At 36.4% G+C, this 144,179-nt stretch overlaps 4 protein-coding genes and 3 long non-coding RNA genes across 11 annotated transcripts; 4 read left to right on the top strand and 3 right to left on the bottom strand.

Annotated features, from left to right (window-relative positions):
- The first annotated feature begins 6,417 nt into the window (after positions 1–6,417).
- LOC129432088 (C-type lectin lectoxin-Phi1-like) lies at positions 6,418–6,753 on the top strand. Its single transcript, XM_073871296.1, has one exon. It carries the CDS (start codon positions 6,418–6,420, stop codon positions 6,751–6,753), a length of 336 nt encoding a protein of 111 aa, XP_073727397.1.
- A 50,972-nt stretch (positions 6,754–57,725) lies between these two features.
- On the bottom strand, positions 57,726–66,957 carry LOC129432630 (uncharacterized). 3 transcript variants are annotated; one of them, XR_012369319.1, is made up of 9 exons: positions 66,833–66,951; positions 66,269–66,425; positions 60,384–60,479; positions 60,101–60,310; positions 59,814–59,904; positions 59,647–59,715; positions 59,213–59,306; positions 58,850–59,006; positions 57,726–58,626 (listed from the first exon to the last, which is right to left on the bottom strand). It is a non-coding gene; the product is annotated as an uncharacterized lncRNA (long non-coding RNA). The 3 variants fall into 3 exon arrangements; XR_012369317.1 differs by having other exon boundaries at positions 59,814–60,310; positions 66,269–66,312; positions 66,833–66,957; XR_012369316.1 differs by having other exon boundaries at positions 59,814–60,310.
- Positions 60,771–62,058, top strand: LOC129432629 (uncharacterized). The gene is made up of 3 exons (XM_055191149.2): positions 60,771–61,259; positions 61,347–61,514; positions 61,647–62,058. Exons 1-3 carry the CDS (start codon positions 61,047–61,049, stop codon positions 61,896–61,898), a joined length of 633 nt encoding a protein of 210 aa, XP_055047124.2. The 5' UTR covers positions 60,771–61,046; the 3' UTR covers positions 61,899–62,058.
- A 12,944-nt stretch (positions 66,958–79,901) lies between the features above and the next one.
- Positions 79,902–83,295, top strand: LOC129414275 (uncharacterized). 2 transcript variants are annotated; one of them, XR_012369305.1, is made up of 4 exons: positions 79,902–80,228; positions 80,909–81,125; positions 82,117–82,333; positions 82,906–83,295. It is a non-coding gene; the product is annotated as an uncharacterized lncRNA (long non-coding RNA). The 2 variants fall into 2 exon arrangements; XR_012369306.1 differs by lacking the exon at positions 79,902–80,228 and adding an exon at positions 80,328–80,580.
- Positions 83,296–84,323: 1,028 nt separating this feature from the next.
- On the top strand, positions 84,324–93,956 carry LOC129432165 (piggyBac transposable element-derived protein 4). 2 transcript variants are annotated; one of them, XM_055190385.2, is made up of 5 exons: positions 84,324–84,571; positions 90,956–91,113; positions 91,664–91,744; positions 92,029–92,106; positions 92,275–93,956. In XM_055190385.2, exons 2-5 carry the CDS (start codon positions 90,965–90,967, stop codon positions 93,860–93,862), a joined length of 1,896 nt encoding a protein of 631 aa, XP_055046360.2. In that variant the 5' UTR covers positions 84,324–84,571; positions 90,956–90,964; the 3' UTR covers positions 93,863–93,956. The 2 variants fall into 2 exon arrangements, with proteins under 2 accessions (XP_055046360.2, XP_073723234.1); XM_073867133.1 differs by lacking the exons at positions 91,664–91,744; positions 92,029–92,106 and having other exon boundaries at positions 84,325–84,571.
- On the bottom strand, positions 92,433–98,570 carry LOC129432168 (uncharacterized). The gene is made up of 3 exons (XR_012369307.1): positions 98,438–98,570; positions 96,313–96,396; positions 92,433–92,571 (listed from the first exon to the last, which is right to left on the bottom strand). It is a non-coding gene; the product is annotated as an uncharacterized lncRNA (long non-coding RNA).
- A 492-nt stretch (positions 98,571–99,062) lies between these two features.
- cpm (carboxypeptidase M) lies at positions 99,063–143,394 on the bottom strand. The gene is made up of 9 exons (XM_073867132.1): positions 143,117–143,394; positions 140,950–141,126; positions 133,713–133,810; positions 120,797–120,966; positions 108,655–108,839; positions 108,041–108,211; positions 105,265–105,417; positions 102,187–102,335; positions 99,063–100,237 (listed from the first exon to the last, which is right to left on the bottom strand). The coding sequence occupies exons 2-9, from the start codon at positions 141,113–141,115 to the stop codon at positions 100,034–100,036; spliced, it is 1,296 nt and encodes a 431-aa protein (XP_073723233.1). The 5' UTR covers positions 141,116–141,126; positions 143,117–143,394; the 3' UTR covers positions 99,063–100,033.
- Between the last annotated feature and the right edge of the window lie 785 nt (positions 143,395–144,179).

Raw genomic sequence — 144,179 nt, 5'->3', positions numbered from 1 at the left:
CCAAAGAGCAGGGTCGTGAGCAGGGTCGTCTGGCACTTTCACTGCTGTATATGAGACTGAGAACTGTTCACAGCAAACATAATGCAAGTGTAGAGTGTTGAATTACATACCAGTTATTTATACCGTATAGTGCACTAAGAAATTAAACTGCTTTTTTAATATAAGTTGTCCCACTGCTTTTACTGCATGGGGCAGCAGGGGCGATTCTAGGATTTTCATTTTAGGGGGGCCCAGCCCCACAATGAGTATAGTATAATAGAATAAATAAATAAAAATAAATAATATACTATATATTTTTAATACAGTGTAAGGTTAGGTCTATATACGAAGAGTGAAATAAACAGGGTTGCCAGGAGTGACCAAGGCTACTTTACGGGGTCCATAGTCCATGCATCAAAGAAAACTATGCATAAAAAAAGCATAAATAAAACTCATGACTGCTGATGTCTTCATATTACCCCATATTAGATCAATATTCCTATAGGCTAGTGCACTGACTGCATGGATTACTGGCATGTAAACGTAACGCAAGGCTGAATTTTAACTTTCTATTTCTCACCTTAAAAGTATTGTCTGTTAATAACAAAAAATCTCATGTTAACTGCAGTAACTTTTGTAAAATCGAACTCCATGATATACCTTAAACTTAACACTTTTGAAAAAAGGTAACTGAGACTGCTACTGAGGATCATATTTCATTTTACAGGTATCGACTCCGATTTCCAATGATGTATTGTTTGTTGTGTTAAGCACAATCTTTTACATATTTTACTAAATAAGTAAACAACAAGAATCAGGCTGCACTCGCGAGGCCGCCCATGATCTTTGATCAGTAAGACATATTAACACAAACCTATTAATGACCTGCATTTATACAGCAAGTTAATATTAATTTCAAACCTTTAAGTAAAGCATTGCCATGAAATCAAATATATAAATTCCATAAAATTTCGAGATGGACATGGTCTCCAAACTAATAACACGATGAGGATTTACAATGGCCTTAGATAAAAAACAAATTGAACGACTTTTTCAGAATGCAGCTGAAATCGAGATTCATTAATTCGTATCGCATAAATCCCATGCTGTCGCCACCTTTACAGTAGCAGCATGTAGGATAAATGGATATTTTCCGTAGCTCACCTGCTGCTCGTGCAGCTAGTTTGAAGACTCGTGGCTAACTGCTGCATAGTGCTGCAAAGGAAACTCCAATTTGCCAAATGCTTTAGCCAAAAATATTTAAAAAATTCTTTTTGTATTATTATTGTTAGTGGCAGTTGTAAAAAAAACACTTTGTTATTTATTATAATAGGTATAATAATATTCATTATCATCATTATTTACTATTACTGGCGAGGGCACATTACATTTTGAGACAAATGGTGTAGAGGCGCACAGACTCTGACTCTTTCGTGCATTTTGTCTCTTGCGCACACAGACTCGGACTCTTTTGTGCATCTTGTCTCTTTCGCGCACACAGACTCTGTCTCGTTCATGCATTTTCTCTCTCTCTCTCGCGGCATTCCCTTCACATTTGTCCACAACCGTGGCTCATATGAGGGCGAGGTAGGGAGGTGTTTGCACTTCACAATCTAATTGGTTGCTTGGAGACTTTTTCACTTGAACGGCTGGTCTCACTGGTGTAACCTCAGATTTCTTTAAGTCGCACCATTGAAAATTGGTTGCACTCTCGAGCCCTGTATTACTGTGATTTAAATCGAATAGGTGTATGAAAATGGTAATTTTACATAATTAATCTGTGAGGCAGACTCCCAAATTTCAGAAATTAGTATCATAAGAGGGCACCAATGTTGCTCTTTTTTATTCAACAGAGGGATGTCCCTGGACAACAAAAATGCATGATAGCAATTCTTAGTGGGTAGCTTACGGTACAAATCTCACCAATTTTATGTATACTAGTCAACATTTGAAGTGGATCAAAAAAGTTAATCAAAGTTGCCTTTAGACAAAAATGGGTATTAGGTATTGGTTTTAACACAACTTTTATGAATGGTTTTAATGGTTGACTAGTGTATAACCCTCCCAAAATTTGGTGAATCCCACGTGAGATTAGTTATTTCTTTACTTTATTATTTTTGGTACCAAACCATTTATACTTGGTGATATCTAGGTAGGAATATTGTCAAGCCTTTAAAGGGGAGGTTTAATGCCATTTCATGCATTCTGACTTATTAACACAGTTTAAGAGTTGTAGTCCTCATGCTAAACATAAGCAAAGTGTCAAAAAAGCAGTTGAGCTTGTAACAGAGTCTTTCTGAGCCAAACTCACCCCTCCTTTTTCCTACAAGTTTCGGAAAGTTTTTTTCAAATGGGGGTATCCGTTACGACTGATTGACCCCATATTCCTTTTATGGGCCTTTTCCCCCATAGAAAAGCACGCCTGCCCTGCACATCAAGTGAGAGCGAGAACGCGCATTAGCATTGCTCCGTCGAGTAGAAGTCACAGGTATCACTGCACGGCACGCGACAACTTTTAGCAAGATAGTTCGACAAAAGAAGTGTGTTTTTGGATGTAAGGAGAAGAAAACCTTATTTAGCTTTCCCTGTCGTAAGGCAACAGTGGATGCAGTTCGTTTTTCCCGGACAGCAACGTAATTGCGAATGAGTTTTTTTTCCCTGGCTGTATTTCGGAGAGGACTGCTTTACAAACAAGGTTCAGTTTGACGCCGGATTTTCCACTTTTTTACAACTATTGGAGCGGTCAAAACTTTAAAAGACCCCGTTTAGGAGTCACAATCACAGGCGTAAGTAATTCAAAATATCACGTGCTTTGTTTGCAATTGCGCATACGTGCATGTATTGTAAACACCAACAACAGCACTTTGTACTGCATTTACAACATTTACACCTTTTAAAATGGGCAAATGCAGTTAAAAACTGGATTATGTTGCATTTTTATTAAAATAGCGGATAAACAAGCAAGGATTAATTACCTGATAGAGACATCCTGCTGTAATCGTTGCTGCTATTGTTCCTGTTTGTCCATTACTGACTAAGTATCCGATTCTGGATCATATTTAAGGCTGGTTATTTAAAAAATACATCCATGTCGGCAGTAAATCCAAAACTAGTATCCGAAGCTGCGCGTACTCGTAACTCTTCAGCTCCGCCTACCGCACGCCTTCAAGTGTTCGACCTTTTACGCCAAAAATCGGCGTTAATCTATCAAGTCAATTCATTGTATGCTAATTACCATGGATAACTAAACAACAAGTGAAGTGAATGCTAATTGCCCAAACTGTACATTTGACTGTCCATGTACTGGTGGTTGAGATACCTTTATAATAGATGCAAACTATATGCAGAAACACACATAAGCAGACATTTACTATATTACACTCTTGAAGGCAGACAATAAACAAATTAATTTACAGCTTGCAGAAAAATGTACAAGGTGCAGGAAGAGAGATCTTAAAAGAAACAGCCTAAAATTGAAAACAAGTGTTTAATACATTGCACTGAAGAGGACCCAGAGAAGAATTGAACACCACCAAAGGACTGGAATTCGTGGACAACATTGGTTAAGGAAGCAGAAATAAGAAATCATAAAGACATATTAGATTTGGCTGAGAGTTGTTCTGAAGCAGAGGTTCCAGAAATATGATATCACAGGAGGTGCCAGAGTCTCTTTACAACAAAAAGGGATTTGGATACACTCAAAAGCAAGCCATTAGACACTACAACAGAAACAATGGCTAGAAGGTCCATACGAACTCAGAGCTCTAGTTCATTGGTGTATAAAAAAATCTGAATCTTTTGCACTCTTCCAAAATGTACCTGTCTAGCTAATGGTCTTAAGTGTACAGACCTATGCAAACTGGATTGTGACAACAGAGAGCAGAATGATGTAATGGAAAGTGACATTGGTGAGGATGAAGATAATGATGACACAGACACTGAATAACTTTAAGTTACCCGTATGTGACTAAGGGGTTATTAAAGCTGCTCATTTGTACACTGTAGGATTTGATACACTGGACTTATGGTTTAGTTTTCTTTAAAAGTTCTTCTTGGGGCTAATATCCAACTACGTGGATGTTTGTGAAAATATTTTCCTAAAAATGTTGGGAGATATACTGAACCATGGATGCATTAATTTTGTGTTAATAAAAGTTCAAAATTGTGTTATATTTTCCTTAGTTTTTTGTATATTGTCCGTCCTAAAGAGCCTATATATGATTTTATTTTATTTCATTTCACAGTGATATTTAATCATAAAAGAGAAGATCTAAAGACAGATATGTCAATATAACACAGTTCATCAAAATTGAGATTTATTTTGCACAATTAATTTTTTCAGCACATTTAAATGTAAAATTTGTCGTTTTCATACCTTAAGCCAGTGTTTCCCAACCCTGGTCCTCGGGCACCCCCTCCCAGAAAGTTTTAGATGTCTCCTTATTTAAAACATCTGATTCAACTCATCAGCCTCCTTCTAAAATGGTAAACATGTCTCCCTAACAAGCTGATGATTTAAATCAGGTGTGTTAAATAAGGAGACATCTAAAACTTTCTGGGAGGGGGTGCCCGAGGACCAGGGTTGGGAAACACTGCCTTAAGCTACATGGCACTGCTATCATGCATTTTTGTGGTCAGGGGGCATGCCCGTTTTAAAAAAAAAAAACATTAGAATTGGTGCCCTTTTTGATACCAATTTTCTACCAGCCTCACGGAGTAAATTGTACAGAGACGAGTTAAAACGTACAATTTGTGAAAAAGACACATACGTAAATGTTATTAATATTTTACTGATGTTTATGCAAACATAGCAACAGAAAACGAAACAGTTTCAGAGTATCAGGACATACATTTGGATACAGTAATGAGATCATTTGAATAAATTGCCCTCTCAGACTCTTTCATCCAGCACACTGTTTAAAAACAGAAGAGTTATCTGCCTAACAGGTAAGGTTTTATGGGTCAACCTTTTAACTTAACAAGCTAACTTTTATTCACTTCCTGTTATTGTTTGCCATTGTTGATGTCATTCTGATGTCAATATTTACAATATATCTCCATATTAACATTTTGTAAACAATTTATTCTCCAATCCTGATTTTGGTAATGTCTTCAGTTAAACAACATCTGATCCAAAACCACACAAAGTAGGACCATTTTGAACTACTGTAATAAACATCTGCAGCAGACTCTTGTTTTAAACATACTGGACATAACTATGGCATTTCTGTCTATCCTACTGCTTCTCTGTGGTGAGTTTTACTTTTTTGTTCTTGTTTAAATCTCCTTGTGCATTTTAGTTCTTAATGTTAAGCGATGATGCTTGCGGAAAAGTCTTAAACGTTCTCAGTCAGTTTAATTTATATCTTATATCTGTGCCAAACGTAAAGATTTTTTAAATACAAACTTTATTGAAATACAAATGACACAGTCTTAATTTAAACATTTCAAGTCATTTTAAGTCAACTTGTTTTTTTTATGTCGACAGTGTGTGGTTAAAAACTGGATGTTTCTTTTCAGCTTTTCCTCTTTCAAATGCTACATACCGACTAAGAAAATTTAATTTAATACAGTGGAATGGCACGACCACACCTCGAAATATTTGCATACTGCAAAACTACACTGACTTGGTCACAATTTATGATGAAGATGACAATATAGAGCTAAATAAATTGATCAGTAACTTAAGTCCAAGAAGTGCCTTGATTGGTGCCCACACATACAACGCAAACTACACCAGCAAGTGGTCAAATGGAGATGAGGTTACATTTACTCCATTATCTGGGACTTGTGCAAAAAGGAGCATATGTGGAGCTGCTATGAGAGCTAATGGATCATGGGAACTTCTTTCATACAACACCCAAATATACTTCATGTGTTATGATGAAGGTAATTATGTACCCTATGTTGTTCATGTCTATAATAAACCAAGTTAACTACATAGTCCTCTATTCGTACAGATGTTGGCCAGGGATCAGACAAACTCATCTTAATTCCTCTAAACAAAAACTGGACTGAAGCTCAGCTGTACTGCAGAAAGAATCACATTGATTTAGTCAGTATCAGGAATGCGACAGAAAATGAGAGAGTAAAGAGTATGGTAAAAGACAGTGAAATTAATTTCTGGATTGGCCTCCTGTATGATAACATTGAATGGTTTGATGGTGAACAATCTGCTTTCAGAAATTGTTTAAAAATAATACCTGAACAGGGAAAGCAGACATTACTCACTATAAATGGTTTAACGACATGTTGGATACAAAGGCCAAAAACTGGTTCCAAAAATGCTCTGTGCTACAGTAAGTCGAGACAATATGTCATGCATTAAAATAAAAAATAAAAAATAGTAATAATGATATGCTGCTCTAAAGTATTTAACTCATTCTAGATTTGTATGTTTCTCTGTCAGAAAACTTAATTCATGCGAGTTCGTATAACATGTCTTGGGAGAAAGCTCTGGATTACTGCAAGAGCAATGGTTTTGGACTTCTGCGCATCGAGTCTAAGAATGATCAGAAAGAAACAGAGAGAGAATTACAAAGACAGAAGATCGTTGGTCCGGTGTGGATCGGGCTTAGACAGAGTCGAGTTTTTGGTTTCTGGATTTGGGTCAATGGGCTTCAGGTGGGACCCTGGACCAACTGGAAAGGAGGACATCAACCACAACATCAGATGTCTCAGTATTGTGGTGCAATGAAGAAGGTGAACAGAACATTCAAGTGGTTTGATAAAGACTGCAGATCTAAATTTAGAGTTTTATGTGAAGGGAAGTAATTCACCAACATCACCAAATTCTGTCATCTAGATTTGTAAAAGTGTTCTTCTGATTAAGCTGTGTTGATATTAAAGATGAACACTCTGTATTTTTAAGGCAGTGTACTAACCTAATAGTGATCTAATACAATACAGATTTATGAAGTAAAACAGAGGTTAGGGATTTTAATAGTTTTGTTAAAACCTTGCGAACTGAAGCCATACAATTACTTCATATGAAGAATTCTGTGATCAAAGCGCACAGTCAGATCTCACTCAAACAAACCAGCATGACGTAGTCGTTCACCAGAGCCAATAGCGCTTCACATTCTTAGCTAACGTAATGATGCAATCGGTCACGAGACACACGAAAGCTAATAGGTGTGTTCAACTTCATGCGGTGCTGCGCAGACCGATCGGCGGCTGACTTGAAGCAGTGCATGCCATTTAGTCATTTTGTCCGACTTGAGCTGGGGCTGAAGGTACGTGACTGTGTCATATGGGTTTAAAGGACCGCAAGAGCATTTCGAGAGTAGCCGGTGCAGCCGCTCTGCGGAGTTGTGATGACGACACAGCTCTTCGTGATTGGTCGCCTCACAACGATCACGTGCGTTTCAAGTTTAATACAACCTTCAGTTCCACTAATAAACATTATACATTCATGTTTTTTTAACAGGAAAAAAAACCACATTTTAATATGCATGAATGTTATATTGTGTCGTGTAAAAAAATGAAAATACCAAACTCTATTGGTATTTTAAAAATGTAGGCTTGTTTCCCGTTATTTTTGGGCATACACTATAAGCAGTAATTAAAATATTTGATATAAAATGTTTCTGATTGCAACTTTCTATTAAAAAGTTTATCAAATTCACCATCTAATTCACATCATTCGCGATAAAAAAAAAAAGGAAATGCAGCACACGCGTCACTACGGCAAGCAGCAGGCTCTGTCTTCAGCACCTCCCTCGACTGCAAGCGGCAAACCTTGCCGATAGGTCTGCGCAGCGCCGGATGATCTCGAACACACCTAATGCCTTTTCACAATCATTGATGACGCAGCATCGCGGCAGTTTTTGAATCAGCGTACATCCGGATCTGATATTTTGTCGCTTTGATCACTTTTGCATCTTTTCTTCAAATAAATTGATCTTTGACCTCGGTACACTTGAAAATTAAGTACATTTTTAAAAAGTTGGGACTGTTTTATATGCTGTGTTTATATAATATAATAAATAAATGGGTACGTTATTTACTTTAAATGGCTGAATAGTGTAATGTGTAATAAAATACAATTAATCCTGGCGGTTTAAATTGAAAATCTTATCCTGGTACATATCATCATAGCAAAATTATACCCCAAAATATAATTTTATACCCTAATATATTAAGTTTCACCTGCTGCTGGTAGAGGTGCTAATTTAGTAAATGCATTGGTCGTATTTGGTGAAATGGACAAACGACTAAAACAATCATATGGGTTGGAGGATGTTGGTTTTAACAGGCAGTCTGCTATAGCAGCAAGCAGCACAAGCAATGTTACCACTGCTATTACCTCAGACAGTGATGTTAACAATAACGTAAACATGAGTGGCCAGTACCAGCTGACCCTAATACCTTCACAAGCCTGTTTCATAAGGTAAATATCTGTGTTATATTTTAGCAGCACAAAATTTAGAATTTTTGTGGTAGAGTATGTTTCAGTGTAATAGATTCTAAGTAAAATAGTTTACCATTAAATGTGATAAATTTATGCCCAAACGGCCAAATAGTCATCTACCACACGCACGCACACGCACAGTACCCCTCAATATCTAATGTGCAAAAGACAGTACCAGAACTTTTTCCCCACTTCAAGCATTGGTATTATATGTATAGATTACAGACATAATGTAGTACAATCACATTTCATTTATGATTTTTATAGCCATACATGCTTTTTATAGCCAAATTTGTTTTTAAACTACTTCACATATTAATTTTATTATACTTTTTCATTTTTTGTTTTATTACAGTTGTTTAATATTTGTCTTTAAAAGCAAATAATGTTTTTTCCAGCTCAATAGTTTTCAATGTCAATAAAGTTTTACTGTCTTCTTGGTAGTATAGCATCTGTTGAATCCGTTTCAAGATTTAGTTAGACTTAGCATTGAGAAAGACAATTAAAATTATTCAATAAACTCATTTTATTTAAGCATTACTTTATCTCTTTTCTCTTTTATTACTTTTCCCATTGTATCATGGGCGATATGAGAGAGAGTCCACATCAAATGTACACTCAAAATCAGAGTGTATTGTGGGTAAAAGTAGTAAATGAATGTAGGGAATGAAGTTGATCATTCAGGTTTCTGACACCACTACAAAATGGCCAACACCCAATATAGTGCACTATACAGTTGATAGGGAGCGGTTTCAGACACAGATCTCGACACAAACGGGACACGATCTAATTATCTGATTGCCAACGTTATTGGCGCACGTTTTGCAAGAAGCAGGACCTACATGCACATGTGTTAATAAATCCAAAAGTTAAACTGTCAATGAATCCAAACATGAATGACCATTCATGTACATGAATTACAGTGTATAGATGTGCTTTTATAGTTACAGAAAATATAATAGAATCAAAAGAGCTAAAGCGCTTTGTTAGTGCTACTTATTTATTTGAAAAGATTCTCAGTATATTCTGCTGTGCACTGTGCTAGTTTGTATTGTGTAGTGTGTGTGTTTTAAAAGATTCAGTATTTAAATAACTGCACACAATAAATTACCAGCAATACAACAGGGATTTGACTATATGCTTGCATTATATAATGCTTTATGTTTCAGTTAATCTTACAAAAACACATGAACTTTTCAATAAACCTTAAGACTTTAAAGGGACACTCCACTTTTTTGAAAATAGGCTCATTTTCCAGCTCCCCTAGAGTTTTTTGGAATCCATTCAGCTGATCTCCAGGTCTGGCGGTACCACTTTTAGCATAGCTTAGCATAATGCATTGAATCTGATTAGACCATTAGCATCACGCCCAAAAATAACCAAAGAGTGCCAATATTTTTCCCATTTAAAACTTGACTCTTCTGTAGTAACATCGTGTACAAAGATACAATAATCTCATTCCGGCGTAATAATCAAGGACTTTGCTCCCATACAATGGCTACAGCAGGCGCAATATTACGCAGTTCCCGAAAATAGTCCCTTTGGTAACATTTTAATAGCAGGGGACCATTTTCGAGAACTGCGTAATATCATTAATAAAATATCGGAACTCTTTGGTCGTTTATGAGCGTGATGCTAATGGTCTAATCGGATTCAATGGATTATGCTAAGACATGCTAAAAGTGGTACTGCTAGACCCGGAGATCGGCTGAATGGATTCCAAAACGGTATAAAACAATTGTTTAATTCAAGGGGAGTAGGAAAATTATCCTATTTTAAAAAAGTGGAGTGTCCCTTTAACAACTAAATTAATACACTGTCAGAAAAAAATGGTCCCAAGCTGTCACTGGGTCAGTACTCATTAAAATGGCCCTAATATGTACCATTTACGTACAGATATGAATGCATTTGGTGCCACCTGTACTAATATGAACTCTTTACCATTTTTTCTGACCATGTATATAAAATGTTGTGTTAGTTATGTACTTTGATCCAGCAGAATATTACAGCGGCTACAATAAGTGATAATCTAACGATTAAATATGGTTTAATTCTAATTTTACCAAAATAAAGGCTTATATTTTGTTATATTTCTTCCAGAGCAGCCATCAAATAACACAAACTGCTCACCATGTAAGACTGACTTCATGCGTTTAAAAACTAGAATACAGAGTAAATTAGATTAGTCTACATTTTGGCTTCTGGATTTGAGCCAATTTGCTTCAAGTGGGACCCTGGACCAACTGGAAAGGAGGACGTCAACCAGAACATATTGCAATGGAGAAGGTGTACAGGGTGTTCAAGTGGTCTGATGAAGACTGCAGATCCACATTTAGAGTTTTATGTGAAAGGAGGTCAATTACAATTCTGTTAACTGCATTACTTTGCTATTTCAGTTTATCCTACTGTATTTTCAGTCCTTGCCCACATGACTACATTGTGTGTTCTGAGCAGAGGTGCGTACTCGTGATGACGCTTTTCCGCACCTAAATAGTGTTCTGTGGCTCTTGAGGACACTTTCTGTGAGTGGAAAGTATCCTACGCTTTTCCAAGAACCAGCCGCTATAAAAATAATCTGGCTGTGGGCCAGATATTATTGCTGGCGGGCGAGCAATTAGGTAGAGATTAGATATTTTATTTCATAAACACTGACTAATTAAAGGTTTTATACTGCAGGGAACATCAGAGAAAGCTGCATTTCAGGGCCCTAGATTTATTAGGAGAACGTTTTCTACATTGGGATTGGAATGGTGCATTAAAACAAACCAATGACCAGTGACATCACATAAGGCTGCTAGGACAACTGCCAGAAACATCTTACAAGACAGCAAGAAAGACTTAAACTATGCAAATAGGTTCCACACAGACAAGAAAAGATGAGCCACACCCTGACAGCCAATCAAAACCCTGAAATGGAAAAGCAGCAAACCACAATCTCATCTGAAAGGTATGAATCTTTTAGACACTCAAAGAGATTACTTCAGCAGATACATCAAACTCTGACAAATGTCACCCTGTCTGTGAAATCCCGGCTAAAGTTTCATAGTTTAACTATGAAATTAGGAACATCAAAATTAGATTTTGATAATTCATTTCACAATGATTTTAAAAGTGAACTGTGTAAATTTTAACAGCATCTAGCAGTAAGGTCGAGAGAAGATAGACAAGTTGTTGTGGTTTAAAAGTGCATATTTTTTATTTTTCGTGTCGTTTCGCTAGATAAGACCCTTACGCCTCATTTGGGATCATTTAGAGTCCTTTGAAACTCCATTAAAAAAAAACAGTTAAGTGTTGAGTTAAGTGTTGGGGTCCATTAAAGTCCATTCAAATGAGAAAAATACTGGAATGTTTTCCTCAAAAAAAAAATTCTTCTCGACTGAACAAAGAAAGACGTCAACATTTTGGATGACAGGGTGGTGAGTAAATTATCTAGATTTTTTAATAGAAAATTGACTAATCCTTTAAGCTTGTTATTGTCATGCTCTATACTGTAGCTGAGATACAGCAAATTAATCATAAGAAATTTAGGTAGAATACCAAGCCATACAATTTTTGGAACAAAGCCATGAGCTATAACTTTGCAAACCAGATTCACCATCTCCCAAACTCATCCTTCTGAATCAATTTATTCTGTCTAGTGTCCAATTTCAATCCACATCAAACACAGGGTCCTCATGGGTCATATACTTCAACATAATTCATAACCAACATCTGCTGTTTACAAAAGTCTAGATTTCTCAGGCGCCTCTGCTGACAACCAAATAAACAAATATAGAAACAAAGCAAACAACTCTCTTGCTGAATGGACAGTGTTCAGTTTCTGCTGCTGATGTAAAAAACAGGGATAATGTGTGAAATATACCTTGTATATGTTTATGCAGGATGTGTTAAAACACAGCATTTCTTAAATTGTTGAATTGACATTAAATCTGCTCTAAAAAAATTTAACATCTATAATTCTCAAAATATGATGATGAATGTGGAACTTTGAATAGAAAAGCAAAGAACCACAATATTAAAGAAAATTTTTAAGATTGTGACTTCAATTAAAGTCAATGAAAATTGACATTCTCTTTTGAACTTTGTCTCACCACACTCCAGTCTATCCATTATTGATTCTTGTGATGTTTATTGTGCTTGCCAACAAACCCCCAACAAAAACAATTTCTTCAGATCTACACGATTTACATAAATTAAATATTTAGCATCCATATCCGTATGGATCACGACCCAAGGTTCGACTCTCATGCAATTCGCAGATTAATAGGCTATGCAAACTTAAATAGGTAAAGTTTATCATTTGCATGTGTTTCAAAGGCTTGCAAATGTTAACACTAGTGATTTTAAACAATTTAACCACAAAAGGCGCTAAAGTAAACAGTTTTCTGTACGCAAAGACGCACATGTGAATGTTTTTCAGTCCAACTTCAATCTGACATGATCATCCCTCTGCCCTTTAAACATTAGAACTCTTGATGTTTAAACTTTAGACACACACTACTGTGTCTCATACTGTAGTCGATTAAAATACATTTGGCAAATAGATTACTGAAAAGTATTGTAATTTTTGCTTTATGTGGAATTGCCCTCCGTCTGTGTGCGCTTGTGGGTTTAAGTGCACTCAAAAGTGCACACACGGAGAGACGCATTTCAAAAAGCAAGCGAACGTAAAATCTTTGTTCTTTACAGGACACATTAACAAAATGATCTTGTAATACCACAGTATTCTTTTTCTAATAAAAACATTTGTTCATGTCTTAAGTGTATGCATAGAGTTTAGCTGGGCTAGTTAACTGCGGCCCTCCAATCATCTTTATCCAGTCATCTTTTTCTAATTTAAAATCAGCGTGGCTACTTTTACCTTTCCACTGCACATGACAAATGACGGCCGAAAAAAAAACGTGTGACACAATGACCGGAAGTGAAGTATTTTGGTGTGTTCCTATCAAAACACTGTGCGCGCAATGTAAAAATCCTATGAATCCTTTTTTTTACTTTATCAGTAACACTTCAATCCTTTAAAGGTCACATATTTGAAAAGCTTTCTAGAGTTTAATTTTAGGTTATAATGTCTTTAAGAATATAGATTTACAGTTTAAGTACCAAAAACAATCTCTATACATTTTTTACAGCTCCTCTTTCAGGAGCTCTGGTAAGAACAGGTCGTTTTGGCCTGTAATAAGTAATATTCATGAGACTCTCTTCTGATTGGCCTGTTGTTTTATGAGTGAAATACGCAGTTGAAATAACATTACCCATGGAAGTACACTAAATGTTAGGTTAGCAAACTGAGACAGAGACTATGAGATTTTAATCTTACCATGTTTAACTCAATAAACAAAGACACCAACAGTGCCAGTCTCTGCAACAACATCTGATTTCCAACAAATAGTACATCAAAAGATTTTAACGTTACAAAACAACATGTAAGCATCCAATTAGCAACATATTAGCGTTGCATAACTGTTTACAATATATCACTTCAGTTTTTTCTGGCTCCATAATGTAACTTAAAGTTAGGACTGCATGATAAATCACATGCTACTGTCTCGCGCACCTCGTCATTAAAGCCGGTTCATTGATTTTTAGTAAATCACCATCACTTGCTTTTAGAAGCGGCAGCCGGTTCTGAAAGCAGGTGAAGGCGCTTTTTATTCAACAAGATGCACGTGACAATCACGTGCAATTTAACTTGCAGCCCTACTTAAAGTGTGTTTACTTACGGAAACCAGCATTGAACTGCCACATTAAAGCAGTTACTTGTGAAATGTTTAGAGCAGACAGCTGAGGTCAAACTAATTGAGGAATTTTTGAATAAATGAACATTAGTAATTATTTAATTTCCTGACATTCATCGATTGGATAGCACAGTGGATGTTTCAGATCACAGCTACTTCAAGCAGGCTGTGAGCATTTGACTGTCAAATGACTTTTGAAACTTATATGGTACCTGCATAGCCCCTACACCTCAGTTATCATGAAAAAAGCTATGAAATTTCAGATTTGACAATATGTGACCTTTAAAAATGATTGATTACTGATAAGTAAATTAATAAGTATAAACTTATTAGTAGATTAAAGGCTCTTGCGCTGCAATCAGCTTCTGTCGCATGTTGACACTGATTAAACTGATATTTCATTACGACTGCCACTAGGGGGCGAACTCCGACCGTCGTGTCTGAATGTAGTGTACAATTGAAAGATATATAACCTATAAATCTTTAAAATATTAGAAAAAACATGAAGTGCAATTTTAGTCATAAGGAGAAGACTATGTTGTGAATAGTTAATGTAACAATTTATGAAAGTATGAAAGAAATACTAATTCTCCTCACCTGTTGCCCTCTAAATTTGTCCCTTATTTATTGCTCTTGTGTTTGCTGTCTTGCGCAGATTCGTTTTGTTAAATGCCTCATGTCAAGTTATTGTGAAGAAGTGAAATACAGTGAAGTTTTGTCAAGTTCTTTGTTTTATTAGTCTAGTCTGTTCAGCGTCAGTTTAGTGTAGTCTGCCCTTGGGTTCATATCAAGCAAATCCTGACAGGGGACACCTGACTGTCATGTTTACTGCTCAACATTCAATCACAGCAAACAGTCCTGCAGCAGATTTGGTCTAGCACTGATCTTATGGCAGCTCCAAACAATATAAAATGAAATTAAAATGAAATTAAAAATTCTTGATTTTATATTTTAGGAAACTGAATAAGCTGGAAGTTCATATTTCTTTCCATACTAATCCAGACTTTGAAAACTCAAAAATCAAACTCCATACATTTCCAAAGGTTTAGGAACCCTGGTTTTATATACACCAAGCAGTGTTAATATAACACTGGAGATTATGCTGTGCATATTTACTAAATGTTGTGCACAAAGTCTATGTATGTGTCTATAAACTTCAAAGAAAATAATGAAGCTTTTTGAAACAAGCGAGGGAGAGCTTTAAAAGGGTTTTGATTTGCATTGAGAATCTGTGGCATGTTTTCAGAGAACAGAAGCCTCTCCACTGTTCATTTATCTTTTATGTCCTGTATTTTCTTAATTCTAGAAACAGATGCCCAACAGATCAGCCTGACAGTTTGTTTTCTTCTTTTGTATGTTTCAGCTCCTTGTGTTTCTCTTTTGAATAGATTCTCTTTAAACGCAAAAGATAATTATCTGATTTATCACTGAAGGGTTTCTAGCTGAAATGAATATAATTAGTCTTTCAAATGCAATGAAGAAATTAAACTAAGATGGATTCATTGGACCAAAATCAAAACCTTGTTTAGATACTACAACTTTGTTTTTGATAGCAGTGTGGGTGGATTTAAAGGACTAAAATGAAAATTATGCCACTATTATTCATCACTGTGTGCTTTAAAGCACACACAACATTATTTTATGAGACAGAAGATGATGTTCAGCCGAATGATCAATTTGCTGTATGACGCTTTTGTAACTGAGCCTAATCACTTTCATTGTTTGAGAAAAGCTATGCATTTTTTATTTTAAAGGCACTGTTGGGAAAATTACCAAATTATATATCTCGTAGAGGACAGCGTGGGCGAAAGTACAATTCAGATCAGCAAAAATGGGTAGGAAAAATCTAATAAACAAATAACAAAGATTTATAAAAAAAAAACAAGTTGCACATGAAAGGTGCTCTAAGCGAATTCACGCGTTTTAGACCATAAAACATTTTTTGTTACATACAGCAAACATCTCACTATCTGCTCGCTGCCTGACCGCTGATCAAACTGTAAAAAAGCAATCTCTGTAGACAGCCCAGGCTTCACAAACTGCAATAAAAACAAAACGGCCAAACCTACCACCAGAAACGATAAAGTGTTCTAGCCAATAAACGACAAGAAGGATTTGGGGGTGAGGGTTGGGTGCGTTAATGAAAGCACGGAAGGGAGGGTGAGGAGTTAGCTATGCTCCGTTTGTTTGAAAACAGTTCAAACATCAACAAAAAGTGATTCCACACAGATTCGCTTAGAGCGCCTTTAAGTAAGGTCTAAAATTTGCATTAGGGTACAGAAATCGAATTAAATGAATCATAACACTGTCTTTATTGGATAAATTAAATATAATTATTATTTTTTAGAGCTACATAAGTAATTTTCTTTTTGTCTTGTGTTGTTCGTTTAACATTAATGACACAGACTTAAGTAGGTTAATTGAGGTTACTGTCTATTTAAGACCAAATAAGCACATACTGGTTTCTGACTCTAATCTATACAAACACTTAAAAAAACAAATGTTTTATTAAAAAAAAGAATACTGTGTAGATCATTTTGTTTGTTTGTGCCCTGTCAATAACAAAGAATTTATGTTCGCTTGCTTTTTGAAACGTGTCTCTCCGTGTATGCACTAATAAGTGCACTTAAACGCGCGCACACACAGACGGAGGGCGAATTCCAAACGGCGCAGCATAAACAGTCCTTTCACATAAAAACATTACGTTGTTTTTCATTGCTCCATTCACCAAAATGTATGTTAATGGACTACTGTTTGACACACAGTATACCGCAACTCTCTTAAGTTTACACATCAAGAGTTCTGATCTTTGAAGGGATGATCACGTCTGACTGGAGCTGGACCGGACACATGCGTCTGTGCGTACAGAAAGCTGCTCACTTTAGCACCTTTGTGTGCTTAAATTGTTTAAAATCACTTGAATGTTAACATTCGCAAGACTTCGAAATGTTAACATTCACACTTTGACCGAACTGTGGGTCGTGATCCGTACGGATCACGGATCAACTGCGATCCGTCACAGCAGTAACGCAAATGGTTGAAGTTTACCGTCAAATGAATGGCGCTTGGTAGAATATCTCCACGCTGACACACCCAATTTTCTTGGTTAATTTAATCACAACAGCTGAGTTCATCTCTTTTTGACCCAACATGCTTGAAAGTAACCCAGTATTTTTTGTAATGTGTAAAATATAAAGAAACCCTATTTAAATTGAGGTGAAATCTTGATCATTGCTTAAATAAAACTAAGTGCCCCCTTAAATAGAGTTTTCATCAAATGCTGCCCATTCTTCCAGTCCTATTTGGTCAACATTTAACAACTGCTAATTCACATTCGTGCGGCATTTTATACCTCAAGAGTAACTGTGGCAATCGGTTTAACAGACAACCCAATTTAGCATTCAGGTATAAGTCAGGCTAAGACAAAGGTGGTCTGGGATTTCACACTGTGTGCCAAAAGGAGAGGAGAGCTTATCCGAGTCAACTTTATACAAACTAATCGTCAACTTCTACTCTATAAATTAGCTTGCAACAAACACGCTGTCGTTCAAAACATGACCCGAATACTTTAGGCAGACACAGGGAATTTAAACTAAAGATGAAGTTTCAAACAAATAACAACAACATTGAAATTCAGGCTGCAGGTTGTACTGAGAAAGCGTTTAAGACTGCTAACTTTGTAAGATTGAAAACACTGCCTTTCTATTTGATTTGTCAGGACTGTCAGAACAAGAGTGAGCTATTGACAAATATTCAGGGTTATTTCCCTAGAAGGCCATTGTAACATCTTTTCGAGTACTGCAGCGTGCTGCCTGGTGTTTACGACAATGATGCATCGAGCTTCATGCGATGAAGTGCTTGTTAATGGTTGTCTAGATGCTCTTACAATGCCGACAACTGAAACTCATCTAGTTCTTATCAAGCTCTTATTCACAGTTTGCATCAAGAGGATTCAACATGTCTAATGATTATGGAGTCCTGCTGTGAAATAATGACTCACAAGGATGCTTTTGATATGTGCCTTTGTTCTAACGGCTAACTTATCGTCAAAAGCTTTTGCAAGAGAAAAATGTAAATGTAGACTAAATGAGTATGTAGTAAATAAGATTTCAAGCAGCCGGTAAGTGCACTTTGTATAAATCTGTACTCTACATACAGTATATACTAACATTATTTTTCCTGTTAGCTGGCATGAAAAAATTGAAAGAGGCAGAGAAGGGCGCTTTAGCTTTATTAATGATAGTCTAAAGACCTCACCGAATACTATGGGTTAGCGCTAGAAGTCAGGACCAATGGGAAAACATTGGTGTTCGGTACATCATACATTCGATTAGAAGGTGGAGAGTAGGCAGTCTTCAAACACATTAGACCAGATTAGCATCTACACCACAAAAGTAAAAATGTTTTCGAATACCTTCGAATGTGGTCGAAAGTGGAAAAGCTCAAAACGATCCACACCAGTTTCATTTTACAAAAATGTAAATAACTAATAAATGTTTGGTCTAAATTAATTTAGTTATACAATATTACGCCCAGTGTTTGTTCTAAAAAAAATCACCTTATAAATGACCCATTAGTATGTAAAGCTAATATTTTTGAATACTCCAAGTCCTACGGTCCATGGCAATATCATTGATTTTTGTTTACATTCAGTACTAAAATAATCGAATAAAAATCTGGAAAGGAAATATGGATACAGTGTGTGCACATCTTTTTGAACAAAAAAAGTGTGTAAAGTGTGACAACAGCATGTTTCACAGCTTAGATAAGTTAATGAAAAGTGAGAGTAGCTCATGTGTAGCAACCTAATTTATTTGGACAAGCCCTTTAATTGCCTCACATCGTCAATATATTTATGAAAACCTCTGCTCCAGAAAATTAACTGTCAGCATGTTTGCAGATTTACGTTAATAAACAAAACAGATGCGAAAAGAATTGTTTCTAGTTCGTTTCATTATGAAAAACTGTCAAAACAGTTACAAAAGAACACAAAGTTCATCATGAGACAAACACATTTTGCTGCTTGACTGTGGAAATATGCTGAATTGCAGTAAAAATTACATCTGAAGTATAACAAAACTGAGCTATATTTGCAAAAACAATCAAGCCATTAAAATATTTAACGTATAAATGGTTTATCATGTTGGTTAGCTTGCATTTAACTTTGATGTAGAAGAATTGAAGAGCTCAGATGCAAAAACTGCTAAACGCCACCTCGTTCACAAAAATTTGATAATGCTCCCAGCACGTATTATATGTGCATTAAATACTTTCGCTTCAAATCTGCTTAATCACAGCGTCAGGCCATTCAGAAATACCACTCCGTTGGTAAAATCGGTTAAACGCCACATCTTTTCAGCAAAGTCCTCTATGGGCAGGGAAGAATTGAATGAACGACAGTTTTTACCCAGTTAAAGACGCGGTTTATTAAATATATTAGGATATATATTCACTGAAGTGGCAGTGAAGAGAAACTGGAGACTTTTTTAGAAGTGAAGATTTTTGCATGGGTTTTGCAGTGAAAAATGCTCAAATTTGTAAAACACCAATATATTGACTAAAGTGAAAATTGTGAAAATAAGGCATTTCAATTACTGACCAATAACATTTTCATTGGCATTAAAGTGAAATTACTGAACTTAAACATAAGAGACATACAAAAAATTATAATTTACAAAACATGTCATATGCAATTATGTAACGGGACCTGTTTGCACTAGACTCGTACCGTACTGACTCGTACCGGCAATCGGTCCGGCATGGGAGTCGGGCGTTCTAACAAGGAGGCTAAAGGCCTTTATCTCTAGCGTCTGTCGCTACAGCACCTCTCAAGGGTTGGGAAGTGAGGTTTACTTACTGCACAGCTCTTTATCACTAGCTAGCCTACGTTGCACTCACCCCCCAAACCTCACTGCTATCCGGGTCACGGCACCACTGTAACCAGTCCAACTCACACCGGCCTGAGTGGGACTTGAACCAGCAATCGTTCTGGCATGGGAATCAAGTGCTTTAACAAGGAGGCTAAAGGCCATGACATTTAGCATCTGTCACTAGAGCACCTCTTCTAGTCAATGGGTTTACTTTTGAATTTTTTTTTATCAAGTCTGCAGAATTAATCCAAAAACCCAACATACTGTAGGTTAACCAAATCTGGCTACGATATAGCTTAAACTGCTTACTTTTAAAGTAAGGGGAATTATCTGCATACAGAAAATTGGCAGAAAATAAACAAATAACCACAATGTACAATGTTTGTTTGTGGTCATTGCAGTGGTGAAGCTAGAATTTTCCATCACTGTTGGTTTTACCTTTAAGGATTATGGATTTAGATTCTCTTAATACGTTAATAGCAACAGAGAGATTGGCCGTTTCTCACGTACTTCACACGCACACACTAGGGGTTGAACCACCACAGGTTTTCTGAAGTTGACAGTTATGTGATAAATGAGTCGATTAGTCAGATCGCTTAAAACATGTTGCAACAAAACAAAAATGCAAACATAACTAGCTCACATTTTAGTTTAAAGAGCCAATAAGATGCAAATTTTAAATGTCCTATCAGGTTTAAAAAAAACTAATTTTCACAAAATATACATTTTAAATTACCCTATTTCTCAGAGATCCCCAAACGATTCGTGTGAAGCCGTTCAACGACTCAGTCTGCCTAAACCTCACCTTTCAGTAGCCTACTCTGCTCTGATTGGTCAACTGACACAGTCTCCGAACAGACCACATATCAGTGCAACAGACCAACAATAGACCAACAATAGTGTAATATGTATTGACCTAATGCTAACATGATTTACTGAGAAGACATTATCGACATCAATACACATTATTCATCATTAATCCAAGCAATAAAAATGACGACAGAAACTAACATTTTACACTCATTTAAGCAAGTATGTAAGCTAACCGGACCATAGCAAAAATGTAAACTAAGTTAGTGCACATGCTTTAGCCGCTTGCTAACATGACTCTGACAGGATATTAAAAGTTTAAACACTGACATCAATACACATCATTCATTATTAATCCAAGTTATAAAAACGAGGACAGACAATCCCTCCTTGAAAAAGTAATTTTAACCACAGATCCTTAATATATCTTCATCCTTTAGTAGTGAAAACACCACAAATTGAAAACACAGCGTGATATGATGTTTACACACCAACTAGCTGAAGTGTCTGTGTGCAGGTCATGGTTTTTGTTTCTCCCGGGCAAGACTGTAGGTGTTATGTATTTCATTATGCTGGTGTTATCCCTTTAAGGACCTTATGTGTTCCCCCATGTGTTGTTAAAAACAGTGAAGAGTTATGTTGCTACAAGACGGTGTCCGTGTACTATGTATTTAAACGCGTGTCATTCACTCCACAAAAAAGTAAACTGGCGACGAGGATGAACGCGATAGTGTTACTGTGACACTGCCGAGTGAAATAGAGAAAGAAAAGGGTACAACGTCAGGGACGATCGGCACATGCTCACCGGAAAGGAAACGAAAATCAACAGTGAGTGAAAAGTGCATTAACTTGTAAAGATGGCTGGATTAGTGGGACAAATTGGACCATATGATGAAAATACATCATACAGGAGCCGCTGTTTCGCTCATGGCAGAATCAACATACCAAGAGAACTGGCCGCATCTTAGGCTTCCTTGGAGACAGCTGACCTTAAAGATATTTACAGGAGAGCTGGTACCTCTCGTAGGAGTCATGGATGTAACTGTGGAGCTTAACAGGCAACAGGTAACACTACCAATTTACATTGTGAAAGGTAGCAGTCACGCAACATTGATGGGCAGATCATGGCTGGAGAAAATAAATTGGCAAGAAGTACACCTGGTTGTAAACGAGTCAGCCAGCGTAGAAAACATTCTGAGGAAGCATCCAGAGGTATTTTCTGAGAAACTTGGCAGTATGAAAAACATTACAGTAAAGCTGACCATTAAGTTGGACAGTACACCCAAGTGCTTAAAAACCCGCCCTGTTCCATACGCGATTAAGCCAAAGGTGGAAATGGAACTTGACCGTCTGGAGAGAAGAGGAGTATTAAAGAAAGTGAGTGTTAGCAAATGGGCAACACCAATTGTTCCTGTAATAAAAAAGGACGGATCAGTCAGAATCTGAGGTGACTTTAGTGTCACATCAACCCTGTCTTAACCGTGGAACAGTACCCTCTGCCGCCAATTGACAATCTTTTTGCTGGTTTAGCAGGCGGTAACAAATTCAGCAAAATAGACTTATGTCAAGCTTACCTTAAAATGCATGTTGATCCTGTTTCCCAGGCCTATACAGGTACCAGAGGCTCCCATTTGGAATAACTTTGGCTCCAGCTCTGTCCCAGCGGGCCATGGACCAGATCTTAAGTGGCTTAAATGGAGTGCATTGCTATCTCGATGACCTGCTCACAGGATGATGACAATGAAGATCATCTCAGAAACCTGAATGCAACACTGCAGAGACTGAGTGAATACGGTCTGCGGGAAAGACAGACAAGTGTGATTTCTTTTGTCCAACTGTCGAATACCTAGGACATGTCATTGACAGCGCTGGCCTTCACAAAGCACCATCAACGGTAAAGGCTATCATCGAAGCACCATCTCCAAAGAATGTAAGCCAGCTTCACTCATTTCTAAACAATGGAAATGGACTGAAAAATATGAGAAGGCATTCAAAGATGTGAAGTGCACATTAACCCAATCGGAGGTACTCAGTACAGTTGGCATGCGATGCCTCACCTTGTGTGTGGGCGCTTTACTTTCCCATGTGATGCCGTCTAGTGAGAAGAGACCAATTGCGTTTCACTAGTACCTTTTTAGGCGCAAATCTACCCTACTTACAGACCACTTACCTCAATTTTTGGACCGAAATCTGGCATCCCCTCATCGGCTACAAGTCGCATGCAGCATTGGGCTCTTTTGCTGTCAGCTCACCAATATGACATCAGGTATAGGAGATCCGAGCAGCACTGCAACGCGGATGGTTTGTCCAGATTGCCCCTGCCAGATACACCTCCAGAACGTTCATAAGCTGAAATCTTCTACTTCAAGGAAGTACATAATGTACCAGTCACAGCTGCACAAGTGAAACGTTTTACAAGAAATCACCCAGTCTTGTCTGAGGTTAGGACTGGATTTCACAGGGTAAGAGAGGAAAGATGTCTGACCATCTTAGACCTTATATGAATCGACAAAATGAGCTGATGGTACAATCTGGCTGCTTACTGTGGGGTTATCATGACATTATACCCCCACCACTGAGAAAACCCTTGCTTAAGGAACTGCAAACCAGCCACTCTGGAGTAGGGGGGACGAAAGAAATTGCACCCAGCTACTTCTGGTGGCCTGGGTTAGATGCTGAGATTGAAGAGGAAGCCAAAATTTGTCCAGACTGTCAGAATACGCAAAAAATGCCTCAGACAGCCCCACTGCATCCATGGAAGTTTCCAGAGGAGCCAGGTCCACTGGAGAATCACATGCTTCTTGTGATAGTTGATGCTCACAGTAAATGGCCTGAAGTTACCATCATGAAGAACACCACTTCAGAGAAAACTGTCAATGAGTTCAGATCTGTTTTCAGTCGTTTTGGGTTGCCACAGCAGATTGTGATAATGGTCCCCAACTGGTGTCTGAAGAGTTTCGGTCTTTAAGCTTGAATGGGATTCAGCACATCAGGTCTGCGCCTTATCACCCATCTACTAATGCCCTTGCAGAGCGATTTGTGTAGACTTCATCCGAGGGCAAGGGCTCTTTGAACCAAAGACTAAACGTTTTCCTTTTGGCATATAGAAACACACCTCATGCCTTCACCAAAGTCTCTCCAGCTACGACATTGCTGAAACGACAACTCCGCAGCCGCAGTGAAAGCACTACAGGTGCCTGTGTCTTCACGTTATCCCACAAGAATGCAGAAAGCACCACAGAGGCTAGATATTTAGTTTAGTGGATAACCCACAAGCGTTGAGGCAGATTAAACCCTAGGGTTTAGCCAGAGAAATTAGGTAGTCTACCCTCTTTCTTAAGCAGTAGGAAAATGTTAAATAATAATCATAATAAAAATTGTTATTGTTGCTGTTCAAAGTAAAAGGGGATGAATATGTTATGCATTTCATTATGCTGGTGTTACCCCTTTAAGGACCTTATGTGTTCCCGCATGTGTTGTGTGCATACGCAGAGTTATGTTGCTAAAAAATGGTGTCCATGTACTATGTATTTAAACGCATGTCATTCACTCCAAGACATACAGTGGATATAAAAAGTCTACACACCCCTGATAAAATTGCAGGTTTTTGTGATTTAAAAAATGAAAACAAGATGAATCATTTTGGAACCTGTTCCAACTTAATTCCGTACATCCAACCTATATATTAAAGTGAATAAGAATAATTTTGTGGTGAAAAAATGGAAAGTGAAGTTGTACAATAACCAGGTTGCATAAGTGTGCACACCCTTAAACTAAAACTTAGTTTAAGCACCTTTAGACTTTTTCACAGCATTTAATCTTAATGGGTATGTGTCAATCAATTACACACATCTTGAATTTGCAATATTTCCCCATTTCTCCTTGCAAAAGCATTCTAACTCTGTCAAATTGGTTGGGTGTCTCCTGTGCACAGCCCTCTTCAGATCACCCCATAGATTTTGGATGGAATTTAGATCCAGACTCTGGCTGGGCCATTCCAAAACCTTGATCTTGTTTTGGTCAAGTAATTCCTTTGTTGGTTAGATGTGTGCTTTGTGTCATTGTCATTCTGTAAGGTGAAATCTCTCTTCATCTTAAGTGTTTTGGCAGAAGCCTTAAGGTTTTGGGCCAAAATTGATGGGTATTTGGATCTATTCATTATTCCATCCAACCTGATTAAAACCCCAGTTCCAGCTGAAGAAAAGAAGCCACAAAGTATGATGCTGTCACCTTCATGCTTTTCTGTGGGCATGGTGTTCATTTGGTGATGTGATGTGGGTTTTATTGCACCAAATATATATTTTGTTATAATGGCTCAAGTTCAACTTTGGTCTCAATGGACTATAATACATTATTCCACATAATCTTGGCAGCCTCCCTTACCATTTTTTCCCTGGTTTTCTTATAAATTTTAGGTGGATGCCTGGTCTTAGTAATGTCAATGTTGTGCCATATTTTCTCCACTTGTTGATTATTGTTTTTACAGTACTCCATGGTATATTCAGTGTCTTGGAAATGTTTTTAACCCTCTTGTTGATTAATACTTTTCAACAATGGGATCATGTACCTGCTGAGTAAGCTCTACACAGACAATCAGCTCATTTACATGCACACTAATAATGCGATTTTTTCCAATAATGCGAGTAAGGACTTAATCGCAGTAAGATGTTTACATGACTGGAGCTAGCTCTTCACTCCGGTTTACATGCAGTTTTTATTTTCGGATTATTCACACATAGCCCAATGCAGAGTACACATGATGAACTCACATACATGGTCCACTGTTTTACTTACGTTAAATGACAAACACGTTGTTATGGATGTATTTCATTATCCGGTGCCGTGATGAAGATATAAATATGACAGTGCCTTTAAAGGGCGTTCACATTAAAACGATATAAAAATATATTTTTAAAATCGTTTTATATTAAAGATAATAGCAGAGTTCACACAACACCTATAACGATAGCGATTTTGGCACATGATGAACGATAAACCATTGACAGCCAATCAAATCTATTTTAACTTGAAGTGCACGCACACTTAAATGCAGTTAAGCTCATTCATTGCTGAGGTCTATAACTTAAAATTACCTCAGGTATCCAGTGCTTATGCAGTTGCTGTGAAATTCAATACTTAATGCTTTTTCTACCACACTGACTACGCCAAAAGGTAAGATATTATTACACAAACTACTACATTCATTGTTCAGTTACGCGAAACTCAGCGAGTTGAGGACATCTGCTGGTTTCCCGCTGTGTAAATGCAACAAGAACAGCTCTATTCAGTGACATGTAAACAATTGCAAACAAGTTTTTATTACAAGAAATATCCAATAGGTAATGCCGTGCTGGTTGAGCGAATTAGCATGAAGTTATCATTATGATGTGGTCACTAATATATTTATCGTTATAATTATTGTTATAATGTCCCTTAATGGTTTAATACACTGATGTCGTTATTTGAGCTATTTCTGAATGAAGACAGACTGCTGACAGCGAGTCGTGTTGGCAGAGTTCACGTAAAACTTCCTAATGTCAAGTTTAAAACGAATTTGTGCTTAAGGTGCGTGACTAACACACGTGCACTTAATTAGTGCGGTATAAATGCGATTAAAGCCTTTACATGGACGCATACTGCGATTATAAACGGCGTACGCCACCTCTTTTAATGCGATTATACTTACTGCGATTATGAGCTTAATCGCATTATTTTTATCTAATTATTGCATTTACATGAGGTAAAGTATAATCGCAGTATTGAAAAAAACCCAATATAATCGCATTATTGGTGTGCATGTAAACGAGCTCAATGTCTTTTTCAGTGGGATGATACTCAGAAAAAAATCCTTTAGGACCAGGCACACTTCATTAATATACTAGTCAACATTTGAAGTGGATCAAAAACATTCATCAAAGTTGTCCTAAGACAAGAACGAGTAATGGGTATTGGTTTTAAGACAACTTTTAGAAAAGGCTTTGATCCACTTCAAATGTTGACTAGTGTAGTTAAAAAGTCATTTTAATTGATGACAGGTATGTATTACTTCATATTTAACTTAAGTCTAAATGTGATTGGTTGCTTCTGAACACTGCCACAATCACTATTGTAAAAGGGTGTGCACACTTATGCAACCTGGTTATTGTACAACTTTACTTGCCATTTTTTCACCACAAAATTACTCTTATTGTTATTCACTTCAATATATAGGTTGGAAGTAGGGAACCAAGCCGGAACAGGTTCCAAAATGATCCATCCTCGCTCTACTTTATAAATCACAAAAACCTGCAATTCAAACAGGGGTGTGTAGACTTTTTATATCCACTGTAACAGTAGGCGGAGATCATATAGATTGAATCTCCTGCCTGTCTTTATCCACGTAATACTGACACTTTGCATAAAGACAGGCAGGAGATTCAATCTATATGACGACTCATTTCAACGATTCAGAGTCGACTCCCTATTTTAGAAGCCAATAACTTTATTAATCATGCACTTTTTGGTTGAACTACTTTGCACATTGTTTACATTGATGGACATCTACATGACACAATGCAATACACGTCATTTTGGATCTGTGTGGCCCTTTAAAAGTTAAATAACTGACAAATACAGTATGTCGCCATAAGTTATATTATACAGCTCTCAATAATTGCAGGTTTGTTATTCCCAGATAACAACCACCTAAAACTAATAACATGCTAACCCGGATGCTGCAAATCATTTTGACAAGTACAGTTTAATATTACAAAATATGTAATAAATACTAGGGATGCACCGATCCGATATTCTGGATCGGTATCGAGGCCGATCCGGCATTTTTTGCTGGATCGGATATCGGACTAACAGGACCGATCCAATTCCGATACTGCGCATTACCCATGGTTGTCACTGACAAGCGATTAAAACGTCAAAGTATTATAAAAGCACCATAAACGTTTTTATGCACTATAATCAAAGTCATCTTACACTCAATAGCTTCATGTGAAGGAACAAACGCACATTTAAAAATATTCATGTTCACAGAAACACTGTAACTTACTTGCAAACTGAGTTAATCCACTGATGAGAAGCGGACGGATAAAAACGCGTCATTCATCACAGGCACACACACAATAACTGTAACGTTAGGCTTTATTAAAGATCTGATTTTATAAAGTCTCAGTAAGTTGTTGGATGGATGCAATTCAGTATGTGCTGAGGATTCACAGGTGAAGCGGACGGATGAAACGCGTCATTCAACACACGAACCCTCAATAACTGTAGGCTGTTTTAAAGATCGGATTTTATAAAGTCTCAGTAAGTTGTTGGATGGATGCAATTCAGTATGTGCTGAGCACACGATGCATCAAATCTTTTTGTGTTTTAATAGTTATGAACTTAGCTTTCCATTGCGGAGCGAGGATTCCCATGCGAGTGTGAGGACGCTTCTAGAGCATCAATGCTGCACAGTATTGCGCAGAATGCGCACTCTGCACCCGAAATGTGCATAAAAGGTCCGGTTAAGTGCATAATTTCCAAAATAACCATCTCCACACTAAAGCTTTTTTACTGTGACTTTTTGCGCAATTAAGGAAAATATATTTAGCATACTTATTTGATCAAACGTGCCTATTTTATTTTCTCCTAAACACTGCCATGGTTAATAATTACTAATGTTCTTATAACTTGTAAATCATTTTAAATTATTGGTTTTTAATTTAAAAGTATAATTATATATAATATAATTATATTATGGTAGATGTGTGTGTGTGTGTGTGTGTGTGTGTGTGTGTGTGTGTGTGTGTGTGTGTGTGTGTGTCTGTGTGTCTGTGTGTCTGTGTGCGTGTGTCTGTGTGTAATTTAAATTGCTCAAGAAAAATACAGTAGTATCGGATCGGCAGGTATCGGAATCGGCCGATACTCAGAATTTGGGTATCGGAATCGGATCGGAGATGGAAAAAGTGGTATCGGTGCATCCCTAATAAATACGTCTTTTAATATATGACATTATATTTACAAATGATTAAACCAAATAGTGTGTTCACGACATTTCAATGTCATGTCTCATCTAAAAAGGTCACGTTTTTCCTGACCCTATTTTTAAACCCTAGTTAGTGTGTAATGTTGCTATAATAGCATAAATAACACCTGTAAAATGATAAAGCTCAAAGTTCACAGCCAGGCGATATATTTTCTTTAAAAGAATTCCACTTTCAAAGCCTACAGCGAATGGCCGGTTTGGACTACAGCCCTCTACTTCCCGATTGAATGATGTCAATAAGAGTTTTTCCCCCGTCCACAGGAATACTTCAGTCACCAGCTAAGTTCAAACGGCTCTGCTAACCTAAACTGCTGTCGAATCACAACACACTAAACAAACTACACAATCAAAACTCGTTACGTATTTCTGAAAGAGGGACTTCAATAAAACAAGGAAGACATCAGCCCGTTTTTAAGACACTAAAAACAGCGGTACACAGATAAGTAAATTGTAAAAAAAACTGTGTTTTTTACACGTGAAATATGAACACGTGTAATATTGCGCACTGTAAACACAATCAAAGCTTCAAAAACACAGAAAGAACTTTAAAACAAAGTAATCAGGTTTTACTCACAGAAGGTCTGCAGTCATTAATGAGCAAATAAAATATTTCAAATCAATATTTAATGTTCCTTAGCTTACTTATGAGGTAAATAGCTGGGTAATAAGCGGGATAATGTACAGGGCAGCCAATTGTTATTGCAGAAATAAGGCCAGACTGTTGTATCACACTAAAGGGGCTTATACTAGGCCAGGGGTGGGCAATTCTGAACCTGGAGGGCCTCAATCCTGCAAATTTTAGCTCCCACCCTAATCAAGCACACCTGAAAAATCTAATCAAAGTTTTCAGTATCACTTGCAAATGAAGTTCAGGTGTGCTTGATTACGGTTGGAGCTATGTGTGCTGGATGGAGGCGAGCTTACTGTCGGGTGATGGTATTCCCAGCCAGTGAAAGAGTTCTCTTGCTTGGGATGCTGGTAGCTGGAACAGCCAAGTAGCTTTTGTAAAACTTGGCCAAACAGGGAAATGTGTCATTAAATAGCAACAGACTTCTTTCTGTATCCCTCCCACTGTGATAGTATATGGCTTAAAAAGATGCTTAAAATCTTACTCAAGTCAGGCTTTTTTCCTAGTTAAAGCTCACTTTCATTACCAACTGTCTCATTGCTGTGCAACTCACCTAGTATAAAAACTAGAGCCCGACCGATTTATCGTTTTGCCGATTTTATCGGCCGATATGAGCATGTCGCAGATATATCTGTATCGGCGTATAAGCCGCAGATATGAAGCCGATATGAACGTTCCTTAGAGAACACATTAAATGCTTTTGAAAGATGTAAGTACTTGTTTGTCCAGCAGAGTGCGCCCTATTGGTTGCTAATGGCGACTCAGGTCACTCACTGTAGTGACATCAGCCAATCCCCCACCCCCTTCACTTCAGGCAGTCTCTCAGTTCAGGTGGCGGGCGCGGCAGTCACGTGGTTTCTTCAATACATTTTACACCTGGTATTAAGACGCGCTTTGGTCGATTGGATTATAAGTGGACGAGAGAGACACATTCCTGTTTACATTTGGTGGTTTTAATCAGTCTTTTTTGTCCACTTGCGAGTTGTTTCAAACGCAAGCGGAAGAAATGACGCGAGGCGGAGAAAGGACGCGCTTAAACTGACGTGCAGTCTGTGGGAGTACAGCTGCTTGTGCTGTTACATGCTCATTTCAAAGCAATTGATTAAATAAGCTCGCGCAACTTTACACCCTCGCTAAATAAAAGAGGCGGAGAGCAGACGCTTTAGTTTGATAAAAGTTTAAAGTCCCGGCAGAACACTGTGGGTTCGTGTTATAAAAAAGTCGTGCAGTACATTAAACATTAGCCTACATCAGTATGTTGTCAGTAATTCAAGCATTGTCGTCTTAACGGTAAGTTTTTAATTAATTTGTGAAGTCTATAACTTACTCTAAAGCTAAGCCCAATATAACAATGACTTTATAAGTTTCCATTTTTTAAAATAAGCCCAATATGACATTATTCTCGTTAAAACTGACAATGGTTTAAGTTATATGTATTTTGTTTTGTTTGTGTTTTAAAGTTATTTATAATAAGTCAAATTTACTGTTTTGTGCACTTATATCAGAATCATTTTGGATAATAAAGTTTATTGTTAACTTGTAAAACACACCTGCCTATATTACATATCTTTGTCACGTCATTTTAAGTGTTGGATCACCACATTTGTGGTGTGATCATAGAGTGATCATTGCAAAAAGTATTTATATATAGTATATTCTGTTAATATATATAGTGTATTCTATGTACAGTACTGTAGTAGTATAATATACTGTAGTATATGTGTACTGTACTATAATATGCACATAATGAATATCGGCCGATATATCGTTATCGGCCTTTTTTTACTCTCTAATATATGTATCGGCATCGGCCCCAAAAAATGCATATCGGTCGGGCTCTAATAAAAACAACATAGATAATGAATTCACCACATCTTAAGGGAATTATACAAACACTTTCATTTACAGGGCCAACTTTTGCTGTAAGCTTTCAAGAGCAGCCTATTTTTTACTCTCTGGTTTAACTGTTGCAAATAAATGTAGTATTTCATATTGGTTACACTTTATTTTGATAGTCTACTTTAGACATTCTATTAACTATAAATAACTTTGCAACTACATGTCAACTAACTTTCTATAATTTGCAACTATACGTCAACTAACTGTTATTAGAGTATTAGTAGACTGTAAGGGTTAGGGTTAGGGAAGAGGTTTGGGTTAGTGGATTAAGTTGACATGCACCTGCAAAGATACTTATGATCAGTTGAATGTCTGTTGAGATATCATCACAATAAAGTGTTAGTAGATATTAAGCAGACAGTCTACTAATTATCTAAAGATTGGTAGTTGATAAGTAGTTGCAAAGTTACTGATAATTAGTAAAATGTCTAAAGTGGACTATCGAAATAAAGTGTTACCTTCATATTTACTATGGAAACATTAATATCAGTTAACTTTAGTAAATACTAAAACATACCACGCATTTTTTCATGTGGGCACCAATCTATTACACAATCTTTGCAGATGTACAGTATGCACCTGTATGAAGGTGGTACAAAGCTTTCCAACACCTAAACGCAAATTAAACACATTGTTATGGCCGGTGTCATGAGCAATTCGGTCCCCCCTGGCAATTCGGTCTCCCCTAGGACCCTGATTGGTACCTAGCACTAATGCCTGTTCAAAAATGTGTCATTGCGATATCCCGTCTGCGTTAGCGGACTAGCAAGCTAATTACGTTGTACAAAATAGAAGCATATAAATTTAAAAAAAGTTAACAAAAAAATAATATAATAAACTAATATTCATGTTGCAGACACGTCAGTATTTTTGTGGCATCATCTGCTTTACAAAAACAATACATTTTTTTGTAAATTGTTAACATACCTTGCAAAATGCATTATTTTTAATAGTAAAAGTGTAGTAATCATGGCTTATAAATTATAATTTTAATGTGTGATTCAGCTATGTAGTGTTTTGTATAAGTAATTTATTAACTTTACACAGTACAAAAGTGGAAAGGGTACAGTATAATAATCTAAATAATAAAATGACACAAGCAATGTGTAGATCTCCCACCTATAGCCTTATTTATATACTACTATATGAAACATATAATTTAAAAGACATCAATTGTAATTTTAACAACGTTCTAACTACAAATCATAACGCGATTTTGTAGGAATTGTAATAAGGCGCTTAGAAAACTACCCATGAGGAGTTTTTCAGCCAATGGAATCACGCGGGGGTCACCGATTTGCTCATGACACCGGGTTTGGTTAAAATTCAAATCACCATCGTTTATTCTTCAGTTCTGTTTTAAATATAAACGCTAACTGAACGTTTCACTTTAATGCTAACAGTTAGCAGATGCTATTTGAACAGCAGTGCTGGCCCACAATGATACATTAAGTGAACCCCTTATCCTCTTAGGATCTTTGCAGAGCAATGATTACAGTTAATATGGCATGTATAGTTAAGTGCACACAACAGCAACTTGTTTTGGTTTATTTCAAGATAGTATTTCAATTTTTCTTACTTTATTGTGTTCCACATGTCGTTTATTGAAGTAGTTTGAGAGTCACAGTCAGATCAGTTTGTTTCAACTACAACTTGACATCTGTGGCATTTAGAGCATCAAGGATATAATACACACAGTATCTAACAAGAAAAATCAGACATCAAATCATATGAATTATTATGGTGGGTTTATTTAAAGCACTGTCAGTTTAGGTAATTTAAGGTAGAAAAGGTATTTAATTATTGCGGCAGTTTTCTTTTGGCATTTTCGTTTTAACTCATTTTTTTACCTGACCTGAAATAACTTAAAATGCTAAACAGATTCAATATAAATTTAAGAATAGGATTATCCCCTTGACAGTTATATATCTAACTTGACTAACCTTAACATAAACAGAGGTGCATTTTCAACCCATTTCCTTTTAAAGCCTACATTAGGAGCCTATATTGGCTACTTTTCGTGGATGTTCAAATAAATAGTTTTTCTATTGCATCAAAGTATGTTCAGTTTCTTGATAACTTAACGTGACATTTAATTAGTGTAATGTTTTCAGATGTGGCTCATAGAGATCGAGTGCACTTTACAAACAGGAGGGGAATCACAATCAACAGGGAAGCAATCAACAAAACAACTACAAACATGGACAGACAGGAAAACCAGAACACAAAATACAACCCAAAAGTCCACAGAGTACATAACTCCATGACAAAGTCATAACAAATCTTAATTATTGACGGATGGTTGACAAGTGAATTGTTTACAAAATCACTAAAGGAGCGGTGAATCAAACAATCAATTTCAACTTGATAATTTGTTATATAAGAAATATGACGTCAGAGTAGAATTAATACGCCTCCCCAAGCCCAAAATACAACGACCACTTTTGTAGCCCCGCCCACAGCTTCACGTAAAGCAAATCATGCAGTGTCTCAACAATCAGTAAACATGTCTTTCAAGATTGCCAAATGTAACCAAAATGACTAATACATTTTTCCTGAGAGATTTTTATTTTTACGCGCTGATCTGTTATGAGTACCCATGCAGTGTTAGGCTGTGGAAGAACCGTCTATAGGAAGAACACAGCCGCTGTATAACGGAGACTCGGAACATACCATTAGGAATGCGTGGTAAAAGTTTGTTTTTAAAGAAGTTCCAGCTCGCATCTATACAGCAATTTAGGCAAGTTGCGTTTGAAAGGTCCAACACTCAACAAAGCTTTTTTATCATAACTGTGGTATGTAACGTTACGTGTATGTAAAAGCAACCTCACAAGAACAATAGAAATATACAAAGTTATTGATAAGGATTTACCAGCCCCAGTTTAGATTCCGATGCGCGCTTACTGGGTTGTATACAGTAATGTCACATCGAGTTTAAAGTTTTGTTTCTACGTTACTATAGGTATTGTCATTTATGTGTATCATCTTTAGCACCCAGAATCTTTTTGTGGCTCAAACATTTGTGTTCAGCTGCTATTTTTACACAATGTTTTTAAAACATTTCCCCACATGTAAAGTGGGCGTTTACGTCCAGGTCTTCAATGCGGCCCGCCCCTTCAAACAAAGCTTTTCTCCAGACAGCATCAGAACCATTTACAAAATAGCCTATTAATTACTGCTTTTGATGTTTTTTATTGTAAAAACCACGTGAACGTCATAAGTAGACCTCAGACAACAATATAAAACTATAAAAAAAACAGATTCATTGCCCCTTTAAGTTAGGTAAGTAACAGGTTAAACCGTAACTTACATCAGTTGCCCTGTTGCTTATCGGGAAGTGATGGCACAATGTCTAGGTAAAAATCAGTATGTGAGAGTTGTATGTCTGAATTTTTTGCATTGAAAAAAATAGAAGGTGAGAAACAAAATACAGCAGAACATTGAGCCAGGTGGCTCTATTAAAGTGTAATTTATAGAAGTACCGTGAAATGCATTTGTTGTTGTTAAATTTAAGGGTGCACTGATAAATCGACCGATGATGCTGCTATGCTTCTTAATAAATTACGGTGAAATGCCGCTACATCCAGAAACTCGAAATGGGCGGCAAAAGAACAACCATTACACACGCAGCTCCAGGAAACGGCTTAAGAATATATAATTATAATGATGTTCTCCAAACCTTTTCAGGTATTTTCATGATAGTAAAGAATATGTATAATGTTTATGTTTGACGAGTGTTGCTTTTTCAAGTTATAAGTTGCTCGTTATAATCAACAAACTAACAGTGATTTTAGATGGATAAGGACTTAAGGTACATTCACATTATAAGCGACTGTGTCGCTGTGTGTCCTTCGTGTCTTTCAAAAGAGGCGTTTCTATATCTGGTTTTCATAAACAAATGAATAACGTCCACTCCAGTAACTAACGAGAAATGACGACATGAACTCCCCTGCTTCGTTCTCATTAGTAGTCGCTACCGAATGTCGCTCATAATTTGCATAAGGTTAAACATTTCTCAACTTTGTCGCTCGACTGGACACACCCCATCCAGTCGCCAACGGTTACTCGTGTAGCCGAAAAGTTGCCCAAGCCTCCAGTGAAATCAATGAGATTGCATCGCTCTGCTACTGCTAGTCATTTTTAAATTAAAGACTTCATAGAATTGCCTTAACAAAAAAACAAGCCCTGGCACTGTGCGTTTACTGAAATAAAATGTAATATTTGTTAATGAACTGTAAGGTTTTAATTTGAAGTTTTATGAATGAACAACAGCATCTTCATTTTGAGCAAAGTAGTTGAATCAGTAAGTTCAGATATAAGCATGTTTGAACAACCTTCTTTTATGGCTGATCTCTATTTACAGCTTTTTTTCACACATTACACAGTGTGGCCATCACAGCATGCTAATGAAATACACTGTAGCATCAGACACTACTGTAGTTTCTATTTAACACGAGACACTGGCGTCTGGCACTTTTTTATAACAACGGGAGAATGTTTTTGAGGAGAATGCTGAAGCTTTCTGCAAAGGACTTAATACTTAATTGTCTATGAATTTTGCATTTACGGTACAGCTTCTCTCATTTTAAGACAATATATCTAAAGATATATATAACGGCCAAGTCATGGATCACTGAGAGCATGTACGACATTGATTTTACCTTCAAGAAAGGCAATTACCAGACAGAAAAATGAAAAGGTTCCTTGATTTTTCCCCATTATTTACAGCTCTCTCTCTGCTTTTGATACTTAAAATTGAGCAAAAACCGCTCATAAAATAAAAGAAAGAATAGTAGGTGTACAGATACGGTATGACAGGACAACATGTTCCCTAACAGTCTGTGAGGAGCAATTTTAAAAGCTGTGAGTTGTACGGTGAAGACCAATTTGTGTGGACTGCTTGTCAACATTTAAATAAATAAATGTGTCATGCTGATTATTCATGTCAGCTTACTATTATGTTGATTTGCTTGTTGGTATGCTATTTTGCTACTTTTCCATAAGATGTAAAGTATAGGGATCGACCAATATGGATTTTTAGTGCCAATGCAGATACGGATTTTTTTTATCAGCCTTAACAGATGACCGATACAGGCTGCAGATTTTCTTGAGCCGATATTTGGAGCCGATACTGCTTTTGCTCACTAAATTTACATCATAAAAATGACACAATGAGGATACCAACTTCTAAAAATCTCAATTTCAAAATAAACTTATTAAAAAACTAAAAAATATACTAATTGTTATTGTTGTAATTTAACAAATAGTAAAACAAGGTGAGGTAACACGTAGATAAACACTATTTTAATAAATATGAAAAACATGTGAGTTACTATCAGCAATAGATACAGATTTCTAGAGCCTGATTTCAGCCTTTCGGCTGAGCTTTCGAAGGTGTCATGAAAAGGTTGGTTGTCTTTTGTCACATAACCTGCATTCGCTTGCGCCATTCTGAAAAGTTGAGATGTTTTCATCTTACCACGGCATAAACGTGCCTGGACAAATGAGCATGGTGCAACGCATGCGCGTCTCAACCGCGTTGCTTCTTTTATGTGCACGTGTCCAAACCTCAGCAAGGTGGTCGCTGAATAAAACTCCTACTAATACCTCGGAATCACGGAACAACATCGCCATTATTTAATCCTATGACCAGTATTCGTAACAGCTGCCGTATGCATACGGATAGTCTACAACCTAGTTATTTGCAGCTCCCTAAATACAATGGCAAGCCGTTTTATAGACAAGGCATTCGCGTTTTCCATTTGGACCCACAAACTTTCTTAGCTGTAGTTGAACGCACATATAGAGCAACGCGTTTACACTTTTTAAAGGGGAGGTTTAATGCCATTTCATGCATTCTGACTTATTAACACAGTTTAAGAGTTGTAGTCCTCATGCTAAACATAAGCAAAGTGTCAAAAAACAGTTGAGCTTGTAACAGTATTTCTGAGCCAAACTCACGCCTCATTTTTCCTACAAGTTTCTGAAAGTTTTTTTCAAATGGGGTATAACTATTGGAGCAGTCAAAACTTTAAAAGACCCCGTTTAGGAGTCACAACCACAGGTGTAAGTAATTCAAAATCTCTCGTGTTTTGTTTGCAATCGTGCATGCGTGCATGTAATGTAAACACCACCAACAACAGCACCTTGTACTGCATTTACAACATTTACACCTTTTAAAACGGGCAAATGCAGTTAAAAACTGGATTATGTTGCTTTTTTATTAAAATAGCGGATAAACAAACAAGGATTAATTACCTGATAGAGACGTCTTGCTGTAATCGTTGCTGCTATTGTTCCTGTTCGACTATTACTGACTAAGTATCCAATTGTGGATGAAATGTATAATGTAAGGCTGGTTATTTAAAAAAACGTTTTTTAAAGTTTGATTTCCATCTATGTCGGCTGTAAATCCAAAGGTAGTATCCGAAGCTGCGCGTACTCGTAACTCTTCAGCTCCGCCTACCGCACGCCTTCAAGTGTTCAACCTTTTATGCCAAAAATCGGAAAGGCTGTTTTTTCTTTTATAAATCTGACTAAACGAAAGACTCTTTGGACATATGAATGATGAAATACTACTCTATATATAAGCAAGATTAACATTTTCAAAGATACTTTGAAAGTTTAAAACTTACCAGAGCAAGCTTCCAGCACCTTGCTAGTGGGGTAGTGGCAGTGCATGGGCAGCACGTGAACTGCAGCGTCTCCAGCAACACAGAGCTGCACGTGGACACCTGTCTTTAAATAATGCTGGGGGAAAACTATCGGCAAACTCAGCAGCCGCACATCGGCCGATGCCTTTACACATGAAACCTGCAAATATTGGCACCATATATCGGCCGGTCACTAATGTAAAGCTGTCAACTGACCTGTTGAGCAGGAAGATGTCACTGCAGGTCAAGGCCTCCAGAAGAATCTTCTTTTCAGAGACGGCAGCGGCAGTGGAGTGAAACTTCATCCAGATAAACTCCCACACATCTCCATCCATGAGAGAGACGCCTGTGCAGTACACAATATCCCTCATGTTGGGTGGAATCCTGTAGGACAAAACATGGATAAAACAAGTAAGGTTAGCGCCTGAAACATTTATAATCAGTAATCCATAATCAGTACACTTATTCAGCAGCTAATGTGCTCAGCTTGTCAATGCCACTTTTCACTCAGCTGTCACAGTGGTAGAGGGGCGGGACAAATACCACAACAACCAACCAGGGCATCGTACAATGACTAAAACAAAACCGAAGACACATAGCAACCAAAGCACTTAGATGAAAAATGCTGTCATTTTCAGCCTCTTTTAAAAGTTTTGGTGTACACCCCCTTTAGAAATTTCTATAATACAAACACATGAAAATTCTTGAAAAAATAATTTTCAGCTTTGGTAAATTTCGGTAGCAAGTCTATGTCACGGAGTGTCTTTCTAGGGCGGAACTAAAGATGGTGGAGATTGGTTCCGCCCGGACCGTAAAACGCAAACACCGGCACTTCCGGGAGGAAAATTAGGCTTCATCAGGCACAGGTGTGTTAAGCGAGTGTGCCGATCGTGGATTGGACGACGAAGAGAAGAGGAGTATAATAAAGAGAGCTTCAGAAGTCTTAGACGATGCAGTTTATTCTAGCTGGTCCGGTGAGAGGAGTCGAGTGTTTGGGCGAGTACAGCGTTGAGAAGGCGGAGGAGATTATTTGGCTGGGTGAAGAAGGATTTAGGGGCACAGTGCTTGGGCTGAGCATGAACCTTTAAATGGTTATCCGTGAAACTACCCATGTAAACAAAATGTTACGTTCTGAGTGACTGCAACAGGAATACTCACCGGAAGTGTCGCCGAAGGAGGATTTCCAGCGATAGATTGCTGATGGCAGGAAGAGTATCCAACAGCTGAAAGGAAAAGGAGACAAAAGGAGAGTGTTACCGTTGCCTGTGAGTACCTTTGAGCAATTGTGTAAACAACATCATATTGGCATATGAATAGAGATGTTGCTTCACCAGCCTCACGTCCACTTCACCATATGGACGTCCCGTATCTTTGTGTCCCCACGGAGGCGGTGTGGTGAACTAAAGTGGAAAGTGTATATACACACACAAGGAGAAACTTGGCCGCTGTAGGAGGGATTTAGCTGTGTGAATAACATTACCTGCTGTGGAGCCTCTTCAAAGGTTCGCCCCTCTAGATTTCTTGTCCCGGCAGTTGGAAGAGAGGAGAGGGGAGCGTCCGGCCCACCCAGTGCAGTGTACCTAAGGTGAAGTCTCTAACTGGAGTATCGGCCCAGCACAGCAGCCTCCAGCTTTATCAGCTTTCCCATTGGAGCCTCAAAGCAGGCCAACGCCAGGACATTCTTCACCGCTGAAGGTCTGTAAATTTCATCTACTTACTGTTCCGCAGTATACTCATCATATGCCCACCGCCCAGGATAAATTATGCTGTGTGAAGTGCTCCCCTGTTGTTGAAAAGTTGTAGAGGAAAGCAAAGCCCTAGTCATTGTAAAGTACTTACCTTCTCTGCCCATAGCTAAGAGCCAGCAGATTGTGTTGTACGCCACCTGAATTGGAAGTACAGCCCCAGTCATTGTAAAGTACTTACCTTCTGCCCATAGCTAAGAGCCAGCAGACTGTGTTGTACGCCGCCTGAACTGGAAGTACAGCCCCAGTCATTGTAAAGTACTTACCTTCTGCCCATAGCTAAGAGCCAGCAGACTGTGTTGTACGCCGCCTGAACTGGAAGTACAGCCCCAGTCATTGTAAAGTACTTACCTTCTGCCCATAGCTAAGAGCCAGCAGATTGTGTTGTAGGCCGACTGAAGTGAAAGTAAAACCCCAGTCACCTGTACAGTACTTACCTTCTGCCCATAGCTAAGAGCCAGCAGATTGTGTTGTAGGCCGACTGAAGTGAAAGTAAAACCCCAGTCACCTGTACAGTACTTACCTTCTGCCCATAGCTAAGAGCCAGCAGATTGTGTTGTACGCCGCCTGAAGTGAAAGTAAAACCCCAGTCACCTGTAAAGTACTTACCTTCTTTCTGCCCATAGCTAAGAGCCAGCAGATTGTGTTGTACGCCGCCAGAAGTCAAAGTAAAGCACCCGTCACCTGCAAAGTACTTCCCATACGCGAACAGCTGTGACAATATACTGTGTTGTACATCCCCGTGCAGGCCAAAGGGAAACCCGTGCCTGCCCCCTATATCCATCGTGTTGCATACTTGCCTGTTGTTCCACCGCAGATCGAGTGGTCTCCTTCCCGCAGTACTCATCCGTGCCACGACCTAGGGAACCGGTGGAGAACCCACACCAGCAACCTCTTGTATATCCACCTGGACGGGCGGAGCCGAGCCCGGCAGCAGGAGCGCTGTTCCCCTGGCGGTAGGACAAGCGGGAACACCGCCGCTGGATCAACTTGGAGTTGAGCACGCACAAACCCAGGTACTGATACTCCCTCTTAATACTCACCCTCTGTTCTCCTTACGCCCAGGAAAAGGCGAGAGCCCCGGATCGGTACCCTGGAAGCAGAACACAAAGAAGCCTGTGAGTAAACTGTTCGACGTCGCAAGGTCAGGAGAAAAAGCAAGGAAGGACCCACCTGAGACTTACTTGCGACGGAGCCAAGGAGGCTCGAGACTATGTCTTCCCAATTGGATGATTGGATTTTAGCTCTCCCCTTTCCCCTCCCCCTATATTTCTAAGTAATTTAATAAAGTTTGTTTAATCATACCTGCGCTCTCTGTGTGTCTGGTCATTTGGGTGCTCTTGGGACCTCCTCAAGGTGGAAACTAGGAAGGGGCGTGACTCACGACACCTGTGGTCTGCTCCGACCTGTGACATCTACGCTTCATGTCTTAAAACAATAAGAAAATGTCAGTATATATGGTATTGAATTTATTTTACAGTATTACCTGTATTATAAAAATGTCTAAAAACAATCACTATTCTGTATCATGATTACAGATTCAGAAGTTTGTAAAGGTAAAGCGTGACATTTTTTGTGTGCACTACACGTAACTGCATAAGTAATTCTCAGTCATTGATCGAACAAAGCATTTCACCCCAAACTGAGCACCAAACATTACAAAGAAATTTGTTTTACCAGAAAGACTCGGGAGGTAAGACAACAACTTAATATGTATTTGACAATTAAACAGCAAATGTAGCAACTAGATATTAGATAAAGCTCTTTTGGTTGCTTACAAAGTAAATCTAAAGAACTTAATTTCTTACTATCGATTATAGATTTTCTTTGAGCCTATAAAATCATGTGGTTGGACATTACAAAAAACAATAACAGTCTACAACAGATCTTCAAGAGACAGAAAAGCTTTCAGCCATATAGAGTTGATGCATGTAACATTTGTACAAGTAGCAGTAATAACATTAAACCCCTGGAGGAGATGCGGTGTTGCAGTGAATGAACTTGTGTTTTGTTCAAACAAAGAGCAATAAAGACCTGCTGATTCTGAATGATCCATTATAGCCTCAGAGAGTTTTGGATGTAAAACAAACAAAACTGAACTTCTGGTAAGAAATGAAATTATGTCAAATGCAATTGTAGCGCATGGATTGAAATTGCTGCACATATAAAGTTGATGTCTCGTTTATGACTGGAGCTGAAAAGAATGCGAATACAAAAACATTATGCCACATGAAGCATAAAATACATCAATTTATTTCCCTTTTATGACTTCTGATACTGCAACCAGAATGTAAAGGATAAGTTCATGTTATAAGACCTAAATTGTGTAGAAGGTTTTTGAGTCATTACAGTTATTGTGCTATTTTTTGCAGGCTAATATTTTTCACAATGGATGATTTATCAAGGCTGCCTTTGACCATACAATGACCTAAAGATCTTTGAAGTTTCTCATAAATGCTGGTGATCAATCATGTGACATTGTAGACATAAAGGTCAAACACGTTTTATCCTTTATGATGTGATCATCCATGAATATTAAATTGAGCAGACATTTTATCCTCCCAGCAGGAGTAGAGGTCACATTTGAAGAAATAACAATGAAGGACAGATCAAACCTTCTGCTTTCAGGTCAGAGGCAAACGTGACAATATGATGGAACATTCAGACAGAAATGTTGGCAAGTCCCTTAAATGTAAAATCATGTATGACTTACATACACACAGTCATCAAATACAGGCTTATAAAATGATATTGAGTTCTGCATACATACACAAACCAATTTGCTACTAAGTACTACAGTTTTTAAATAATTTTTGGGTTTTAGCACATGTAGGCAACCATTGGTATTATTTTGAAGGACACAACATTACTATTTAATGCAAGTCATCCATGTACTACCGGATGCAATCATTGTACTTTTTTAAAAGGAAAGAGCCCTGTTTTGTTGATGTGTTTTACATCTTAAGGTAGTAAGGTACATTCACATTATAAGTGACTAGCGACGCAATCTCATTGATTTTAATGGAAGTTTGACGGCATCCGGCGACACAAGCGACAGTGACCGTTGACGGCAGGATGGGAATGTCCAGTCGCATGACAAAGTTGAGAAATTTTTAACTTTATGCAAATTATGAGCGACATTCAGGAGTGACTACCAATGAGAACGAAGCAGGGGAGTTTACGTCACCCGTATCTCGTCAGTTACTGGAGTGGACGTTACTCATTTGTCTATGACAACTAGATATAGAAACGCCTCTTTTGAAAGAGACGAGCAACACACAGCATCAAAGTCACTTACAATGTGAATGTACCTTTAAGTATCACTATTTATATCAAGCAGGATTTTTTTATATATATATTTTTTGAAGGAAGGACGAAAAGATCAATAATAAATACAGATTAACAATCAGGGAAATTTCGCAGTAATTATCTAGGACATATCACCTGCGATAATGTGATATGGCCCAGCTTGTCAGTGAACTACGGCTCTGTGTAGTAAATGCCACTCCATCTGAAAACAGCTGATGGCGATTTACTTCTAATCAAGGAACCGGCTTTACTGAAGAGACGCACATGACAATTGTGTTCGATATATTGTCCAGCCCTAGTACAAATACAATAAAACCTTAAATTTCACACGATATTCAACTGCCAATGTAGTGACACCAAGAAAGGCGAGATGCTTCTCTTTCTAGTTCCGGTAAGAAGTCTGGCGGCAGTATCTTGTATAAATTGCAGGCGGGATAAAGAGGATTTGTCCCCACCTAGATATAAGTTACTGTAATCCGGCCTGGAGAATATAAAAGCATGGATTACTGTATCTAAGTCTTTGACTGATAAATTTGATGGATCTAAGATGATATATCCACAAAACAACACTCCTATAATAGTATTAACATGACTGTCCATTCATTTCAGTTTTCAACAACATGACCCACGTTAAATGAACAATGTTAACTGCTCCAGTAGTTGCATTCTCAAAAACTGGCACTGTAACAAAAAGTCAGGTTGCCAAATAAAGAGTCGGAAAAGAGATTTAACTTTTAACATAAAGGGCTTTTGAATAAAAGCAGCACGGTAAAAATATTAAACTGCTTTGATTTAAAGTTTCTGCCAAACGCATAAAAATAAATGTGAGCATAGTGTCAACACTTTATAGTTTTATTGTTTTCTACTCAGAAGTGAAAGTGTGGCTTTTTTTACTCACCGTACGGTCCAGTAAATGCCACAAATGTCATTTACATTTATGCATTTGGCAGACACTTATCCAAATTGACCTACAGTGCTATACATTTTATTATTATATCACAGCTCATTTACCATAAATGCTCTTCTTTTTGTTCTGCTACTAAGAAGCGCAAAACATTACAATCAGACCATTATACAGCCCAATTGAATGGTTAATATGCACACAAACGTATGCACAGGATGCTGTTTCCACACCCTAGTAGGCAATAACAGATCAGGTATATTGGTTGAGCTACTACTGAATGTAGTGTTGTTCTTTTAGATAACTCGGTTGGATAATTAGTGATGTTGTTTGCAAACCAACAGATTAAAGTTCAATTTCACACATGCTCTTGAACGCGCGCGCACACACACACACACACACACACACACACACACACAGTATGAACAATACTGGGGCAGTCGTGTAATGATGGTTATATGGCTTGTAACCCACAAAAGATGATATTTCAAAAAATGTTTGTAACAAAGCAGAACAGGTGCACCACTGACTTACATAGCAGGAAAAATAACACTATAGACATGAATGGTGCCCCTGTTCTGTTTGGTTGTCAATCATAGAAGTGGGCGGGACATTGTGCCATGCTGAACGCTCTAAAAGAGGAAGCACACAAATCAGACTGTTTCAATCACAGGATGAAAAACTGAGTCGAAATGGCTCTGTGTGTGTGTGCGTGTGTGCATGCATGCAGCAGTACATTAAATCTTAGATAAAGTATTTCACCATGACCTTGGGTTCTGATCAAATACGACCAAAGTGATTCTAAGACGCAATTAATCTCAACTGCTGATCATCAGTGGCTCCTCCATTTATTTTAGTGACACTTTTCCTGCCTCTATACGTTTTCCCTTTTGCTGTTTTTAGAAACATGTACTGGAGAGATGGCCTATATCCTAAGAGCATAAACACAGAAAAAAACAAATCCTTCTGGGAGTCAAGAAAAAAACTAATGTTTTATTAGTGGTGTGTTTACTGAGGCAGATGTCACTACTGCAATTGCTTATAATTATGTGTGTGGATTTAAGTGGCAAACCCTAAAAACAATTAAATGCATCACGGTAGAGTTCCTTTTTCTAATAAAAAGGTTTTTAATGTTATTAAAATCTTTAATACCATAAAGTTTTTATAATTCTCACAAAAACTTATACAAACATAATTGAGAAGCCAATCTTATTAAAAGGTAAAAAAAAGTGATTTAGTCAAGAGCAGTGAGAGATTTCCTCTCAATGCTGTTTAAATTAACATGACTGACAGACAGAGTAAAATTAGGTAAGGTTAACTTCCTCTTTAAGACCAAAGTCACTCCAGACCATACATTTAACACGTGCATTTGCTTTTTCAACCATTTAAATTCTCTTAAGAGCTAAATTGTCGTGTTATGAGGATACTTTTTGACGCATGTGTATATTTAAGGCCAATAAAAATACTCAAGCTTAATGAACAGCAAAGCTCCTCTCACACAGAAACAGCGCGTGTATTTAGCACTGTTGTTTGTTTCAATGGCTTAAAACTGTGATGCTTTAATACTTTAATACTCTGTTAGATTTTCACGTACATGCGGTGCCTCCATAGAGACGATGGTCCAATATCTCTACCGGTTGACTAATTTCTATTGGTTTATCATAAGGTGACCCAGACGTCCCTGACCGGAGCTGCCCACAGAAATGTTTACAGCACATTCAAAACAACCAGCAAATACACTGAAAGAAAAACATTTAACCTTTGGATTACCAGACCGGAGCAATTAATCATGTAATCATTATTGCAAGTAATCATTATTTTTTTACCAGCAGAGGGAGCTGCGATCTTCACGGATAACTTGATCGCGCGTCACCGCTTTAGCGCAGAAGAATTTACTACGAGAGAAAGAGACAAAGCGTCAAGTTATCAATATGAAAATAGTCAAAGTTATCGGGGTTAAGGTACTAGCAGGGGTGGGGAACCCTGGGTCCTGGAGGGCCACTGTCCTGCACAGTTTAGTTCCAACCCTAATAAAAACACACATGCATTTAATTTCCAAGTAATCCTTAAGATAAACCAATGAAGTGAACTGATCACAACATGAGACTGAGCATGACGTGTTATGATTCCTTCTGTTCTTCACGTTTACAATGCTATGAAATCAGCTGAAGTAGTATTTTTTAAGTAAATTTGATGAGGTATATCAAATCTGTGCATTGTATAGAAGAGATTTTGGCTACAGAAATGGTTCAATTAATTGAACACTGCAAAAATGACTCTTACTTAGTATTTTTCTCTTGTTTTCAGTAAAATAAAAAAATTCTTAAATCAGGACGCATTTTCTCGATGAGCAAAATGACATAAGAAAATAAGTCTAGTTTTTAGACCAAAAATATTACATTAAATGCTTAAAACCAACTTAATTCAGGAAAAAATTCTTACACCATTGCCAGATTTTTTTTGCTTGTTTTAAGCACAAATTCTCTTAAATTTTATATTTTTGTCTTAAAGTTATATTTTTTTTTCTTAGGTGATGTTCTTTGCATCTTGATTTAAGAATTTTTGGCTGTATTTTTTTAGTTATGTACTGAAAACAAGACAAAAATACTAAGAAAGCGATTTTTGCATAAAACATTTAAAAAAGGTTTTGTCACAGTTTTTAATTTATAGATAACAAATGAGATTTTAATGATATTTTGACCATTGAACTATGTTGCATGGCCAAGCACCCCTTAAAAATACATTTATCCTGCCTTGCAAGTCTGTATCGTGTTGTTCTTTTGAAACATGTTTATCTCTTTGGCTCACACTGCAGAAAATTCATCCTTGTCCTCATCATTTCATGCAGAGTACATAAGCTCTCAGTAAGTATAAGAGGTCAGATGCGAAGAGAAGTGATCGGACTTAAAAACAGACTCATTAAATTTTAGAGGACATACACGCCAAACACACATTTAATTGGGACATTAATCACTGTTATTCACGGAAACCCACTATCACCCAAAAAGGTTTTGAACATTTCCAGAGAAACTGATTTGCAATTAAATAACAATTGAGTTCCTGACTATTTCTCTACAAAAAAACAGAAATCGTCTGGAATACGATTGACCAGTAAGATCAAGCAGTTTTGATTAAATGGACGATGAGGTAGATTTATTTCTACAAATGAACCTGGACTATAAAGTGCCACAATTTTGTAAACTTAGTTGGAAGCGTTAATAAAAAAAGCCATTGTTTTGGTCTTACCTGTGCATGCTACACTCTATAGGACAGAACTAATTTCTGGGTTAAAATTACTCAAATAATAGGTTGTTTTAGCCCAACCGCTGGGTTATTGTTAATCAACCATGTTGAAACAACCCACCAGTTGGGTTAAAACAAGCCATTATTTGGGTCTCCTTAACCCAGAAATGTGTTCTGTCCTATAGTTACCCAGCCCTGGGTTAAAATATTTTTGAGTGTATATAGACAGAATTAACACAAACATTAAGTCACTGTTATCACATTTGCTTAGTTTACACGAAGATGAAAAGGCAGCATTATCAAAAACATTCACATTAAACCAATCTTTAAAAATGTGCAAATGCTGTAGTTGTGTAAGCGAACAGCCAAACCAAATAAAAATCTTTACAAAGCAGAGCAAGCAGTCTCGAATGCAGGTTGTTAAATCAGGAAATAAATTCTTAAACAACTCCATGAGTACTTTTAAATTAAACCACTGACTTGAAATTGATCAACTAATCAGTCAGTTTCTATAATCTATAGCTTCCAGTTATTAAATATTTCCACATATAAGTAAGCAGAATAAGTCAAATTTATTATATAAATTTATTATATATTTATTATATAAAACTCTGAAGGATCCATACATTGAAGGAAGAGAACAAGGTCTCACCACACATACCATATTAATAAGGGAAAGCAAAGTGTATTTATTTAGTAATACCAGGGAAAAACAGACAATATTAGAATGATCAGACGGATTTTTGTACTATTGTGATGGACAGCTTGTTCAATCTTCTTTCAGGCCAATAGATGAACCCCTTATTAGAATCAAATAACTTTATGGCCGAATGCAAGTAAACATCAAAAGTCTAAAATAGCTGCAAACTTTTGCACTAAAACTCATCCAAATTAGTTAAGTTGATGAATTTGTGATTTTCGTTTATGTTATATCAATGAAGAAATTAACTTATTGGTTTATGCTGAGTAACTCAATTTCCATTTTTTTGGAGGGGGGGTGTTTAAGGAAACCGCACAAAACTACCGTATTTACACATCAATGATACATATTTGATCAAAGTGTGTCTGACATGTTTTCTTCTAAATTAGCATTTTTAATCAGACTCTTAATGGATTCTGCCAAAAAAAGGTATTTCTGAAAGGCCTGAGGCCTAGAATTAGGATGATTTGAAGCTAAAGTATTTGATGAATGTCTAATACGTGGCGAGAGCATTCGGTTAATATAATTACTTTTTTGTTTGACGGAGGTGGTGTTTAGCATAGATGTGTATAATTAAGGCTAGATGTCTTACGGCATAGTCTCCAACATCATCACAGGCGGCCATCTTGTCTCAGTCAAGTAACATTGTGTTTGAATGGTGCATGTACTTTAAAATAACCATAACTTGCTCAATTTACTACCGTTTTTAAAATGGTTTGGTTTCTTACAAACATTATTAACATGGCTATAAATCTGGAGGCTTGAACATGTTTCAAGAACATCATTCATAAGCATGCAGTGTAGGTACATCTGACATTTATAACAAACCAACCAACTAGAAAATCTGTAAAATTAAAAAGTTATGGTCATATAAAAGTACATGCACCATTCAAACACAATGCTACGAGTAAGCAAGCTGACTGAGAAAAGACGTCCTCACCTGGCGGCCATCGACCTCCATTGGCCAGCAGTGTGGGCAAAACATCTTGCCTTTATTGCCTTTATTGTAATCTATGGTGTTTAGGGCCTTTTGCATCTGAACTCAGAATTTAGGTGTTCTGACTCTTGGCCTACCAAATTATGCTGAGGTAATACAAAAGATGTCATGTAACAAACAGTCAGATAGATAATGGCTCAGACATGTTGCCCACAAAAATGGTTTGGAGGAAGAGCAGCAGAGAAGATATAATATAGGATGAAAACAATCTAAATGAAAATGGCCAGTGTCACAAATTAACTGTGACATATGACTTATATTTTAAAAGGACTTGTGAAGTGCATGTACTCACATGAGCAATTTCCACCATTACACACAAACAATCTAGATGCCAGCAAAACAACAAATATTATAAATATTGTAAAGTGTAGCCGATTGCTTTGTTTCAATGTTTAGTTATATGGTTCACAACTCACCAAACTCTTTTACAAACAAGTTTATTTCACAATGTAACAAATTAACACATTTTGAATGCTGTTGTACTTACATCGAGTTTCCGCTTTCAACCGCCAAACCCAATTTCAGTTAAAGCTGCCATTTTATAGGCTTCCGTTTGCCCTGTAGGAAGGGCACTACCATTTTTAGTGACATCACAGGGGGAAATAAGGAAAACTACAATTTCCCACAGTGTTCTGTTTGCAATTGTTGCAACTTACTTTTTAATCATTCGTTTGAAGCATTTGCTACATGTTAATACCGTTTATTTTGTGTATTTGTGTAGTTACATTATGCTTTATAAAATACCACATGGTATGTTCCAGAGGTGTGATGAACTAACTGCTTCTGGCAGCCATTTTGAGCAGGTTTTGTTGCATGTTAAAGTACTTTGTTTTGGGGCTTAGATATTGGCATAGTCGAAATACACACGTATTGTGTATATATTAGTGATGGGAGAAACGAAGCTTCGAATCAATTGAACCAATTGCATCGAAAATTTATTACATTTTTCCGAAGCGTTTGAAACACCACACACGCTGGGGCGACACCTGCTGGTCAAATAGTGTGGAAGCAACTGGATCTTCTAAAAAATATGTTTATAAGAAAATTAAATTATTAACTTAATTAAGACATAATTAAAAGTGTATTCTGTGTTTTAAGTTTTATTTAGGGCAAACAAATCATTAAAACTAACTCCCCTTTTAATTATGCACATTTTTGTCATTACATCTGTCTATAAACAAAAAGTACACAAAATGGTAGTGTTATTAGTCAGAAGGTTTTATGAACCGGCATAATAAAAGTATAGACTGTAAAAAAAAGAAATAAAACTGACCCGAGTTCCCCTAACCATATTAGACACTGGTCATTTGTGATGAACTCCCCCTAGTGGTGAATCATCGGATTTTCGTTTGCTAAAATCACGTGACTTGAAACACGCTCATATAAGATTCGTAAAAGTTTCGAAGCCTCATAAAGCAGTGCTTCGAAAACGACCGTCACTAGTGTATATAATGTTTTTTCTTTTGGACTTTATTGCTTTGCTTAGTTTTGTCACTTTATGTTTTTTCTTTTGCTTGGGAACCACGATTTTGCACCAAAATAAACACCTTTGATTTTCTTCTATCATCATGATAGAATATCATCATTCACTTTACACCTTCACCGCCGGTAACTTTACACCCTAACAGCCAGAAATAGAAGAAAGTGTAGTCATGACAAAATAAAAGAACCAGAAGGTCTAGATGCAAATGGGAAAAGTCAAAATTGAGATGCGGGTAAGCTGTGGAGGGTAACGTTGGCTGATTAGACGTCTTCACGGAGGACCCGGGTCCCAAATGGGCAGTCGGGTCCAGGTAGGTCCCAGTAAAATTACAAATGTTTTGAAAGCTGCAGCTATACCGCCACGTGCTGCACTTTCTTTCTTCCATTTTTTATAATAATGTTAACATTATATATAAACATTATTGTTATATGAATAAACATTATTGTTATATCTAAATTGTTTGCTCAAAGAGCACAAGATGGTAGCAAATAAGCAATCCTGATGTCAAGCCCACTGCACTGAACGAGCAAATTACGAGCAAACAGTCCTTACTATGCAAGACGACTCAAGAATCAAGATATAAAAATGCAAAGCTCTAATGTAAAGTTTCATTGTCAACTTTCATTTTAGGTTGATATGTCTTCTAATCACTACATAATATCTTATGACAGTTTATGAGGAGACCAAGCCTTTTTACTTTCCATAAAACCAAAGATCACTTAAAACCACATTATAATGCCTTGTGGATGTTTATAAGAAGACTTTGCATTTGTCACTTTATTAAAGCAGTATAAGATCAATTAAGATATAGTAAGATTTTATGCAATGTCAAGAAACTTAACTTAAACTTAACTATTCAATGTGTCACATGTCTAGTGTCAGCTGCAAAGCCTCACATAGGCTAACAGCACATTGCTCTTCTTATTTTTTAAGGATTTATTCACCATTGACTTACCACCATCTACTGTTAGCATAAATTATTGCACACATATTACTACATTCTTTCATTTCTAACACACAAGTCTGATATCAGTGATGGGGTTTAAGCTGCGGCTGGTTAACGTTAATAGAGAGAGAGAGAGAGAGAGAGAGAGAGAGAGAGAGAGAGAGAGAGAGAGAGAGAGAGAGAGAGAGAGAGAGAGAGAGCGGCCCAGTACATAAGTGATCGATCTTATTTAAAGCGGCTCTTAAATGACAAATATGTAGCTATTTATGCTTTTTCCAGGACGTTCTTGCGACCGGGTGGTTGGGGACACTAGAGAATGCGTGTCAGTGTCACGCTTCCTTTAATAACCAATAGGGGGCGATAATTTCCTTAATGCCAACAACTCCAATAAGAAAAGCGACGCAGTGGCACTGCATTGTCCGGAGTTCACACGGTAAGGTTAACTTGAAAATTGAAAGATTAACGTTATTAAAATTGAGTAAATCCTGTGATATGTTATGTCTTTGTTGTCAAGTTAGCAATATAACATCACCGTTAAGGCCACACGCAAGTCAGTGCCAGGACGCAATTGGGGAGAATTCAATTGGCTCCATGTTGTTGTTCAGGTGCGGTCATTTAAGAAATTAAAACGTTGCTGTAGCTTAACATTCGTTATTTATTATTTGTGTGTGCGGATATGAAGCTATCTATCGTTTTTTTTTTATTACTAAGGTCAGTAACATTATTGGATGACTGCTTGATGATCAGCAAATTAATTAATCATAGAAAGCTGCTGACTACATATTATATTGGCGCGCTTCTAGTTAGATTTAAATAAACTTGAGCACGACTTGATACGAACGGCCTCGTCTAAAAGGAAAATCATTTAAAAATCGTATTGTTTTTTTTAAATGTATTTATGAATTTAGATGTAATAGATATAACAATGAATTGTCATTTTCGCCAGTTGCAAAAAAATAACAAAAATCTGTTTGATGCAAAACTTAAAAGTTTATTGGAAAAAGTTAGTTTCATGAATATGATGTTTTCTGAAGTAAAAGAAAATGTTGAAAGTCCATTATATATTTGTTCTTTTTTGACACAATATGTCTACCTTATGTTATTTGGCAATATACATGATCTAAGTGAAGTACTAAAATATTAAGATTTAAGAAATTATAACGAATTATAAGAATTTTTATTTCTCCATCTGTTTCCCTGTACACTTGAAAAATCTTGCTTGAGTATTGTATATCAGGGGTTTCCAAACTTTTTCAACCCAAAAGGTAATCTCAAGACCCACCATTTGTTTTAAAATATTTCACATTATTGGTCTTTTTACTCTATTTTTGATAAAATAAATGCAGCCTTGGTGCGCAGAGGAGATTTATTTAATTATATAATATTATTTATTAAATTGTTTGTTAGAAGGGAATAAAATTGATTGTGTTACGTTCTGTAATTGTTGTTAACAATTGTTATATGCATATATATTTATTTATTTACATTTATATATTTATATTTTATATATATATATATATATATATATATATATATATATATATATATATATATATATATATATATATATATATATATATATATGCATATTTATTTATTTACATTTATATATTTATATCTATTTATTTACATTTATATATTTATATCTAATATTTTTGTGTGTGTTTGTGTGTGTGTGTAAATACATAAATTTATACATGATAAATTATAATGTATAAATGTATGTTTGTATAAATTTATGTGTGTGTGTAAATACACACACATAAATATACATACATAAATAAATAAATATTTATTTATATACATACACATACATATATATTTATATATTTATTTGTGTATATTTATGTTTATTTATTTATATATGGGACAAAGTATTTAGTGTTTTGTCCCAGAATAAACACTAATGTGTTGTTTTTAACGTGTGTGTGTGTGTGTGAGAAAGTGGTGATATTTTATTTTATAAATGCTTGCGCATCTCATCAGTGAAGTTGGTTTCTTGAATGGTATTATATCGTCATCACCTGCTTTCAGATAGAGTGGAATTTATTACACACAGCCTTAGTTCACTGAAAAGCTAGGAAATATATCATTCATTATCGCGACTTGTCAACGGTTATAAATGCAATGTTGCCAAACTTGTCAGTGAACTCTGCTTTGTGTAGTAAAAGCTGCTCCATCTGAAAGCAGGTGTTGGCCATTTACTACTAATCAAGGAACCAGTGTCTGCATCTGCGCACAAAACCATGGCACTGAAGTATGTTAAGATATGTCAGCACAAGGTGTTTTTGTAATTAAGACACCTCAAACATGCATTTTACTTTGGGACTAGGATAAGACCTGACCAGGAAACTGCCCCTAAAGGTGATAACACTGGTCCTAGCAGAGTAACTTACAATAGCATACTTTTTCATTTGTTTGTTTATGACATTAACTGTCACATTGAATTGGGAGACACAGTAAATGGTAAATATGGTATACAGGCACGCTCAAAATTATTAATTCCCTTTGTAAATATGACCAAAGTAGGCTGTGAAAATAAATCTGCATCACTTTTGATCTTTAATTTAGAAAATCTACAAAATCCAACCTTTCATTTGAGAATAATAATTAAAATGGGGGGGAAATCTCAATATGACAGAAATATTTTTCTCTACACACTGCTCATAATTAATCATACCCTTTTATTCAATCCTTTTTGCAACCTATTTTTCCCCAGATAACAGCTCGGAGTCTTCACCTATAATGCCTGATGAGTTTGGAGAACACCTGACAAGAGTTTAGAGATCATTCCTTCATGCAGAATCTCTCCAGATCAGATTCCAGCTCCATGTTGGTGCTTCTCTTCAGTTCATCCCACTCATTTTCTTTAGGGTTCAGGTCAGGGGACTGGGATTGTCATGGCAAAGCTTCATTTTGTGCTCAGTGACTCATTTTTGTGTTAGTTTTGATGTTTGTTTTGGATCATTAAGGAAGATCAAACCATGGCCTATTATATGATTTCTAACAGGGACAGTCAGGTTTTGATTTTTTATCTATTGGTATTTCATAGAATCCATGATGCCATGTATCTGATCAACTAATGGTCACGCCAGATTCCCAGGGAGCGCTGACCCAGCTTCATACCACAGCAGCTCCCACTGGACCACCAATGGCCATGTCAAATAGGTACCAGGTACCACTGGCCCTGCTTCATACCTCAGCAGTTCCAAATGAACCATAATATATATTAAATTATAAAGTTGTGGCTATTTTCAGTTGTGATTACTTCACTGTGATGACATTATTTCTTACTAACTGTACAAGACGTTTGCATCCAGTGCTCATTGTGTGCAGCCTTGAGTTTTATAGTTCATGAAAAGACTTTTTGGAAAAAAGCCAAGTCTTTATTATAAACTGTGACTAATTTACATAATGAATAATTTTTACATATTTTAAATGTTTCTCTGTTATTAACAGATTGTGTGAAAGAAGGTTGTCCAGCTCTCACTACAGTGTGGCCAGATAAAAGGAAAAATGTGTTGATGTGGATTGTGTAAATGTGACATTAATTGTTATATTAATTGTTATAAACAAGGGAGAAGATTGAGACACTTGAGAATATGACCTACTGCAGTTTTCAAATCACAGGTGGTGCAGTATTTTTGTTAAAGGAAAATGTCTGCCAAAACATTATTTTATATTAAATATTGTTAATGCTAAATTAGTGAAAAGAATTGCAATTAGATTTTTTTTCTAAATCGTTCAGCCATATTTAACAGGGACAACAGACAGTTAAATTACTTTCAAGCTAAATTTTATTTGTGATCTTTTTCCCTATCAACCAATCTAAATGCATTAATCAGCAATGGCCTTTAGATTCAGGAGAGGATATTTATGCAGTGTATTACAGCCTTATCTGCAGCTGTTGTACAGGGTTCTTACATTGTGTGTGAAATAATTTTCAGGATAAGTGTAGAAAGATATCAAAATGTTTTCCAGACTATTGCTCCCATTTCATTTTCTAAAATATATTACTCAGAATTTCTGAATATAGATAAATAACCAAATGTGACCCTGTTTGTGAAAACCAGGCCTAAAGTCTAAGAATCAAATTATGAAAAATGTGCATCAAATTGATTTCACCTATTAACTCTTTTCCTGCCATTGACAGTTGTCTTGTTAATTAAGAGAAAACATTAGTATGAAAAAACGTGTTCCTATTAAGTTTTTATTAATCTGTAATACCGCGATTATCCACTAGCTGCCAAGATCCACCAATTTATAAACACTGAAGCAAAAAATTATTTACTAATTTTACACTATTATATTTCGTTATGAATCTTATCTCAAATGCAATTATTTAAGATTTTAGCTAAAAAAATATTTTTTTTTTTTTTGAAGAAAAATACTCATATTTAAAGTGACACTCTTTCAACCTTCATAATATATTTCCTAGACCCCTGTGATGGTACATCGACTTAAAATAGGCTGAATGACATGTCTACCGTAGCCTGACAAGGGGTCTGTATCGCTTTTACTCGTACTTTTAAACTTGGGGTTTCAGGGACTTACCCGAGCACAAAAAGAACTACAAAATTCGACTGCTTTACAGCAGGGGTTTTCAAACCTGTATAAAACAAACTAGTGGAGGACCACTAGTACTGCACAATTTGCATGTCTCCCTCATTAGACACACCTGGTTTAAATCTTCAGCTCATTAGTAGAGACTGTAAGACCCTTGAGGACTAGTAAATAATGTAATATTAGGCTTGTTCGACTTTGTGCAGCGCCTTAAGAACCGACAGGCGGATGACGTCAAAGTTCCGCGAGAGTGATTTGAAAGCAGACTCCTCCGTATGATTTAGCGAATCGCTCTCGCGGTACTTTGAAGTCATCAGGAATTCAGATCTAGCGGCGCCGCATGAAGTTAAACAAGCCTGTAGCTTCCAAGTCCTGTCTGGCACCTTAATACCTTTTTTTAACGTGATTTTTGCTGGAGGCTACTTGGGGAGTGTAGAGTGACCTTTATCACGTGACTTTGTGGGTCTGTGGTAGTGTAACGGATCTACGACATGGCGGCCCGGGTTCGATTCCCCTTGAATGCAATTTTTTAATATAAACTTTAACTTTTTTCTTTTTTTCACACCGCGGAATTTGTGACCTAAAGAGTTGTCTTCTTTTCCTTTGCGACAATGCTGCCGCGCTTGTGGCCTCTAGGGGCGCTAGACGTAAAAAAAGACATGTCTAGCGCTCCCTAGTGTCCAGTTTTAATGATTAGTTTGCCCTAAATAAAACTTAAAACACAGAATACACTTTTAATTATGACTAATTAAATAATTTAATTTTCTTATTAACATATTTTTAGAAAAATCTTGCTATTATTTTGTAAAAACGGGAAAAAGTTTTGACAGATCTTGTTGCTTTTACACTAATATACCAGCAGGTGTCGCCAGCGTATGTGATGTTTTGAACGTTTCGCAAAACTGAATCAAATTGATTCGAAGCTTCGGAAAGCTTTGTTTCTCCCATCACCACAGCACGTACCCTGCACATGTTAGGAGCACGTGTGTGGGATAGGTTGGCGGATGGGGACACTTGTTTAGTGCTCCTCGTTTTATCAGGTCCGCAAGAAGACGCTGGAGCCCTTTTATTTTCTACGTGTAATAATTTGCTTTTGTAAACAAACACTTGTTTCCTGGACCCTTTCATTGCTCCTACTTTCAGGTGTACTTTATTTTGCACTTTATTTTGGATATTAATACTGTATATTGTTTTGCACCCAAATTATTGTCAGTTTTAATTGACGTTATATCCTACTGTGGTGTAATAATGTCACGTAAATAAGTCTATTTACTTTACTTTCTTTAATTACTTTTCTTACTTTTATTTTTTACAGACACATTATTTATAAAAAAAAACTACTTGGTAAACATTCAAGACAACATATGTATTTGTTCAGAAAATAGTTTCAAAAAATATTCATAGCTGTTGATCCTTCGGCGCCACAAGAACCGATAGTCCGATGACGTAAAAGTACCGCGAGAGCGATTCAAGAAATCTGACAAAGTAGTCTAATTTCGACTCGCTCTCGCGGTATTTTGACGTCATCCCCCTGTCAGTTGTTGCAGTGCCGCATGAAGTCGAACACATCTATAGGCTGTAACAGCGATCTTCAGAAACCTATGGGTGACGTCACGATCACAGACCCACTGTAGGCTATAACGGACAAACACCCAGGGCAATTTTAGGGTCTTTATTATCCTATTGTATTCGTTTTCTTCGGGTTAAGTATAGTATTTCCAATTTCTAGGTTTTAATATAGAAATCACAGCAAATAATACAAATAACTTTATTTAAATAGCACTTTCCTGTGCTGATAAACAAAGACCACAAAAGCATTCACACATACTGTACATATGTATTTATAGTGTACATAACTTAAAAATGAAATAGTCTGAGTTGTCTGGTTAATTAAGTAGGTATACAGTTGTGTTGCATTATTCATGGCAATAGTATTAATACAAATTAATTAATACAAGTTTTGCATTATCCTATTGCATAACTTTGCTCTAGATACAAGAATTAACACGTTTTATTATATACCCTGTATAAAACTGGCATACAATTTTAAGGCATAAATACAGTCATTTTACATCTCATTTTCAAAACAGGTAAAGTAAACAATGCTTTAGCAAACGATTTTGCAGGTACCCATTTAAAAGTTTAGTTTCCTCAAGAAAATGGCATCAATTAAAAGGTAACAGCAATATTAACTCAAAACTCAACAACTATGGGTATTGATCAGTCATAGTGGAAAGTATTTCATGTATTGATGTACAGTAAAGGGTTCACTCCAAAAGTATTTTCAATCACTGTGAAATAACATTATACAGTATAAAACTATATAACAATAATATAATGTAACAGGCAGAATAGATATGCATATTTTTTACAGTAAAGGTCATTATTTTGACAAGATGGGCACAGTTGGGGACCACTGCAAGAGGAGTGCGGATTAAGTAGGATTAGTCCGTTTTCCATGAAACACACCTGCAGTTCAGCGTGACACACAATCTAAATGCATACCACCAGTTCAGAGCCACTCATTTACACATTTTCAAAATCACAGTCATCTCATAATCCAGTTCTTCATGGTCCTCCAGTATCTCCTCTGGCTCATCCTCCAGCATTTGGTCCTCAAGCCTGGCTGTAACTTGAGCATACAACTTGGAACTTCTCCTCCACATCTGCAAGCCTTTTCTGAAGAAGTCACAGTAGCCCGCGATGACCTTCTTCACTTAAATTGCCTAAAAGTAAAAATTGAAATGAGGCATAAAAATACATACAACAACATTTATTTTGTACATTAAGTTAATACTGCTTTCATTATTATGGTCCAATTATATTCTTGGATAAATTAATCAGAAAAATGTGTGCCATGTGTTAACAGTAGCATATACAGTACAACAACGTTAGTTTGCATAATCATGCAGACAGACACAATAGCATTTGAGAAAAATGGGTACATACCCCTGCGGTGTACGTCCCACGGCCATATTAGGCTGTCTGTCCCACAGTCTCTTCCCATCGATGTGATCCTCATCTGGAATCTGCTCATTGTAGAGCTTGATTGTTTGCAAAGGTTTTCTCTTCTCTTTCAACATTTACTTTGACCCAAGTTTTGTTGCTGTCAATAAAGAAAACGAATGATGCACAAGCACATGTATGCAGATATCAGAAAGTTAAATGAAATACTAATACTTATAACTGCCTTAAGATTTAATAAACTCAAAAAGGGAAAAGTTATTTCAAAAATAAGGCCCTGAAAACACATCAACACCAAAACAATAAATAATAAAATGACAAAAACATTTAGATGAGTTATCAACATACCAGTGTGATCATTACGGCTGCCTGTCATGGTTTACGAGGAACAGGACACAAGTGCAGGTAGTGTAGAACTCAAAAAGACTCCATTAACAAAAACCTACAAGGGGGCAAACAACATAAACTTAATAAACAAACACAAGACAGACTGGACTAGACTAACAATAATCTTGACAATTAACTACGAGTAAAGACTTGACTTAATAATTACTAGATACTCTGACTAACACAGAGAAAATACAAAACAAACCCCAGCACAGTACAGCAAACACAAGGGCATTAGGGGCGCACTAATTAAGATAATGAGGGAAGGTCAGGTGAGGGGAGTAAACCAATGATGAATAATTAACGAGGAGACAAGGGGGCGGGGCAAAGACAAGACACGGCAGCACACTACCCAAACAACTTGTCAGCATTCACAGATGCTGGCCAATACTCACTTTTTTTTCAGGTTGCTCATGTCAGGTGTCCAATGTGCCAGGCATTATCTGCACAGCACGTATACCGACCTAAAATGAAAAAGTAGAACAATATGTGGTTATTTTGTAACACAAAGGAAAAACATGAATAAAAATATAAAGCCACAGTTCTTTCCATTTATACAAACCAAAATGATTGCTCTGCAAGCTGATTCTGTGATGTTTGCAGGGTCACACAAGTGCAGAAATGTACAGGTCTCACTGTAGGCAATAAACGGACTGAAAAAAGAAGTTCAATAATTTGTGAGAAAGCATTAAAAATGTGTCTATTTAAGATTGCAACTGAAATAAAAGTAAACTTCCATCATTTGTACACAGCACACTTTTGGCTCAATGGGTTTGTAAATTTCATTAATGCAGGTCTCCCTGTTATGGAGGATGATTTTATGGTGTATCTGTATGTCACAATCCATACACTGCTACTCTTCTGGCATGCAGTCTCTTCAGCAAATGATGGTAGCAGATGTGCAGTGACTGCAGTTCTTTTCTGGAACCGCATTGCAAGACAGCAAGCAGTTAATGTGATAGGAACTTGCTTTCCGTTACTCATCTTGGACTACAGATTGACGCAAGCACCATGATGTGGATGGACAAGGAAACTTGTTTGCCTTTCTGCATCCCCCATCTGATATAGACAGACAAAAATCATTCCTTTGACTATTGCTAACTTGATTTATTACAGTAAGGTGTCATCTTACCAAAGAAGTGTTGAGAGCAGTTTGATTGGGTTACTGTGGGGACCTCCTTAGCTGCCTCAAAAGAAGTAGAGACCTCACGGCCAACCATAGAAATTACTGAAACGGCAAACAGAAAGGAAAAAGATTACAATTGTCATGTCTTACAAGTACGGCTGCTCAATAAATCACATGAGATTGTCTTGCGCATCTCATCAGTAAAGCCGGTTCCATGATTAGTATCTTCAAGTGTCATATACTGTCATTACTTTTGTTTTTTGTCAATTTTGCTAAATGCCACCTCCTTCAAAAATGAGAAAATTAACTAAATGCTCTTGGCACATAGCCTACTATACAATCAAATTTTTACACTAAAAATCTGCATATATACATACAGTATATATACACACACACAGATATATGTGGGATTTTTTTGTGATATAAACAACATAACAATTCATGTCATTTTAATGCTTAAACTCTTTACTTTGATCTCAGTGACTGTAAAAAAGACCCATAAATAAAATCAGTTTTGTCTCTTTAAGTGTTTTGTTTTCATTTAAAGTCAAATGTAAACATTCTGTGACATCATCACCTTACAGGACAGCTGCTGTTTTTCAGTAAACACTTGCAGATAGTTTGGTGCTCTGTAATTTCAGTTCAACTTTTCAGAAATCAGAAAAAATAATGGAAGGACAGTGTGTTGATAGTGACGTGTTTGAGGTAGCGATCAATTTTATTGAAACGCTATTGAAAACCATCAAGAAATCCACATCTGAACACACTGTTCAGGTAGGACAGGTGGAGAAACAGGAGATTGGTGTGCACGCCAGACCTCTAGTCACAACGCTGTGGACCTCTGCACGACGTCAAAACTCGCTTAACATGTGCTTACAGCGGGTGAGTTTCTAAGAGCAACAAATACAGTTACTAGAAATATAGAAATGTAGATTGCTCATCACTGTATGTAACATATGTTACTTTCAGAGTCGTGTCAACAGAGAGTCACAATGTATGGAGCAGGTATACAGTTCGGTCCCAGGCCTTTACATCGGTCGTAAACCAACACGAGCCAGAGATCAACCTCTGATCCAAGACCTGAAAATATGTGCAATGCCACTGGTTACCAAACTCCGACCAACAAAAGACAAAAAGGTAAATTGAATCTCTGACCAGATTCTTACTTTAACATTAAACTACAATTAAAATTCAAGTTTTGTTACTTTGTAGTACATACTTTTATTTGTTTCTGCTTTTAATGTGAGTAATTCTGTATATTTTTGACAGAAACGCTTTCAAGCTTTCATGCGTGAGCTGAGACTAAGGACGATTAGGTGCAACCAAGACAAGGTTCCCCTTGAGCTCCAGCAGGAGACCTCAGCTCATGATCTTTCAGTGCCTTTGAGTCAAGACTCCTCACTGAAGCACAGTCACGCTGAGAGCAACAGTTCCTTCAGATCTGTGTGCAAACGACAGGCCATTCAAATGGATGAAGAGCTCCTGAATGAGCAGTCAAATCAGAAGAGATCCAGACACTAAATGTGTGGGAAAGAGTCTGTAATATCTGATAGATGTGTTACTGTTATATTTTCATATATTCTCATAATGTTTAAAGTTTTTATAGATGTGCATTTTAAAAAAGTAATTTCTTTGCATTGTAAATAGTTCCTAAGTGTGTTCATTATATATACGTTTTATTTTTTTTGTGCATTTTAAAAATATTTGTATTTGCTTTGTTAAAAATAAATTTTTCCAAGTGCCGATCAGAATTAATTGACTTTTCACAATCACTTGCTTATGTTTGAACTGCAGTTAGACCTAACTGAATTAAAAATAATTTGTATTTAATAAAATACTATAGTTGTGCTGCAGGCTGAATTACAATATGGTGCTTATAGGCAGCATTATGTCCTTTAATTGTACACTTTTAATGTAATCAATAAATACAAGGTAATATCCCTACTGAAAAATCCAGCTAAGACCAGCATAAGCTGGTGAGCTGGTTTTAGCTGGTCTCCAGCTTGGTTTTAGCTGGTTTTGCTGGTGTAGGAAGCTGGTTTTGCTGGTGTAGCAAGCCGGTCTAGCTGTGTTTTGGTCACATTTTAAGCTGGTTTAGCTGGACTTAGCTGGTCAGGCTGGAATACCAGCTGGCACACCAGCATGACCAGCTTTGTCAGGCTGGGAGGACCAGCGTAAACCACCTTAAACCAGCTAAAACCAGCTACCAGCTTATGCTGGTTTTAGCTGGATTTTTCAGTAGGGATGCTCCATCCTCCTGGTAATCTACTCATTTAAAGAGCACATGAGGTCATGTGCATGTTTGTCATTATTTCATTTCAAGTACTTCACAGGTCTGAAAAACGTGTTTGTATCCAAACCGTTTATGAGCCCCATTCACTTCCATAATATTATTTTTTCCTACTATGGAAGTGAATGAGGCTCATGATTGGTTTGGATACAAACATTCCATCCTCACAATATCTTCATTCGTGTTCATTACAACAAAGAATTTTATACAGTATTGGAAAAACAAAAGTGCGAGAAAATGATGACAGAATTGTTATTTTTGGGTGAACTATCTCTTTAATAAAAGTTTATTTTCATCATAAAAAAAATTATTAAAAGTTGCACTTTCACACAAACGTCATTAAATTTCAAGATCTTCTTCAATTTGAACAGATCTCAAAATAAAGTGCTTTCAGACTCAGTCAGGCTCACTGAAATTATGTTAGATGTCCAAACATCAGTTGTAAAAGTGATTGCCGCTTCGGGATTGGCTTGTAACTGGCTGCATGTGTGATAAGTAGTAATGCATATGCAATAAGGTCATTTGCAAAAATAACTACTAGACCACACCTTTTCAGTGCTAATTATCCACTGCGCATCTTTAGTAAATCTCAACATAAATCTGCTAATTCTGTTCTTTGGCCGGTCGATCGGTGCATCTCTACTTATTTCTGCAGCTATACCAGGCTAACTTGGCTTTCACTTGTTATATACCCAATACACACAATACACCTAACTCCACTTAACTCCACTAGACAAGAAAATACATAAATATAATCAATTACCAACAAGAGCTATAGAGAGACTATTACAAAAATGCTACACTCACACACATTGGCAAAATGTTAGGAGGTCTTTTGGCATTGTGTAGGTAAAAAATAAATATATATTATTTGGTATTGCACAGTTCTTAAAGGCTTGGTCTTATAAAGAAAAAAGCTGAGTATTCTGATTCAATTAAAAACATCAGAACAGAGACGATTAGAAACTATTTTGTGCTCACTCGCGCTAAAATTCAGGTTCGATGTGAAAACATTGTAGGCCATTGTAGATCTGTAGGCCATCTTTTATTTGACTACATGAGCATCTATACCATAAAAGCAATCCGGTAAAATGCGTTTCTGATTACCTCTAAATGTGGTCAAAGGTTACGAGCTCAAAACGCCCCATTTACACCTGTATTTAGCGTCATCCACTTGTTATCCGATCGATCAAAATGCATCTTAATACCAGGTGTAAACAGGTCCTAAGTGACTAACAATTAGTCAGTTTTGACAAAACATTCAGATGAAATAGAACGGCTTCTATTTATCGCATATCATGCCTGGTTGTAACAAAATGTAAATAATTTTCATTAGAAAAGTGAAAAACATTTGACAAACTTCTTCCCTAATTTATTTACAAGCATGCACATGTGAAACATTTTCTCAAATTGTGTGTAGCTAAAGGTTGAAGATTGTTATGGCTATATTTAGAAATCATAAAGTGTCCAGACTTTTGGACTCCTGCCACTGCATGCAGATGACAGCATGTTAAAACCGGGCTGTACAGTAGATAGAAAAAGTTCATTTGCAATTCTGAATAGCATCTCTTTGGGGCTGGATATTTTTGCACAGGTTCTGAAAATGTCAGGCAGATGAGCTGGAGAGCTAAATCTCTGTCACAGCACACAAACCTCTAGGAGACAACAATCTTTCATCTTTTCATCATTACAGCACCTCAAAGGCTCTAAAACAGTCGAATGAAACCATCTGTGATTTAGATGAGCACACTTATAGAAGAGCCACAGTGAGAGATACAACAGGAATCTGTTCAAAGAGGAGGAACCCTCTGCTAGTAACGCATCAAGTGTCATCGCACAGGCCTTTAATCATAAGAATCAAAACATTACATGCAGAACAACATTACATCAACTACAAATCTGAGATGATTGTATTAAAATGCTTCTGTCTTATTTAACTTTTCTTTCTTTCATCCTTTGCTGTACAATATGATTGTCTAAAACACATCTTTACTATCACCATCTCAGTGGATACTTTTCATATGAGTTTTATGTACTCTAAAGGCCAGATACAACTCCTGCCAGCAATTTTATCATCACAATCTCTATCACTCTCTGACTCCTGAAGGCTCCGAAATTACAGGATAAAAGCTGCAATCACACACGTTTTTGAGGTGTTAGATATCACAGGATTATGAATCTACTGCTACATATTCCACATACACTACATCGGTGTGGATATAAACACATTTTGTTTCAGAGGAGAGATCTACTAAATTGATATTTAAATTTCTGTAGCAACAGCTGCATGTAAGATGCCTTTAACAGAATGACTTATATGCAGTCCTGAATTAAGTAGAGGATCTTATAAAGAGGTGCAACATTTGTGAATTCCATATTAAGAAACTTAAAATAACACAGTGGCTCTGACAAATCTTTTGACAAAACTGCACTATCAGTTCCTAATTATATACAGTAACAGTATTATATTATAATAATAGACCTTAAAAGGAAGCCCGACTATGAAAATATATGCTTTAATACTTTATTTGTCTTCAACTACTAAATTCATTAATAGAAACACTTTAAAGAGCACCTATTGTCCGATTCACGATTTTACATTTCCTTTGGGGTGTAAGTGTGTATTAGTACATGTTAATGATATGCAAAAGGTACAAACCCCAAAGTAAACGATGACGAGAGTTATCGTTTCCAAAGTAAATCTTTTTTCTTGGACTACAACAAACACACTGATTGTAGGCAACAGTTTACTTCCTTGGTGATGTAGACAAGATCGACATTATCCTAATTCCTCCCGCTTGGACTTACAGCCTGTAAGATATATCCTGTTAGCATTGCATTGTGAGCGAATCTTTCAAACATGGTAAGGAGCGTCACATTTCCGGCTGACGACAGAGATATTCAGGTGAATCACAATGTACAGATTAGCTGGCCAATCAGGGACACAGTGCTTTTCAAATCGACGAGTTTTGTACAAAATCAGTGCATTTGATGAAAACAGTATATCTGGAGCTACAAAAATGAACTGTATGTGAAAAATCATGTTTCGCGTTCTGAAATTGATTAGGTGTAATGGTTGTTGTAAAATATTACTACAGTTTACTATAGTAAATACTATGATATCTTCTTCTATAGTTTTTCATTTGAGAATGTTTATTTCCCACTCACACATTCCTACCTCTCAGATCGCCTTTATTTTGTTCTTCTTTCATTAGCATGTTTTCTGTATCATTCTTCATTTATGTTACTCGCTGTAAAAGGGCCGAACAGAGGACCTGCTACTGTATTTTTAATGAAATGTGAACCAAATATCGCCACCTGCTTGTTTCACATCATTTTACGATCTCCTGATTGAAGACTTATCACGTTTACTTTGCTCTAGTTTTTTAGCTTATTAATTGTAGTTTTGTTTTTTTTAGTTCATATTAACACAATTATTAGCACACTAAGGTTTAAAGAAATTATCCGGCACTCACATGGTAACGTTGTTTACCATCCGGCCCTCAGCCTAAAATGAGTTTGACACTCCGGTTTTAAAGTAACGCAGAACTGCCCAGCAGATTTCATGATCATGTTAGTACAATGAATGTTTGTGTTTTACCTGGTGAAAGATCTCTTGCACCAACACACCATGGTGAGCTCCATCTGATAGGAGAAAGGTGAGACGTAAATATCCAACAAGATCTTCTGCTCCACAACACTCAGAACCCAGTTTTCCATAACTAACAGTTAAGTTACATAGGGAACTGCCAGCAGATCTGCACACAGTGAAAGACATTAGATGTCAATGAAGAGGAACCAGGATTTTGTTTGAAATATTTTTTTTGTTTAAAAGTTCAGAACTCCAATACAAACTTTAGTTTTGCTGTTAAGCTAGATGAGTTCAATTTCATGCTAACCGACAGGCGTATGACAGTAAAGTTTTACAAAAGTGATGCGTAAGCATACGGAGGAGCGTGCTCTTTTAAATAAATAACCAATAACTATAGTAATTTTATTTACCAGCTGATGACCTAAGATCAGCATCATTCATTTTCGTATGAGCAAATCATCTGTAACCGTTAGTGCTGCTGGATAAAAATGTTACATCGCATCTGTCACCATATAATCAACAAATGAGTCAAAGAATGTTTTAGTAATTAAACATTTGGTAAATCAAACATACCGCCTTCGGTCTAATCCTGATGAAGTATTTTGCTGTCCGTTTCACCATTTTGTAACTGTTAAACACGCAGCATTCTGCTTTAACGTATCAGTAACTTTCGCCGTTATTTCTTACTCATTTATTACTCATTCAACAACAACAACAACAGCAGCGCAGCAGGAGGGTGTAGCGCCCTCTATTGGATTATTTGTTTATACTGCACCGTGTTTAATCAATTAGAACCACAGCCTCAGCTCAAACCCAATGATATTTAAAACATTATTATGAAGCAAGTTATACACCAAACATAAACACTGTAATTAGCTGCCTTAATTTTATAAGATACCTTTAAAGGAAAGTTTAAGTATCAAATCAAAGCTGTAAAAACTGTCAAAATTAAGTTAAAAACTGTACCTTTTCTGTTGGTGGGGTGGTACCCTAAGGTATATATAAGAGCCTAAAGTTCAAATAAGTAATTTCAATTAATAATTTATACCAATTTACTTATTAAATGTAATTAAAAGTCATGTTGAATATACTTTTAATATATTAAGAATTTGAATATACTGAATATATTACGTATATTACATTCTGTGAAATACACTCTAAATTCTGCTGGATTATTTTTAACTTATAAAAGTGTAGTTAGCATGTTTAGCAGATTGATTACCATTTGTATAAGCATAGTTTACTACAAATACCATAGTTAAAACTACACTGTCAATTCTGCTGGATTATTTTTAATCCAATGCTGGGTAAATATTGAACAGAACACATGTTGGGTTATAAATAAACCTTTGCTGGGTTGTTTTTATGCAATGCTGGGTTTCAACTCATAGGTTTGGTAATGACAAAATACCAAATGAAGAACCTATTATTCGGTTATTTGAGTAATTTTAAGATATTATTCTTAAAACGTTTAAAATTGACTTGAAGTTCTATATTTTATTTTTTTTTTATATATTTTTCAAGTGTCGTTTTGCCATTTAAAGTTATTAAGCCTACAGATACTTTTATTTTGAAATTGCGAGTCGACGGAGGGCGCGTAGATGGCTCATGAGGAGACGAGCAACAACGTGATCACAGTGTTAAAATATAGTTTTTAAAGGTGTTTCAAAGCTATCTAGCTATTCTATCTTGCTGTTTGTTGCTTTTTATTGTATTTTTGCATTCGGATACCTGGTTGAAAAAGGCACAAACAAGGTTAGTCAAGTAACTTATTTGTGCATTTATAAATGGCTATTGCCTTTGTGCCCTCTTATAAGTATTTACTTGTTATACAAGTAAGTTTATCTTGTCTATTTTCTGGTTTTCTGGTTAAATAAAGAGTATGTTATTTCCTTTAATTTTATGTAACTTATGGGAATTATTTGTGAATGCTTAGTTGTTTGTTTTAGCTCTTAAGGTGATGTGGAATGTGGACTCAAATAATGTGCATTGTAATGACAATAAAACGGAAAAAAAGAGTTAGACACCAACATCTTCCTTTACTTCAACCGGGCTGCTAAGTAACACAAACTCTTAAGAATTGAATGTGCTGTGCATGAGATGTCTTGACAAACAGATTTTCATAAATCACAGATAACATTCTGTAACTAGTGAACTGTGTTTTAATGTTATCAGTTCTAATAAGTAGCTACATAAGTTAAAACCTAGGCTTACATGACTGTTTGGCTGTACATTGAATTAATATTAATGAGTTAATACCATACTACATACTGTACGACATACACTGCAGTGCGTACTATTAAACTCACGAACACTATTTAAACAATTTTAAATCTCTGAAACAGAACACATTAACCCTCTGGGGTCGACTCATATAAGGCGTCATCATTACTAGTGTAGATGCTCTCCTCTTATTAGTGTACACTTATATCAACTTCTTATCGCAACAAAACGACGTTGTGCTTCTGTGATAAAGAAAACAAACAAACAGGGTGCGCTTCAGTCTCTGTCTTATGTCTTACTGAAACACATCAGAGCATGTAAAACTTGTCAACAAAAATTGTCAGTCAAACTGTTGCCTGAAAAGGCTAAAATGTTTACTTTTAAGTGATGTATGTAAAAAGAGAGTATAGTTTTCTCATTATAGTTAAGTGTGATCACAGTCACGTGCAGAGCGCGCTATTCACACATTGAAAGGCGATGACGTAATCTATGCAAATCATGGCAACGCCCCCTACAGTGCATATAAAAGTACACGCTTCATCTTCAGATTCATTCACTTTCCTGCAGGTTTGGAAGATGGCAGATTACACAGATGATGAAGCTCAGATGCTCCCGGATAGTGAGGAAGAGTTCACCCTTTCCCTAGAGGAAGAGTGCGACTCCGACGAGGATTTCATTCCTGTCGAGTAAGTTGTTTAGTTTTACTTACATTAGCTGACTTTTTATTTGACATAAACATACATTTTTCACTTTTTCCAAATGTACCAGTTGGTTTTAAAAGTGAAATTATTCATTAATATATTTATAAAAAAGCAGCTACTGTTGTCTGTCTGTTTGTAAAACTAATAATTAATAAACCTGTATTTACATGTATTCACTGTAAAGATGTCATCTATAGTTCAAATTTATAAAAGCTCTGTAGAAATTAATCTAACTTTACAGTGTAACTTTTATCACACCATATAGGCAACTTTGTTACATTTAAATGTCTAATAAAGCAAGTTTACATTCAATGTAAACCTTATGACAGGTTATAAATACAATGATTTAAAATAATAAAATTCAGAAAAACTAATTTTGACAAATTTACACAATAGTGTTTGTTGCCTCATTAATCCAGCAAGTATCTGTTCAGGTGTAAATGGGTGATAGCCGAATGTGTAAATGTTTAAGGTGTGGTTAAAATGTGTCTAATTAACTAATGGCCCATTTACAGACACACAAATCATGTCTAAACCCACTAGTTCTTTTCTGTTATCCAAACAGACTACTGGTATCATAATGTATATACCTTGGATAAGAAATGCTTATAATAGTTTTTCAACTTTTTTAGCTATGTGACTGCTGTACTATGTTTGCATAGCACTTAATAAGACTATAAATACTAACTGTTCAACCTTTTTAGGGATATTGCTCCAGCTCACACCAGGAGGGGACGAAGAAAGAATCCTTCGGATTTCAACACACTTGACAATGATACAGAGTAAGTACACATTTGCCATTTATTTCAGATATAAGCTTAATTCTGTGTACATATTCTGGTTTTACAGAATCTATACAACCTTATTTGTATGTATGGCTTAAAATCCTGTTGCTTTTTGTTAGGTCTGGTAAATATTGCTATCAGTAACTGATAATGCTAACAATACAACTGTTTGTGTAGTAAACATGCTTACCATTATTTAATTTTTTTTACAGAATCAAACGATGACAATGATCAGACACCTGCTGCAAAGAGAGCCAAGACAGACACAAAGGCAAGCAACTTGCAGACCACTCTATCATGGAAAACCGAGACTGACGTTGACATGACACCAAAGACTCTGAGATTCCTGCCAGCACGTGAACCTGGACCACAGCTGAGTCCTGCTGACGTTCACACTCCCCAGAGTCTCTTCAAAATGTTTTTTCCTGAGAACGCTGTTTCAACTTTGTGCCACAACACCAACGCTCAGGCCGCCAAAGCAACTGCAAATGGCTGCAAATACAAATGGACAGACGTCAGCATCAGTGAGATGTACAAATACATTGGGTTGCTACTTTACATGAGCATAATAAAGTTGACCTCTGTCAGGGACTACTGGCGACAGGACATTTTCTCTGTGCCTTTTCCTGCCACTGTCATGTCGAGAGACAGATTCCGCACCATTTCGTGGAATTTCCAAATGAGTCACCCGGAAGAAGACGAGGAAAATGACAAAAAACGGGGCACCGCTGAACATGACCATCTATTCAGGATCAAACCTCTCATGGACACCATCCGTATCGCTTGTAAAGCCATGTATCACCCTAAAAGAAACTTAGTTGTGGAAGAAAAAGTTGTGCCATGCAAAGCTGACCCAGAAATGACACAGGACACAAAAGCCAAACCAACTAGGGACTTCAAGTTGTTTGTCCTTGCAGATTCATCTAATGGATACACTGTGGACTTTTCTGTATACACTGGAAAAAACAGCTTTCCCACAGGCCACGGATTATCATATGATGTTGTGACATCTCTTTTGAACCGTAAAGTTTTAGGCTCTGGTTACCATGTGTACATGGACGATTTCTTCACAAGTCCAAAGCTCTTGAAAGACTTGTTTGCTATGAAGTTTGGTGCTTGTGGGACTTACAGAGACTCTAGAAAGGACTGTCCACGTGCTGCAACTAATTCACTCACAGCAACATCTGCCAGGGGATCCATCAGGTGGATCCGGGATGGACCTCTTGTATTTGTGAAATGGATGGACACACGAGAGGTCTCCGTTTGTTCTACAATCCATTCAGCTTATACAGGAGAGACTGTTCAGAAGAAGGTGAAATCACAAGACGCATGGGTGGCAAAGACATTTCCATGTCCTGCACCCGTGACTGCCTACGATCAACACATTCACAAACGCGTTCACCTATCCAATGATCTCTTACAGTGCTACACTGCACAGCACAAAACAATGAAGTGGTACAGAAAAGTCTTTTACAACTTCTTGGACATTGCTGCCACAAATGCTTATATTTTGCACAATGAGCTGTATGGTAACATGTGCCACAAAGAGTTCCTGAAAGGGCTTATTGAAGAACTCTGTGGTTCCTCAAAAAAGGCAACACCAAAACAAACTGGCGGTGACCATGTGCCAATACCAGGAGTTGAGCAGACCTCAGATGCAAGGAACAAAGCCACTGCTGGGCGCCGGACCTGCATGCTTTGCAAAAAGCAAGGTAAAAGGCAGGACACACCTTGGAAATGCAAGGCATGTGATGTGCACTTGTGTGTTCAATTGAACCGGAACTGTTTTCAAAAATGGCACAACTGACGTGACTGTGTGCACAAAATATGCCTTTGACACTTGCCTGCCTTTTGACTTTTGACAGTTGCCTTTTTATTGTATTTTACAGTATTTTTTTAAATAAACACCAAACAATATAATCAATCATTTAGTGTCTTCACATTAATTCTTCTAGTTCTTTCTCATTGATAGGTCTATTATGGTTTGGGTCGTTTTAGCCTCAGATGTGAATCAATGTGTTGTCATTTATGACCCCTTGCATGGCCTTTCTACATGTGTCCTACAAAAGATAAATAATTCAATTCTTAAATGATTGAAATGTTCAGGGAGGTTTTCAAAATAATTTACACTTAAAACTTGAGTCTATAAAGTCAATGTGTTGTCAGTTTTTTGTGAATATAACCCAACTTTATATTTACACAACACTTTTATCTAAAGTGACTTAACGCATTACAAGATATACATTATATCACATTGTAAAAAATACTTTGCCACCTTAAACTTTTTTGTTAAATCAACTACGATTTACAAGTCAAGTCAACAGAGATGAGTTGTCACAACTTATAAAATTAAGTTGACTTTTCTCAGCTATATAACTCACCTGTTATATAGTTATAAGAACTTATCTCTAGTCAAGATAAATAATAGTAAGTTGAAATGACTTGTAAATCCGAGTTGATTCAACAAAAAAATTTAAGGCAGCAAGGTATTTTTTACAGTGCAGTAGGTGTGTGCCTTGTAATTTAACTTTTTGCGCTCTTACAACTTAGTTACGGGTTTTTAATGTTCTTCACCCTGGTTTTCTTGTTGCTCAAATGTTTTTTGTAACACATCAGATGCATTATTAGACTATTATTAGACTTTTAATTATTACTAATTTCTTACTGTTATAAGAAAAATCGTATTAATGAAAACAAAAGAGAGAGGTTGACATGTTAGCAACGTGATAAATTTCAAATTTGGAATAGAATAATAACCCTGAAAACATGATCCCATTTATTATTATTTTTTTATTAAAACGAAAACATTTGGGTTAAAAAACAACCAATTTGGGTATTAAAATTAACAACCCAAATTAAAGTTTAGTTTAAAACGTGTTCTGTCCTATATTACCCCATAATTTGGGCAAAAACACATACCCATGGCCGTAGCCAGGGTTTGAAAATTACCGAGGTCCAGGTTGGGGTGTTAAGAGTTAACAAATGCTATCCCAGGTGAAAAAAGTGCACTTAAATAAAATACACTAAGAACATCTAAGTGTTAATTTGAGACATCATTTATTTTTAATAAAAATCTAGTTTGTACTGGTATTCTTATTTTTTAAGGTAAACTGAAGTACTGCTCAAGTAGAACTTTACTTTTAATAAGTATATTTGTAGCATAACTTTACATAACTTACAAATGTACTTGCTAGTATTTAAGTGTTTTAAGTACATTGAAGCATACTTTATTTTTACCTGGGATCTAAAATATTCTGTCTTAACCTTTTTACACTTTGGGTACACACTCTGTTTTGGGGGATGGACTGGGACTGCTGGATTATTTATTACTTTTTCATGCAACAATGTTTATTCTTGTAATCATTTTAATAAGCAATATTATATAACAAAAACGTTACAAGCTTTTAAACAAGAACTTGTTTAGTGCTCTTATTGTTTTCAGCATGACTTTGTTAAAGGTTAACTTCTAAATTAAATTAAATAACAGAATTCTTAATGCTTATGTTTTGTTGAGATTATCTTTACCATTTCACGCTACGTGTTTTAACATATTTGGCATATTTTATTTAAACCCAATTCTTCTACATCTTTTTTATCAGAGTTATTTTCTGTTTTCAATAGTGTTGTTGAAACTGTTGATACTCTTACAGACACAACTATGATGATTACTGCTTTTATCTTAATGTAGTATCAGCAATAACCTGCTCGCGCTGAATGATGCGTCTTATTTTGATAACTTTCAGTTTCCATGTTGCCAGATGTTAGTACGAAAAACAAGCAAAAAATAATTGGCCTTAAAAACAAAGTTCGTCCAAACCTTGTATTTCAGAAATAAATCATAGAAATCTCTAATAGTAACCTACAACTAACAATCACTTTATAGATAACGGCAAAGTGTCAAATTAATTGCTAAAACACTACGTCTAAAGAGGATTTTTAACAATAGGATCTGGCAACACTGCAAATTCTGTACCCGCGCCGTTGCAGCTTAAACCAATCTTCGTCATTTTACAATAAACTATACAGTAAACTGTCCAAACTTAATTATATTTGCGGTTTCTTTTGAAAAACTAATTAGTCATTCAGAGAACTTCATTTTTTATATGAAAAAATTACCGAGGTCCGGACCTACCTCATCTGGCTACCAAACAGGTGTTACCCGATCGTTTCGTTTGATGTAGGCTACAGTTTGCCAAAATATTGGTACATTCTTAAAAAAAGAAATATGATTTAATTCATGCTATTAACAAAAAACCTTATAGGGTTAACATGAAACAATATTCTACGTTAAAACCCTTTCTAAATGCGTAATTGCGATATTAACCAATCATTTGCAGCAGAACTGTTGATATTTAAATGCTTACAATCATCCGCGCAGTTGTTTTTATTAATAGCTTCATAATTGCCCGACTGTTAATGTTTCACACATTCTTCATTTAAATCACCATACACATTAACGTTACCCCATTATCATCCATTAGCGTTTAATCGCCTGAACATTAGCACCAGTTCTCGTGGTTTCACACAACTACCCAATCGTACAGAAGCCATACAAAATAAATGTGTAGGCGGTCTTATAAGTTAGTACTTTTTTTGTGCTCGGATATTACAAAAAACGCATACAATAGACACTAATTTTATGTTTTGCAAGAAAGGTCATTGTTAAAGGTGAGTTGGGCTTTCCCATTTGTGTGAATGACATTGCGATATCTATCTAAAGTTTTACAGCAGAGCTCTTTAGTTCATTTGCAAACAAATCTGAATTGTTATCAAAACATCAAAGGGCATTTGTCTTTCAATTTAATTTACCTAATGTATTTTCTTCAAAATTCCCCCAGGTTTGTGTGAGGTTTAGAGTTGTGGGAAAATAATAATAATAATAATAATTACTATTATTATTAGCCTACTATTAGAGATGCACTAATCAGCATCTTTTACTATTCCTGAATGTGTGAATTATTATAGGACAACAGCATTTTGTTTAGATTACTATCTGAATAGTGTCTGAATTGCCAGTTATAATGTGTGAATGTTATCGGCCATTTATGTTGATCTCCAGCCATCAGTATGAATAATTTCATGATTGTATAGAAAATAATTGGTATCTACAGATTACTTATAAATCTTAAATTGTATTTTGGAGCATACAAAATGAATGTACTGTATGTGTTTTGGATGAAAGCATCTGCCAAATGTGAAAATGCATAAACCAGAACATTTGAAAAAAGTTTCACGAAGGAGTAAAAGCTTACAGAAAACAAATATTTGTGCTAGCATCCTTAAATGGGACATATTATGAAAATCAGACTTTTTCCATGTTTAAGTGCTATAATTGTGTCCCCAGTGCTTCTATCAACCTAGAAAATGTTAAAAAGATCAACCCAATAACTTAGTTTTGGTAAACCATTTTCTGCAAGCATGTGAAAAATGGGTCATTGTAATTTGGCCCTTATTGTGATGTCAGAATAAGGTAATACCGCCCCCTTTATCTGCACTATCCAACCACAGCACAACCATTTAGTATGGAGAGAAAGAGAGAGATACAATATTTCACAGCACAATTGAGTTTCAATTGCAACAAACCACCCTCATTGTGATCAGTGGTTGCACTTCATCCGCTCATTTGCATTTTAAATGACACACCCAAAACGGCACACTTTTGCTCAGACCTATTTTAGACTTAGTTTTCATCTTAAAAAAAAACTCATAATATGTCCCCTTTAAATTAGATCAAATATCTTGGCTTTGACAGCTTTTCTGTAGTCAAAAGCAAAATCTATTCCATGCACAACATTTCAGCCGCAAAGATCAAAGCTATTAAAATCCTTTAAACTATCTCAAAATTAAGGCAGCATTGATTAATTTGGTTTAGTTGTATGGTGTCAGAATAAAGGTACAAAACTCTACCTTAATACAGTTGAAATAAATTAAGCAATTTCAACAATGTATAAGATAGCAACTCATCGTGTTAAATATGAATATATTAAGAGTTTGAATATAAAGCAAAGAATTTTTACAGTGAATATAAAATTTGATACCAATATATTATTAATTTCTGCCTTCTCTACACTTCTTCTTGCTACTGTAAAAAAATCTGTAGAAATTACAGCCTTAGGCTTACTGGCAGCTGGTTGCCAGTAACTTACTGTAGATTTAAATTTATGTTATTTACCTGCAAGAGTTTGTTCAAAGTTAAATGAACATTAACCATTACCAAGTCTTTATCTTTACAGAATAAAACTAAAATCACAGCCTCAAGCAAAGCATTCTGGGAAACAAAATATAAAAGAGAAAACAGAAAAAGGTTGATGATGATTTTTGGTTCCCATAATGCTTTAAATGAGGGTGTTATTTTATGGTTTTATTCTGTAAAGACAAAGACTTGTTAATGTTTAATGTTAATTTATCTTTGAAGTTGAACAAACTGTCTAACTGCAGTAAATAACATAAATGTAAATCTACAGTAAGCTACTGGCAAGCAGCTGCCAGTAACAGTGTAATTGTGGCCTTGATTGTTTATTAATATGTGAAAAATGACTCGTGATGTAAGCAGATTCAAGCTCACCACGCCCTTGTTACGATCTCACCACACACTTGGTACGAGCTTAGTTCGTCCCCTCTATCTCTGTTGGGATCTGCCCACTTTTCTTGCCTTTTTCAAATATTGCCAGTGGGCGGAGTCAGGCTCTGACCAGGGGTTTAGTTACGCTTTAATGTATACACGATTTTATGGAAGGCCATTGGGGCAAAAACGTGTTAAAAATACGTGTTAACACGCACTACGTGTTAACGCGTAAATCACGTGTTAACACGCACTACGTGTTAACGCGTAAGTGCGTGTTAACACGTAAATCACGTGTCAACGCGTTAGAAATCATGGACATGGAGTTTTACCACCATCTAGTGGTGTGGCGAATCTGACCTAAATACACAGAACGGACAGATAGATAGGATTGTAAATTGAAGTATTTTATCCTAAATATATATTTTTAAAAGTAATTAACAGTGAATAATGATCATAAATAGTTTACAGCTTGGACTATATATAATAATAGTATCATTTAATTTTGTTACAAATAATTTTGTTAGCTTTGTGAATTAGGCAATGGTCCCAATTTCTATTTCCTTTGTGTCTAATGTCTTGTTCTTTTAGCACCTGCCTATAGAAATAATTATATTCTTAAAAATAGAGGTGTTAAATGATGACACAGTAGTGTTACACAATTCTCATAAACAGTAGAGGATGATTAATATTGCAAGAAAAAATTCTTTAAACTCTACTTAACCACAGGTAATCTAATTAAGTTTATGTTAATAACAATTGGTTAATAGCAAGATTATGAACGTAAATGGAATGTATGCTCAAGCAGATGGTACATCTGCATCATTTTTGAACACACACACACATTATGATGTTCTACGTATGAAGTCTTTGGACTACCTGCCATCATGATCTGATTGCACTTAAAGCTAGTTCAACTAGTTTATAAATGCCTTATGAAATTTGTTTTTCACTAGTGTCATACACATATCCTTAATAATACAGTATAGCAATACCACACTATATAATTACAACCAATTTAGCATATGAACAACAGATGGAACTCTATATGTATGGCCTAATGGGAGAACATCAATGTCATTGTATAGAGCAGTTAGGCTTTAAAACATGCTTTTTGAGTTTAATTAATAATCTTATTTTGTCTGAAGGAGGCTCTCTACTACAAACCTTTTAAGCTTTTTTTTTTTACTTTTTTGCACGCGTTGCCTCAGACAAAGTTTCCATATCAGAAAGTATGTGTCATAGATCAATCTGAGGCTTCCAATGGATTAGTCACGCTCAGACTGTTTCTTTGTCATAGTAACTAGAACTACTCTGCAGCAGATACTAGAACAATTATGCAAATGTAATAAACTTTTGCTTTTTTTCTGTGTATTTTCTGATCTATAAGACACTTTGGATGAATGTATATGCTAAATGAATAAATGCATATGTGATGACTGGAAAAAAAGAAGAATGGCAATAAAACACATGTCTCTAGCTTTGATTGGAATTTAAAAAAAAGTGCTTTCTTGTTTTCACCTTTAGCATCTTTTAACTCCAAGCAGATATGAGACAGATAGGCTACTCACTACAAGGGGCTGCAAGAATAAAACAAAATATTTATTTTTGATTATGCCCTCGATAATCATGATAATAAATGTTGATTAATAAACTACATTAAAATGCTTAATTGCATTTTTATAATTCATTTTATAGGCTAAAACGTTTGAATGGTTTTTGCTTGCTTACTAATTTAAGACATCACACTAACTTTCTGAGTGACATGGAAACAAAAGGTTTTTCAAACTTGGACTAAATTGTATAGAAATTGGCTACACTGCACAATAAAAATCCCTTTATAATGGATGACGTGGGGATTACTTGGCCCGTCTGAGTCTGACCTTTGGATTATAATCAGTACAATCAATGTACAGTAGAGAACACAGCAAAATTGTATTGGGAGCAATTTAGGGGCGGTTTCCCGGACAGGGATTAGACTAGTCCTAGACTAAAATAAATGTAAGAGCTGTACAAACTAAAAAAAAAAAATGCATTGACATATCTTACAATACATCAGTGCTCTTTGTTTTGCCTTAAAATGCACACAAGTAATGTTTTTAGTAAGGTATGTTTGTTTATTCTTTCCTAATTAGGCTTAATCTTGGTTTAAGAAAACCCCTGTCCGGGAAAACACCACTTTGTTTGTCATTTAGTGTTTTGCGTTCATATTCTTAACTTTGGACATAGATTTATTAATATATTATTAAAATGATAAGATCATTAATGCATTGTCATTAATTTTTAAACACTGACGGGACTCTAATTAGTTATGAAAAATGTAGTCAAGAAAACAGTATTAATATTACTCAAAGAGATTTTCTAAGAATAATTAAGGGTATTTCCCCAAAACTTCTACTGCTTATCAGATCATCCTTACAATACTCTCCTTTAAGGGAAGACATTCCTCGAATAATGATAGATGGTATTGACTTGTTAGATAAAAATGCAATAATATTCATATCAGAAGAACATTACTCTCTATAAGTAGTATTTCTCCTAAAGCAGTGTCTTCATGGAAACGGTTATATCCTTCTGTATCTTTATCTAACATATGGTCTATTCATAATAAGTTTGTGATACCAAATAAAGTCAAAGAAATCCACTTTAAAATCCTTCATATTTTTTACCCCTGCAACTTATTTTTATCTAAATTTATGGATATTCACCTTTTTGTGGTTCTGAAAATGAATCAGTGATTCATTTGTTTGTTAAATGTCCCTTTACACCATTTTGGAATGAAATTTCAAGATTGATTTTTACATCCTTTAATAATCTTATTGACTTCACTGAAGAAATGGTCCTGTTTTTGTCATGTAATACTGGTTCTGTTCCTTTAAACAATACTATTAATATCCTGTGGAAAAGGTCATATTCATAAGTGTAAAGTTAAAGCCTCAAAACCTAATTTTATTGCATTTTGCTCAGAATTAAAAGGTTTAACTGAATCTCTTTGTAAATTAAAGAATAACAAAAAAGCAGTTAAATCATACCAGATATTAAATAAGGTTTTGAATTCACATGTAATTTGAGATATCATATTTAGATGAACTTTTCTACCCCCTACTTGAGTAAAAATAAAACAATTATTTTATGTCTATGTATGTTTTTTCTTTATTTATTTTATTATTATTTGTTTATTTATTTCATTATTATTTTTTATAACTGTAAATCCCTCATAAAAGAATGTTTGTTCTTATTACTTTATAATACTATGTTATTGTATAATACTATTTGTATGTATAATACAAATGTTAATTGTTACTGACATAATGGTAATAATAAAAAAAAACAAAAAAAACTCGTTTTAGTCATTTGTGCATTGCATGTCGTTACCACTAATGAGCACAAGATGGCAGATGACTTCTTCGCCACTATCATTTTGAGTCGTATTTTAAAGGAAGATTTACAAGCAATAGCATGCAATGATTTTACTATAGCCAACTTATTAAATGAAGATCCAAAACCAGGAAGTCAAATGCAGTTTGAGATTTATTAAGAAAAGTGTGTTATATAACAGGATATAGAAGAGGCAGATCATTATTTTCACACTCCATCACAGCAGGTGGCGGTATGCACCTTTAAAGTTGGTTCGTAACCCGCCATTAAACCAAAAGAAGAAGATGAAGATTGTAACGTCAGCTCATCGTAAGCATTAGGTAAGTGCTCGCTCACAAGCTTATGAATAATTATATTGCAGCGAATGCGTTACGACAGGCACTGTCATTGTATGAATAATTAATGATATAGTGATCCAAGCATTACGTCGAGTTTGCCGTAAGCTTACCTCATAGCCATCATAAGCCAGGTTTGCTGACGTGAGGGTAACGTAACCACACGGAAGAGCCAAAAAGTACTATTGAGGAATACAAACGCAAAAGCAGCAGCAGTAACAACAACAGAAAACAGTTTTGTTAGATAAATGGCCTTGGGCAAAAGTCTTTATAACTGCAATCACATAAGTTAGTGGAAACAGTGTCAGGCTTTCCCAGATGGAGACAATATAGTGAGGTAAAATTTTAGTGCTGTTTAAATGAATGCGTTGTGTTTGTTATTCATTTAAAAATATGAACCTAAAGTTATGACTCATGACAAACTGGCAAGAGAGTTGATAACACAGATCTGTCCAAATATGAGGGAAACTATATTCCCTTGTAGGCCTACTGTGTAGCATTAATAGAGTAAGTTGGTCTAAATAATTTCCTTGTTGATTTTACATGAATACTATGATTTTACATTTGAATAACCATTGTTTCAAAAATCATAAAAACAAATCTGATTCTAGTTATTACTAATACAAGCAACTTTTTATGGTTTTCTATATGCTTGTCTTTCACAGATTATTCACCCAGTGTTTATTCACAAGATTGACCGAAGCTTATTTAGATGACCAAATTATGAACATTGTGACCCACCCTGAGGCTGTAAGAGTGTGCCTAATGAGAGAATGCGTACTTGAAGCAGTTATAGGACTTAATATATTCAAGAAGACCAAGCGATCCTTATAGGACTACATGCAAAGCAATGTACTCCAGACCGCACAACTGGACATACAGGTACTTTTTAAAAAGCTCATTATTCTTCTTAACTTAAACATGCATGCTTATTCTTTGTACTATTGGCTGTTTTATTATTAGTAAACAGTTTTGTTTTAAATTGTTAAAACATCTTTATCCTTTTTCAGATTATATTTTTGTTAAAGATTTTTTATTATCTACATGTCATGTCTGTGTTTATTTCAAGTGCAAACAGTAGAACTGTCACAAATGAAAATATCTATGACTTTGCACCTGCACTTAATTTAGACATTTTTAAGCATTTTAGGTCAAAATCAGAGTGTAACTTTTACTTTTCATACTAAATGAAATATTCAGCCCCAAATAGCACTTGATTACAGAAGAGTTTTCACTTGTTAACCTGACCGATACAGCAACTATCACACCAAACATTCCAAAACCTGTTTCATTAGATAGAAACAATCAATGAATTTGGGCAACCAGTATCTGATTGAATACTATAGCTAAAAGTGTGTCACAGCTTTGTTCTGATCGGTTGTTTCTGTTTATGTGTTTTGTACGCTGTGTGTGTTGTCATTGGTTTGTTTTGACAGGTGGCCATGCACGTACCAGTCATTGTCTTAAGCCCAGGATACACTGCAAGATTTTTGCTCTCCTATAATATCATCACCTTATCACACTGTGCGACATGGATCATTTAAACTTGGGTACGACAAGCATGTAGACTGTATAATGATGACACCTATTGAATCATAGGTTGTGACGACTGTGACTCCAGTTAAGTGCAATGTCACCAGCATGTGCTAGTGTTAAACAAATACTGGTACGCTGGTCGACATAGGACCACCGAAGAGCCACGATCACAGAAATTGCCACAAATGTTTCACGATGGTAATCTTTCGTTTGGGACCGCCAAAAATCATGCAGTGTATCCCAGGCTATATCCTCCCCTCCGTCTAGTCATCATCTCATTAATTATGAGATGGGCTGTCAGTGCTTTTTCTTTCGGACTCTTCTCTGTTCTCTCCAGATTGTGCCCTGATGCCATCTGCCCCGTTCTCCCAGCCTCATCTTCCCTCCCTATGCCTAGCTTCACATCGGTTGGCTCTTCTTTGGCTCTCTTCATCCCGTCTGCCTGCCTCGCTGCTCTCCCTGATAACATTTCCTGACTGATGCCTTGCACTCTGACTCTTTCTGCAAGGTGCCATTCTCAGCAGTGACTCAATTTAGTGCCACCCTGCTGCTTGGTGAGTCTCTGCATTCTGGAATTGAGATTTTCATTGCCCATTCAATAAACTGTTTTGTGCCTACAGTTGAGTCTGTGACTTTTTTTTGACCAAGTGATGTAAGTAAGGTCTCAACTTTATACCTTTTAATATTGATTTCTAGTTACACAGTTGTCTTTATGATGGGCCTAGCATTTTTTAGAGAGTCTGTATTTCTGTTTCCTATGTCAATACTACCTATTACAATGTTTTTGGTTGAAAACAATTATATGCCTTTGTTGCCAATGTTTGTTGTTTATGGGTTTTATTAATAATCAAATATTAAATAAGATTCATTTATAACTGAGCAAAATAATTAATCCTTTTGGAGTTTATATTCCATTATAATTTGCCTAATTCTTACTAGAGTAAATGTAATAAAGTTCTGTTTTCTTTGTCATGTATGTTTTTACTACAGTACATTCTGATTGTATGAAGTTATAAGACTTAACAGTTTACAGGCTGTGATGTGCATTAGGCCTACATATACTAACATTCCTAGGTCATCCATTTCCCAGGGCAGCACAATAAACTTTACCATTTATGTGTTGCAGGCATTGCACTTCTGAGGTCATCACCATCTTTCTTCAGCCAAACAAAATGATTCTCACCAACAACCCCGGCTCTGCTAAGCTTGATGTTGGAGGTCTGCTGTTTTTGAAGCAGGGGACCACTGTCCATTAAAGGCTTCATAAACCATTTAACAAAATCACATAAGATAGTGTAGTTCATACTCCATGCGATGTGCCATACAATGGAAGGGCCATGTTCCTTATCACATCTGGATACTGCAAAGCTCCTGTCTCCTCAACAATTTACGAACTAATCAATTATTAAATGAAGAAATGCTATGTAAAAGCAAAGATATTTCTTCCTGTGGAATTTGAGTCTTAAATGTAGTAATTACTGTTTTATGGCATAAATAAAAGTTAAATATTATATTATTTTAAAAGCATCGTGTATCTTTTTTCATTCCTAATGTATTCTACTAGTAGTGTGTCAGGCACTTTAACCCTTATGAAAAAAGCCAAGGAAAGCATCATATCAAAACAACTGTTTATTTGCACATGCAACATTAAACTATGGTATACATCTCTGTTTTCATTACAATATTGAAAAGGATGAGTATTTGGAGTCTACAGTACTGCTTGCTCCATCTCCAGCAAAGATAAAAACATCCTAAGAAAAATGACTCATTCACACAGTATTCCTCTTTTTACAACCGCGACACATTTTGCACAGACAACACAGCATCTGGAGGACGTATATGATCCTCACCAGTGTTATTTATTGTTTTTCCTGTGTGTGTCTAATGATGATAAAAAAATTATAATTGATCAATTATACTTTGAAGGATAAAGCAAAACTACTATATTTACTATAAAGCTATCTAAACCAATAGCAGCTTCATAAGACTTAAGGTGGTTATCAAAGGGACTAACAAACAAATATAATGCATATGGGTTGACCTGTGAAAACATAATGTCCTGTTTTCAATTGTCAGTTACCAGTTAGGCTTTAGAAACATGATAAAGTTAAAGTGTATTTAAAAATATAGTTTGGAGAAATGTGTGAAAGTGGTCATGAATTTCAAGTGTTGAATGATTATAGTTAACTGTTTAAAAATATGTAGTTGTAGCCTACTAATGCTTTTATAAAATGCTCAAAATATATTTTAGATTACATCCTGTGATATCCAAGCCTTCTTTCTTTCTGTGTTTTCAAAGCTCCACACCAGTAGGTGGTGGTAAAGAAAACCGTGTAGGTACGCGTTAACACGTGATTTACGTGTTAACACGTGATTTACGCGTTAACACGTAGTGCGTGTTAACACGTGATTTACGCGTTAACACGTAGTGCGTGTTAACACGTATTTTTAACACGTTTTTGCCCCAATGGCCTTCCATACGATTTGGGTCTCTATGTGTGCATACCCCTTTAATTCTCTGACTGCAAACGTATTTTCCTGTTTTAGCACCTCCTCTTCCCTTTTCGCGTTATGTCCATGGAAGAAGTGGGTTTCTTTTAAGATCTGTTTAATATACTACTTTCATCTTTGTTTAAAAATCAATTTTATACAGATGCTTTTGGTTTAAACAGTATTCAGCACATTTTAAATGAGGATGTGTTAAATTTGAGACGTGCTGATTACGTTGCGCCTTACATTTGTGTTGCAGAACTGAAGGGGCAAGTTGGCACAAGACGTGTTTATCTCTTTAGGTATGCTGTTATGTTGTTTAAATTATTTGTAATGCTTGAATGACGACTCCTTTCCCTTTTCGCGTTATGTCCGCATGTAAAAGAACTGAAGAGGCAAGTTGACAGTGATACATTGTTAAAAGACAATTTTATTCGCCTTAATTCACGGGAAAAAAACATCACAGACAAAACTTGTCACGCAAACTTGAACTATTATTTGTCTAAAGAAAGCCTAACATGTCTACTTTAAATAACGAAAATAAATATTCCGAGATTATGTGTGTATGAATTTAAAGAGATTAGAGAGTACAGTTTCTCATTATAGCTAATTGTGATCACGTACAGAGCGCTATTCATACTATAATGCGATGACGTAATCTATACAAATCATGGCAACGCCCCCTACAGTGCATATAAAAGTACACGCTTCATCTTCAGATTCATTCACTTTCCTGCAGGTTTGGAAGATGGCAGATTACACAGATTATGAAGCTCAGATGCTCCCGGATAGTGAGGAAGAGTTCACCCTTTCCTCAGAAGAAGAGTGCGACTCCGACGAGGAACGTTTACATTTTGAAGAGAGACTTGATCCAGCCGAGGATTTCTTTTTTGACGAGTAAGTCGTTTAGTTTTACTTGAATTGGTTGACTTTTTATTTTACCTTACAAAAACATACATTTTGGACTTTTTCCAAATTTACTTGCCAGTTGTTTTTTAAGAGTGAAATTTGACTATCTTCATCATAAAAAATCATAAAAATCACTATCTTCATCATAAAAAATCAGCTATGTATGTGTTTGTAAACACTTTTATATTAAACCATAACCATTTATATTTAATAATCCTGTATTAAGATACTATGTAAAACTGCTTTGTTATGGTGCAGGTTTGTAAAAGCTCTGTAGAAATTAATCTAACATTAGTTACATTGTAACTAAAACGCACCATATTACACCATGTGGACTAAACGTTGTTACATTTAAATGTTAATAAAGCAGGTTAACATTCAATGTATGCTTTATAAATGCATAATATAAAAAGTAAAACTAATTTTGACCAATTTACGCAAAGTGTTTATGTTGCCTCATTAACACACCAAGTATCTGTTCAGGTGTAAATGTGTGGTATAGCCGAATGTGTAAATGTTTATGGTGTGGTTAAAATGTGTCTAACTAATTAACTAATGGCCCATTTACAGACACATCACCTCTAAACCCAATAGTTTCTTTTCTGTTATGCAAAGACAACTGGTATCGTAATATATACTTTGCTAAATGCTTTAATAAATGCTTATAATAGTTTACGTTATTTGTTTGTTTTTTGACGAATCGAACGATGACAATGATCAGACACCCGTTGCAAAGGGAGCCAAATCAGACATGAAGGCAGGCAACTTGCAGACCACTCTATCATGGAAAACCGAGACAGACGTTGACATGACACCAAACACTTTGACATTCCTGCCAGCACGTGAACCTGGACCACAGCTGAGTCCTGCTGACGTTCACACTCCCCAGAGTCTCTTCAAAATGTTTTTTCCTGAGAACGCTGTTTCAACTTTGTGCCGCAACACCAACGCTCAGGCCGCCAAAGCAACTGCAAATGGCTGCAAATACAAATGGACAGACGTCAGCATCAGTGAGATGTACAAATACATTGGGCTGCTTCTTTACATGAACATAGTGAGGTTGAGCTCCATCAGGGACTACTGGCGACAGGATTTTTTCTCTGTGGCTTTTCCTGCCAAGGTCATGTCGAAAGGCAGATTCCTCACCATTTCGTGGAATTTCCAAATGAGTCACCCGGAAGAAGACGAGGAAAATGACAGAAAAAGAGGCACAGCTGAACATGACTGTCTTTTCAGAATTAAACCTCTCATGGACACCATCCGTAGCGCTTGTAAAGCCATGTATCACCCTAAAAGAAACTTAGTTGTGGAAGAAAGAATAGTGCCATGGAAAGCGGACCCAGAAATAATACAAAACATGAAAGCCAAACCAACCAGAGACTTCAAGATGTTTGTCCTTGCAGATTTATCTAATGGATACACTGTGGACTTTTCTGTATACACTGGAAAAAACAGCTCTCCCACAGGCCACGGATTATCATATGATGTTGTGACATCTCTTTTGGACCGTACAGTTTTAGGCTCTGGTTACCATGTGTACATGGACGATTTCTTCACAAGTCCAAAGCTGTTGAAAGACTTGTTTGCTATGAAGTTTGGTGCTTGTGGGACTTACAGAGACTCTAGGAAGGACTGTCCACGGGCTGCAACTAATTCACTCACAAAAAAATCTGCCAGGGGATCCATCAGGTGGATCCGGGATGGACCTCTTGTATTTGTGAAATGGATGGACAAACGAGAGGTCTCTGTTTGTTCTACAATCCATTCTGCTTATACAGGAGAGACTGTTCAGAAGAAGGTGAAATCACAAGACACTTGGAAGGCAAAGACATTTCCATGTCCCGCACCCGTGACTGCCTACGATCAACACATTCACAAACGTGTTCACCTGTCTGAGGATCTGTTGCAGTGCTACTCTGCACGGCACAAAACAATGAAGTGGTACAGAAAAGTCTTTTACAACTTCTTGGACATTGCTGCCACAAACGCTTTCATTATGCACAAAGAGCTGTATGGTAACATGAGCCACAAAGAGTTTCTGGAGGGGCTTATTGAAGACCTCTGTGGTTTTTAAAAAAAGGCAACACCAAAAAGAAAATAGCACAACTGACGTGACTGTATTCTCAAAAATATGCCTTTGACAATTATGCCTTTTCATTGTATTGTGCAGTATTTTTGAATAAACACCAAACAATATCATTAAGTGTCTTCACATTTATTCTGCCCGTTCCCTCTCATTGATTGGTCTATTAGGGTTTGGGTCATTTTAGCCTCAGATATGAATAAATATTCATCATCATTTGTCTTACAAAAGTGTCTCACAAAAGATTATTCTTGCATGATTGAAATGATCAGGTTGGGTTTTAAAATAGTTTATACCTCAAACTTAAGTCTATAAAGTCCATGTGTTGTCTTGTCTATAATATCAATGTGTTTTTATTATGAGAACTTCAAAACTTATATTTACACATTTGGCACTTTTAGCTAAAGTCTTACAGCAGATTTCAAGCTGTACATTTCATTAGTAGGTGTGTGTCTTGGGATTTAACCCTTTGAGTTGCTAATTAATTTCTTAATTGAGCTACACTGCCCTACAAAGGCAAAAGACCTTAACTTGCTAGAGTGTAGAACTGAGAAAAATGATTTTAAAGTTTAGACTTTTCATTGACTTTAATTGTCAGTTATTTTCTTGATTTTTATTTTCTCGAAAAAACAACTAAATTGATTCAAGATACTTATCCACATGATAAAGGAGGTCTTGAACGTCCCAAAAATATCAATAACTAATTTTCGACCAAAAACAAAATTACTGCCTTTGTAGGGCAGTACAGTATATTTTTCATAACCCTGGTTTCAGTGTTTATAGACTTTAAAAATCTTATGGAAAACATAAATAGGAGATGTTGACATGTTACAGTATAGTAAGGTGCTAAGTTTTAGATTTGGAATATAATAATAACCCTGAAAATATGATCCCATTTATGAATTAAAATTTAATAAAAATTACATTCTTTGGGTTAAAAACAAACAAAATGAACAACCCACATTTAGCCTAATAGGCCTACGTGTTGTGTCCCAAGCTGGCTATAAATGAATATTAATAAATATGGACATTATATAAATTTAGCCTTAAGAAATTAACATTCTGTTTATGCATTTGGTTAAAGTGAAACGTGTTTTTTGTTCATAATTTCTTTACTAACCTGTAACTGTAACAGCTGCTTCCCATGAGAATACGCACCATAAATAAGTTTTTTACTTCAACACTTCAAATAAAATCAAATCAAAATCAATCACTTCAAATCAAATAAAATGTTGAAATGAACTAAGATAATACAAGATAATACATCTTAAGTCAATTCCTGGGTATTTGTTTTTGCACTGTCCTTCACAATTTAGCACGCGGATGAATGATATCATATTTCCCTAAAGTGCATTAATATGGCTAAATATTTATTTTATATGTATTTTACAAATGTCAGAGATTATGATAACATCAGAGTCAAAGGAGATTTAGGATATTGACCACATTTTAAAATCTTTAACGCAGCCAGATTAATTATGGAAATTAAGGCCTAAGCTTGTTTAGCCTACTTTAAAATTTCTAGAAGGTCTGATTGTACATTTAAAAATGATTTAGACCTAATACAAATACACACAAAAGTCTAAAAGAACATAATATAGGAGCTTTAAAAGTAATCCCTAAAATGAGTTTTTTATTAATGTACAATAGGCTAGTTTGCCTCTTATTAGACAATTAACTTTATAGGGTTGTCATGGACCAATATACCACTTTAACCCTTTTCTAAAAGTTGATAACTGCGATATTAACCGATCATTATAGTTTACATCATCCGTAGCCTACAGTTGTTCTTATTGAATATAGCTTCATAATTGCCCGACTGTTAATGTTTCACACATTCTTAATTTAAATCACCGTAAACATTAACATTAGCCAATCATAATCCATTCGGCGTTTAATTGCCCGAACATTAATGTCCTCGTGATTTCAAAACAAGCCAACCAGAATGCTGTAAATGACTAGGCAGTCTTAAGTTTTGCAAAACAAGGGTTTTACATGAATGTAGAAATTCATAGGCTATTCATTGCAATGTTTCTTTGTGTAGGACATTTAGCCGTATGGTTCGTCACAAAAATCTGTATTTCATATCTATAATAGACACTATTATTATTTTAAAGAAAGGTATAAATCATTGGTTGAGTTGAGTTGGGCTTTTCCATTTGTGTGAATGACAGTCCGCAGCAGTCTGTTACCAATCAATGTTCTCACTGCTGTTAGCAAAACGTTATTCATGTGACTGAGGTATTTTACTATTTCGGAATGTCTGAATTATGAGGACAAAAGCATTTTGTTTGGGGCGGGCAGATTACTGTCTGAATAGCGTCTGAATTGCCAGTTATAATGTGTGAATGTTATCGGCCATTTATGTTGATGGTGGATCTCAGTCATCAGTTTGAATAATGTTACAATGATTGTATAGAAAACACGTTTGGTATCTACTTTGTTAACGGATACTTTTAAACTTTAAATCGCATTTTGGAGTAGCCTACACAACATGAATGTACTGTTATGTGTTTTGGATGAAAGCGTCAAAATATGAAAACATATAAATCATAACATTTAAAAAAAAGTGTCATAAAGGAGTAAAAGCTTACAGAAAACAAATATCTTGGCTTTGACACTACAACTTTTTTGTAGTCAAAAGCAAAATCTATTTAATGCAGAACATTTCAGCCGCAAAGATTAAAACTAAAGAATGCTGCCTTCATTTTATAAGTAGATCATTTTTAAAGGATTTTTAATGTAGATTAATTCGGCTTTACAAGTTGTATGCTGTCAGAATAAAGATAGCTACAAAACTCTGTCGCTGGGGTGGTAGCCTACCCTATAATACAGTTAAAATAAATTAAGCAATTTCAACTTCAATTTATAAGTTATAACAACTCATCGTGTTTAACATAGTTTAAATATAAGAGTTTTAATATATACAGCAAAGACTTTAAACAGTGAATATAACTTTTGATATAGACTACCTACACACCATTCTGCCTCTACACGTCTTCTTGCTAAAAGTGCCCTTGATTATTTTTTCATGTGTGAAACCCACAAGCTGTTTCCCTGCTGAAAAAAACAATAGAACCATTACAAAAAATTCTAATGGTTTCCATTAAAATACCAATAGAAACCATTAGCTTTTACCATTAAAACCACTACACTGTAGTGTGTTTTGGGCCATATTTCATTAACCAATACATATTCCATTAGAACAAATACATAGAACCAATACATATCATTAGAGACCAACAAAAACCAATACACCGTAGTGTGTTTTGGACCATATTCCATTAGAACCAATAAAATTCCCAATAAAACCATTAGAATTTTCTGTAAAGGTTTTATTGTTTTTTTTCAGCAGGGTTGTTAATCAAAAAATACCCACTAAAGAGCTTTAAATTTTAAATTTAAATTTAACAGAAACTCAAGGAATAGCCTACTTTTCACGCAAACTTGAACTATCTGTCCAAAGATAGCATGTCTACTTTTAAATATCACAATTCTTATATAAAATAAATATTCTAAGATTGTTATGTGTATGAAATTAAAGAGATAAAGTACTCTATAACTAATTGTGTCACGTGCAGAGCGCTATTCACACTGTAATGCGATGACGCAATCTATGCAAATCATGGTAACGCCCCCTACAGTGCATATAAAAGTACACGCTTCATCTTCAAATTCATTCACTTTCCTGCAGGTTTGAAAGATGGCAGATTACACAGATGGTGAAGCTCAGATGCTCCCGGATAGTGAGGAAGAGTTCACCCTTTCTTCAGAAGAAGAGTGCGACTCCGACGAGGAACGTTTACATTTTGAAGAGAGACTTGATCCAGCCGAGGATTTCTTTTTTGACGAGTAAGTCGTTTAGTTTTACTTAAATTAGTTGACTTTTTATTTTACATAAACAAACATTTTTCACTTCGACTTTTTATAAAAAGTGTGTTTGTAAAAGTTACAATTAATAAGCCTGTATTTACTGTAAAGCTGCTTTGCCATGGTGCAAATTTGTACCAATTTCTTTACTTTTATTACACCATATAGGCAACTTTGTTACATTTAAATGTTTAATAAAGCAGGTTAACACTCAATGTATGCCTTAAGTCGGGCTATATTTAAATAATCTAAAATAAAATAATTCGTAAAACTAATTTTGACAAATTTACCCAAGAGTGATTTGTTGCCTTATAAACGCATCAAGTATCTGTTCAGGTGTAAATGTGTGATATAGCCGAATGTGTAAATGTTTAAGGTGTGTTTAAACTAATGTGTCTAACTAATGGCCCATTTACAGACACATAAAGCACATCTAAACCCACTAGTTTCTATTATTGTATGGAGAGACTAATGGTATCGTAATATATTTTTTGGATAATAAATGCTTATAATAGTTTTTAAACTTTTTTAGGAATGTGACTGCATCCCTCTCGCCATCACGTGCAACTCGTACTAGAAGGTCACGCAGCAACACGACCAAACATCAGAATAAGTAAGTAAAGACTTACCCACTGTTGTATATGTTGCTTACATTTCATTAAGTTTAGTTGTTTTTTATTTAGTTTAAAAACTGATAGAACAATAAGTTTGACTGTGTAGAAAATATATTATTTTAAGGCATGCATAGTAGTAGTGTTACTGGTAATGTTAATAGTCAATTTAGTTTGATTTTGTTGTTTTTGTCACCACCATATCTATTGGCCAGTAGTTAAGTATATGCTGGCATAGTACTTTGGATATATTAACAATATATTAACAACTGTTCAACCTTTTTAGGAATATGGCTCCAACTCGCCCAGGAAGGGGACGTAGAACGTATCATTCAGTTTTCAGCACACTTGAAAGTGATGCAGAGTAAGTACACATTTTCAGATATTAGTTTAATTCTGTTTTTATGGCTTAGAAATTATCTTGTTTTTGTTAGGTCTGGTAAATATTGGTATCAGTGACTGATAATGATAACAATACAGCTCTTTGTGTAGTAAACATGTTTATTAACCATTATTTGTTTGTTTTTTACAGATCGAACAATGACAATGATCAGACCCCCACTGCAAGACAGCCAAGACGCTGCAAGAGAGCCAAGACAGACGTGAAGGCAAGCAACTTGCAGACCACTCTATCATGGAAAACCGAATCAGACGTTGACATGACACCAAACACTCTGACATTCCTGCCAGCACGTGAACCTGGACCACAGCTGAGTCCTGCTGACGTTCACACTCCCCAGAGTCTCTTCAAAATGTTTTTTCCTGAGAACGCCGTTTCAACTTTGTGCCGCAACACCAACGCGCAGGCCGCCAAAGCAACTGCAAATGGCTGCAAATACAAATGGACAGACGTCAGCATCAGTGAGATGTACAAATACATTGGGCTGCTTCTTTACATGAACATAGTGAGGTTGAGCTCCATCAGGGACTACTGGCGACAGGATTTTTTCTCTGTGGCTTTTCCTGCCAAGGTCATGTCGAAAGGCAGATTCCTCACCATTTCGTGGAATTTCCAAATGAGTCACCCGGAAGAAGACGAGGAAAATGACAGAAAAAGAGGCACCACTGAACATGACCATCTATTCAGAATCAAACCCCTCATGGACACCATCCGTATGGCTTGTAAAGCCATGTATCACCCTAAAAGAAACTTAGTTGTGGAAGAAAGAATAGTGCCATGGAAAGCGGACCCAGAAATAATACAAAACATGAAAGCCAAACCAACCAGAGACTTCAAGATGTTTGTCCTTGCAGATTTATCTAATGGATACACTGTGGACTTTTCTGTATACACTGGAAAAAACAGCTCTCCCACAGGCCACGGATTATCATATGATGTTGTGACATCTCTTTTGGACCGTACAGTTTTAGGCTCTGGTTACCATGTGTACATGGACGATTTCTTCACAAGCCCAACGCTCTTGAAAGACTTGTTTGCTATGAAGTTTGGTGCTTGTGGGACTTACAGAGACTCTAGGAAGGACTGTCCACGTGCTGCAACTAATTCACTCACAGCAACATCTGCCAGGGGATCCATCAGGTGGATCCGGGATGGACCTCTTGTATTTGTGAAATGGATGGACACACGAGAGGTCTCCGTTTGTTCTACAATCCATTCAGCTTATACAGGAGAGACTGTTCAGAAGAAGGTGAAATCACAAGACACTTGGAAGGCAAAAACATTTCCATGTCCTGCACCCGTGACTGCCTACGATCAACACATTCACAAACGTGTTCACCTGTCTGAGGATCTGTTGCAGTGCTACTCTGCACGGCACAAAACAATGAAGTGGTACAGAAAAGTCTTTTACAACTTCTTGGACATTGCTGCCACAAACGCTTTCATTATGCACAAAGAGCTGTATGGTAACATGAGCCACAAAGAGTTCTTGGAAGGGCTTATTGAAGACCTCTGTGTTTTCTCAAAGACCGAAACACCAGAACAAACCGGCGATGACCATGTGCCAATACCAGGAGGTGAGCTGACCTCAAATGCAAGGACCTGCATGCTTTGCAAAGAGCAAGGTAAAAGGCAGGAGACACCTTGGAAATGCAAGGCTTGTGATGTGCACTTGTGTGTTCAATTGAACCGGAACTGTTTTCAAAAATGGCACAACTGACATGATTGTGTGCACAAAAATATGCCTTTGACACTTATGCTTTTTTATTGTATTGTGTAGTATTTTGTGAATAAACACCAAACCGTATAATCAATCATTAAGTGTCTTCACATTTATTATTCCAGTTCCCTCTCATTGATAGGTCTATAAGGGTTTGGGTCATTTTAGCTTCATCTAAAAGAGTAAGAGAGAATAAAACAAAATGATGTAAATAAACTCTTATATGGCAACAGTTTGGCTTTGGGTTTTTCTATGAACTGAAAATTAAAACTAATACAATAAATGTTTATAATGTATTAACCTGATGATGCTTATCAACTTTTACCAGGTTATGTCTAATAAAGCTGTTAAATAAAAAATTCTAATAATCCACGGCTATTCTGTAGGGACAATGCCCAAAATATTCATCCACTTGGACCTCTCTATTTAAACTAAATTGAACTGTTAACCCTATTGCAATTTACAATAAATATTCTTACAGTTTACTATACAGTAATTGGTCAATTAGCATTAAGAAAATACCAAAATACCTGTTTGATATCTTCTTATCTCCACTATAAGATCAAAACAGTAGCAGCAAGTTTAACCAATGTATGGTTAATAATCTCATTTAGAATTAGTTATTCCACAACCTTCTCATAAGGTTTTGAAGTTTAATAGACACTAGTCAGTATTTGAAGTGCATCAAATAAGTTAATTAAAGTTGTCCTAAGAAAAGAACGGGTATTAGATATTGGTATTAAGATAACTTTTATGAAAGGTTTTGTTCCACTTTAAATGTTGACTAGTATGTTAGATTTGGTGGACTAATGGAGAAGCAGTGGAGTAGTAAAGCTTTCTTCATCAATGATTGTGAAAGAGCAATAGTGACATCTGCTGAAATATTCTGATAATTGCAAGAGATGTTGGTTTACATTTTTCTATTTTTCTCCTTTTCTGCCAACTTCTTTCAATAACCAAACCTCTAACCTTCTCCAGTTTTTTATGGCCTAGGTTTAAATAACAAAGAGCACATTTTACAGATATTTAAAGCGTTAATGTGAAGTTTATACAGGCCGAAATAACCCTCGAGGGATGCTTTCTGTTTTTGTCAGAGAGCAGAACATGCTGTTTTTTCCTGGTTCTTGCTGATGATTGATATTTTAAAAAGACTAAAATAAATGTACGAACTGAAGACAACTTGCACTGACATATCTTAAAGATATATCAGTGCTCCTTAGTTTTGCCTAGTCCTGGTTTAAGCTAATCCCTGTCTGGGACACCACCCCTAAATGTTTAATTTATATCTTTGCTGCACACACTGTACTTCAGTGTAATTTTAATTTTTATGAAAGTAATAGAAACTAAACTTACAATGGACAGAACATTGTTGTACAAATCGATTACATTTCTAAGGTAGCCTGAAAACTTAATTTTCTGACATTTCTTCTTTTGGCAAAGGAGGTCATTCAGAACCAAGAACAGCGGCTATGAGATTTAAACAAGAACGTGCAACTGAGAATGAGAAACTTGTAGTTTAGCACAAAACAGCTGAAAATACATACTGTTATATATCAGCCATTCCAAGATGATTTATTCACCACCATCTATAAGGCATTGGTAGTCGCTCATAATTTGCATAATGAAAAACTTTTCTCAATGACGGCTCTGTCCCAAATGGTACACTCCGGTCTTATGGACATCATGTAGTACAGACCCTTGACACGAGTCCAGAGGGCGCACCAGAGTCATATTTTGAGACTTTGGCCCTGTCCCAAATGGCGCACTTCATGTGGACTTTCGGTCTCGTGCTCTTAAATTGTGCGTGCTCGCTTAGTCTACGAGTCCGCAGGGTGTTCCATCTGTAATTTTTACACTTCGAAGTGTGCTCATCAGCGCCCCCTTTGCCCCCTTGATGCGGTCTTTGGCAAAACCCGCACTGCAGCAGGCTTTGCACACTTTACCAACCTTCGCAAATTCTGTGCAAAATCGAATCTGTCACGCTGATGATTTCTGTCGAGGCAAGCAAATTCTCCTTAAGATTTCTCAAATCGCTCTTGAATAATGATGTCATCCGCCTGTTGGTTATTGCAGTGGCGCGTGAAGTCGAACGAGCCAAATGACTTCGGAGGCATGAATGCAGCTCCGAGAAACACATTCGTACAGTCTTCATAGGCAGCAAAATGGAATTCAGTTTAACTTTGAAATATAAACAGCAAGCGCCTTTGTGATAACTAATTCCATATTTGAAAACTACAATATTAATTTCTCGCTAGAAATGCAATTTAAAAGTGTGTTAAGTGAAATATAACTTTATTTACACTAAACTTGACCAGGCTCGACCAATCACATTCTTCGTGCACGACCAGGCATTGATTTGTGGGAAAGGACAATAAGGGAGTAAACATATGCCTTGGAATGCTCACAAAACTTTGGCAAAATAAAGAATTTCTTCAGGGTGTTAAACTTACCAATCATTTGGGTTTGCCTCTGTGATCTTTTAGTGCACAATATCTGGCATCCACCACTTTGGAGTGAATTTTGCCTGCCATTGCCTGCAGAAGGAATAGCAATGAGTGAGAAGGTGTGCGATATTACACACAGTTATGAAATACCATACGTGTCTAATATAATATGCATAATGAATAAAACATATGCTATTATTGCATTCTAGTGCATTAAACTTGAATTTACTTGCAAAAGTCTGCATCAGATGAGAAGTCACAATTTCTTTGATATGACAAATACACTGTGCTTCGTGTTTAAATAAACTAAATGTGATTTTTTTACCACGTATTGTACTCACCACTGACAAGTAGGCTATAAGTTAATAACCCTCCCCTCCAAGCAGTTACTTGGCATTGTATTTATTTACACACAAATTGCATTTGCACCCTTGTCAAAAAAATCGTAAATTCTTGCTTTAAAGGGGACATTTCACAAGACTTTTTGAAATGCGGAGTGCACAATGTTTGAAAGCCAATGTTGATATTTGAAATCACCTAAACAAACACGCCCCTACCCCAATAGAATCTGGACCTTCTTTTAAAAGACCCGCCCCCACACATACGCAACCCGGCAAGGATGTCGGTTAGTAGACACGCTCCTTACTGCTGATTGGCTATAAGTGTGTTTTGGTAGTTGGCCCGTCTCCTTTCCCAAAGCGTTTTTCAAACATTGTGCATTCCGCCTTTAAAGATGTAAAATACATCTTTGGTGTCTCCAGAGTAGGCTACATATGTTTTAGCTCTAAATACCCCATAGATCATTTATGCAAAAATGTGCCGTTTAGGGTGTGTCCTTTAAAAATTCAAAATGGCAGGTGCTGTGGTTTGATAGTGCAGATAAAGGGGTGGTATTATCCCCTTCTGACATCACAAGGAGCCAAATTTCACATGCTTGCAGCTGGGTTGTTTTTAACCAGGGCTGGGTAACTATTGGACAAAACACACTGCTGGGTTAAAAATGACCCAACTGCTGAGTTGTTTTAACCAAACTGCTGGGTTGTTTCAATGTGGTTAAATGACAATAACCCAGCAGTTGGGTCATTTTAACCCAGCAGTGTGTTCGGTCCAATAGTGACCCAGCCCTCGGTTAAAAACCCAACAGTTTTTAGAGTGAATGGTTTACCAAAACTAAGTTAATGGGTTGTTCTTTTACACATTTTCGAGGTTAATAGAAGCACTGGGGGCCCAATTATAGCACTTACACATAGAAAAAGTCAGATTTTCATGATATGTCCCCTTTAAGGAAGAGTAATTTCAATCTCTTTCTGATTGTACAAAGTCCTTCAACACGCAAGGCCAATTATACAATTTTATTGTGAAATCAAGAGGCTAAAAGTCAGATGTTTTCAAGTTAATCTACTGTAATAACAATTAAATGATATCAGTGTATAAAATATTGTATTGATGATAACCTGGAATCCTTTAATGGGTTTTTACAAAGCACGTGAATGTAAGTGATAACAGCTATTGAAGTCATGGATCAATCTGCAGCTCATTATCTAATTAATGTGGAGGCGTAATGAGATGCAGTTCTCATACACACATTAATGTAGATCATTGTTATTGCAATTGCAGTGCTATTCACTCTTAAATGAAAGGACTATTAACAGTAATAGGAAAACCATCAAACTATAGATGTACTAGCAACAACAGAAATCAAAACATTTAAAGTAATTATCCAAATATAAAGTCATAATGCTATTTTAACACTTCAATATACTATAAAAATGCAGCTTGTGTTAGTATATGGTTGGGCATAATATGGACATTTTCTAGGTTTATTTAACCTCCTAAGACCCGAGCTTTGGTTTGCGTTTTAGATTTCTTCCAGCTATTTGGGATTAGGAAGAACCAAATATTTTTCTTTGAACATGAAGCAGTGGAAGTCATGTTTGTGTACAACAGGTTCCAGATACACAGAATTAAGTATTATGGTGCAAACAACAAAAATGTGATGTCCACACACCATGTTTTAGGAGGTTAATCCAACAGTTGGGTTTGTTTAGATTTTAAGTTGAAATAACCCAGCATTTCCAAAAAGAAATACCCAGCAAGTTAAAAAAAAGGCCTTTTTAATTCAGCCAATTACCTTAATTTAGATGCAAACCATACTTTTTCCAGTGCCTCCAGGTTTTGGTGAATACCAGGAAACACCAAAACAGGCCTAAAGCCAAAAGCATCAGGTAGCGTTCAAAACCACAAACTAGTCAGACAGCAACTACCATAATAAACAAGACACACGCAGCAACATCCACCAACAAACACTTACCAAAAACAAAATAAATAGGGTAACCAATTAAAGAGGAACAGGTGAGACAAATTAGTGATTAAAGCTGCATTCCAATTCACCTACTTATACTATGCCTAATAGTATGTACTGTTTTGTGGTTGAGAAAGTACATACTTTTAAGGAAAGAGAGCAAAAGAGTATGCACACACTAGGGCCGTTTCTCAAGGCTGCAGTCTCCGGAGGTCACAGGCTGCATGTCATCAAGCCTGGTTCATTAAGTATTACATTTGCTGAATAATATAACCTTGATATCTTTAATATTGACTGATAAGAACATGTCAAAGATTAAATCATTAATTGAAATCAAACTTTGATGCTCCTCATCTCATAATGTTAAACTACTTATTATTTACAAATATTCTGTCAGCAGTCATCAACTTGTTAAAATTCCTGTAAAATCTAAAAAATCAGACATCAAATCATATGATTTCTCATGACAGGTTTATTTAAGGCACTACCAGTCTTTCTAGTCTGAGATGGATTGAGTGAGGTAGGACGGACACCAAAGTTTTTTTGGCTGACTTGCTTTCACTCTTCAATTTTACATTTTATACATTTGCAAACAGATATTGTTAATATACCAAACAAACAAACATATAAAATTAGGTTATTAAGCTTTTTTGCTTAAACTATCGGCACCATCTTAAATTTATAAAATCAAAATACATTTATGACTATTAAGTTCCAGATAATGTATACATGTTATATTATTGTGTACAAATTTATATATACATATTCTTTTATAACATACATAATACATGTATATACATTGCCTTCATGTTATATAATCTTCACGTGTCAGTATTCTAGCATCTTTTCTTCAAGCCACCAGTCTATTAAGTATTCCCAGTTACCATTAAATCTCACTGTATCATCTCACAACTGGGATTGGAATGTAAACAGATTGAAAGATATGTCAAATTTACCAGGTATAAATAAGATTGTTTGTGAAAAGGTCTAAAACTAGACTTGATTATGTTGCAGTCACTTCTGGTGAGTTACCTTTGTATGGACGAATGCATTTATTAACTTGCAAAGTGCCATTTTTCCCACATTAAACATGTAAAGTGTAAAGCCCAGAATAATGTAGTGCTTTCCCCAGCAGTGCAACCAGTGTCACCAGGCTGTGGACCACAAACCAGTCATCTGGTATCCACGCGAGCAAACAAACCTATAATTTTAACCTATTATAATGTATTGTTGCTTTTGCTACAAATATACCCATGACTGGTTTTGTGATCCAGGGTCCCATATATTTGCAGGACTGTAGTGCTTGTAATCAAATCTACTGAATCCACTTTTAGATACAGCCTCACGATATTGTAAAAAAGTCGATAAAAAGTTTGATTGTGCAAGAAAAAAAAGAGTTTATCACTGACAAATGTTTGCTACATCTCAAAAAACCAGCAGTCTTTGGATAGAGAAGGCAGTAAGTGCAGTGACTGTGCTGGCCAGCAGGGCGGGGCTGTTGTCTAGAACGGAGTTGGTGATGTTATCACTCTTTACAAGGATGAAGTTCTGGGTTAAGGCAGAGAATTTGTCTGGACCATATGGCACAGAAACGGTCTGTGTGACCGTCTTGTGTCCTGGGAATGTCACCTGTAGAAAAAAAGTAACATGGTTTTAATGACATATAAGAGGTGTCCCAAATTGCACACTTGTGCGCTCTGCCATTTTGTAGTATAAATGGTACAAGTAGTGTGTTCACATTGGAAATTCCAGAAAAGAAAGTGCACTTTAGGTACCCGGATCCAAATTGATTATGATTGGATTGGATGATACACATTGCATACTGTATAAGTGTATAGTATGTCATTTGGGACACTGCTATAGATTAAAATTGTTTCTGCACACATACACCACACAAAAAGCACATAAGATGCAGACTATTCAGGAATTTTAATGCATTTTAGGAAGGATTGTTCCAGTGCACCTATACAGCCATTATAGAGGTGGGAGGTGATAGAACAAACACCCAAATATTCTCGGGCCAGCATCCCAGCATGTCCAAATTTCAGTCAAAACCGTTTTATTTCATCATAAACAATCTGAAAACAGGGCTTTAAGTGTAAAACACCGAACTTGTCCTTTAAATACATTTAATTTCTCAGTCATTAAATTAAATGACTGTTATTGATGGGGCTTGTTGTCACAGTTTATCTCTCGCTCTTTTTCAAACCCATGCAATTCATTACCAAGGCTGCATTTTATCAACTCCACAATATTGCATATCGCCGGCCTTTTCTCTGCCAAAATTTTGCTGCCAGGGTTAACACCCATGTAAAAAGAAAACATTCACATCACTCTTCACTATGTTCTTTGTAATTGCCCACAAACTCTGGAATTCATTGAGCCTTCATAACATTCCTAGTACTACCCACAAATGTACATTTAGCCATTTAGCAGATGACTTTAAACGACTTACAAAAGTGAAAACTATGAAGCAAAACAATAATATAAGAGCTAAGATATAAAGTTTCAACAATTATTATAGACATACCTAGAAAAGGTAGCATAAAGTGAGCATTTAACATCTATCAAGCTTTCATGGACAATATGGGGTGGTTTCCCAGACAGGGATTATCTTAAGCCAGGACTTGGCCTTAGTTTAATTAGAAAATATAAGTAGTTTTAACAAACACGCCTTACTAAAAAACATTACTTGTGTACATTTTGAGGTAAAACAAAGGGTACTGATGTATTTTAAGATATGTCAGTGCAAGTTGTTGTTCACCCTTTATGATAGTTTTCTTACTGTTATCTGTTTACCAAAAACAATTTGTAATTTTGTTTTTGTTGTAAATTACAGCCATTATTGTTGTTAATGTTACTTTGTCTTTATTTGGTTGTTTTCTGTTATCATTTTCATATTCGCATGCACGAAAGACGCTTTATAAATAAACATCTTATTTGTAGCAGGAAATAAAAAACAATCCAGATAAACATGGTGCCAAACCCATTCCAGCTTTGTTGCTGAATCAATTCCTGCTAACTCAAACCCTATGACACCACATTCTTAAACTGCCTAAAACAGGAACACTTGTGAGATTTGACTTCTTACCAACATAAGGAATGCTACCAACATTTAAACAGGAATTTAATGTTGAAATATTTGATGGGGTAGGCCTACAGTAAGACATTTTTTACTCGTTGCATTAATTGAGGTTTATACAACATCTCTGAAATATAGAACCACTTTTGGCAAACACACAAGTGATCATTTAAAACTCTTTTTAAAGGGATCTTTTTAAATTAAAATTCTGTCATCATTTACCCACCCCCTCATTCTTCTGTTGAACAAGACAACATTTGGCTAAATGATAGTAAGCACGCAGTTGATGGTACCCAATGACTGCCATAGTATATGTTTATACTACTTTTATCCTCAATGGGTTTCATCAACTCATCATTTATCAGTATATCTTCTTTTGTGTTGAACATCATACTGGTTTGTAACAACATGAGGGCGAGTAAATGATGACAGATTTTTGGGTGAACTAACTCTTCAAGGCAACTTTAATATTGACCACAAGGGGGGGTAATCTTACAGTGATGGAGTAGGTGCCGGGCAGCAGCAGTCTGTAGTACTCTCCATTGCGGTCAGTCTTAAACGAATTGAGGTTGCTTCTGCTATTCACTTGGACTACGGCATTCTGGATGGGGTTTGCATTTGAGTCCATCACAACACCTTTCACCCCTGCATATGACAAAAAAGAAATTTTTGATTATCTTCAATTACAAGATACCAACTTTTGCAAACCATTTTGCAAATGGGCATTCAGTATAAGCAATTCTGTTGCGTATTACAGTAAATGTTATCAGTGTATTTTGCTGAGACATTTTTGTTGTGCTAGTTCATGTTAAAGGAAAACACCACTGTTTTTCAATATTTTACTATGTTCTTACCTCAATTTAAACAAATTAATACAACCCTATATTCAATGCATGCACTTAATCTTTGTACAGCGTGTTGTGAATGTGTTAGCATTTACCCTAGCCCCATTAATTCATTATAGGATCCAAACAGGGATGAATTTAGAAGCCACCAAACACTTCCATGTTTTCCCTATTAAAAGTGCTACAAACTAAGTGCTCTTTCGCCATACAATATAGTTCTTATTTTTATTTGCTTAAAACATCGCCAAGTTTTATTTTGTGCCACCATACTTACTATAAATATAAATAAAGAATCCTAAACTGTTAATAGTGTATAACTTTATTAAAACTTTATAGACTTTTATTAACTCTATATACAAAAATTAGGTAAAATAAACGCATAAGCTTCCACTGCATGAGGGACGTAATTATTCATTCATTCATTTCACACACATCATCATTCTAAAGGCAAATATAGTAATTATATAATGCTAGTGTGCGTAATATCTATATATAGACATATAGCAAAAAATCATATAGTTTTAAAGGTTTACTGTGTAGATATTTAGCGGCATCTAGTGGTGAGACTGTGAATTGCAACTGTCGTCTAATGCTGCGTTCAGACCAGCCACGGTAGAGGTGTCAAGCGTGAATGATTTCAATGTTAAGTCAATGTAGAGATGTGTTGACGCGCGTCTGGAGCTCTCGCGACGTGAATGAGATGTTTAGCGCAACGCGATTCCGCCTATTCACGCGTCTAGTTCGTGCAAATGGCGCGAACTGAGCATTGCCGCAGGAAACGCGCAAGTTAAAAATGTGAACTTTGGCAGAAAAACGCGGCACGTTAACCAATCAGGAGCTTGCTCTAGTAGTAAGGTGATTGCAGGAAGCGAGTGGAGTCGCAGAAGCCCCTCCCATGACGCTAATTACCGTGTGAATGTCTCGATGACTAGAATTTCACGAGCGGCTTTCACAAGTGAATTTGATGCCTTAAACATGGCTGGTGTGAACCCACGGTAAGACAACATAGTGACAAAACGCGCTCTAGATTGTCTGTTTAGGGGTACTATATTTGATTTATTTGATTTTATTTATTTTTGCGGCGCAAAATAGCGACTTCATGCAAGGGACCCGCAGTGTATGTAGATAAAAACGTTTTATTCTAAGGTAATAAAAACAATACAGTTCATTATGTAAAGTATTAAAATGTACACATTGCACCTTTAAGTTAGTAAGCAACTAAAAACCGCCTTGAATTGTTTCACTGAATTTTGCACAGGGAAAGGCGACTCAAGTATGAATATTATTCATACGTGCGTACATTCTGTACAGCTACAACCCAAAAAGATCAAGAGATCTTATCAGTTGAAATGGAGCATAGGATGACAGCTAGGCCAAAGGCTACGTGAGCGAAGCAGCAGCGTCACAGTCATATTAGCCGGTAAAAAGCAAGCATGGAAAAAGGTTGCGCAAACCTGTGAAAACCAATGACAGCTCTCTTTTCCTCACTACCTGAGCATGATGTGTTTTTTACCATGGCAGTAAAATCTCAAATATATTTCTTGGTTTCCTGTAGTGTTTTCTTTTAAACCTGTTTGGGTTTTACCCATTATGGAGTCTGTTTCACGTGTGAACACTAAGTAAAGTTGCATCACCTGAAAGTCGGCGTGAGATACGTGAGACCGTGTGCGGCCTGACCCAACAATCAACAATGCCACAGCATCCAGTGTAACACAAAAGAGATATTCGTGCCCTTTGCAAGGTGTTAGCGGTCACCTGCGGTTGGTTTTCACCCTAGTGTTTGAGAGCTCAGGTGTGGCGTGTATACTGGCTCATAGTCATTCTGTTTAGACAGTGGTTGGGTTACATGAACAGCTGTATCAATGCAGGGTGTGGACAGCAGTGTGAGACCATAACAAGAGCTTTGTTCCAAAAAAATCAGCTGTGGGACTATCACATCACCAAAGGTTCAGGATGTTACTTTGTGTCTGTGTGCGTCATTTATTTCATACTGTAACAGTATATGATGGTTATACAATAATACATGTGATAATAATACAATATATTTAGCTACATGTTAATCACAAACAAGTTACTGGTGGATAAATGAGAAAATGAGATTTTTTATTTACAAAGTGAAATGATAATGCTCTCACAGTTTGTAAAATCAAATTAAATGATGTTTCTTTTCAAACTATATACTCAATATACATGGTTCACAACCTAAAATGTTAATTAGGCCTATATGTAACTTTATTCATATTAAAATCATTCAGTCATCGTAAACCACAGCTGTATGCAAATTGCAATTACGGTATTTCTGTAATTTCGTTATCGAAACTGTGGTTTGTTTAAATGTTTGCTTAGCTTGTTGATTCAGTGAGTGTTGGTTTAGTGCGCACTGTAGCTTCTGTATATGCTGTTTAACAGGTAAAGCATAGTACAATACCAACACAAGAGTAATGGGTTTGTGTACCAAAAAACAATAGTACTTTTACTAGTGATTACTGTTTGGTACTAACGCAATGTTCCTATACAGGAGCACAACATAACATTGATATCTTTAATATGGACTAAGTAAGTCAAAGATTAAAATCAAACTTTGATGCCCCTAATCTCATAATTCGATGATGAGGCTTCAACCTGGATTTCACATATAAAGTCACTTTAGATTTAAATGATAAATATAAATATATTATTGCATGTACGTGCAATATTTCTGGTGTGTGGGTGTACGTGTGTGTACCTACCTAGGTGAACTTGTTTCATATAGGCAAGTAAAGCAGGTTTGTTGGCATCCCATAGACCAGGTAGATCACTCACTGCAGGAAACTTACAGCAAGAGATTTCCAATGTGATTTCGAAACACTGGGCCCAAACGTAGTTATAGTCTTGCATGCCCCCTGAGGAGAGAAAGAGAAACAGAAACTATATTGACAGTTGCATAAAATGAGCAAATGTTTAATTTTTTCGAAAAATACAAACAAACAAAATTCAGAATAATGAATGAAAAAAAAATGATAGAGCTACACCTGTTTGATGTTGATAAAGTCTGCAAAGTAAATTTTAAGAAAAATCAAGTAAAAGATTTTTTAAAGTTTCATAAAAAATCACTGCATACATACCTTAAAATTACTGGTACAATTAATATATTTAGCACACACAAAGTCAAAAACAATATTATAGGAAAATATCTTTAACTTTCTGTATTTCTTTTATTGTTTGATTGACATTAAGACTTTAAGATCTACTGACAGCTTTAAGATGTACTGTAATGAAGGAACAAATATAATGTTACACAGATATTTTCTCCAACAGTTAACCAAAACTTCACTTAGGACAAACACTTTTTCACACAGGGCCATATAGTTTTGAATTGTGTATACATTCAAACTGCATGTTGTGTTCACTTGTGTTATCTTTGACTAACATTTGAATTTGTTTAAAGGTGCAGTGTGTAAATTTTAGAGGATCTATTGACAGAAATGCAATATAATATACATACCCTACTTTCCGGACTATAAGCCGCACCGGAGTATAAGCCGCATCATTCAAAAATGCATCATTAAGACAAAATAACATATATAAGTCACAGTAGACAATACGTCGCGTTTATTTAGAAAATTATTTAGACATTAAGTCTGGAAAGGCAAGTTATTCAACTAAACAATAGCAGACAGAACAGTAGGCTAAATAGATGTCTGTACGTTAAAGTAATATTATCAGTTATTTAAACGATAAACCATAGCATACAGAACTTACCTGGAAGGTTGAATAGTCTAAATTAACCGAACAAGACAACTAACGTGAAGTTTGCATACTTGTCATTCCACATTACAGAATCCATTGAATTACATAAATACAGAAGCAGCATATGGCGGACTCTCGCGGCTGTAGACGGTAATGTTGTCTCTTGCCTCATAAATGTCAAAATTAATTCACACTGACTTACAAGGCGCACCTGACTATAAGACGCAGTTACGAAAAAAAGCGGCTTATAGACCAGAATATACGGTAACTGCATGTTCATTGGTGTATAAAGCCCTTACATAATGAAGCATTATGTTTTTAGAATAAGGCGTTTTATACATAGATATGTATATAAAGGCTAGATGGCTCGTCCGCGCTGCTGGCCAATTGAGTGCAACATCCGCATTTTGGCAGCCATCTTACGACAGGGCGCTCGCTCACTCGTAGCATTGAGTTTTAATGATGCAGGTACTTTTAAATGACCATAACTTGCTTAATTTTTTACCGATTTTCAAACGGTTTGGTTTATTATAAACGTCAAAGATGTACCTATGACACTGCATACATATACTAAAAATAAAAAATAAATTCATGAAACATGTTAAAGCACGTCATAGCCACGTTAATAACGTTTGTAAAAACCCAAACCGTTTGAAAATCGGTAGAAAATTTAGCAAGTTATGGTCATTTAAAAGTACCTGCACCATTAAACTCAATGTTACGAGTGAGCGAGCGCCCTGTCGTAAGATGGCCGCCAGGTGATGCCGTTAGGGACTCCGCCTTGAGCCATCTAGCCTTTATATACATATCTATGGTTTTATACACCACAGGTCCCCTTACATGGAAGCCGCCATTTTGTGCCGCCATGTTTCTACAGTAGCCCTAAACAGACAAACTGCTCTACAGAGTGGGTTTCATCAATATTTTGTCTCAGTCGATGACATGTTTGTCCTGTGATGGCTACTTTAGCTTCTCTATGTGTTTCGAAAACAAGGGGCAAGTGGTGGACTGAGTCGGTGGTTGCACAACCTTACCACTAGATGCCGCTAAATCTGCACACTGCATCTTTAATGATCTGAAACATTAAAATGTGACAAACATGCAATAACATAAGAAATCTCACACAGTAACAGATTATATCTGCATGAATTTTGTCAAAACATTTTAAAACGGCACTTTTGTGTATATGTGTATACATTGGGGTCATGTGCTTGTACGTCTGTGTGCACAGTTCGTATCTGTCAGTCATCACGAGGAAGATCGTTTTCATGTCTTTTTGCTCTTAGTAACTATTTTACTTTTTTTTTTTTATAAAAATCAACATTTATACTTTCTTTTGCCTCTAGCTCAAAATTAGACTCATTTTGACAGCAGGGGTCACATATAAATATGTTGGAATATGTTGGATTCACAATATTACACAACATTCTTGCATGTTTATTTATAAAATATTTCAGATCATTTGTCTGTGAAATCCAAGCTAAAGTCATATAATTTAATCTAATATAAGATCATTATGAGATTAGGAGCATCAAAGTTTGATTTCACATTGATTTCAATCTTTTATATGGCCTTACTCAGTCACACTTAGAAACAATAAATCACAAAAATTACTTTAGCTGGGTTTTCACAAGCAGGGTCACATATTATTCAAATGCATTCTGCATGTTTTTCCTGCATATTCATCAGTCACCCTGCTGTCTAAGCACTGCAAAAATGCTTAGCGTTACATCATATACATCATAATGTTACATATAATACAAACTCCTCCTTTACCTTGTAAAGCATACCAGGAATATCCATTGGTAATGCCATCGACGAAGCCACTTGAGCCGTAACAGGGGTCTCCCTTATACATTGACGTGTGGTTATAGGAATAGGTCTTTGCCAGGTAAATGAAGACGTCATTGTCAGGAGAGACACTTTGGCCTCCCTGCATCTCAGCTCCTGAAAAAGAGCAAATTACATTCCTGTTAATACTATGCCTCTCCATGTCAATTTATGCATTTGGCAGACACTTTTATACAAAATTACAAAAATGCAAAAACATTAATTGTGTGCATTTTGAGGCAAAACAAAGGGCACTGATGTATTTTAAAATATGTCCAGATTTACAAACTTTCAAGGATTTCAAGAATAAGAATTTGTCTCGCGCAAGTTTGCGTCTTTGCATTGACTTTGTATGTTATCTACTTAGCACAAATCTTTAAAGTCGTATTTGCTGTGTACGCCCCATTAGACTTGGTACAATGATGACAGACTTACAGAACCAACCCTATATGGGTCAAATCATACCCGATCTTTTACTACCGGATCTTTTAGTTCACTCAAGTCTCGCAAAAAATATCCCACTAAAATGAGTTATTCATGCGTGTATATAAGTGACTTACCACCATTGCTGTTGTCGTATGGATAGCTGGCGACCACCGCCCCTCCGTGCAGATTGGCTGAGAGGACGAAGGTCTCCGAAGTTAGCCAGTCCATCACCGCTTTGACTTCCTTCTCCCTTTGTACATTATTCGCTTGAAATACATCTGGAAAATTTCGGTTTAGGTCCACTCCATTTTTATTATACCTATAAATCAAATGAAAAAAAAAGTTAAAGCCAGTTAGTCATTTTTTTTAAAGGTGCAGTGTGTACATTTTAGCGGCATCTAGTGGTGAGGTTGCAAATTGCAACCAATGGCTTAGTCCACTGCTCACCCCTCGCTTTTGAAACGCATAGAGAAGCTACAGTAGCTGCCACAAGAAAAACATGTCATCGACGGAGACAAATTAGTAAAAAAGTTTGTCCGTTAAGGGCTTCTGTAGAAACATGGCGGCACAAAATAGCGACTTCCACGTAAAGGGACCCTCTGTGTATGAGATAAAAGTGTCTCATTCTAAGGTAATAAAAACAAAATGGTTCATTATTAAAAGGTCTTTATACACCCATGATAATAAAGTTTTATATATTAGTTAGTATTTCTGTCAAGTGATCCTTTTAAAAATTACACACTGCACCTTTAACTCATCATTCAGTGAAAGTATAAAACCCCGAATCCACAAATCAATGATGATGCTGCACTTTGAGAAAGAACTGAACTGAAAGGGGTAAAGAGATAAAACTAAAAAGGGAGTAGAGAAACTGTAGAGATAATATTGATTGTAAAAAATATTTCTTAATTCGCTGAACCTGAACAAAATATTCAGTTTTGGTGTAAACGAACATTTTTGGACAATAAGCAATTAAAGCAGCTGAAATTAAAGCTGCAAAATCATAGAAACTCAGTTGACTTGCGCCTGAGAGTAAACAGTCAGCAATACACTACAACTCATCCAAAACATCAATGCAAAGCATTTACATGAATTGTTCACTGCTGCTCATTCGCTTAGGCAAGAAATAGCACACAACACCTCAACAAAATGAACGCTTTGAGGTATCATCTCTGGAGCATAAATGATCAAAGTTTTACAGTTACATAAGGATCATTTTTTACATTTGTAAGCCTGTCTGTGAAAGCCCAGCTAAAGTCATTTTCTTTTAAAGTACGGTAAACTATACTCAAAATTTTGTTGCGACTAATTTCAACACATTAAAGCCTGCATAATGTTAAGAAGATGAAAAATATAACCTTGCTAGCTTTAATATTGACAGAGTAAGGTCATGATAAAGATTAAATCAATGTGAAATCAAAAATTTGATGCTCCTAATAAAAAATTTGATTATGAGACTCGTAGAGGATGAAGAGTTTTCAACATCTTACCATCAAGTGTTTTAAAAAAATAGTTTTTCTTAAAAAACATGGCTGATTGGACAGAGTCCCACCGGCAGTGAGGTTAAAAGTCAAATGTCACAATTGAAAGATTTTGGGCCCTATTTTAACTATCTAAGCGCATGGTCTAAAGTGCACGGCGCACTGTCTAAACGGGCGTGTCCTAATACACTTTTGCTAATTTAACGACGGGAAAAATGGTTTGTGCGCCGAGTGCACGGTCGAAAAGGGTTGTTCCTATTCTTGTAATGAGTAATGGGTGTGTTTTGGGCGTAATATGCAATAAACCAATAAGAGTCACAGCTCTCATCCCCTTTAATAGCAAGTTGCGATGGCACTATGTTTAATACCTATTTAGATGACGGACTTTGTAAACTGAAAAGCTAAGCGAAAGAAGACGACCCCAAGTTGAAGATTAATATTAAATAATTGTGTTGTTTTCATTTGTATTGAAATTTTTTGGACTAAAACCTTTAAAAGCCGTTTTCTTTTAGTCATGGAAGTAAAAATAGCAGGCGTTTAATTGCTGTAAATGTATGGATATACAACATTATCAAAAAATAATTTACAAGTATGTAGGAAAAAAATACTTTATCTGTAACAAACAGGAGATAAAGAATTCACAAACGTGCGGAGAGCCGAAGCGTTTCAGCACTCGGACAGCGGCATGAGTTTTTTAAAGCATTACTTAAAAATGTTTTGTCATCTCACCATATCCACAGGTACAGAGTCATCATATACAATAAATCCATGAGGTAGCATTTAAAAAACATTTAAAAATAGATGCATTTGTTTAAAGCAAAGCATTTATTTACTTACCAGGCTACATGGTCAAGCAGCTCTTTACGCCTTCTAACATCTTATAATCGGTCCTCATTTATGTCCAAGAGACTCAATAATAATCTTTTACATTTTAATCCTTTAATCTTTCATATTATAAAAGGGTTGTGTTCTGCTGCACATTCATGTGTGTGATAAGCAAACGTGCATTGTCGTCCGTATTGCGAACGCGCTTATTAAATAACAAAAACAATATTGCGCCATTGACTTTAGACCAGATTTTAGTTGGTCAATTTAGTTGCCTCAAAATAGCAACGCGCCAACAATGCGCCTGAACACACCTCATTTCTAGACCGGAACGCCCGTGGGCGCAAAATTGGGCGCAAATGCATTTGCTATTTAAATAACGTGGCGCTAAACGTGAAAAATTATTATTGTGCCGGATTGAAACTAGCAAAACTTGCACCGCTCATTGTGTCAGGTGTATGATTGGGCCCATAATGTCTATTATCCAACTTACACCCATTTATACATATGGTCCTTACACAGGTATCATGAGGCATTAGAGTGGTACACTGCAGCAGCCCCTTTACAAACAAACCTAATGTAATCTACAGTCAAATTCTTTCACTTGTCATGTGGATTAAGCTTTCATCAGTCCATCAGTCATTATCACTAACAGGCCTAAAGCATTGTTTACAACATCAAATAGTCTGTAAACTCTCCATTACATCAGTGGTTCATTTCTAAACAAATGGCCTCATTCTTTGGCGCATCTGACTGTATCTTCTGCAGTTTAAAGGTTAAGATGAGAACACGGACGGACCTATGCTGACACATCTTCAAAGATTAAGAGCTTTAAATGGCTAATTACCCAACTAATAGTCCATGACACTTCACATTAAATATATGTTGAGTATGTGGATTTAAATGTGTGCGGTGACAACGTCGGGTGGAGCGATCCATCTTAATCCCGAACACAGAGCGCCTTACAGAAGCGTGTCCCTCTGAGACTCATATCTACTTACTGTCACAATGCTTCAAAGCATTTTAAAACAGCGACCGTCAACAAATGTGCTGAACTAGAAGGTCTGGATCTAAACTGGATGATACATTAAAGGGCAGGTCTATCTTTTTTTTGTCTTAGTTCTGACTAACATAGTTAAAGAGATGGATTCCTCCTTCTAAACATCGTCAAATGTTCAAAAATGCAGTTGGACATGTGATAGAGTATCCTGTGATGGAGCACTCCCCCTTTTTCTACTTCCTAAGATAATATAATTAAAAACACATATTTTATTTTACTATACTTCGGCCTTTAAGCATGCACAATTGTCATATAAAAATGTTATGCATTTTCATTTATGCATTTGGCAGACGCCTTTATCCATAGCGTCTCACCCACCTTTGCGTTCCCAGCGCAATGCTCCACCAATAGGCTTTATGCCCAGGTGCACTACTTCCTTAACGTCAGCCAGCTCCTTGTTTCCTGTCTGCCATTATTGGACAAACTGATTAATCCAGGTGTGCCTGACCTCAGTAGTCACAAACAAACTGAATAATACAGGTGTGCCTGACCTAAGTAGTCACAACAACATTAATCACACACACCTGGATTAATCAGTTTGTCCAATAATGGCAGACAGGAAACAAGGAGCTGGCTAAAGTTCAGGAAGTTGTGCAGCTGGGAATAAAACCTATTGAGCAACAGCATCACCAACACCAAATCTTGACAGTTTCTATTGTGTTTAGTCAAATACATTCCTACTCAAGGTCACAGTTGATGTTAAGCTGACAACGCACACTCTCAGAAATAAAGGTACAAATGTATCACTGGGATGGTACCCTTTCAAAAAGGTACACCTTTGTACCCAAAAGAGTGCATATTAGTACTTCAGAGGTACATATTGGCAGTTCAAAGATACATATTTGTACCTAAATGGTACATATTAGGACATTTTTTAAAGGGTACTGCCCCAGTGACAGCGTTGTACCTTTATTTTTGACAGGGCAAAATAAAAAAGGTTTACATGTTTAGCCTGGATTTTTTTCTTAGTGGTTATGATTAAAAAAGCAAGCCTCCCTGCAGGGTGGTCGACGTCAAAAAGTAATGCAATGTGAAACCGTGCCCGCAATAAACAGGATGTGTGCCACATTTCGCCGGCATTTGAACAGAATGCAGTTTCCTCCTTTCATGACACAGCAAAAGAAAAAACCCCAACTGGCCTGTGCTCTCAGCCTAGATAGCTGTTGTAATGAACTTGTTTATGCCAGATTCTTTCGCAAATATTGAAGCTCTTCAACTCGTTTGAAATCTGCATTAAAAAATGAATGACTGTATCATAAATCCATTTAGAGTCTCTTGTGTTTCTGCCGTTGTTTTCTTTTACTGATTGCAGGGCTCATCCAGACACCTGATTCCTCTCGTAAGACCCCTAAATCTAAATCATGGCAGACACTTAAGCGGATCTGTGCGGAGCAAAGGTCTCTTTTGTCATGAAAATGGTTGTTTAACGGCCCTGAGTTTCATAAACTATTTTTCTATAAGTACCCTTGAGGTTTCCATTAGTGGTGAATTGTTAGTTTGAAAAGAGCGAATGGATTTTTACGGCCCTTATCTCATCCGACGGTCTTCATCTGTTATCAGGGCAGTCTTAATGTTATGGTTTAGGTATGTTAACTGATCCTGGTCGGGGTGAAAAAATGCACCACGTTTACCCTTTGACATGCCGGTTTACTTTCCTTCAGCTATTGTTTATATGTAATGACAGTGCGGAGCTGATTTACCATGGTGCTGTTTATTGGGTTTACTTAAACATCACTGTAGTTTCGCACTCGTGAACACACATACACATTACGTATAGGTTGCCACACAGAGCTCAATACGTGCGAGAAGTAGCCATAAAATCCATGTCAGACTGCATTTTGGCTCTGTCAGTTTAATTTGAAGGAGTATCAGAGCTGTCAAGGGGCATCTGTATGTGTGAAAGCCATAAATCTTTGGGTGAAAGGCATTAAATGGCGTTTATGCTGTGCTTTGGGGCCGAAGAGTGATCACTGGTGTATGGAAATATGTCATTATTCCAAACCCAAATAATGCATATGGGTTATTTTTTACGCATATGAAAAATTAAAGCAACTGGAGGGCCAGCACATGTCGTGCAAGGTTTGGCTTTATTGCCATCAGACCAATGATGTGCAAGACTAAGGTACATAGGGCTGGGCAAAAAAAATATCGATTTCCGATTAATCGTTTTTTTTAACGTAGTCAATTCATAATCGATTTTCAAGGACATGAATCATTTTTTTTTAAATGAAATAACCTGATCCTGTTTGATCAAGGAATGCGACCGTTCTGACTTTTTTCAGGATACAGTACATTTTGCGTCAAAATTGTATTGTATTTAACATAATTGTATGCATTTGAAAATTAAAAATGGGTTTTGTTTTAATGTACCCAAGTGTACCTTAAATAAAATAGTTTAATATACAGGTTTGTGGCTATTAATTTATTTTTATTAATTAGGCTTCCCACTTGTAAACGTATGACGACTGTTCTTTTTATAAATATAGTATTTGTATTAAATGTAAATTCATTGAGTTGAATCGAGAATCGAGTATAAAAACCGGCCCGAGAATCAGAATCGTAACCGAACCGAGAATCGAAATTGAATCGATTTGATAGCTTGTGAATCGAAATCGAATCGATCTGGATCATCTGAATCGATACCCAGACCTAGAAGTACATACTGAATTTGAAACAAATGCTAAGACTTTTCAGTGTACTGATGCTTTGAAAACGAAGACAACCTATACCAATGTTATATGTTGAACCTAAACTAGGTTCAACAATATAAAAAGCTGGGTAATTTTCGATCAAAATGAAACAAACTGAGCCGTTGGGTTAAATAAACCCAGAAAAGTTTATATTTGACCAAACAATGGGTTAAAACAATCCAGTATTTTGGATTGAAACAACCCAGCATTAAATTACAACACAGCTGGTTTGGTTTTCCCTTTTTGACCCAATGCTGAGTGTAATGTTGCTGCAAAATTATAAATAAATGAACTATAAAGCCAAGATCAATAACGTCTGCCTCTATACCGCTATCTCTGTTTGAAATGTAAAATTACAGGTTGCTGACATATTTGCGCATATTTACGTGGGTTGAAATGACATCAAACTAACAATGCAAACTCATACTCGCCTTTAATTACACTGGTAAACATTTAAGTGCAGCAAGTAATACAGTGTATAAATCATTATTACAAGCTTAAAGTTGTAAACCAGAGTATACTGTGTGTACTTATGTGCTCAATATCAGATTTTTATTTAGGTTTTAAATAAATAGGCCCAGTATGTTTAGGATGTGTGTTTGTTTGACACGGCGACATGAAATCAAGACATACTAGCTGCAAGAGTTCGACAAAACATTCTTGCCGTCCAGATGTTTCTTCTGCATCAAATTATAGTGCTTGCACTAAAACCTCAGATGAGTTAGCGACAAACTGACCAGTGTTTGTTTGTGGGTGTATTTGACGTAGGAATCTGTGAAACGTCCAGCCAAAACATTCGTGGAACCTTTTGATCCATGTCGCCCTAAACTTCCAAAACCTCACAAGCTGTTTTTTTTAACTGGAAGGAAAATATATTGCTGTTTTGGACACAAATCTGACAACGACGTGGATTTGATAGCTTCCGAAAATAGTCCCAGAACTTCAGTATCTGTAAATAGCCTGTCTCCCAAATGAATCATTGCAGTTTTGAGGCTTCTCATCAGAACAGCCATTTCCTGTCAATTAGTCCTTTGAGAATGACACATTTCCTCTGAATCTAAAGGGCAACCGTATGCTTTAGCTTATTGTGGTCTGTATTTTTGATTGCAAAGGACTGATGTAACCTTTTACCACCGACTAATAACAGACATTATCCAAGTAATTCATAGTATTATTACATAATTATGATTTGATTATGAGAATTGTGGTAGTTTCCTGTGACTTCAAAGAGATTAGAGGAAATCATCATTAGCTGAGTTTCCTTTACCCTTCAAATTGCGCAAATTGAAATGGAGAATTACAAAAATAATAATAATAATAATAATCGCACAACTGCAATGATATCATTTACAGGTCTTCTGCTGTGCATAAGAGTCACATGGTCATTCTTTGATCATATGGCACGGTATGTTTGGTTGAAGGACAAGAGAGAAGACATGTGTTCTTTGACTTCATGTGACGCATGACATCAAAATACATCGAGAGCGGCGATTCGGGAGTCAACTGCCCTGTATGCTTTCAAGTTGCTTTCATGGTATTTTGATGTCATACACCTGTCGGTCTGCGCGGCGCTGTATGAAGTTGAACACACCAGTCGTCATGGTTTTTGGAATGACTTAACGCATAACATTTGTTAATGGAAACACCGTCATTTTGTAATAGTTTTTTGTTGACATTTAGACAATAACGCTAAAGTTTTGCACAAGTGCAGCTACTGTGTATCTTTGAATATTTAAGCTTTCAGATATCATCACAAAATACTACACAAAGTAAATGCATGATTTTTTTTTACCAGGAATGAGAACTAAGATCTGGTTCTGCTTAAAAAAAAATGTTAAAAGTTAAAGATTATTATTTTTTTAATGTATACTTGCATTGTGAATTTCAGTCTTCTCAAATAATCAGTCAATCAAACTTTATTTATACATCGCTTTCTCACATTGTTTTAAAGCAGCTTATCCAGGAAACGAAAATGTTAAACATTAAGTAATATACTAAATATTAAATTAAGTATGTAGCATGCATATAGAAAAGAATAAATGAATGAATAAATAAATAACCTTATCTTTCTAATAACTTCATTAATAACTGCATTAGAATGCTGTCAACGGCTCAAGCCTCCACTTCCAGCTTTAAAATGATGTTTTGGAACAAGCAAAAGAGCCGTTAAATGAGATGCGGAAGAAATAGTCCTACTCACAATAGCGATTTAAGTACAAAAACTGGACGAATCCCTTTAAATATATCATGTGATCGATGTCCTGAGATGTGGTAACCGTAGTATAAGCAGAATAACTGACTCCAGGCCATTGAATTATTGAAAAATATGCACTCCGCTTTGTGGCCACATTACCACCTTGGGTGTGCATCAACGACCCGTCGTCAATTATTCCTTAAACATTTAATAGTCTCATTAGGATTTTAAATGCCAATTTTGTTTTACCAAGCATTGTCATGTCTTTAATATATTTAAAACATTTTGCACTTTTCCGAATCATTCTAAAAACAATATGGAACGGTTACACCTTTTGATAAGATAGGATCCCAGCGGCAATTTTTCTGTCCATACCAAATGCGAAAAAGGGACATGGCATGACCAAATCAATCAATCAATCACAAATCAGTCAATCAGAACAGTTTTTCACTGTTTGTGAACCCGATCGCACTGCAGCTGAAGAGTGCACACACATACAGAGATGCATCCTCCGTTTTGAATGGCTTTCCTTGTGAACCTTGGAGGATGTTATATATTTCTGCTGTTAAACGTCTTAATTAGTCTTTCCTGGTCCATGTTTGATGATTAACATTTATAATGTGAGAACTTTCGTTGAATGAGGCGGAGTAATTAGCTGCAACATTGAGTAGTACAATCTAAAATAGAATCCACTCTCGCTCGTCTCGGCATCACGGCGGGACTGGTTAGGACAAAACATATTAATTTTATTGTCGCAGTTAGTGTTACAGTTATGTTTTCATTTGGCTTTGTTCGGCACAGCACAATTATAAACTGTTCTCAAGTCCTAAAAGTAGTCGTAACTACAAAAAAAAGATCCTACTTCATAGCGCCCCCAAATTTACATCGCATACTCTTGCGTTACCAAGGCAATGACTGACGTGTTTGTATTACACCCCAAAGAACGCTATTATCAGCTCCACGGTTGAAAATTAAACTTGTTCGGATCGACACAATAAGAAGCTTTTTCACAATGGCCGTCAAAAAGGAGCTATTGTTAATGGAATGAGACCTAGAACCAGAATCCTTATTCCTAAAATGGTTTTCATACACAAATTTGAAGTGACAAAGCGATCGAAACTCACTTTTTTAATGAGAGCTGGAGATTTCTTGCGAATTGAATGTAGGTAAATGAGCAACGATGCAATTTTGAATTGACCAATAGGACTGCAGAAATAAGACCAAGCATATGACTTGAGTGACCAACAGTACAATGACCCTGCACTATTTAGTGATGTAATCGCTGTATGTGTAAACACCTTTTTTACATGAGGTCACATGAATCTGTTGAAATGTGAGACAGTGGCAGTGTCTGGCAGGGTTAGGTAGTTTGTTTTAGCTGGTTGATAGAGCTGGCTAATGAAGTCTTGCCAAGCCTCAAAGGAAACTCACAGCGAGAACCACGGCAGCAAGAGCAAACCACAGCACATATAAATATCATCATCATCATCAACAACAATGTGCACAGCTGCATGGCTGCTGTTCTAGCTCTCTCTCTCTCACTTTCACTCTACCTTAGAGTCTCTCGCTCTGAGTTTGCCCACTCTATGATGAAATCCAGATCAAATCTGTTTTTCAGTTGGAAACCTCCAGTTTGTGGTCTCAGACTTGCAGGAGGAGGATGGGTTTGTTTTCAAGGATGTGGTTTTTAGGGTAGGCTATTAGATGAGGGTTGATGTGTCTCCAAAGTTTTGGGGATTACGGAGTTGGACACATGGTTGAGCTTGGCTCACGAAGCATCTGTCGTGACATAAGTCAGGTATATAAAGATAATTCCTACCACAGTTTACACACATGTAATTGCTGTCCATTTGTGTTCAGATCATCCAAAATTGATGTTAGCGGCAGGTGTAGCGGTAAGTGTAAATCTAGGATACTGGAAGCCAGGAACGCATGATGCCTGTGAGAGCTGCTTTTTTAGGATGAATAAGAGTCAATGATTCTTACATTTATACTGAATTAAATCCGAATGCAGGTTAGGACAATACCATTTACATGTACCCTAAACATTGCAATTTGAAATGTTTGTTTACAACATGTACATATTCAAACGTCTGCGCCACCGCACAGCCAGGGTTGCCAGATTCGCTTATCAAAACCAGCTTTTTAAAAAAAAATTATGTAATGTTATGAAAGTACATAAACGCTGCAGAATTTACAGCGTGCGAACGCATTACCTTAATAATGCTTGTTGCCATTGCCTTGCTAGTGCATGTTTTTGTGATGAGAATCATGTGGTACATAAATATGAGAAATATAGACGTGAACTTAAGCACAATTCTTCTGCGCATGTGCACAAGTTACTTTTGCATCCGATTGAAAAAATACTACGGTTCAGACGTTTACATGTGTACTTTTCTCATGATGATCGGATCATCCAAATGTGCCATCAATACGACAACAAACAGATGATTTGGTTGCATGTAAACTTAACTAATGTCTACTGATCTTCCCATCAGTAGCAGAAGTCAAATACTCCCGACTGATGTCTAACAATGTCTTTTTGCCTTCAAACAAATTAACTATTTATTTGCCTTCACTGTTTGAGCATTGATAATTCAAAGCCGTTGCGGTTTTCTTTACGTCTACTCTACCTAATGTGAAAGCTATATGATGCCTTATATAAAAGTTTATGTGAATGCAAAAGGACAATACTGGGATACCTTTGTCTGACTGTATCATTGAAAACAAGAGACACCAAAGTCATTGTATGCCAGTACTGTCTGTTCAACAGCCGCATTGTTACATTTACAGAATGATTGAAACCTGATGTTTCCATATCTTCTGATTGTAGATTTAAACTGACTCTCCATTTTTCCACATGGCTGGATTTTTGATTATCAGACAGGCGGTCATGGCAATAGACCAAGAAAGTGTTTTTCTGCCTGCTTTTTTCCATTGCTTTAGGCTGATGACATCTCCCTCCATGCTTTTTCTGAGTTTGTTGTTCACACTGTTTGAGTTTCAGTCTGTTTGCTATAATGGAAGTTTATCTCTTTGCGTGATTGTGTGTGTATGCGAGTGAGATGCCAAGTGCAAGATAAGACGTATGTTTTGAGCCTTTGTATTCTGCTTATCTGGGAAGTTTTGGGTGATTTGTTGGAAACGAGCGTTGCGTCTCTAAATGTCTCATCTGATTTCCCTGGACAGACTGTTTAGTCCTGCCACTTGGAAAATAAACGATTGAAAAGAGTAGTTTACACATACTAATTTAAACACAAAGTTCATCGCTAATCCACCCAAGACAAAAAAAATGGGTCATTTAGAAATCATCAGGGTTATAGGTGTATTATGTACAATAAACAGAAAATATAAGTAGCTCAGATGCAAAAGCCACTAAACACCAACTCCATCAAAAATGAGATAATAATCTGAATATCTGAATGCTCACGGCACGTATTATGTTTATCTAATACTTAATCCTGCCCTCAGGCTATTCAGAAATACCGGTTTGTTGGCAGAATGCAAAAAATGCCACGTCCATTTTTCAGCAAAGTCCTTTAAGTCAGTGGTTCTTAAAGTAAGGGTCCATGGCCCCTGAGGGGCACCAAGATGCTGCCAGGGGGCCCCCGTTTTAATGCCATTAAAATAAATTAATTTATTATAAATTCTGTGTAATTAAATCTTAGAAAAATAGTGGAGGTTTTTGCCGAAAAAAGCTTACATGCACTTAGAGGGTTTTGCAGCAAAAGACAGTCAAATTACTGAAATATCAATAAAATGTCTAAAGTGACATTTGTGAAATAAAGGTATTTCAATTACTGACATAACTTCCCCAAGATATGGACTCTTATACAGGTATGATTAGCAAATGACTCCATACTTAGCAATTTAAGTAAGCTAGGCTTAAGTAAGCTAGGATTAAACAAATGATATACATAGTTCGAACCACATATTCTTACTACTGTGCTGCACTACTAGTCACCACTTGTGCCATCTATGCCATTTTGTGGTTAACTTTGGTTTAGGATTGCTCACAAAACTCACCGGCCCACTGTGTTTATGCAGTCCGGTGCGGAGGACTCAAAGCCGTCTGGGTTCATGGAGGGTAGGATGTGCACCCGGCTGCTGTTTAGCATACGTGTCACCAGAGGGTCACTCAGGTACCGGCTGGTCAGATAATCGATTAGCTGCAGCAGTACCACACGAGAAACAACCTGAATACACACAGAGAAACAGAAAAAAAGATGTTTCAAACAGACTAGTTTTCATTGCATTGTACATTATTGAATTGCCTTGTTGCATTTTATTAAGGCGATCAATCGTGTAGCCATTGTAAAATCACATCACGGACAATAACATATAGATTGATTTCAATCGTTTACATGACCTTACTCAATCAATGTTAAAGATATCAAGGTTTATATTTTCACAATGTTCTTTATGTTATGCAGAAAAGTGGTGCATCTTAACAAAATGCCAGTGACATACTATTTGCCTCAATCGTGCTTCCCAATTCGCGTCATTCGCATTGACTATGTATGTAATCTACTCGCGTAAATTGTTGAATTTCACGTTTGGTGTGTATGCCCCATAAAGCTGTGGTCACACTACAATTTTCCTCTCACTGACTTCCATTCATACGCAAACGCAAGCTCATGCGATGATATTTCAAAGTTTAAGTAGCAAAGTTTAAGTCTGGTGAACTCTAACCTGCGAATTAGTATTACATGGAGCGTTATGACCAGTATAAAACCGGTATGTCACTGCGTGACCTTTATCTCTACTGAAATAAACGAAGTCAAAGATCATATTGATGAGCTGCTCCCTGTAGCAACGTCCGACGAACACTCGCAAACTCAAAGTTTAGTGTGACCACAGCTTAAATCTCTAACTATGACGGTACATTCACATGGGACGTAAGCATTGACGCTTCCCATTCACTTTTAATGGGTGCCTAGGGCTAGCTCTGGCAAATAACCTACTGTAGGCAGAGCTAGCCAATTACGTTTATGGAAGACCGGAGCATGTGTAGCGGCCACTGTGATTGGCTGTAGGCCACGCTTCAGACAAGCCTTTCGTCAAGTGTTAACGCTTCTGTCCCGTGTGAATGTACCGTGAGATTAGGACCATCAAAGTTTGATTTCACTTACTGATTTCACTTTAATTTTAATCTTTGACATGGCTTCATTCAATCAGTATTTGAGATAACAAGGTGCACAAAATGTTCTTTACATTAAGTTGAAATGTGCCTATCATACATATTTGATTAACTAATTCTGGACCAGTGACATTTCACTGTTGGCTACCCGGCTTGATGCCAGAGAAACAAAACAGAAGCAAGTGACGAAATGTCTTTTACTTTTAATATAAACAATTACTAACTTAACTTTTCAAGCTTAACTTCTATTATATATCTTTTTCAATGTAATATAAATCTGCATTCATTTTCTAAGAATGTAATTGACTTGTTTATCAGAGTAATACATCTTTGCTAGATACTGCTCACAGGACCTGCTGCCCGAGGCACCATACAGTCAACATACATGGATCAACACTACAGATGGTATCGGTCTGCAGTGTGTGTGTGTGTGTGTGTGTGTGTCTGTCCATGTACAACTGAGAAATTTCAGACTTTTCTTTTTTTTGGAAACTGTAGATGAGTGAGATGTGGTTAAAGTACACACGCGCGCGCGCGCGCACACACACACACACACACACACACACACACACACTCACACACACACACACACACACACACACACACACACACACACACACACACACGCGCACACACACACACACACACACACACACACACACACACACACACACACACACACACACACACACAGCCTGGGAGACAGCAGATGAAGGCAGTGACACAGCAAGACCTGTGATTACAAACCACAAGTTCAGACCAGCCGAGCCGTGGGTTAAACTCTTGACTGCCCTTGTGTGTACGCGTGTTGTAAACTGGTCTCATAATGTGTATGATTACTGTTATCTAGCACTACTGAAACAGACCACAAGACACAGCACTCATCAATGTGAAAACACACCTTATAGTGGGAGGCTGTTGAGTTGAAACAATGTTAAACACACACAGACAGACACACCTATAATAAAAACACGACAGCATACACATACAGTGCTCTCCAAGAACTGATACAATGAGGGAAAAATTTATCTGTTTGCTGTGGATTTAAGAAATATCTAAACATTATAGGGTGAACATGAGACAAAAGTACAGAACTTCACATTTTATTTTTTCATGGTGTCCTGATGCAATAATTGTTGACACATGAAATGCAGAGAATCAGTTTGATCCATTGCTTCTTTGGTCTGAATCTTGCATTTGGTCGATTAAAGGGATAGTTTACCCAAAAATGAAAATAATGTAATTAATGACTCACACTCATGTCGTTCCAAACTCGTAAGATCTCTGTTCATCTTCAGAACACAGTTTATGATGTTTTAGATTTAGTCCGAGAGCTTGTTGACCCTTCATTGAAAATCTATGTATGGTATACTGTCCATGTCCAGAAAGGTAATAAAAACATCATCAAAGTAGTCCATGTGACATCAGTGGGTCAGTTAGAATGTGTTGAAGCATCGAAAATACATTTTGGTCCAAAAATAGCAAAAATGACGACTTTATTCAGCATTGTCTTCTCTTCCGCATCTGTTGTGAAGCGCATGCACGAGACTATAGTCATGTGACTGCAGTGATGCGGATGACGTGTTTTCTGGTGCGCCCCAGCCTTTTTTTGTTTTTTATTTGTGCCCCCGGCTTTCGGCTACAGTCTGAGGGAGACGCACGCTGTAAGTTTGAAAAAAAAACTTTGCAAACATGTCTGAGGATAACATGTCATCCGCGTTACTGCAGTCACGTGACTTTAGTCTTGTGCATGCACTTCATAACAGACACGGAAGAGAAGACTGAATAAAGTCGTTTTTTTTATTTTTTGGACCAATCTGTATTTTCAATGCTTCAACACATTCTAACTGACCCACTGATGTCACATGGACTACTTTGATTATGTTTTCATTACCTTTCTGGACATGGACAGTATACCGGACGTAGATTTTCAATAAAGGGTCAACAAGCTCTCGGACTAAATTTAAAACATCTTAAACTGTGTTCCGAAGATGAACGGAGGTCTTATGAGGTCTGATGACATGGATCATCAGGTTTTGTACAAACTCGAGTCAATGCCCATTGCATGCTGTTAATAGGGATGAAAAAGAGAAACAAACCAATTATAAGATAGAAAATATTTTAAAATTCTTATTTATTTTTACAATTCTGACCCATGCTGGGAAATTTATTTGGAATGAGCATTTTTGTTTTATTTTGTTTTTTTAGAAACGCAGCCGAAAATAGTCCCCTTAGTAACTTTCAATAGCAGGGGACTATTTTCAGACAGTGCGTAATATCATTGCGCCTCCTGCGTTCATGTTACGGCAGCAAAGTCCTTGATTATTATTACGCAGGAATGAGAGTATAGTTCCAAGCCATATCTGCCTAGAAAACCACAACTTTTAATTTTCCGTCGGTCTTACATGATGTAACTACAGAAGAGTCAAGTTTTAAATAGGAAAAATATCAAAACTCTTTGGTAATTTTTTAGTGCAATGCTAATGGTCTAATCAGATTCAATGGACTGTGCTAAGCTATGCTTACAGTTCTAGCGCCAGACCCGGAGATCGTCTGAATGGATCCCAAAACGTTAAAAATCAAATGTTTAACTCTAGGGGAGCTGGAAAATGAGCATATATTTAAAAAAAGTGAAGTGTCCCTTTAAGATTGACTGCTGACTAACTACATAAATTGTGATCCGAGTTTAAAAAGAGCCTATATACATTTAGACAGAAAAAATATAAGACGTTTGTAACTTTGCATTGAAATTCTGTGTTTGACATGCTCACTTTACTTGTCACCATTTTAAGCAGAAAATAAACATCTGTTCTGCAGCAATTACACTCTTCTAGGAAAATTGTTTAAAAAAGGGTTTTCCTCACGTTGACAAATCCTAACATTTCTCACATTTTACCCCATAAAAAAAAAACAAATCTGTAATTTAGTTTGCAATTTGCTCTCTTTAGAGGTTAGACGTTGATTTATCATTACATTCCTCAGTTAAAACGTTCATTGATGTGGCCGAACCTTCATTCATGTGGTTTGGTTTTTGTTTACCGTACAATTTACGTGGTGTCCTCCCACATAACTGCACCATGTGGGTGCAAACATTTCCACTAAATGCAACTGAACCAAGAAGATTTAAGAACGGCCCAGCGACTCGTCTTCAAAGGACTACATCAACACAAACAGCACTCCCTCAGTTTCCTCAGGACCGTAACCGTGATCACAGGTCCTGAATCAGCCAGGCCTAAAAAACTCTGGAGCCCTGATGATCACACTTACACACCTCCATATATCAACTCTCAAAACATTTCAGAGTATGCGTGTGTGGTAAGCAGTTGAAATGAAACACCTGTGAGAAAGAGGCAAGGGTGAGGTGTCTGGCGTAATAAATTAAAAAGGATTTTACAGATTTACACATATATTAGCTCAACGTGGTCTTTTTTGGCTAAGCACAGTAGACTGCCGATATCTCTCCTTTTATGTCGTGAAATGTTGCTTTTGTTCAAATAATTTGGGGAGTTAGACAGAAGTTAATCTCAGACGGCACTCCCACAGACTGACCAACTGATAATAAATACTGCAAACAGACCTGGCAAGTGCTTGCAAAAATTACAAGCTACAATATAACTGTTAAGCAATTTTCTGAGATTCACGTGCATTGGTTTCTATTAGACAAAAAATGTGTTTAAAAGGTATTAGGTTGGTACACTAGGAATAACTGTCTAGAATCAGAATCACATTTATTGCCAACTACTGCAGGTTTACATGAACAAGGAATTAGCCTTAAGGGGATCGCACACCAGCCGAACACATTGTTTTCTATAAGTATACGCACACCGGCGCCGCCAGGTGGCGCCTGTCCGCGCCGCCCAGCTGTGACTCAGGAAGTTGTTCTCTCACATAGTTTAACATTACATAACATCATGTGTGTCCCAAATCATTAACAAGTAACATTGGCTGCTAACATATATTTTGCATTTTGAAGTAGACGCTATCTGACGAAGCTCGCGCTATTTAATGTGCACTTCTGGTTTACAATACCTCCAAGTTCTCCTAGGCGCGACGCGGTGCGGCGCTGAGCTGCGCGGCCGGTGTGCGATCCCCTTTAGTGTGCCAGGGAAATACAATACAATAAAGTTAAATAAAAAAATAAATAAAATAAATTAATATTTTTTTAAATTTTACAAAAATATCCAAATATCAACAGAGAAAAAAGGACATTCACTGTACGGCCCTGTTTACACTTGGTATTAAGATGCATTTTGGTCAATCGGATCAGAAATGGACGAGAGAGACACATTCCCGTTCACACCTGGTGTTTTACTTTTTCTCTTTTGCTCATTTTTGTCCTGATTACTTCGAGGGGAGGGTCTATGGGCGAGGGTCTATCTGCTTTCGTTAAAACACGAGTGGTAGAAATGAGGGGTTAAAGTTTACACACTAATATTACATTATGTCAGTGTACCACTGCTTGTGTTTTTAAAAAACATGCTGCAAGTTTTGTACATGCATATGTAATGTTGGGTAAACACCTAACGTGATGCTCCTCGCTTTATCTTCGTGTCATTCAATTTTTGATTGAGTATTTTAAACTTGCGCGAAGATGTGTTTAAGACGTCAAGTGCGTGTTTCTGTGGCAATCGTGCCCCCTGATTTGCATCATTTGCATACCCCGGCACTAGTTTGTGTCTATTTGCGTCTTTGCACTGATTTTGTAAGTAATCTAAATTGTTGAATTGGTGTTTGGTGTGTACCTCTCATAATGCTGCGTTCAGACCAGCCGCGGTAGAGGCGTCAAGTGCAAGTGATTTCAATGTTAAGTCAATGTAAAGACGCACTGACGCGCTTCTGGAGGTCTTGCAGTGCGAATAAGGCATTTAGCGCGGTGCGGTAGACGCGATTCCTCCTCATTCGCGCGTCTAGTTTGTGCGAATTGAGCGTTGCTGCGGGAAACGCGCAAGTTACAAATTTGAAGTTTTTCCACATGAATGTCTCGATTACTTGAATGAAACACGCGCGAATATAAGTAATAAACTCTAAATTTTCAAGCGGCAAACTAGATGCGGTAGACGCGAATTTGACACCTCAAACGCAGCTGGTGTGAACCCATGGTTAGACCTTTCTCAGTTATTTCAGAGCAATTGATGAAATAAGCTCGCACAATTTTCTTCAACCAAAATGCACCTTAGTACCAGCTGCAAACATTAGTGCAGAATGTATAAAGTGGGAAGTTGAGGTAGTAAGGTGCATTTTCACAGCATGAGTTGTGTTTATATAATAATAAAGTTGTTTTTGCCATAAATTCAATGCGATTTTGCATGTAAAACAAACACGCAATAATGTTTTTAACAATCATGTGAAATACTTTAATGTTATTCATTTAATCTGACTATTGAATTTTTTATATTTGGAACCCAATGAACACAAACCAAAAGACTTAATTACAAAACGTGTGATTAACCATAATAAAGTAAAAATTCGATATTAATGACGGGGTAAGTTTGTTGGGCCGAGTACCAAAACGCACTTGTGGCCAATCAGGAGCATGTCTACTAAAGGTAGGGAGGATATAGCGCTCACACTGAAAAAAAATGCAGCATAAAGTTAAAACAACTTGGGCTACGTCCAAATACCCCCACTTGCGGTCTTGGCCACTTGAGAGCACATACACGTGACAGGAAGTAAGTGCGCAAGACTGTCCCATGTCTTAAAACTGGCAAAGTGCAGTGCCCTTTACGCACACTAAACTCACACTTTCTCAAATACCGCTTCGAAGCGGTATTCAAGGCTAAGCGTATCCCGTCATGCATCATGTTCAGGATGTAAATCATGAGACTTTTTCCCAAATCTCATGAGATGTCATGGAAACTTTTAATTGTAAGTTAACAGATTTTACATACAGTATTTTGGTAGTAAAATGGAAAGTGTTCCACATTTAATTGGTGCAAACATTGTTATGTATTTTTTAAAACATCTGTAACTTCTTTTATAACATTAAAACAACATTAATCGTGTCGTTTATTCAGGGACGACAACATAAATAAACTTTAATTAAGAGGTTTTTCCATGTGCAAAGAATTCTGCGTCTGAAAGTTTCAGATAAGTGTAGATAATATTCTTTAAATGTTCATTTATGTATTCATTTGTTATGTGTTCATTTTATTTAAAGAAAATCTTAAAAATATGTATTTTAAGTAGCCTAAATAAAAAATGAATACGTTTTGGTGCAAATTACTGCCATTACCTGGATTGACATTTTAACACTTGCTAAGTGTGACCCATCAGGTGAATAATTTTTAAATGCACGCTTGGGATCTTCACGCCCACTAGAACACTTGGGCAAAATACAGGAAATACGTCATGTAAGTATTTAAGTGGTCAGGGGCAAAGACCGTAAGTGTGGTTAATTGGATGCAGCCTTGGTTTTGCAAGTCAATTCAACCTTCTATTGTAAGTTTTGACCTGAGATAAGTTGAAATAACTTAATTTGTTAAGTTATAAGTTAAAGTAACATAATATATGTTAATTTGACAACAATGGTGCATTTTCCAACCTATTCCTCTTGTGCCAGGTGTTGAACTTCGCTCACGTGAAACGAAACAAAACCATTCACACGTTAAAACTCAAAACACAAAACACATTCGACCTTGATTACGACAGTAATGTACATGTGTGCATATGTGGGGTGGGGCGTGTTTATTTTGGCCATTTGAAATATCAACAATGTTTACCAGAAAACACTTACCCCACCTTTAATAATAATAATAATCTTGTGTTGCTTGACCACTCCTGCCTACTGACAGCCAAACAGATCTACTGCGGTATAAACTACGCAGAAACTCATTCATAAAACACAAAAGAAACGTGTCTGGCTACTTTACATGTTGTCTAAATTAGTGGTTATTGTTTAGGCTGCAAATAGTCCAAAGTCTAGATCAGTTGAAAGACATTAACTCTACTGTAAAGACAATTTTTTTTTTTTAAATAAAAACTAAACCAGAGGAGATTATATATTTACTGTATCTATCTCTGACATCATTCCACAGATTACTGAGGCACGTGGCCAGCGTGTTTGAACTGGCAAATGTGTAAGGTTCATGTGCGTGTCAGTTGGCACGTGGACAACAAGAAAACTCACTTTTATAAACTCGCATACCCAGCTTCTGTCAAGACCACCCAAACTCTGGCTCCAAATACAATTTTACTGTCCCCAAATCAGATCAAGCAGCCGTTAAAAAGATTGAGGGTGAAATCGAGAGCGGGAAAGGTGGAGAAAGAAGCCACTGTTGAAAATCTCCGGTCGGAATCAGAGCGGTCTGTATATTCACAATCACGCTTTCATGCAGTGAAGCTTGTGCAGGCAGCGGGCCGAGTCTGACTTTAGCAGCGAGGACTTGAATAATTTAAGAGCGAAGTAAAACCGGAGCTGAAAAAGGCAATCCAGTCACACTACACTGACTCTGGCCAAAGGTCATTTGACCCTGTGTAATACATTCACTTGACTTCACCTTTCCCATGAATGGCTCTCAGTGTTTTGGACATGTTCACCTGTTTAAATAAAACTTAAGTATGATAAAAGGAAATTATAAATATTTGGTTTGCTGTTAAAGATGGAAAGCTCGATTTGTAAATATGTACACTTTAAGCAGTATTTAACTTCTCCTGCACAATTTGTTAAACCAATCAGTAAATAATCTGTAAAAGCATACTTATGTTAACTGTTGCACTAAATAAAATGTGATAACTGTGGCTACAAACTATTTTACATTCCTTTCTCTTTTTATCTGTATACTTTCATTTGAACTTTTTACTATTATTCAAATTTACACAAATCCTCGCTGTTCTGTCTTGTGAGGTCACAGGAAAGACGTAACCATCCCTATGTCCTGTCTGCAAAGGTGTGGCGCACCTCACTCCGACGTGACTCATGGATATTGCGGTCATGTTGACAAGTTTGTTTTCTATTAATATGTGCATGTTTACTTACTTCATGGAAAATTTACTGAGCTAAAGCTTATGGTTTAAAATGCACCTCCCATCCTGAATTGTTAAATGGCTTGCTTAACGCTTCCTTGCATTTGCGTGATTTGAACAGTGCACCATTTTAGACATCCAGACAGGATGCAGTCTAATTAGATCTCTTCCAAACATACTTGACAGATATTGACCACATTTCTATTTCTAATTCAGTGTTTCCCACAGGATTTTGAGGAGACTGTGGTGGTGATGACGTCACCCGCTAATTAGCATATATGTGATGTCATCATGTCGTGTTTGCGTTTGATCTAGTGTTGGCACCTGAAATATGTTTCACTTCTACTCTTTGATCTGTATCTGTATTTGATCTGTATTATATATCAAATTATATTTAAGCCGAATTAAGCCGTTTTAAATAGCGAAATAAAAATGTAAATGGGAATCATGAAAATTCTATTTGTGGGGGCCAGTGTTGATTCTGTGGTGGGCCACCACAAATAAATCAATGTATGGGAAACACTGTAATTTCAGTAAAAAAAACAAACCCTCTTTATTTTTCTCTCAATAGGTATTGTTTCGTAATAGTGAAAACTCTTCGTATAAGCACCTTTTGTACTATTGCCTGCCCATGACACATCGCTTTTATTGTTTCCTAATCTTTTTAAGTCGCTTTGGATAAAAGCATCTGCTAAATGCCTTAATGTAAATGTTTTTTAAAGGTTGGCCTCAGCCCATATACTGTACACCCAGCAGTGTAAGTATGCATTATTTAGTGGACCCATTCAATGCAGGCCCCAGGGCAACATATCTGCAGTCTTACTTTGGACTTGTGATGTGTTGGAATGTGTTGCAGTTGCAACCATGACTAATAGTTGTATACAAACTGTTATACATATGTTTCTGTGCTTGATTAATTCATGTGATTATTAAGTTTAATCATTCAAAATATTTTTAAAATAATACGAAAGATAAACAAGATTAAAATATTTAACACCAAAATCTTGGGGTGCTTTTTGCTGAAATGACCTCCGTTTAAGAGTCCCAGAAGATGCTCTTTGGTTGGGTTCGAACTTGTATTTAATAAATAAGGATCCGAGGCAATCCTTCCGGTTCCAAAATATAAAACACCTTTATTCAAACATGGCTTACTTAAGAAACATTAAAAAATGACGCAACAGTGTGCTTTGTTTTAGTCGTCTTTTAAATGGACATTTCACTTTTTTAAAATATGCCCATTTTCCAGCTCCCCCAGAGTTAAACATTTCATTCTTACCGTTTTGGAATCCATTCAGCCGATCTCCGGGTCTGGCGCTAGCACTTTTAGCATAGCTTACCACAATCCATTGAATCTGATTAGACCATTAGCATCGTGCAAAAAACCCCAAAGAGTTTCAATATTTTTCCTATTTAAAACTTGACCCTTCTGTAGTTACATCGTGTACTAAGACCGACAGAAAATGAAAAGTTGCGATTTTCTAGGCAGATATGGCTAAGAACTACACTCTCATTCTAGCGTAATAATCAAGGACTTTGCAGCCGTAACATGGCTGCAGCAGGCGTAGTGATATTACGCACTGCCCAAAAATAGTTCACTGCCATTGAAAGTAACCAAGGGGACTATTTTCGGGCAGTGCGTAATATTACTCCGCCTGCCATGACTACAGAAGAGTCAAGTTTTAAATAGGAAAAATATTGAAATTCTTTGGTTATTTTTTAGCGCGATGCTAATGGTTTAATCAGATTCAATGGATTGTGTTAAGCTATGCTAAAAGTGCTAGCACCAGACCCGGAGATCAGCTGAATGGATTCCAAAACGGTAAGAATGAAATGTTTAACTCTAGGGGAGCTGGAAAACGAGCATATTTTCAAAAAAAGTGGAGTGTCCCTTTAATGTTTCTAAAGTAAGCCATGTTTGAATAAAGGCTTTTTGTATTTTGGAACTGGAAGAAGTGCCTTTGATCCTAATTTATTTAAATATTCATTTAGAAAAATATACCGATTACTACAAAGTGACCATAACAGAAAACAGTGTTTCCCATACATTCAAGTCCTTAGCACCCAAACTTAACCCGAGATATGAAGATGATATTACTTTGATATATTATTTCTTAAACTTAAAGAAACAATCTTTTTGGATTCTATGTTAATGACAAGACAATAATCAATGCAAATTTTGTATAAATCCTCTTTTATTTACTAGAAAGTTTTATACCCATAAATGTAAATGTACAAAAAATAAACCCCACTTTAATGTCTTCAAACAAAAATTGAATTTATACTTGGATACAATTTTGACATCCGTTAATAAGAAAGCTATATAAACTATTAAAATTTGTATGATATTCAATCATTTACTTTAATTTCTTTATGATCTTAATGTGAATTCCATTTACATTCTATGTACTTATGTTGTTTTATTGTTTATTATCTTGTATATTACAATATTTCTTTTTTGATTGCAATAAATAAATAAATACAAAGCTGGCATGACAAAAATATTGGATGTAGGGCTCCTGCAGATACAACATGTCCTCTTCTTTATCTAAAGGTGTGCAATAATCGTGGCTACTCAAAATAATCCGTTCACTAGTTCACCTGCGCATTCAGATCATAATGATTAATGGTAAACAACTTTGCTTGCTGTCCTCGAGGGGGCTCTGCACCTGAGCTCTGAACCTTCAAAGAGAGCGAACCTGAGGCCGGGCTTTTATTCCCCTGCAACAGAACTGCACGTGGGAAGAGAAAAAGCAGTGAAGGAGGAGATGGGGAGGGATGCCGAAAGAATTGCAGCTGGACACAGAGGCCTAAAGGCTGCCTTAAATATGCCCATAATGATGATTGACATGCCTGAATGTTTAGGCTCCTCCCGAACCTATGCTTAAACTAAATTTAAAGTTACGTTTAATAACCAAAGATAATTACTTAATAATTGTAATTTGTGACAGCCCTAGTCGACACCCTTATGACAACTCTGCTGTAACGTTTTTTTATGACAATTGGATGCCTAAAAAAATTCTGGATTATTTTCAACCAAGCATTGGGTCAAAAAACCTTTAACACACCTTCTCTCAACATGCTGTGAGATGAATTTAAGCAAGATGATTTACGGAAGTGCTTAAGATTGTAATTTCAGGAAATCTTAGGAAGCACCAAATTATTGTTTCTCCAAACAATAATGACTGTCACTCCTACACCCATTAATCTCTACAACCACAGTCTCACATTGGTGCCAACTGTATGCCATCCAGAAGATCACAGGTCTGGAAGTGCACACACACTTTACAGGAAGTCCACATACTAATGGTTTATTTAAACTTCAGACCTCTTGAGCAAATTTGGATTTCTCCTTGACCTCCACCCACAAAGACAGGAAGTACTACATTCACAATAGTTTTCAGTGGACATGTGGGCGGGAGCACAATAATGAAAAGATCCCCCCAAAACACCCCACCCTGGATTTTTTTCCGGTAAGGGTCCACTGCTCCTCACTGGCCAGTTTCAGTAACTGTTATGCTTTTGTGCCTGGACCCCTTTTCCCACACGCATTCACCAAATACACCCTTTTAGCCTGCCACCGGCCCCTTTTCACTTAAACAAAAACTAAACAAACACAAAGTCAGATCTATTTAAAGAAGCCCCCGATCCAAATTTAGTCCTATCTAAAGAAAGCAGACATACAAGACTGTTCAGTTGGAATCTGTTCAGTTATATGAAACCTAGTCACATGAAAGCTTGTGCTTACAATTATAGTCATGCTGAATTTTCTCAACTGAGTTTTCAGTAAATAACAGAAAAATAGCTGCAAGCGTGTACAGTATGTGCATTAATATGCATTACCTCGTTGCCGTGCATGTTGCCCACATATTTAAATTCTGGAATGCCTGTCCGATGCTGGTTGGGGTTTTGACCTATTACTAAAACCCAGAGTTCTCTTCCTAAAAAAGACAAATGTAAATGTTAATTGACTGCAAACAACTGTTTCAATAAGTGAGTCAGTGCATTTGCAAATTAATTGGGCATCTGTGGACCTTATGCCGGTCACATGAATAATGCGTCACTGTTTTTATAGTCACCAGATACTCAAATAATGTTTTTGCACAATTTGGGCTGGTACTTGGCAACCCAATCCCATGTAATCTCACGTCTAGCTCTCATTCACCCCCTCTCTCTCTCGTCTGTCTGTCTCTCCGAAGACTATTGTACATGGAGGTCTCACATTCATTTGAGCAAGTTTAAGCATGCTTCCTATGGGGCGAACTAAAGGAACGAAATGTCCAAGACCAGCTTGACAAGAGAAACAGTCATTCAAACCTTGATGAACGCTATGTTCTATTTTATTGATATGATTTTTTTCTACATAGCTATAAATATTATGATGTATTTTAACATAGAAAAAAATGACACAAAAATGACACACTTTAAATTTGATGAAATATCCCTAAACTTTCCCAGCTACACAAACTCCCAACCTCAAAATAGTAATTCCGATGAGACCTCTTGAGCAAATCTGGATTACTACTCCCACAAAGACAGGAAGTACTCAATTCAGGAAGTCATTCAAACATTCACGGACGCAAATGTCCTATTTTATTGGTAAGATTTTCTACATATAGCTATGAATAGTAGTGACTCCTGTCATTGTAGAAATTGCAATGAAATTCAAGCTTTATTTCTCCAATGTTAAGAACACAAATAAATATCAATATATTGCACCCAAACTTTAGCAAGTATCTTCAGTACTTGTAAAAGTTTGATTAAGAATCAATTCATCCTTCATTAAAGGTTTGTTTTTTTCCAGTACAGCATATTTAATAGGGCTGCAAGATATATTGCAATAAATAAATGCAAATGTCCATATCACAAAATGCATATCGCAATGGTTTGCAATAATTGATTTGAACACTTTAAAAAAGTTATGTACAGTCAAAGCTTTATGTAGACACAGACAGTTTGGTAAAACAGAGTTATTTATTTTTCCAGAAATAATATAAAACATGTATGTTTGTTATATTATTCAAAGCTTTTAAATATATTTTATTACCATTTAAAAGATCTTACACCTTTTAGCATTTGCCTTTAATATTGCACAGCCCTAATATGTATGTAGTACTCATTATCAATCCCTGAAGAGGTCATTTCATATGGGATTTTTAGGAATTGTTTTCTTGTTAAGTAGATTTCAAGGGGTCATCATGAACTTCCACAACTTTCTTCTTGTTATCAATACATTTTTGCTAAATGACTAGTTTAAATGCTACTTGGTGGTGATGTACACCAAAGTGCTGCTAAAAAGTCTAGTGACATTTGCCGCGAATTACCCTAAAGTCAATATTATATGGTACTCATAACCCATTTTCACTTCAGCAAACACATATTGGCAATATTGGTAAAGAAAAAGTCATTTCAGAGGTGAAGCATGCTATTTTGAGGAAAGATTTTAAAATTTAGACTTACTAAAATAATTTGTGTCAGATTTCTTAAAAAGCTTAAGGCAGAGCTTCATAACCGTGTACATCCTTACAATTAAACAAAGTTGTATTAAAGGTATAGTTCCCAAAAATGAAAATATTGTCATTAATGACTCACCCTCATGTTGTTCCAAACTCATAAGACCTCCGTTCATCTTCGGAAACACAATTTAAGATGTTTTATATTTAGTGTGAGAGCTTTCTGACCCTTCATTGAAAATCTATGTACGGTATACTGTATGTCCAGAAACGTAATAAAAACATCATCAAAGTAGTCCATGTGACATCAGTGGGTCAATTAGAATGTGTTGAAGCATCGAAAATACATTTTGGTCCAAAATAACATAAATTAACTTTATTCAGCATTGTCTTCTCTTCTGCATCTGTTGTGAAGCACATGCGCGAGACTAAAGTCACGTGACTGCAGTGACATGGATCACGTGTTCCCTCAGACGTGTATCCTCAGACATGTTGGCAAAGTTTTTCTCAAACTTACAGCATGCGTCTCCCTCAGACTGTAAACAAAGCCCGGGCGCACAAAAAAAAAACAAAAAAAAACAGCTGGGGTGCACCAGATAACACGTCAGCCGCGTCACTGGAGTCAGGCGACTTTAGTCTCGCACGTGCGCTTCACAACAGACGTGGAAGAGAAGACAAATTTCTCATAATTTTACGAGAAGTCATAATTTTTTGTTATTTTTGGACCAAAATGTATTTTCGATGCTTCAACACATTCTAATTGACCCACTGATGTCACATGGACTACTTTGATGATGTTTTTAGTACATTTCTGGACATGGACAGTATACCGTACATAGATTTTCAATGAAGGGTCAACAAGCTCTCGGACTAAATATAAAACATCTTAAACTGTTTTCCGAAGATGAACGGATGGAGGGTACGATATGAGGGTTAATCATTAATGACATTATTTTCATTTTTGGGTGAACTATCCATTTAACACACGTCAACATGCATCTTCTGTCAATTTATTTCTCATTTTGCAGAGCAAATTGGATATGATTTAACATGTCCTGTTCACAAAAACTTGAAACAAAAAATGCTGATTTATAGACAAGGCTTTGTATAGTTACAAAACCAATTATCTTTTGCTTCAATACACTGCAATACAATCTGCACTGCTAATCCACCTTGACATTTTGTAGGAGTGTAATAAAACTTACTTAAATTTCATTCCAAAACCGCAGTACTCAATAGCTACGGAGGCATACAATAAGCCATTACTTCCACTAACAAAGTTTGTTTTTGCTAACAAATCTAAAACTCAATCACGGCTGTTCACCAAACAGGACAAAATAATGTGCAGAGTTATGAATGATTAAAAGATTTCTACAATGTAATCTTGATTAAGCCGATGCAGTTACCAAATGACAACTGCCATTTGTCTGGGGGTTGGTAATAAGCCTATAAGTGCTTTGTTAAATGAGGCATAACAAATCTAGCATACGTAACAAAATATTACATCAAAGGTAATCATAGTCCGTCTTCACCTCGCTTTCTGCCCAAGTGGGTAATTGTAACACTGATTAGACAGAAACAGCAAGGTCAACAAACAAGGACAGTCATCCAAACTAAGCAGGCGGTGTACTGGATTACTTGCGGTCAATTTAGGTCTTTCATTTCCTGGCCTTAAATACGCAACATAGAGGGATTAGGACGAGAAGTTAGCAAGAGCCCACAATGGCCACACAGTCTCCTTCTGGAGTGATTTGAGGAATAGGAGTGATTGTCCACCACGATCATTCAGTAATAAAAGCTCCTAAGAAATTAAAACCTTAACTTTTTCATTAAGGGTTGATATCTTTGAGTGCAGCTAAATGAAAAGCTTGGATTAGCTCTACCTGCATTAGTCGTGGCAGATTTTTAACAGCCAAAGCAGAGGTTTACTTGAGGCTTTAATCAACTAAAGTGGGCCCAGGGGTCACCCTTGGGGCACTCCCCTTGTGTTTCGCAGAAAAAAGAGAGAGATTTGGTCAGTAGTATATGGAGGACCACCCTTATAGAAGCAGAGGCTGAGTACAACGGCGAATTAGCATCTAAATCAGCAGGAGGAATAGAGAGAAACAAGTGAGGGAGAAAGTCTTGGCAGCAGATGCGTTCTCTTGAATGATGGTTTTGTGTAACGCTAAAAGAGCAACCTGATCCATGGAGAGAATTAACTTAAAATGTCACAAGATAGCAGCACCTTTGGCAAAGATAAATCAAAGTGTCCATCATTCAATTCTGAGTATGGTGGCCACTTAACAAAATGACTTTAGTCAAGTGTAAAATCAAATTAATCTTACATTATAAACTGCTCATAGAAATCAAGTTTCAATTTATTACATGTATGTTATGTTTAGGTTAATTTTTTTTTAAATATTCACTTTCTGTCTCTCAAATGCAAATCAAATGTCAGCTTTATTTGCTGCACCAATCTCAACACAGGAGATGCATTGTACTGCTAAGCGGGCAGTATTTACCACCTCTGTTCAACTCTGTCAGATTGACCGTCTGGAAAAACGGCAAACCTTTAGTTGCACTGATTTCCCTTTCAAATAACAAATGGGATGAGCAAACTAGCCTTTCAAATGTCCCCAGACAAAAAAGCATGAAAACGTTCTTTCAGTATGGCCATATAGGCTTAGAGACAGATCTTTGAACCGTGACATTGTCCCTACCCAAAATCCTTTTGTTGGGTTAAAGGTACAATCTCACCAAGAATGCAAAATTACGAATAAGCAACAGGATATCATGTCATGGACTAAAACTTTTTTCATTGTCACTTTTTGATATCCATCTAGCTTGCAGTTCTCCAAAGTTAAACATTGAATGCAAATTAAAAATGGAAATTCAATGCATGTTTATTATTTATAGTATATTTCTATGGATACACTTGAGTAAAAAGCTTGGAAAAAACATATTTAGTTTGTTCAAGTTCAAGAGTTATCTCACTGGATTTTTGTCACTGATAGGAACCATTTTGCCACACTTCAAGTGCTTTGGTATTTGGCCCACACAAGACAAGTGAAAAGATAAGCCAGATTCCAATCAACTGTTTTGTCTAAGAAGTGGCAAAATTAGGAAATATAGTTGTCCCAGTAATTTTTTACATTCTGAAAGATCAGGCTCACCTAACATCATATAATGCTATAATGAATGTTCATAAATTAATACACAATTCATATTAGTATCAACAAGGATCTCAAAGGCAACGGAGTTTAAAAATGTAAGCGAACAGGTAGGGCACCGCTTCCAGTAAGCAAAGATATTGTTTTGTGTTGACATAAATATGATCAGCATGTAGCATTGCAGGAAAAGCTGATGGCAATGACTAACTTACAAAGGATGTGTCAATTGGATATCAGACAATAATGTGGATTCTCTGAACCATATCAGAGAGTGAATCATAGACTGAATGTAAGAAAGAAAAACTTGTAATGAAAGTTCCAAGTATTCCTGAACAAAGTGACAAGCCTTAAGGTATTTGGACATTTGAGTCACAGGGCTGGCAAAATCTCTAGCCCGACATTCCGGGGCTATTGTGCCTTCTTGTTGGACTACCAAAATGTATCTCTGCCCTGCTCGTCGGGCTATCTTAGGGAGAAAAAAAATATTTTAATGCTTTAGCATTCTCTCACAGATTTGAGAGAGTTGTATTTCCGATAACTTTGACCCATTTTATTCAGGCTTGCATTCATTTCGGGCTTCCAAAAACTGAAGAGTGCCTGCCATAAGAGCTACCAAGGATTTTGAAAATTTGCAAGCCCTGAGTCACTCTTAAAACATAAATATTTTATATTTTCCAAGCAGAAACCACAGGTGTTGTTCAACATTATTATTCCCAATTGACATGTCCCATTTGGCATACAGAAAATGTCTAAACACTTTGGAGTGTTGTAATCCAGGACTAGGCCTTAGTTTTACAAACAATCCTTACAACAATACTGGTGTGCATCTTGAGACAAACAATGGCACTGATATATGTTAAGGTGTTTTAAAATTAAGGATGCTCAGTCACGCATTTTTGTCTGGGACTAGGAGAAGCCCTATCCAGAAAACTGCCCCAAGACTTCTTTGAACAGTATTATATAGACTGTGTTCTCATTATCTTTTGTAATTAGCTTTTACCTTTATCCAAAAGAAACGTGTACTGGTATTTTTCTAACATTTAGGCAGTGTGATGTGTTTAAATGTTTTTGCTTTATTGTGAAATACATTGTACAAATACCAATTGTCCAATTAATCTATTCAGTTTGAGATGCCTATAGTTTTCATAGAAGCATTGACCCAACATGTAGTTGGCTCAATACTGCACAGCCTGAAGAAACATAAAAATACTTGTTACACAATAAGCTCTCTGATGAAAGGCCCGGCAAGAAGTCTGGACCTGTTGCGTCTATCTGTCACCGTATGTCTGCCCTCAAACTAATTGTGTGCTCTTTTGCAAAAACCCATACGTGCAGAAAAGTGTTTGAACCACAAATACCAAAAGGATTGTTTCCTCTAGTGGCTTCTGAATGAACTGCCAACATATGATAACCTTCAGCAGACAGTAACATATACATTTTACACTGAAAAGTAAGTTACCCGGTTACCTTAAAATTTGGAGTTAATGCAGCTTAAAAATATTAGTTGAGTAGTTTCAACTAATATTTTAAAGTTTAATTAACTTAAAAATATTAAGGCAACCAGATAACTTACTTTTGTTAGTTGAACCAACTTTTTTACAGTGTACATTTTGAACTTCTGCAATTTAAATAGTAAAATGTAACGATTTTGTTTATTTTGTGAAAGGGAAATACCTGTAAATTATTCAATATCCAGGATTCTGGACATTGTTGCTCTGTGGCTACTGTATATAATACAGTATTTAGTAACATAGATAAAACAACAATGAAACATTATTTTAATTTTTTAACTTTATTTAACTAAGTTCGGGATGAGCATGGTCATGTAATCCTATCAATCAGCGCGAAGAGGTGTCTATAAATAGCCGTCCCTCACCTCTGTCCCATGACAGTTTTTGCAGCATCCCTCCTCCACCCCATCACCTCAGTGACCTCACTCTCATTTAATTCATCTATCCCAGTTTAAAAAGAGGGGGGAGTACTCAGTGTCCGGGATAAAATTCCGAGGTCGGAGCCCTCCCCCAAAACAGCATGCCAAATATGCTTTATCTCATTCACTTTTCATTAAATGTTAATGCCGACTCGTAAAATGCATGTCAATGACATAATGACATGTAGTTTTTATAACAACATCAGAACATTTTTAGGTTTGTAACAACCTAAAAGTGAGTAAATGATGACAGAATTGTCATTCTGGGTAAAGCAATGTTTGTATAGTGTAATGTATAATGTTTAATATCATGTATAATGTAATACTAATAAACATCCATAATTCATTTTCACACAGTATTATTTAAAACAAAAATCTTTGTCTAAGGCAATGCTCTATCTATGAGATAAAGCAACACCAATCAAATAACCAAAAGAAAAGTTGTGCCTGTAGCAAAGAAAATCTATTTGATCAATAAAAAAAATTTATGTTATGTATGTTATGTAGGTACTTTTCACGATGGTCTATAACCATTGCTGTCTTACCTTCAACAGACTGACCAATACTGTGCAGATATGTGATACTGGGATACATCTTGGTGGTGTTTTTCAGATATTGTTCGACTTCCACACTGTTATGATAGCGAAACTCCAAACTGTGAGCGGATGGCAGCCACGACCAGAAGAACAGGTATAACACAAAGACAATCATCCTTTGAGCTGACACAATGGAAGAAAGCATGGAGACAAAGATAAGAGGACTGTCATGTCTATGATTTGCTCTATTGTTTAGTAAGCTGTTAAAACCAGTTTGTTTTTGAGTCTTGACTTGATAAAGGCATTCAAATAAAACATCATCACTGTAAATTGATAATATTTTAATACATTACAACCTACTCTTATACTTGTATTGCTACTTATTCTATATTAACACTTATTATTTATACATTTAATTAGTTTAATTGATTAAAAAACATCACTGCAGTGGCAATAAGTAGTTGTTGTAATATTTAATTATTTTAAAAATAAAACCTGTTTGCAAGTAATGCTTAGTGACCCACTATTTATGACCCGTCTATTTACTGTAGGAATCATCTTAGACATATTTTTAGGTGCCTAAGGGGCCAGTCACACCAAAAGCGTTTATGGCAGTTGCAGGCGCCTTTTTTGAATGATATTCTATGGGCAGGGCGCGTTTGCGCGCTGTTTATGCGCGCCGAGCGCCTTGCGGTTTTCTGCCGCCTGCCGCGCACGCGTTTTTGAAGGAGCGCTGAGAGCGGAGAAGCGCCTGACGTCATTCGCGTCTTCCATTGTCCAATCGAATGAGGGGAGAGGCGGGCCTTACGTTGTGGTGAGGGAAGTTTACAGTTGCTTTGAAGAACCGGACTCCACTCGCTCACTCTCTCCTGCGTGTTTGTGCACCTCTCACCCTCAAACAAGGTCAGAGCAAGCGTCCTCTTTTTAAAGTTTCTGCTAATATGACAGTTAACAGCAAAAGAGCGCTCACGCTTCAATATTTGATTGACAAGACAGCTGACTCGGTGGTTGCTTAGCAATATGAAAAGCTGCGCCGCACTGCTCTTTTTTAAAAAAGGCAGTGCGTCGCACCTTGCGTTTGCAAGCGTTTAAAGCGCTTTTGGTGTGACTGCGCCCTAAGAATGCTGTTCATGTAGGCAACTCACTAAAATTTCAGACAGACACCTGTCCAAACTGTAATGTAACTAGTGAAAAAATACCAAAAATTACATTCATGAACAGCGTTACTGTGCATCACATGGACCCCAGTATTATATTTCTCCTGTATTTGCACCTGATGTGCTCCTATATAGCTTAGACACAATCTATGGTTCGAACCCAGGGAACACAAACGTATACCTTAAAATGCACTTAAGTCACTTTGGATAAAATCATCTGCCACATGCATAAATGTAAATGTATAAAAGACTTAAAGCTGAGCTAATTGTCATCCTTGTGCCCAAACCTATATTATAAAGTAACTGTATAGCTTTTGAGACACAGCCAAGATTTTCCCTTTCTAAACTATAGCCCAGTGGTCTTCGACATGGTTGCCTGCACAAGGTTTGTGAGGTGCCCGCCAAAGCACATTCTATTAATAGTCTCAATTGTAATATTTATTAATTGCAAATTCTTGGGCTTCTTTTATGTATGTTAACATTTAAACAAAGATAAAACATTTCAACAAGTAAAATAAAATAGAATCAACAAGTAAAACAAAAGCTTTTGAGTAGATTTTAAAGTAGCCCTCCAGATCCATTTTATCCTGGATCACAAAAAGTTTGGAGACCCCTGCTATAGCCTATATAAAAAGTAATTTTAAAACTTAACAAAAAGTACTGTAATGCCACTTTAATATGCAATGATTGAGCAATATCAGGTGTATGTTGACATAAACCATATGGCACTGAATTAACTCGATACCGCAAGGCACTACAAAGTTCATTATGTATGCAAACAGTTACTGTGCTTGTACCGTAGTACAGTTATTATACCACAAGTCACTGTCACGTTACTTTCTATCTACATGCCGTTTACTGTAATTAATTAGTGTCAAAATGAGTAAGAAAGCATACAAATATTACAACAAAATGTATCAAAAAAGAAACAACATTGTAGCACCGCATTCATTAACAAAATAAACTACAAAAATGTACATTTACTCGTGAATATTTGCGTAAATGTTGAGTTTTAGCTGTCTGGTGAATGTTTGGTAGCGCTCTGCCTGTTTCGATCTCGTGCTGTGTGGAGTTACAATCCTGTCACGTTATATCATCTTATATCGAGCTCAGAAAGTTCATATGATGTTGTTCTGCTCGTGTCATTAATGATATGAAGACGTCTCGATCCATACCGCGCTGTTAAACTGCTTCCAGCCTCGCGCGCTCGGACACGCGCGTGTGTGCCGCGGCTGCTGAAGTGCGCGGAGGCGGAGCTTCCACACCGCGCGCGCACATACACACACACACTTTTACGTGAACGACAGATGCTCTCCTGTGTTGATTGTGTTAAACAAGGTCAGTGCTGTTAATAGACGACTTTAATTAAAAGTACGTGATGGCTTGATAAACTGTTTACAATTACAATAAAGGCGTTGCCATGACAGACTCTAGCCCAGGAGTTTGCATACTCTATTGCGTGATATCATGAACAATGAAGGATTTCCATTAATTTGCATTTAACCTGGAGACACGCCTACAGATTTTAGCACATGATTATGAATGTAATTTGGTAATTCATATCAAATAATCATGCCCAGTCTTTGTTTTGTCCAGTCCTAAAATGTTATAGCAAGTCCTTAGGTGTGTCCCCAGCTTAAGGGTGCACTTTCGCTTTAGATTCATTTGATTTCAAAGTCATTTTTCGTTATTACATTTTGTTAAATTATTAAAAATTATTTTCAATCACTTAATACATTCAATAAATCAATAACATGCCAAAGATATATGCACACAGATTATATAAGAAAAAGTGCCAGAGGCTAAAACACACACATAAATATGCGTGTCATGGTGTACCAAAAATTCTGCTAGACTTCACATCCTTAAAATCATTAACATAATATATATATATATAATATATAAACATTATATATATATATATATATATATATATATATATATATATATATATATATATATATATATATATATATATATATATATATATATAAACATTTGGACAAAGACAACTTACCAAATAATATCAACAATAGAATAAGGAGATCTATTAAGTTTTGGAACTTTTAAATTTAAGGTGCA

The sequence above is a fragment of the Misgurnus anguillicaudatus genome, chromosome 1 (genome assembly GCF_027580225.2).
Source record: "Misgurnus anguillicaudatus chromosome 1, ASM2758022v2, whole genome shotgun sequence".
In the NCBI taxonomy this organism is placed as follows: Eukaryota; Metazoa; Chordata; class Actinopteri; order Cypriniformes; family Cobitidae; genus Misgurnus; species Misgurnus anguillicaudatus.
The sequence above is the reverse complement of the archived record's forward strand: the minus strand, read 5'-3'. Positions and strand labels throughout refer to the sequence as shown.

Bases quoted from the DNA above. Each gene is read 5' to 3' on its own strand.
- LOC129432088 (XM_073871296.1), top strand. From the start codon at position 6,418: ATGTCTTGGGAGAAAGCTCTGGATTACTGCAAGAGCAATGGTTTTGGA.
- LOC129432629 (XM_055191149.2), top strand. From the start codon at position 61,047: ATGGAAGGACAGTGTGTTGATAGTGACGTGTTTGAGGTAGCGATCAAT. The intron at 61,260-61,346 runs GTGAGTTTCTAA...TGTTACTTTCAG, and splicing joins TTAACATGTGCTTACAGCGG to AGTCGTGTCAACAGAGAGTC. The intron at 61,515-61,646 runs GTAAATTGAATC...TATTTTTGACAG, and splicing joins GACCAACAAAAGACAAAAAG to AAACGCTTTCAAGCTTTCAT.
- LOC129432165 (XM_055190385.2), top strand. From the start codon at position 90,965: ATGGCAGATTACACAGATGGTGAAGCTCAGATGCTCCCGGATAGTGAG. The intron at 91,114-91,663 runs GTAAGTCGTTTA...AAACTTTTTTAG, and splicing joins GAGGATTTCTTTTTTGACGA to GAATGTGACTGCATCCCTCT. The intron at 91,745-92,028 runs GTAAGTAAAGAC...CAACCTTTTTAG, and splicing joins ACGACCAAACATCAGAATAA to GAATATGGCTCCAACTCGCC.
- cpm (XM_073867132.1), bottom strand. From the start codon at position 141,115: ATGATTGTCTTTGTGTTATACCTGTTCTTCTGGTCGTGGCTGCCATCC. The intron at 108,840-120,796 runs GTGAGTTTTGTG...TTTGATTTATAG, and splicing joins TGCATAAACACAGTGGGCCG to GTATAATAAAAATGGAGTGG. The intron at 100,238-102,186 runs GTAAGATTACCC...TTTTTTCTACAG, and splicing joins CCGGCACCTACTCCATCACT to GTGACATTCCCAGGACACAA.